Source organism: Emys orbicularis, chromosome 2, assembly GCF_028017835.1.
Source record: "Emys orbicularis isolate rEmyOrb1 chromosome 2, rEmyOrb1.hap1, whole genome shotgun sequence".
Lineage (NCBI taxonomy): Eukaryota > Metazoa > Chordata > Testudines > Emydidae > Emys > Emys orbicularis.
In genome coordinates, this window is record NC_088684.1 from 143,886,974 (window position 1) to 143,995,011 (window position 108,038).

At 48.1% G+C, this 108,038-nt stretch overlaps 1 protein-coding gene across 1 annotated transcript; it reads right to left on the reverse strand.

Moving 5' to 3' along the window:
* Positions 1-385: 385 nt before the first annotated feature.
* Positions 386-96,614, reverse strand: TCF7L1 (transcription factor 7 like 1). The gene is made up of 12 exons (XM_065400051.1): positions 96,420-96,614; positions 96,265-96,328; positions 95,475-95,605; positions 18,897-18,980; positions 14,964-15,096; positions 13,105-13,207; positions 7,293-7,376; positions 6,437-6,580; positions 5,033-5,192; positions 3,791-3,898; positions 1,962-2,022; positions 386-822 (listed from the first exon to the last, which is right to left on the reverse strand). Exons 1-12 carry the CDS (start codon positions 96,612-96,614, stop codon positions 386-388), a joined length of 1,704 nt encoding a protein of 567 aa, XP_065256123.1.
* Positions 96,615-108,038: the final 11,424 nt, after the last annotated feature.

Sequence of the window (108,038 nt, forward strand, 5' to 3'; positions counted from 1 at the left end):
TCGCCGGGAATGGCTGTTAATGGGACAGCCCTGCTGGCTAGCTGGCGTACGCTGCCCGGGTGGGCACCGCTCAGAGTTAGCGACAACCACCCTGCAAATGCCGCAGAGAGAGGCTCCATCTTTACAAGTCCACATGGCCGAGGCAGAGGCAGGAACAAACCACTCGGCCTTGGCTCACGCGTGGTTTTTGTTTGTTTTTAATAAAAACGGTCTTTAGATCGACTACTGGAAACAGCTCCGAGCATAAAGCACCTTCCTCCAGAGTCCACTTACAAAAGAGTTCAGAAAGGGTCAAATATTGACCAATAATGGTTTGGCTGCTTTTGAATCTCGATTGTGGCTTCAGCAATGTACAGCAGGGGTGGCTGGGGAGGGCGGCTCCTCCTTAGTCAGCTGGCTTGGTGACCAGGGAGAGCGGCTGGGCCTGCAGCACGGCCAGGGCAGCCTGCGGGGAAGGAAGGGCAGCTGGAAAGGAAGGCGGCGAGGTCAAGAGAGCCGTGTGGGTCATTGTGGCAAACGGGATGGGTCTGGAGAGAAGAGGCGACGGGCTGCTAAGGCTGGAGGAGGAGGCGGCAGCCTTACTCGACAGAAAAGCAGCTGAATGGAGAGACAGCTGGGCCCTGGCTTCCGGTTTGGTGGTGAGTGAGAGGGGCTGAGCTTGTTCAGAGTGGGTGGCAGCTGGGGCAGCGGGCGATGCCAAGGCTGTTGATGGGGTGGCAGGCGAATCCAACATGCTGCCATGGGAGGAAGCAGGACTATCGCAGGGTTTCTCAATGGGCAGGTACTGCACACATGGCTTTTTACTCTTGGAGGCCAGAGAGCCTGTAAGGGACAGAAAAGACACCGGTAAGCCACACTTCAAAGACCCTGTCAGCCGGTCCCCAGGGCCTGTGATTAGGTTTTGTGGGTTTGCCCAGGCTTGGAAAATAGCAGGTGCAAATCCCATCTGCGGTTGGAACCAGATTCATTAACAGACTGTTGTTGCTCATGGGCAATGCTAATTCAAGAGCCTGCACCTGTGAATGCACAACACGGGTACATCTTCACTGCAGGGTTAACTGGGGTGATTGGCACCTGGATGTGAGCACCCGGTTAGCTTGGGCAGGGCTTTGCACCTGGGCTAAGTGAAGTGTCCCCTCACTGGTGCAGCACTCCCCTGCGGGCACTGCAGGGACACAGCCCTGGTTCTTTGCACTGCGGTCAGCTGAACAGCTCTGATTCTTTCCTAGTGAATTGCAGAACGTGTCTGTTCTTCTGGGCACACGGGGAACTGGGGGAGGGCAGTGGAGGGCTGTCAGCACTAGTGATTTAGCCTGTGTCCTCACTACAAAGTAGGTGGGCTACCAGCCCGAGTGAAAGTCTCACTTAGGCTTAACCCCAAGCCCCAGATGAGCCAGCTAGCCCAGGTTGGAAGCACCACCACACTTGCGTAAGAGGGTTGTGTGTGGGGATGGGAACAGGGTTGGGGGCAACCCCCCCTAAGAGCCTGAGTTAACTCGGCCAGGAGGCCAGACCTTAAGGTACTTACAACTTGCAGGTTGTCGGGCGCTGAACGTTCTGCTCCCCAGTCGCACTGATACAGCCACTCTGAGCATGCCGAGGTGGGGCAAAGAGCAACGTACTACTGCTGACATTTAACAACAGCACAGTGCAGGAGACTAACTGTGGCTTTAGTACTTCATACTGTGCACCTCAGTGTGCTTTCACCTAGGGCACTAGGGTGCCATTTTTCCGAAGCATCTAAATGACTTAGGCTCCTGGATCCCATTGAATTTCAGGGCCATTGAGGCTCCTCAGGCAGTCAGGTGCTTTTGAAAATCATGCTCACGTTCCTGGGCTACACTTTTCTAACTGGATGAGGCAGCTAAAACGGACAGAGATGGTCGGTGAATTATCTGCTGGCCCTATGGCCTTTCCTCCCCTCCATATCAGACCAAAGGAGGGGAGCAGGCTGTACTTACTCTCCGTGTCCTGGATCTGCTGCTGGGGCTGTTTCTCTCGCTTTCTCTTCTTCTTTTTCCCCTGGAAAAGACCATCCCATTTGCAGCTTTTGTCGTTGACTCTCAGTAAACCCCCCAACCTCTCTCCACCCTGATCCACAAGAACTCGCAGGGCTCAGGATAAGGACAGGGCACCAAGTGGAACAGCCCCCAGGGTCTGAGCACTGACCAAGCAGTGCGAGAAGCAGCAGGAAGAGGTGACACTAAATCAGCCATCCAGAGAACTGACAATTCACACCGTTATACCCCCCACTCATGTCTCATTATACCCCCCACACCTGGTGTGTTCTTTAGACTAAGCTCCCTGGGGCAGGACCTGTCATGTGTTACATGTCTAGTGCAGTGGGGCTCACCCGGGCTGGCACTACTGCAACAGCAGTGTTAATAGACATTGGGGAACAAGACTCTTCTCTGGAGAAGGGGGCATGAGGCACTTCTGCATTAACCTGGGGCTTATCACAGCCTTTTCACTGGGGCCCCTTGAACTCTGAGCCAGGGTCAACCCCAGAAGAGCAGCTTGATGAGGCTGCTAAATCAGACAGGGACAGTTCAGGAGACCTTGCCTTCGATATGTGCTATTTATTCTGTGTGTACTACTCTGCCCACAGTACAACACCTGCCCGGCCCAGATCCGCAGCGTGCACTGCCACGAGTCCCCTTCTGGGTCCTGCTGACCTCAGTCACATGGCTGGGGCAGGCAGAGGGAGGGCCACCAAAGCAGGTTCATGGGCAGGACGCAATGGACGGCCCCTGGGGGCCAGTTTTGCCCACTCCAAGGGAACAAGAATGGGGGCTGCTCTTCTATTGCTAAGTCTGGCATCAGCATTCACAGGCCCCTGGTTAGAGGCAGGTCACAGGCTCCCAACCGTGGACATTAGCAGACCCATTAGGTGCCATCTAGCACATCCGCCCGGGGCCAGTGCAAGTGCGTCACTTGCAGCACGTTTCTTGGCCTATTGCTGCACAGTCCTTAACGTCGCACCTCCCCACCCCAGAAGGGTCTCCCCGATCCGGCGCCTGGGGCCAGCTCTCAGACAATCGAACCTGCCACTTCCTGGCTCTGGAGAAGCAGAGACAGGAGAGCTGATGCCTCACACGCAGTTGCACGTGCAAGGTCGTCTGATTTCATTTCAACCACTGTGCAAGAGACAGCAGCACCTCCCCAAAAACCCCACCAGGAGCGTGTCATCGCTGTGCAGCCCTTCTAATGGCAGGGCCCTGCTCTGGGCAGTTTATTCCACCCCTTCATTAAGGCATTTCCCATTTTCTCCTTAGTAGTCCCCTCTTCAGTCCTAGATGGTTATTGCCCATTTTCTCCCCGACCCCACCTGGAAAGAAACGCCTTGGTTTCCAGAAGCCTACTTCTCCCACGACCCAGCCCTACGTTGGGTGTGCTGCCTTTGTATGAACTTCGACATCTGTTAGCAGGGCGTTGCGAACCAAGGGCAGCTGCCTCCAGATGGGGTTAAGCAACATCCAGGCGTGGCTCCCCCAAGACATCCAACGACCACCCTGAGTCTGGCTAGGGGAGCGGCAGTGGCTACTTCCCTAGGTCTCTCACCGCACTGGCCCCAAGTTTCCCATCTCTTTATTTGTAGACCCTTGAGGCCACATCCTGATTAGATTCATACATAGACTGACAAGGCCAGGAGGGACCATTATGACCATCTAGTCTGACCTCCTGCACAGTGCAGTCCTCAGACTGTCACCCAGCGACACCTGCAGTGGAGGGGATAAGTCAGTGTGCTGATCTCCCTTCCCTCCAGCAGCTACATGAGGTGGCAACTTACATAGTTATCCCGCGCAGACCAAGTGGGATAGAGCTGTGAATGAAGCTGTCGCTCCTTCCGGGCTAGCTCGTAGTACTTGGCTTGTTCCTCACGTGACAGCGAATGCCACTAGATAGGAGAAAAGGAGAGCCAGAGCTGAGACTCGCGGGAGGTTACCCGCCACCCTCCGACAAAGGGCTGAAACTCACCAGTCTGGGTCCCTTGCCCAAAGCCCAGGTCCCAAAGGTGAGGAAGTGGTCGTTCTCCTTACCAGCTCCTCTGAATTTTGGCAGCAAGACAGTGAAGCTGCTGGGTCATTGTGCTGCACCTCTCAGGAGCAGCAGCCCAGGACTGGGGCTCAGTGTGTACCTCAGAGGTGCTCTAATTGATGGCAGCCGCCCACCGCCCAGAATAGCTGGAGCACAAGGTGCACTGGCCACGTCCTAGCAGGGCTGCCACCAGGCTGACAGTGCAGTCTACAGTCAGCTTTGTGGGATTCACAGGCAATAGGTGCCCAGGCTCCCTGTTTCTATGCTGCTCCCAACCAGGAGCCCCAATCCCTCCAGCTGGTGAGCTGAGAAAACATGCTACACTCTGGATCACTCTAGGCAGGACATGGTGCCAGATTTTCCACAGTGTTTAGGTGACAGGGGACATCTGCTCCCCGTTTCCCAGGCTGGCCTGGCTGCAGTTAGCAGCTGAGTGGCTACAGCAGGGCTCTGCATGGGAGACACTTAGACACTACAGGGGGGAATGCCAGTAAGAGAACCTGGCTAGGTAGAAAATTGCAGAGAGCTAACAGTGACCCCCTATGGTGGGCCCCACTTACCCCCTTCACATGTTGCTTTTCCTTCTACACTCCCAGCCCCTCAGACTCAGAGGGGATGTGCAAGCGCATATATTAACACCTTGGGGGAAGCGGACGGGAGTCTGAGTCGAAGGGGGTTGTCTAATGAGCCCAAGGCCCTGTCTACATTCAAGAGATCTGCAGCAGTGTAGTCCTGATGCAACCCCTAGTGCAGACACGCTGCACAGGTCCAAAGCAGGTCCTCCTCCCACACCACCCATCCAGGCAGAGGGAGCCAGCCTACTTGACCCAGCGCCACGCACCTACACTAGGGGTTTGCACTGGCAAAACGACTTGGATGTGTTTGCCCCCAGCACCAATTTCTGCAGTGTAGACAGGGTCTGGACTCACCTCTGAATTGGGCCCATGGAGTCTAGGGAATGGGGAAGAAAGGACAGAGGAGAAGGCGTCTTTACCCTTCGTCCCAGGATCTGGTTGATGGCCGCGCTCTCCTTCAGCGTACACTCCGCCACCACCTTGGCCCGCATCTCCTTCATGTACAACATGAACGCGTTGAGCGGCTTCTTTATGTGGGGCTTTTTCTCCTCCTCTTTCTTCACACTGCCGGGGGATTTCCTGGAACCATCACATGGGCCAGTAAACACCTGCAGCGCCCACTGTTGCCACACTGCAGAAGAGCTTCCCCTTGCTGCACCGCGTGCAGTTGTGTCTCTTTGTAATGACCGCCAGACACCTAGAGCTCTGGGGGACACATCTTATTACTGGAGAAGGTGAATGCAGACCCCTCCCCCACACCAACGCCTGTCCAGACGATGTCACCCTCTGGTTTTATTCTTGCAGGTGGATTTGACAGCACGTCTTTCACACCACAGGTAAGATGGAGAGGAGAGAGCGGGGCTGCTTATCGGGAGTGGACACACAAGGCGGGATGGCTAGGATCGCAAGGCTGGCAGAGCGCAGTAAGGGGAGAAGATGTAAAACATCCCACTGGGCTGTAAAATGGGGAGTGGGAAGGAAAGGCGGATCTGAGAAGGAAGGAAAATGGTGGCAAGGGCAGCGATGGAAAGTCAAAGAGGCAGAAATCCAACAGACAAGGAGTAAGAGGCAAGCAGCTACAGCGTGATCAATGTACCTGTCAGTAATCCACTGGGGAGGGTGGGGTCTAAGGTGGTAACCAGCCACTTAAATAGTAGTAACCAGGGGAACAACAAAGCTGCAAATCAGTTGCTTAGTCGGTCATGGGTTAACTAATGGGACATCGCAAAGGAGAGGGCCAGAGAGTTGGCATAAACTCAGCCCATAACCAGGGGTGAGCACAGCCAGGCAGTTCCTGAAGAACTCTTCCTTGGCACTTGCAATGAATTCACGTGGAACATCTGCTTCCAGGAAAGTCTAGTGAACAAGCCTTTCTTGTTCCCGTCACCACAGAGCTTGCCTTGCCCAGCTATTGTGTTAAAACAGACGTATAGATTGCAAGGGAAGAAGGACCCTCTGTGACCATCTAGTCTGACCTCCCGCATTACACGGGCCATAGGACTGCCCTGAACTAATTCCTCTTTGAATTAGAGCAGATCTTGTAGAAAAACCTCTACGTTCGTTAACTGGTGAGTCCCAGCATAACCCCTAAGTCCTTCTCGCAGTCGTCATTTTCCAGGATGCAATCCCCCAGCCCATACGTGTAACCTGCATTCTTTGTTCCTAGAAGTGTGACCGTGCTATTTTGAAACACATGTTGCTTGTCTGCACCCAGTTCACCAAGAGATCTAGGCCACTCAGGACAGCCAGGCTGGGCTGTACAGATCCCTGTCCCATTTGTCACCTGTCCCATCCAGCTGGTGCTGTGCTGCTCAGTTACTTACAAATTCCCTCCGGGGCTCATGCTGGCCTGCGTGGGCTCCTGTTTGACAATGGGTGAGACGATGGTGGGGTGTGGGATTCCCGAAGGGTGGAGGCCATGCGCAGCAGGCGGGACCATGTGGGGGGAAAACCGACTGGACATCAGACTGCAGCATGGGAAATAGAAAAGCAGGATGCAGACGTTACAAATAAAGGCAACAGCCCCAGCCACACAGTGCAAATCTCTCCCTGTACCCAGCTCCTCACACCCCACCCACAGGTACATGCCCTCCCCCTTGGCCACACCTTCCCCATGGCAGGGGGCAGATAACCCAGTGTCGACAGATGCTGGACTCCTGGCTGAGAAATGAGTCCACATAAGACACAGTTAATGCTGGTAGTGTGAGAAGGGCTGGTGAGGATTAAATCAGCCTCCCACAATTTAGGGGCCTGGGTCCCTGCCGGATTCTGAGAGCTTCTAGCTACCCCTGGTAGGATGAAGGTGGTTTTTGGATGTAGAACCTTGCCACGCTTACCCAGCCCAAGCCTGGATTATTGAAATGCACTCTCCATGGGAATCTGCCATCGCTTCAGTGCAGAGCACAGGCTCTCCCGCTGACAACACACACACTCCCTGAGAGCTACCAGGTGGGATTTTCATTTTTAAACCCCTAAATGGTTTAGGATCTGCTTACTGAAGATTTGCTCAGCACAAATGTTCTTCCAGGAAGACCCCAATAACCACAACCCCTGCTTCTACAGGGAAGGGGGTTTGTCTGCTTGGCACTGGGGGTCTTGTTAATCTTTTGCACTCTCTAGTTCTAATCCCGACTGAACCCTACCCCTGCCAACATCCCTTCCACTCCAATGTGGACTCACCTGGACATTGAGGCATTCATAGCTAGGGCAGGGTATGGGTGCCTGAATCCCCCGGGGGGAATGGAGTACACTGGCTGTCCTTGCCTAAAATGGAAGAGCAAGGGGGGCGGGGAGGGGGGGGAGAGAAGTCCTTACTAGAAGCACAAAAGGAAGAAAAAACATCACACACAGGGAAGCCACAAGAACCAGTTCCCCTCTGATTATGTTCTGAAGATGCCCGTCACAGCTCTGTACTTCAGGCTGACTTTTGTACTTAAAGCAGGAGTCCCCTTCTTTGTTAGGTATGCCAAATACAGCATGTCCTGCACAAAATTAAAGCACTTACTCTTTGAACACAGAATATGTTTTCTGAGAATTTACAAGTAAATCCATAACTTTTTTGAGTTCAAATCAACTTTAAAATGGGTCAAGAACTGAAGCTCCCTCAGTCCTTTTTGAGTGTCTCTTGAATTATCTTAACAATAAAACAACACAAGACTCTTCAAACCTCCCGCACAGTTAAAACTTACTGAAATCTTGTTCATAGGCTACATCTAAAGAATCTGTTTAGGGTTTCTGATAATTTTTTCCCCATTATTCTCCACAACTGAAAGTTTCTTCTTCAGCAGAGGCTGAAGAATAACATTCTACTTCATCCACGAAGAACTGGCCTTTTGCAAAATGCTACCCATCTCTTACTGTTCTCAAGGGGACTGAGAAAAAAGGCTACCCCTGCTCTGAAAATGCCCTTCTCCAAATGGCAACCATCTCCGATTGTTCCTAGGGGACTGAAGCCACAGATTGCCCTTAGCAAAGATGACTCCTGCCTCTATCCACCTGCTCATTTCCTCCTCCTGACACCCACAACATAGGGGTTTTACTTTCTCCCCAAAGACACGTTGGCTTCACTTCTACCAGGAACAATGGGAAGTGGTGGCCATTTTTAAAAGAGGGCATCTTAACTGAGGGCAGCATGGGGCCTTGATGCCGCTGAGAACAGCTGAACGTGGCCATTTCGAAAGGTGTGTGTGTGTGTGTGTGTGCGTGCGCACGCACGCCGGACTATACGAGCGAGAGAGAAACAGTTCTGTTCCTTCCCAGCTGCTCTGCATTGCTCTGGTGATGCAAAGCCCCCACAAAGCCAGCTCACCTGGCCTATATGCTCACGCTGCTTTGTGCTGCTCCAGAACAGCCGAAGGTAGCAACAGCATACCAGTGACTCTTCCCCTGAAAGTTTACTTATATATGGAAGGCTGATACTGTACATCTTCAAATCGTTAGAAATATCACATGGAAATGTTATTTTGGGTTCCTGGCTAGGGTTCAGGTATGCAATTTTTAATAAGTTTTTTAAAGACCAAGGAATACCCACAAAATTACATTAAGAGGGAGTCATGGTTACGCATATCTGTTATTAGCAATTCAGGGTAAAATACATTACAGAGCTGTTGTAATGATGACAAAAACAAGCACTCTAACCCCCCCAAAAGTCAAATGTAAGATTAAATTTAAAAGAAATCCGAACATTTTACGGAATAAGAATGCACAGGGATCCCAAACAACCGTAGTCTGCCCTGTATGACACAATAAGGAAGAGAAAAAAAATCTTGTGTCTTTAAATATCAATTTAATCCAATATGGAATCACAAATACTAAAATGCATCATCATAGATGTTACGGGAGGCAATATATAAGAAGGAGGGTTAGGAGGGTTAAAATGGATTTCAAAAAGCAGAGCACTAAAGGTATAAAGATCAAATACTAGAAATTCTATAAGTAAATCAGAAGCAGAAAGCCTACGAGTGGACTGGTGGATCTGTTGGATCATCAGGGTTTAAAAAGCACAATTAAGGAAGATAAGGGCATTGTTGAGACGCTAAATGACTTTTTTGGTATCAGTGTCGGAGAGAGACCCATCCTGGTCCCATGCTTGCCTGGTAATACGGATGAGGTGCTATTAGTGACTGAGGTGTCAGAAGCAGAGGTGCTGGAATAAATTGATAGTTTAAGAAGCAAGTCACCAGACCCAGATGGTCCATGCGAGAGTTCTGAAGGAGTTCAAGTATGAAGTGGCTGAGCTGCCAGCAAAGTTACGCAATCTCTCATTAAAAGCAGCTACTGTACCAGAGGATTGGAAGGCTGTAAATGTTATACCTGTATTTTAAAAAGGTTCTAAGGGTGATCTGGGGAATAACAGACCTGTCAGCCGTACATCTGTACCTGGTAAATTTGTTGAAACAATAATTGAAAACAGAATAATAGAACGTGGACGAGCATGACATGCTAGGGTCTAACCAACATGGTTTCTCTGAAATAAAATTGTGTCTCACTAAAACTGCGTCTCACTCTTCTGTTGGAATTCTCTAAATGTGTCCATAAGGTAGGGGATAAAGGAGAAGATGACATTCATTTAGACTTTGAAAAGGGCTTTTGACAAAGTCTCTCAAGAGGCTACTACAGAAGCTAAATTGACATGGGGTGAGAGGCAAAACATCGTCACAGATCAAAAAGTTGCATGAGAAAAAGCAGGAATAAGTGGACAAAAAAAGGTTAAAAGCAGGGGCCACAAGGCCCTGTATCAGGGCCAGTTTTGTTTAATATATTTATTAATGGTCAGGAAAAGGGGGTGAACAGTGAGGGGGTAAAATCTGTAGATGACAAAGGTATTCAGTTAAATCCAGACAGGACTGTGAGGAACTTCAGATTCAGGTGACTGGGCAACAAGATGGCAGATTAAGTTCAATATTGATAAATGCAAAGTAATAGCTATTGAAGGGAAACACTTTCATACTCCTTATCAACTCAGAAAAGGACCCTGGGTCTCTCAGTGTGTGAAACGCAATGGAGAGCTCTGCTCCAGGTGCAGCTGCAGTCACACAAGTAACCAGGATGCTAGGCTGCATAAGGAACGGGATGGAGAAGAATAGAGAATGCTATAAAGCCATTACAGAAACTAATGGGGCAGCCTCATCTGAATCCTGTGTGCCGCACTGAGCACCCCATCTGATAAAGGAAGTTGCAGAACTAGAGGGGTTCAGAGAAGGGTGATGAGAATGATTAAGGGCCTGGTAAAAGCTCTCCTACGAAGAGAGACGGAAATGATTGGCATTGGTTCCCCACCTCATAACGTAAAAACAAGGGGACAGTTCAATAAAACTGAAAGGTGGACAATTCAAAACTGATGAAAGGGAATACTTTTTCCACATGTGATTAGCCTGTGGAACTCATTGCCACAGGAAGTCTTCAAGGCCAGGAATTTAGCAAGATAGAAAATGGGATTGGGCATATAAATGAACAAGAGAAACCAGAGTTAGAATAATTAATTATACAAACATCTTGGGAGGGATAGTAATCTTAAGCTTCAGTTTTAACCCATTCTTTAACGATTAGGGACTACACTGGGGGATCAGGTTATCCCAAAACTGCCTGCTGTGGCGTCTCATGCACCTTCCTGTAATGCATCTGGTGCTGGTCACAGTTAAGGACAAGATGCTGGACTAGATGGACCACAAGGCTGATCCAGTTTGGCAACAGCTTTGTATAAAAATATTGCTTGAGCATGCAGGGGTGTAATCAGGAAGGCCAAGGCACAATTGGAGTTGCAGCTAGCAAGGGATGTGAAGGATAACAAGAAGGATTTCTACAGGTATGTTAGCAACAAGAAGGTGGTCAGGGAAAGTGTGGGACCCTTACTGAATGGGGGAGGCAACCTAGTGACAGATGATGTGGAAAAAGCTGAAGTACTCAATGCTTTTTTTGCCTCGGTCTTCACAGACAAGGTCAGCTCCCAGACTGCTGCACTGGGCAGCACAGTATTGGGAGGAGGGGAGCAGACCTCAGTGGTAAAAGAGCAGGTTAAGGACTATTTAGAAACCTGGACATGCATAAATCCATGGGGCCGGATCTAATGCATCCAAGGGTGCTGAGGGAATTGGCTGATGTGATTGCAGAGCCATTGGCCATTATCTTTGAAAACTCATGGCGATCGAGGGAGGTCCTGGACGATTGGAAAAAGGCAAATATAGTGCCCATCTTTAAAAAGGGGAAGAAGAAGAATCCGGGGAACTACAGCCTCACCTCAGTCCCTGGAAAAATCATGGAGCAGGTCCTCAAGGAATCCATTTTGAAGCACTTGGAGGAGAGGAAGATGATCAGGAACAGTCAATATGGATTCACCAAGGGCAAGTCATGCCTGACCAACCTGATTGCCTTCTATGATAAGTGGCTCTGTGGATATGGGGACGTGATATATCTTGACTTTAGCAAAGCTTTTGATACGGTCTCCCACAGTATTCTGGCCAGCAAGTTAAAAAAGTATGGGCTGGATGAATGGACTATAAGGTGGATAGAAAGCTGGCTAGATTGTCGGGATCAACGGCTCGATGTCTAGTTGGCAGCCGGTATCAAGCGGAGTGCCCCAAGGGTCGGTCCTGGGGCCCATTTTGTTCAACATCTTCATTAACGATCTGGATGATGGGATGGATTGCACCCTCAGCAATTTCACAGATGACACTAAGCTGGGGGGAGAGGTAGATACGCTGGAAGGTAGGGATAGTGTCCAGAGTGACCTAGACAAATTGGAGGACTGGGCCAAAAGAAATCTTATGAGGTTCAACAAGGACAAGTGCAGGCTCCCACACTTCGGATGAAAGAATCCCATGCACCGCTACAGGCTGGGGACTGACTGGCTAAGCAGCAGTTTTGTAGAAAAGGACCTGGGGATTACAGTGGACGAGAAGCTGGATGAGAGTCAATAGTGTGCCCTTGTTGCCAAGAAGGCTAACGGCACATTGGTCTGCACTGGTAGGAGCATTGCCAGCAGAACGAGGGAAGTGATTATTCCCCTCTATTCGGCACTGGTGAAGCCACATCTGGAGTATTGCGTCGAGTTTTGGGCCCCCCATTACAGAAAGGATGTGGACAAATTGGAGAGAGTCTAGCGAAGGGCAACAAAAATGATCAGAGGGCTGGGGCACATGACTTACGAGGAGAGGCTGAGGGAACTGGGATTATTTAGTCTGCAGAAGAGAAGAGTGAGGGGGGATTTGACAGATGCTTTCAACTACCTGAAAGGGGGTTCCAAAGAGGATGGAGCTCGGCTGTTCTCAGTGGTAGCAGATGACAGAACAAGGAGCAATGGTCTCAAGTTGCAGTGGGGGAGGTCTAGATTGGATATTAGGAACAACTATTTCACTAGGAGGGTGGTGAAATCTCCATCCTTAGAGATTTTTAAGGCCCAGCTTGACAAAGCCCTGGCTGGGATGATTTAGTTGGGGTTGGTCCTGCTTTGAGCAAGGGGTTGGACTAGATGACCTCCTGGGGTCTCTTCCAACCCTAAGCTTCTATGATTCTATCACATGGTGTCACTTCAGGGCAGAGTTAAGGTTGTTTGCATATCCTATCTGCATTTCCAGACCTTAACATGCTTGGATTTCTTTTAAGTTAAACTTGGAATTTCCTGGGTTTCTCATGCTGTTTTGGGGGCTACCCACAAGAGCCCTGTAAGGTATTTGATCCTAAATGACTCACGTGCTCTCCACTCTCCAACTATAGGTTAACATAGTTTTTGTCGGTAATATCTCAAAAAAATAGTGATTGTGGAGGCGAGAGGGAACTCAGTGGACACTCGAAGCATGTGGAACCTGGTCCAATCCACGGCAGGCACAGGTAACAACAGCACGGAGCTGGGAAGGGTCCAGCTGCAGCAGCAATTCCGATTCAGTCGGCTGGAAAGGTGCAGAATTCTATGTTTGCAGAGGGAAATCTGCCACTGTAGGTGAGAAGCAGGAGGAGCGAGGAAGGGAAAGGTTAAAGGGTGAATCTTGATCCTTACTGTGGTACCAGCCAGCCCAATGCATGAGGGATTTGGCCAACAGCGCCAGGAGACAGCGGGTAATAAGGAGACAGTTCTGAAGGGTGAGGTGGTCGTGGAATTCCTATGATGGGGGGAAAAACAAAACAAAACAGGCATTAAATCACTGTAATGGCATCCCGGGGTCACGGCTGTCAGGCTAGACTGCTGGCACTCCTGCACTACCTCGCCAGTTCAGTACACTGAACGCAGGGACGGTGCTCTGTAAATGGGTGTGCAGGCTCCCACACCATGGTGCGGTATTTCTTCCTGGCTAGTCCTGGGACTCTGAGCTGTTCTCTCCTGGCAGTCTGCTCAACACGGGGAGATGTTCTTCCCAAAGAGGCCTTCCAGGCAGGATGGCTGAGCACAGAGCTCACTGCAGAAGGAGGAAAGACAGCCCCCTACACACACACGTAACAACCTTTAATGCTGCCCAGCCAGGACATGAGACTCAAAGCTACTACCCAGTTTGCCCCCACTCCCTGCACTGCCTGCCTTGTGCTGGTTACCAGGGGCCAGGGAAAGCTGGGGGCATGGGAAGTACATTGGTTCAGAGGGTGTGAGCTCTCCAGATCGGTTTACCGGAGGACTTGCTGATTTCTACACAAACAAGAAGCCCCATGGCCACAGCCAGGTCTTTACAAGCCCTGCCCTGGACAAGATGCAGGGTCAGGCTCCTCCTAGGTGTGAGTGAAGCAGGGAGGGTGCAGTACCCCATAATGGGCAAGCCAGCCCGATGTGTGGGTGAGATGGCAACAGGGAAAATCCTACTGTCCTGGTTTTGCAGTTGTCAGAGGAGAGAGCACTTGTAGGTACTCCCACATCTGAAGTGTACTGCTGCTCTTCTGGTAAAGAGACACGGGACCATCGCTTGTGCACCAGAGAGTGCTTTGAGCTGAATGGCATATCCCCTTTGTACTGTCACCAGTGTTCTCTGTCACGTGGAAACAGGCCAGATGTTCGCCAAAGAGAATGGATAAGGGTCTGATGGTAAAAACCGTCCCAGGCTGTCTGTTCCCTGTCCGATGCTAGCTGTGTGTTTCAGCCAACATCCTGCAGGCGGTTGGCCTGCGTACTGCTGCTTCACTCAACTCCTTCGCTAGGAGTGTTTTCCGACAGGGCGGGGAGAAGTGGAGGAAAGCTGGGAGTGGAACCATGTGTACCACTTCCCATAGAAAGGCTGTGTCAGGCCAAGTAATCTAGCCAAGGAATCGCCAAATTAACAGCTGGTCCCTCAAACAGCAGGTCAAACACCCTCATGTGCACATTGGCTGATGAAGGCTGCCCATGCTGTGTCCAGTGAGGACAGGAATGACATGACTAGTCTGGATCCTCTCTGAATGGGAAGTGCTTGACCCAGAAATAAACACTGTATTGTGCCAGGATCGCTTGGTAACTTGCAATCTTCATAGCTAACCCAGCCAACAGGTACATAGGTACATCCCCTACCAAGTATATCTAGCTTCTCTGCATCCTCAGACAAGCTGGGTCTTGCATCTCCCAAAGCCAACTGCTCCTTTAATGTCAGCACAGCCAGGACCACAGATCCCTTTTGTGTAGCTTGTGGGATTTGGTGGGTTTTCCTTTAAAATCTGATGCAGCAGCAGTTCACTGTGGAGGATGGTCCTCGAGTCAGACAGTTAGTACCAGATGGCATTGCAAGAGTTAGGAAAGTCAAAAACCCTCTGCAGCAAAGTCACAAATCTGGAAGGGAAGCCGCCCAAAGATTTCTATGGCCCTTGCTAGTATCCTAGGACTCTGCCCCATCTGTCCCTGTGTCTGACCGACTCACTCTGGGAACCCCCTTACATCCCAGCTTCTGTGCCCCAATAGCTCACCCGTCTTTGGATCAATCTCTGGTGAGAGGTGGGAAGGAGGCGAGCCCGGGGAGAAGTGGTCGCTGCTGTACGTGATGAGTGGGGTCAGCGGGTGCATGTGATGTGCGTGCTGCACCACGGGCACTTTGTTCGACTGCAAGAGAAAAGGAAGAAAACATTTGTACTTGAAAAATAAATGCAGAATCCTCTGCAGAAGGAAACAAAAGAGCAGGGTAGACAGGGATCCAGATACGAATTTCAAAAGGACCCACGTGACGTAGGAGTCTAAGTCCCCTGTCCAACAGCGATTTAGGGTAAAATTATCAAAGATGGCTAAGTCCCATTTTCAAAGGTCAATTAGACATTTAGGGGTCTGAATCCCATGGACTTTCAATGAGATTTAGGCTCCTAAGCAGTAAAGCCACTTTTGAAAGTGGGTCTTAGGTGCTTTTGAAAGTTTTACCCTTGCTGACCTGCAGTTTAGCTGCAGGGATGACGCATCCCAGAATTGCTGCCTCTGCATCCACCAGAATCCCTCGCTGCACCCAGACGGAGGGTTTCATCTCTATAGCGCATTTCCTTTCCTCATATACTACTGGAAAGTTCACTATGTTTTTGTAAAAAGAGATACTGTGGGATGCTCTGGAGGTCACCCCCCTTCACAGACTCAGCTCTCTGGCATATCAGGTCCTCCATTTCTAAAGTTACACCAACCCCAGATCTCACACAGCCCGAGATCTCCTCCACAGTCTGGATATCCTGTGTCACTCTCACCACCTTCACACCAGCAGGCGAGTCACCGAACAGTTCTCACCAACGCCACGCTCCCAGCTGTCTGCATTCCTGATCCACGCCCCGATCACGCTGGCCTGTCTGCATCTCCCAACATAACAACATAAGAATGGCCATACTGGGTCAGACCAAAGGTCCATCTAGCCCATTATCCTGTCTACCGACAGTGGCCAATGCCAGGTGCCCCAGAGGGAATGAACAGAACTGGTAACCATCAAGTGATCCATCCCCTGTCACCCATTCCCAGCTTCTGGTAGACAGAGGCTAGGGACACCATCCCTGCCCAGCCTGGCTAATAGCCATTGATGGACCTATCCTCCATGAACTTATCTAGTTCCAACTGTGTCCCCCTGCCCTGGAGCGACCCCTGGGTGCGTGAGGAATCATCAGCCTCCACTAGCGTGGTCACAAAGAGATCCATCCCACCTAGATGCCCCTCCATCACGTGACTGGCTCCCTCAAGTGGAAGATCAGGGATGTTAATTTGGTGGCCTACTCCACAATGTCTTTCTATGCCTCCTCTGTAGACAGTTCCCTCTCTCTGCTCCTCCAGCTCACCAAGTTTGCTTGTGAGTCCTGTTGCACTTGGGCCCTGCAGGCCAGGAGCTGCTCGCTCCGGGTGCATAGCCACTTGGCCACAAGGCAAACAGCTGTTCATTCTGTACTCTGTGCAATTCACTGCGGGCTGGTGGCGCTTACAAATTCAGATGCTTCATCCACAAAGCTTGCAAACACTCCACGAGCTGGCACATGCGTACCAGCCCGTCCTCTACTGCACATGCGCCGTATGTAGTTTTCAAGGGGGCATCTCTGTTCAATCTAAAGCAATTCTTTTCAGCCTCATCCTGCTCTATCTCACAGGAGATCTACGTCCAGGCCAAGTTCTCAGGTTTCAGGCGTAACCCTTCCCCTGTAGCCTGCAGAGAAGTGTGACGTTAGTCAATCTCCTAGAACTCAACACGCCTCGAGGGATTTTACTCAAACGTACAAGAATGAAAAATTCACTTTGGGCAGCAGCCAACCCTGGAAAACGTCAGGCCCAGAGGCAAACACTTTGCAAAGCTCACAGCGAGTGGGAACCGGGGGTTATAACGACAGCAGTTTTGCAACCTTAGCGATAGAGGATGGAATAAATAAGGGCTGGCAGGGGATGGGGATGAGAAAAGGACCAGAGCAAACACTGCTTGGGATGGGGGGAAGCTGACTGAAATACCAGAGTATCTAATCCCTCGTGTGCACTGAGGTTTCCAGTGACAGGTTTTGAATCATGAACTCTCACAGCACAGAGAGAACCAAACAGCCTCAGGCACCAGGTGAGTCTGTCCAGCTGCAGGATTGAAACAATGGAGATGGGTATTTCTATATTCCCTCTCAGCTCCCTCCCTAAGAAAATTATTTTGAACACTCCTTAAAAGGTCACCCGCAAAGGAAAAAATTAACCAGGGCTTGGGTCCTTTTTAACTCTTTTACGATGAACATTCCTTTTTTTCCTGCTTGCTTTTTACATTAGAAATACAAGTCTTGTCTGCCCTGGAAGACTCAATGGCCACTGGAGAATTAGTGAAATTGCGACCTCGCAGAAGAAAGGAAACTGGAAGCCGACCAATTGAGAGGCATTAGGAAATACCCATCTCATTTGCCTTTGGAGAATCCAACCCTTAGTCCAAGGGATCATGGCCTCAACCCTGCAGTTGCATTTTAGGTAGGCCCATTAAAACTCCTTTAAAACTTTGTTTTTGTTAACCTCTTTGTTCCAATGCTTAATGAACAATTTAGGAGGAAAAAACATCTTTGTTAATTTCAGAACCCCTGGCTTTCAACGAACAGGTGAGAGTTCACAAGAAAGATCTGATGCCTCACAACAAAATTCTCCAGCAAAACTGGGAGAGACGAAATCCGGTACAATGCCGAGTGTACCAAACCCTCCCAGGCCTCTTCCTGCAGCATAATCAAGAATAATTACAAAAAATTCCTTTGCAGCCACTAACAGTGATTAGTATTTGGCCTGGGCTTGGCAGCTACCAACATGGAGGGACAGACACACAGAACGGGAGCCTTGCTAAGTGCTGGGAGACGCCGCAGAAAAGACTGTCTGGGAATGCAGTTTATGCCACTCCACCCCAAACATGAGCACATGGGAATCCATCCGCACACTATCCCCCTGGGTCTAGGGACCACTGAGGGACCCGAGACCTTAGGCCAAAATGCTCATAACTCGGATGCCTGAAGTTAAGACGCCTTGAACTCACGCACTACTTCAGCACCAGCATAAAACTGGCCTGATTCTCAAGGGCTTGGAGCACATACAGCCTCCATTAAAGACAGTGGGAATTGTGCTCTCGCGGGCTCTGAAAACCAGGCCTCTTATTTAGGAGCCTAATTTTAGGTCCACAGATTGAATAATGTCATCCTTAATGTGTCATTGCAACCCTTCATCTGCCTTTATTTGTGACCCAGGCTTATCACCTGATACTGCACCAGGTATAGGCACCCACAGAAATCTCTTCTTTCTCCTCTTCTGTTGTCTGCAGTCTCATAGCCAGTTTGGTCCCAGGATATAAGAGAGATAAGGTGGGTGAGGCCATATCTTTTATTGTACCAACTTCTGCTGGTGAAAGAGACAAGCTTTCGAGCTTCACAGAGCAGAAGAGATAAGAGAGATTACCTCACTTGCCTTGTCTCTCCTTTTCTCTTGTCACTCACAATTGATGCGAACATTTTCACTTCCTGTTTGACATATTCACAGATTCTAAGACCAGAAGGGACCTTTACAGTCATCTGATCTGACCTCCCGTACATCACAGGTCAAAGAATGTCACCCAGTGATCCTGGCATCCAGCCCAAGAACTCCTGGCTGAACGAGAGCACATCTTATAGAAAGAGATTCCACATCCCTAGGTTATTGTTACACTGGTTAATTACCCTCACGTAAAACTTTGCTCTTTATGATGTGGTTTCCAGAAGGTGTATATGGTCTGGGGGATATAACGAGAGAGACCAAACTGGGGGAGAGCGTTGGGTGGAGATTCTGCCTGTGATTTGTGCCTGGTCAGGTGGACCAGGTGCAGCTACAGGAAGAAAAAGCAAGCTGTGCATGCAGGGAATCCTCTAGCCAAAGCTGTTCAGGAAGGTTAGTGTACAATCAAGCAGAGAAGCACTTACTAAGTGTGCGGGCGATGGAGATCTGCTGTCTTTCAGCGTAGCACCAGCCGGAACGTCAAGAAGCGGCCACTTCATCTGCAGGTACTGGAAGAAACCCAGATTAAAAGGATGAAACAACAACAACTCTGTGAGGAAAGGGGACTCCCCTAAGCCCAGCTGCTTTCACAAGAGGGATTTGTTGGGCATGTCAGAAGTTTGGTATTTAAAACAATTCTGATACCGCAGGGCCTGTGCCCCGGCTCTGGTCAATCACTTCCAAGGTCAGTGGAGGGTTACAATAATATAGTAATGCCAAACTATAGTCCCACAACAGCCAGCTTTAACCACAGCAGGCCTTGAGGAATTGTGAGTTTGTGAGCATCTCTTAGCCAGCTCAGCTAGGAACAGCTGGGAGGCATCAGCATTTTGCACTAGGGTGATACACTTCTCTCACCCAAACCCTCCTCGCCCCCACCAAACAGGCCAAGTCCTCCCAATCAATGACTCAGCCACCCTGTGGAAGGTCTGGAAAGGGATCATCTCTCTGCTCGTGAGCCATCTGCATGGTCCCAGCGCGGAGCGGCATGCACTTGGTCATGGGAACCCTAAGCTGCACCCACACCACCTCCCCTTCGTTAATTACACAGCTTGCTCCCTTAGCACAATCTACCAGCAACAAGTTCCCCTCTAGTTCCCCCTAGAGGATCATTCCACAACCTCCTGCTCTTAAGTAATAGGCTGTGATTAGCTAAGCGCTTGTCACTCTGGGGCCGACAGGATCTACAGGTCAAGTGTGAATCACCCTACCAGTTATGTTCTCATGTACCATACTGGAGTCACAGGTCTCCACGCACAGTGGAGCTGTATACAACACAGACACCAATTCCCACGTCTGGGAAATTGTTTCACAATCCTCCCAACTACTCCATCTCCATTAAAGACTGATGCATTTAAGGGCAGCCTGTAAAATCTGCACACAACCCCGCTCCCTGAAAATCTGGCTGGCGACCACGGAAGTGCAGTGGAGGGGACCCTCTGCTCAGCAGGCGCACAGCACCCTGCAGGAGGCAGTACTACGTGAAGGCTCAGGCATCCTCCGGCAGGGCTGAGCTGAGACAGGGCTGAGCGAATGGTCAGGGAGATTGTGTTCCCGTGGGATCTTGCTGCGCTGACTCCTCAAAGACACCGGCATTGTGTCTCGAGGAGTCAAGTAGAATCCTCTGCAGGACTATTTTTTTTAATCCCATTCCCACCCGCTCCCGCATTGTTTCTTGCATTTTTATCCCGCTCTGACCCACAAAGACCTTAAATCTCACAAACGAGAGAGATTCCCCCATGCTACTAAAAAAAAACCCCAAAACCCCCCAAAACGCTCAGTTAATACACACACACAATTTTTACCACTAAAAGAATAAAACAAATCTTGCTTAAACCATGTAAAAAACTACTTTAACTCCTGTTATAATAGACACCAAATCTCTTCCAATCCCTCGCCTAAATTTAAGTATTAAAACCCTAATTTAAAAAAACAGGGAATAGAACCCCAGTCTACTGAGTCCTAGCCCAGTGCTCTGTCCACTAGACCACACCACCTCCAGCACAGCCAATCCCAAATGTTATAAAATCATGAGTCAGCAGCAGCCCCCCCCCCCGCATGAGATTGCCTTAAAAACCATGACATTTTAAGATAATGCATTTTAGGCTCTATTTATTTGCCTTTTTTGTTTTGTTTTTTTGAATATTAAGGTGCACTGGGGTCACATTTTCAAGCTTTTCTCACCAACCAGGAGAGCCAGAAACTTATTTCTCTTAGGAAAAAAAAACAAAAACAAAAAAACCTCCCAACAACCTCAAAATGGAAATTCTTATGTATTCACGTGACTCCAGAAGTTGAGGCTTTAAGAAAAACACCAGTCATCATAAGAACTGCAACATGCTTATTATGGCTGTGTCCAAGGGCCAACCCAGAGTGCGGCCCTATTGTGCTAGGTGCTGTACAAACACAAAGTAGTAGACGAGAGTTAGCAACACAGAGTTTTTATGAATGGACATGGGCTGTTCACCAGTGTTCCCTGGAGTAGTCACTATTCTGGCTGTGAGTTGTCACCTAGCTCTCATAGCAGCCCCCAGCGAGAGGACTTGAGAGCCAAAACTATTTCCGGGATCACTTCCAAGTCCTAATAATAATTGCTGTTTGTGATGCTGCTGCTTGACCCTCTCCCCCCCAGGGCTCTGGGGACTGATGGCAGCTGCCACTCTGCTGTGGCAGGCATCCAGCTGTTCTGGGCGGGTGTTCTGCCAAGCAGCGAAGACTGCAGCATGACAGGCGCTTGTGGCCTGAGCGTACAGGAGCAAACCACTGACTGTGTGTCTGGCGGAGCATCTGCTGGGCCAGCATTACCAACAGCAGGGTCAGTGCCGCCATGCCCCGCGCGGATTGGAGAAACACTGCCCTGCATGTTCTCCCGGCTGATGCCCTCCCTCGCTCTCTCTGGGTTTGTGGCCTCCAAGAGAAGGCAGCGTGCCATGGCCTGCCTCGACCATGGGCCGGTCCTCCAAGCACAGCCTGAAAGGTCCTCACTCACTTCAGCTGGTCTTAGGTGCCCGTGGTTTTCTCACCTGTCACATGGCTCCGGCTCTCCCTGCAAAGCAGGCTCTCACCTGACATGCCTGACCAAGTAAACCTCCATGAGCCTAGGAAGCAGGCTCCCTGCACAAACAACCCTGTGATCAATCTGCCTCTAGCAAGAAGGGCTAGGCTGATCTCTCACAAGGCCATCTGAACCAGCGGGCTCACACTCTGGAATGGGCTCTGGCATTCCCCACTTGTTTGGTTTAGCTGATAGAATACAGCTTGTCCCAGGGACGGCAGGGGAAGAGATTAGGGAAGAATAGATCATAAATCCAAGTGCTCAGCCAAGGTCTCCTCCTTTCGGTGCAGATGCCACTTCATTTCCAAGGAGGAGGATGGCCCAATGGTTAATGACTATCCTAGGAGTTGGGAGACTCGGGTACAAGTCTTTACTCCGCCACAGACTCCCTGGGTGACCCTGGGCAAGTCACTTAATCTCTCTGTGCTTCAGTTCCCCACCAGCCCAATGGGAACAGCATTTCCCTACCTCTTGGGGGAGTTGTGAGGCTAGATCCATTAAAGGCTGTGAGGTGCTCCGATACTATGGAGACCCGACCAGATAAATATTTTAGACAGGTAGATTCCGAGCGCTGTAGCCCCAGTTTGATCTTTAACATGACCACTACACAACCCTCCACCAACAGTTTGGTGGGACGTGCACTTGAGCTGCCAACACATGGAGTACGTTCCAAGGCATTCACTCCTACACACAACACCCTGCTTTCATAGAATCATAGAATATCAGGGTTGGAAGGGACCTCAGGAGGTCATCTAGTCCAACCCCCTGCTCAAAGCAGGACCGATCCCCAAACAGATTTTTGCCCCAGATCCCTAAATGGCCCCCTCAAGAATTGAACTCACAACCCTGGGTTTATCAGGCCAATGCTCAAACCACTGAGCTATCCCTTGCCCCCCTTCATCTTCCTTGACACCCATACATCTCCTCCCTCCTACTCACAACCCTAGCTCCACCCACGTTGTAACAAGACAGATGTGCGCTGTCTATTGCTTTGCTCTGGTCTATACACGGGGGCTGGCGTCGGGCTGTGGCCTGTTGGTGGGGCAGGGTGAGTGAGGAGAGGTTATTGCTGGGAATTTGTAAGCACGTGTCGTAGTGGCTGGAGAGCGAGCAGGAAGAAGGGCTTGGTTTGCTCATGCCTGGGAAATTCCTTCAGTCACGAATTGATCAGTAGTGATTTTAGGGATGTCTGCTGTGGGGGTAAGACAGCACGCCTGGGGTGAGTATCGGGGAGAAGGCCTGTGTGGTTCCTGGGGGATGCGACATGGCCAGACCGGTACGCTGGGGTGGCAGTGTACCGTGTATGGTGAATTGTGTCGATAGTTGGTGACTTTTCGTTGGTTTTCACCAAGCCTGGGACTAGGATGTGCCTCTAAACAGCCTTAACTGCGAACTAACAACATTTTCTGGGCTGAATTTCCCAGTTTTTACAATAAGCACAACAGTATATCAACAGGGATGGCTACGCATGGGGACAGAGCCAGGGGTGTGGCTGTGGCCCACCCACTTGCATCCAGGCCCACCCAAATCTGAGCGGGGTGCAATGCTGCCACAGCAGCCTGCAGCGTCCCTCGGGCCCCTGAAATCCAGGACGGAGCTCTGCGCCCGCCCTTCAGAAAGCTACACTCCGGCAGCTCTGCCTGGCCATGTTCTGAGCTGCCCCATGCGCGTGCCCAGTTCGGCAGGTGAAGCCCTGTGTCTGGGGGCACCAGGGCTAGGAAAAGGGCATCGGCAGAGAAGCTGAGATAGTGCAGTCTGTCATTGCCCGTCCATCCGAAAGTCGGGGCCCACCCAAATTTCCACTCCTAGCTACGCCACGTTCCACATGCCACCTTCTTGCCCCGCCCCCCACAGAGCTGCACCGCTCCTGAATGTCCCCTCCATTGCTCCATTCCTTAGCACACTCATCCCTGCCAACCTGCCAGACCCCCCTTCCTCCTCTACAAAACACTCATCCATACATTGCTCCAGAACAGCGTTTCACAGGTGAAGACGGAGGGGGAGTAGCCAGCGTGGTGAGTGGTAAGGATGTGTGGGGAGCAGCATTGCGTTGACAAAACATCCGGCTAAACTGGAGGGGAGAGCAGAATACAGCACTCTATGTTGGGTGTGGTCTGGGGAACACAAGTGGGGGATTTCGACTTGAACGTGGTGCAATAGGGAAGAAGTGCTGGGGGGCCTGGGAGAAGAAAAACACAGAGGAGTTGTGCTCTGATGAGCCACCATAGTTCTCTGTGCTGATGTTCTTACACCCCACTCCTCCACCATGATGCACCCACAAAACTGATCTCCCCCAAGCCCCAATAATCCCCTGCCACCATCCTTTCTCTCTGCTTCTGCTGCTACCTGCTGTGAGGGTGATGGCAGAAACATGGGGTCCTTAGCATGGGATTGTGTGTGCTGAGGTGGGGCTGGGGCTGGCTGGCAGGGGCCCAGTGCCTCTGCACTCAAACAGCATTCCTGCACACACAACAGCACTGTCTTGGGGAGCTTGTGATGCCCTCGGGACGGCTCAGCTGCCTGGGTGCTGGGACTCTGGTCTCTCACTCTTCCCCCCAGGCTCCTGCGATGGAGCGAGTCAGCATGCACGCACCCGGTGCTTTGGAAGGGCCAATTTCACAAGCTGAAAACAATTATGAGCCAAATCAGATGGGAGAAAAAAAATGTAAAGAGAAAAATGTCGGTGATAATTGGGAACTGCTCAAGAACATTTTTCTAAATGTCCCCAAAGCCATAATCCCACAATCAAGAACGTGACGATGTTTTTGTTGTTGTTTTTTTAATTGCCTGACTTAGAAGGGAAGTGAAAGCAGTAATATAAAATAAAATAAAAAAAACAACGTGTAACAAATAAAAAAGACAACAGTGTGTGACAAAAGGGGAAGTTCATAGCAAGGAAAGTAAATTGGAAACTAGGAACTGTAGAAAATTGATAATGGAAGAAAAAAGACACAAAGAGAACTGTATGGTTAGCAGAGTTAAGGACAATAAGGAGTTTTAAAAAATATATCATAAGCAAAAAGAACCCTAAAGATGGAAATGGTAGAATTGTGAATAATAATGTAAAAAAAGCAAAGAAGTGTTCAATAAAATTTCTGTTTTGTATTTGGGGAAAAAACAAACCATGTATTTATATCATATGATGATATATTTTCCATTCCAACAGTAGCTAAGGAGGATGTTAACAGTAGCTACTAAAGTTACACATTTTAAAATTGGTAGATTCAGGTAACTTGCATCCAAGAGTTTAAAAGAGCTTCCCAAGGAGTGTTCTGGACTTTTAATAAGTCTTGGAACACTGGGGAAGGTCCAGAAGACAGAAAGAGAGCTACTATTGGGCCAATATTTTCAAAGGGTAAATGCGATGATGACCTGGGTAATTATAAGCCTGTCAGCCTAACATTGATCCTAGATAAAATAATGGAGCAGCTGATATGGGACTTGATTAATAAAGAATGAAAGAAGGGTAATATAACTAATGCCAATCAACATCGGTTTATCGAAAACAGATTTTATCAACTAACTTGATTTTTTTAATGAGATTACATGTTTTGTTGATAAAAGGAATAGTATTGATGTAATAGACTTTTGTAAGGCATTTGACATGGTATTGCACAATATTTTGATTAAGAAACTATAAAGATACAAAATCATCATGGCACACATTAAATGGGTTAAAATTAGCTAATTGATAGGTCTCAAACGGTAACTGTAAAAGGGGACTCAAGCAAGCAGTTTTTCTAGTGGGGTCCCCTGAGGATCGGTTCTTAGCTCTATGCTATTTAACTTTTTTATCAATGATCTGGAAGAAAACAAAATCATGACTGACAAAGTTTGCAGATAAAGATTGGGGGAGTGGTAAATAATGAACAGGACAGCTCACTGGTGCAGAGTCATCTGGATCACTTGCTAACCTGGGCACAAACAAACAATATGCTCTTAAATACAGCCAAATGTAAACGTATACATCTAGGAACAAAGTGTGCAGGCCATATTTACAGGATGGGGGACTCTAAGCTAGGAAGCAGTGACTCAGAGACTCATGGGTCATGGTGGATAATTAGCTGCACATGAGCTTCCAGTGCAAGGCTGTGGCTAAACAGGCTATCGCGATCCTTGGAGGTATAAACAGTAGGTTATTTTACCTCTCTATTTGGCACTTGGGCGATGGCTACCACAATATTGTATCCAATTCTGGAGTCCACAAGTCAAGAAGGATTTTGATAAATTGCAGAGGGTTCAAAGAAGAGCCACGAGAATGACTAAAAGACCAAAAAACCTGCCTTACCGTGAGAGACTCAAGGAGCTCAATCTATTTAGCTTACCAAAGACAAGGTTAGGAGGGACTTGATCACAGTCTGCATGTATCTATCTACCTGGGGAACAGAAATGTGATAATCAAGGTCTCTTCAATCTAGTGGACAAAGGCTGATAGTAATTAACCACTGGAACATCTTAACCAGGGTTGTGCTGGATTCTCCACCACTCTCAATTTTCAAAATTGGATTTTTCTAAAATATATGCTCTAGTTCAGTGATACTCAGACCTCAGTGGTTTCAGAGCCAAATTAGCGGTCAGCATTACCCAAAAGAGCCACAGTAGTGTGAATTCATTGTTTCGTTTACTATAGTATTATTGATTCATATTTAAGCAGTCTGACAAGGGAAATATTTGGTTTGTTTTTATATATAATTCTCACAGCAAAATGACTGACCAAGTATTATCATTTTATCAACTACAATTGGTTAATAAAATAAGAAAAGCATCCCGACTGGTTAATAATGAAATCCTGTTTTAATATCATGTGCTGCAAAGAACCGCAGGAGACACATTAAAGAGCCAATTGTGGATCGGAAGCCTCAGTCTGAGTGTCCCTGGTCTAGTTCAACCACAGCTATTGGCCTTGAAGCAGGAATGAAAGGAAATCCTATGGCCTGTGTTATGCAGGACACCAGACTAGACAATCACAAGGGTCCCTTCAGGCCTTGGAATCAAGGAAACGTCACTGCTCCCCCATCCACACACACACACAACCCACGTCCCCGCTCTGGTCATCCTGCACATCCCCATGCAACCTCCTCACACCACCCCAAACCCCACTGACCCCTGCTCCCCACATACCCATGTCTCCCCCCCACAGTATGGCCCTCACCCCATTGGCTCCCCATCACTGCCTGTGGCACCCGAGAACTAGCAACAAGTCCCACTTCTCCAGCTTTCCCCCTCAACACCCCCCTCCCTTACTGCTCCACTCGACGAGAGCCCCATCTCACTCTCATTCCTTGCCAGAGACCACCTCCCCTCCTGGCTCCCCAGGGTCTCTGTGCTGAGCAGGGCAGGGGTTTGGGGTTGCGGCGGTGAACAGATGTGTGACAACTACCATTTTGGCCAACACACTAGGGACTGAACTGGGAACCTCCTGAGCTTAGGGCAGAAGCTGCTACAGCTTGAACAAAGAAGCCAATTTTCCCTAACCGGGGCTGGAAGAGAATTATATCCTCTGTAGTTCAGGCACAGAGGCGGGCCTGTAACATACACTCACCAGTAAGATACAGAGGCAGCTACATAAATACATTTACTCTTCCTTGCAGAGAATCAATGGCTTACAATGAGTAAAGGGAAATCACCTCTTTTTTTCTTGTTAAACCTGAACATTTAAAAAAAAAAAACCCAAACAAACAAACAAAAAACAAAAAAAACCCAACACCCTTGTCTTGTCCCTGAGCTGTTCTGAACAACATGTGTGTGAGAAGCTTAGAGTTTACAGGGACTGTGCTTCTTGGGCTAGAGAACACACAAAACACCAAAATACCCAGGGGAAATGGCTAAAAGGGGCCTGGACATTTTTGGATTGGCCCTTGAAAAGGGAGGGTCTTAACTTTGGAACCTATGCTCAACAACTGAAAAGTGAAACAGCAAAAGCATAAATTAAAATCCTTAAGTGCAAATCTCATGGCAACCTTTATTACAGAGCTGCCTATTTCCGCAATGTCTCAGCACCACTGGTTTCTGTTCTCTATGCCACATACTGTTATGCTGGTCTTGCATACTTGGATATAGCTTGGAGACAAAACAAAGGTACATTGTATTGTATTTTTCAGTGGAAGGAGAAGTTCGTTTCACCCCAAGCAGTTGGATGGAGCATGTCCTGTGAAATACCGGGATTTGGGAATGTGGAGTGGATGAGTTGCAGCTGTGCACTGGAATTTCCCAAACATACAAATCTTCATGATGTAAAACAGCTGGGAGGAAATCCCAGCATGCCATGCTCAGAGACAGGACAACCAATAAGCTAAATGGAAGATTAACCCTCCAGCTTCTTCCTTTGACAGGCAGCGCTGCACGAAGTGCAGATGTATTGTACCATGAGCAGGTTCCACACACAAATTGCCATGACATAATGAATCTCCTAAAAAGCTCAAGCTAGCAACTGCAAACCCACAGCAGGAGCCGGATCAGAAAGATCAGCTTTGCCTCCTCAAATGAGCTGCATGCATCTCTCCAACAGGTCCAATCAGACTAGAACCGAGAATAAAGTGCTGTCCTTTGTCATCCCATCGAACCCACTGTATGTGCAGCACTGCACACAGGAAAGGTGAGCCCCCGTCACCGACATACCCCCAGGTAACTCACCCCCGTTTCCCTACCCCTCTTAAAAAATAGAGAGGTGTCAAAGAGGTAAAAGGGGCCAACTTGGTACAAACAGGCTACTTGTGAAAAATCCTCCCCATTTATTTTTGGAATGATAAAAATTGCACCTTTTGCCCCAGGGTGTAGAGACAAATATTAAAAGGCAACAATATCAACACCGTGTAAGCCCTCTTCAGCTAAACCACACCAAATACTTGTGTCCTGCCTCCAAGAGGGAACAGACATGCCCTGAAATGGCTCAGGTCCCTTCCAATCTCCTATAAGGACCCTTTGGGTTCAGTCTAACTCTTCCTCTTCTTCCTCCTCCTCCATCGCTCTCATCTGTGGAATCCCACAAGTCTCTACGCTCTCCCCCAAGTTACACACAACCTAGAGGAAGCCATCAGGGCCTGCTGAGACAACACGGGCCGATGACGGCTTTGGTGAAAGCGTCATCCCCCAGCAGGACGAGGACAATTCCCAGTTCTGCACGCTCTCCTCGTCAAATGGGGTCTCCCCTTACTCCCAGTTCTGTTGCTCCAGGCAGAAGGGGAGCCCTGAGCCCCTTCCCTTCACACTGGATCCGGATGGTGGCTTAGGCAGTCTGGAGCTCCCCTTCGGAGGGCAGCCTAGGAAGCTTCCCCACAGTCCACCTTCCTCCCACAGCTGCATCAGCCATGCCCCCTCACTGCCCCCACTTCCTCAAAAAAACAAGGGAAACACACATCAGAAACACAGTTACCAGAGGGAATAGCGTGAATGCTCAGCACTGCCCTGTGTCCTTCCACGCTGGAAGAGTTTAATTCCCAGAACTCAAGCACTGCCAGCCCAGAGAAAGCAGAGTTAAGGGGACACTTCATACCCAACACAGCCATACCCCCTTAACTCTGCCCCCAGCAAGATGGCAATTGGAATGGGGAGTATAACAACACCTCCCCTCTTCAGCTAAACCTGCCATTGTCCCTGTGTTCAGCACAGCTCCAGCTCAGCTCCCCCAGTCACTCAATCCAATGGGCTGTGCTCTGGTACTGCACCATGCAGGGCACGGGAGGGAGAACAAGCCACACATGACAATGCACCACTGGAAGGTGCTCGGGTACTACTAGGGTGAAAAGGGCAGTACCGGAGCCTGAACAGAACAGAGCTAATAATGTTCCCTGCCCTTCTCTAAAGCCCCCTCTAATTCTGCTCTCTCTTTTTCCTGAGCTAAGGTGACCACACCTGAACACGGTATTCCAGCTGGGGGCATACCATTGATTAATAATATAAATGGCATTTTGATATTTTCAGTAAAAAAAATTTTACGGTACTCCTTATACCCTAACACATGCTTTTTGGGATTCGGAGGCACATTATTCCCTGCAAAAAGCTATGTTGGAAGAACTCTGCTAAGGTTGCAAAGTCAAGTACTCAGAAGTTAGGAAACACCAGAGTTGAGGATAGCTGTGCGACCTTACTTCTGCCCCCTTGTGAGAATAACTTATGATACGGTCTTGAATTATATCACAAAAATTACAACCTACTTTTTCCACAGGAACCCTGGCCTCCTTGAGCACGTAGGAAACATTGGGGTACTAGAAGTGTGAGGAGGCAATTGTTCAATGTTTCTCCACATGAACTCTGGCCTCCTTGAGCATGTAGGATGGATGGTGCTCAGAGAAAGAGACAATTATTCAATGTTTCTTTTTCTCACATACTAGAAGCATGAGGAGGTGGGAAAAGGAGCAGTGGCTCAAAGGGCGGGCCTGTAAGCCTAGAGAGAACCAAGTTAAGATCCCACTGCAGGACAGGAGTCCGTACCTGTGGGAAGAGTCTCTTGAGCCCCCTCAAGAATCTGACTGTCATGTCATGGGAAAACACCGTCTGTCCTTGGATCGGTGGGTGAAAAGCGGAGATGGCCGCGAGATGCACTCTAATGAGTGTGCCAGGCCCTGGTTCCTCAAATGGAGCAGGTAGTCCAGGACAGCCTGTATGGAAGAACGTGAGAAAGAGATGCCACGCTCGGATGCCCAGCAGGAAAACCTCGTCCACTTAGCCAGGTAAGTCAGTCTGGTTGAGGGCTTCCTACTCCCCAGGAGGACCTGTTGGACTCCTTCCAAACAGGTCCGTTCCTCCGGGTTCAGCCACATAGCAGCCACGCCGAGAGGTGGAGGGACTCTAGGTTGGGGGGTAGGAGCCGACCATGGTCCTGTGACAGCAGGTCCGGGCGGTTGGGCAGGGGCCAGGGAGGGGCCACTGACAAGCTCATGAGCGTGCTGAACCAATGTTGGCAAGGTCACGCTGGGGCAATCACGATAATCTGCGCCTGGTTGCTCTTGATCTTTGCCAGGACCCTGCTGATGAGTGTAATCGGAGGGAACACGGACATCAGGCATCCTGATCACGACAGGAGGAAGGCATCGGAGAGGGAGTGCTTGCTCAGACCTTGCCGAGAGCAAAACCGGTGGCATTTCCTGCTCTGTTTGGTAGCGAACAGGTCCACTTGGGGAGTTCCCCACCTTTGGAAGAGCATGCAGCCTACCTCTGGATGGAGCGACCACTCGTGGCAAGAAGAGAAGTCCCTGCTGAGCTGGTCCGCAGGGACCTCTACTTCCATTGGTGGTCCAGCATCCTGAACCTGTGGGGTCTTACCCTCCGAAGTCTCGAGCACTGGAGGGGGATGGGATACTGAGGCCACTGGCCTCTCTGAGGCTCCCAACGCCGACCAGGCAGCCTGGGAGCGTTGAGTGAACCCCCAAGGGTTCCATGGGTACCATGGCGCTGGCTACTGCGCCTGGGGCCATGGGACAGGTTTCAGTGCTGATGATATAGGTGGCACCGCAGGTACTGGGGCTTGTTCCGCAGTCAGGGAGCCTCACTCCGTGCCGGAGGCATAAACAGAGCGGTCGGTACTGGGCGACCAGGATTGGTGGAGTGGTGGCTCTTGTCCGACCGGTGCCGGTTACTGCATCCCAAAGCCGACCTATCCAAGCGAGACGGGCGTCTTGGTTGGGATCTCAGGGAATGACATCATTCGGTGGATCTGCGTCAGAGACCCGGCGATCCACGCCTCACACTACTTGACTGGTACCGGGAGCTAATACGGGCCAGTTGCCGGGAGGATCTTCCTGAGTAGGGCGACCTACTGCTAGTAGACGGGCGATGGTGGCACAGCGATCTGCGATCTCTGATCCTCGATTGGTCCTGTGATCGGTCCCAGGATCACAGGAAACAGTCGGGGCTGGCCCAGAAGTTCTTGCCGGGTGGCGCATGTCTCAGAGGTTCTGTGCCAATCTACCGGCGAGGTACGCCTCGAGTCCCTCAATTGGGGACCCCTGTGCGGTGACCAAAGAGGGCTCCACTGAGCCTGCCTCTCTAGTCCTGAGGTGTGATGGCTTCGGGCGGGCGAGCGATAGCAGGATGGTCCCTCTCGATGGGGAACGGTGCCGCTGAGGCGGGGAACACACATAGGCCCCAGCGTAGGTTTTCCCCAAGACCGGGGTACTGCTGGAGCCAGTGTGGGTGGCACCGGGAGCATTAGAATCTCCTGAGCTGCTTGTAGGGCTTCAGGTATCGATGGCACCTGAAGCTGGCTGGGGCCTGCGCCGCTATCCGGAATCGCAGGCAAAGTGTGGGATGGGCTGCACTGCTCGACTTGAGCTGGGGCCTGACTTCCCAAGGGGGGCGTTGAGCTGCCCGGCACGGGTTGTGGCTCGCCCCCAGCCCTCTCCTGTCCCTTACGGTAGGAGATCTTCCCTTCACAGTCTTTTTTGGCTTCTTGACTGGAGCTGTGGCGGGGGACCGGTGCCAGCTCACGGACGGCGCCGCTGGAGCATTGCGCATGGAGGCCGCAGTGCTCGGTGCGGAGTCAGACCCCTGCTCCGGTGCCGGAGTGAGGGACAATTCCATTAGGAGCGCTCTTAGACGGATATCGTGCTCCTTCTTCGTCCTAGGTTTAAAGGACTTGCAGATACGGCACTGTCCCTCGCCTCAGCACCGTAGGCAGCTGGTATGTGGATCGCTGACGGGCATAGGCCGTTTGCAGCAATCGCAGGGCTTAAAGCCTGGGGACCGGGGCATGCTCCATCCCCCAGCTGAGTCCCGCTCGGGACTAACCAAGCATTTGAGAACTACTACCAAGGGTAACTAAGAAACTACTAACTATATACAACTATATTACAGGTTTTCAAAGTTTGCAAGAACAGAGAACGAAACAAGGCTAGCCGAAGCGGCAGAAGTTCCAGCACCGTCACTGGTGGCAAGAAGGAACTGTAGGTGGGGGGGAGCCAGCGGCACCCCTTATACCATGCCCTGCGGGTGCCACTCCAGGGGGCACCACAGCCGGTCCCCTGCAGATACTGCTGAGGGACAATCTTCCGGCACCGGTGCATGTGGCAAGCACACAAATAATATGGAATGGACATGAGCAAACACTCCAAGAAGAACTGGTTTGCTCTACCCTTGCACCTTAAAAGAAGAGGAGCCACTCAGACACGGAAGAGAAGAGAGGCCCAATCCCAGACTGTATTTTCCAGGCAGCTAAAAATAATTGCATGGGAGGAAGCTAGAGGTCTGCAGGCAGGCTGGACTCTCCTGTTGTCTGACAACAACCTATTTGGAGAGGTGCATGTGGGCTCTTTGCAAGCTGCAGCAGGACAAAGGGGAGCTCTGTATCGGCCCTGATGAAGCAGAGAAGCAGTGGCACTACCTCAGCGCTTCGTGTTCCCCCTGGAAGAAGCTGTTTGCAAACCCACAGGCTGCATTCACATTCCTCCCTGGGTGCAGAGAGCAAACATTTTAAAATGTGCAGAGAGCGCTCTGCCAAGAGGAAAGCTCTGGAATCTGGGAGGTTCCGGATTTTTTTCTTCTCTGGGAGGAGGAGAAAGAGTTGGAAAGCGTCCCATGTATTCAGCAGCTTAGGAGAAAGGAAACAGGGTTTGTGTATGTTCAGCATGGAACAGGAAGAGCGCTTATCTCATTCCTATAAAACACACAAACAGTCCAGAAGGAACCATGAGCAGAAAGTGCGGTGCTCTCCACGGCACACACTGCACGGAGGGGCTGTATGTGCTGCAGAGCTCCGAGCAGAACCCAGCCAAAACTAACAACTCCAGGGCAAACGGGAGTGGGAAAGGCACCAAGCCCCTTGCAAGGTGACAGCCAAGGGGAACAGTCCATCGGGCAGAAAGGTGTCTGGACAACAGCGAGGATATGCCATTTGGTCCCCAAGTCAGGGGACCTCCCCAGGGATGGGAATGCCACTCCAGCTGCCAGAACCAATGCGTCCGCATCAACACCCTGCCCCTCACCAACCTCATCCCCAGAAACTGTGCGACTTCAGTGCTCCCAGCTCACTACATGCAGGGAGGTCAATGCTCCTCCTCCCCTGCCCCCGGACCTGTTTGGCACTCTCAGCACTCTGGCTCTGCTGGCCCAAGAGCCTGTGTGGCACAATCAGCCCCCCACGACCAAAGCGTGCAACATAAAACGTTCTCACAACACCCTGCACCCCAGAGTATGCAACGTGCAAGGCAGCAACAAGACAGCACCTCCCCCGTTACACATGCACTCCTACGCCACATCCCCACGGTGACACAAACACGCAACCTGTCACCCACGTGTTCCCCGCTCCAAAATCCCCAGTGACAAACACACAACCCCAGTCACCCACACTCCCACCTAGCATCCCTGCAGTGACACAAACACACAGCCCCAGTCGCAAATGCTCTCCTGCCCTGAATTCCAGCAGTGACACGAATGTACAACCGTAGTCTGTGTGTGTGTGTGTGTCTCTCTCTCTCTCTCTCTCTCTCTCTCACACACACACCCACACACCCCTTCTCAAATCGACATGAATTCAGGTCCCTGGTCCACAGGCACTCCTGCTCTGAATATCCTGTATTCTCCGGGAACACCCCTCATACAGGAAAACTCTACCCCCAGGTAGAGAATCTGTTCTTCCAGCTCTGTGCCCAGAAGCAGGAGATGTGCCAGCGACGAGGCAGATCTGCACCCTGCTGATTATGCACTCCTGCAAAGCCTGACTAGGACAGGAGCACGACTTAGGGCAGGCCTAAAGACTGACAAGGCCTGCACTAGGGGCAGCACCTGCCCACACAGCCTCTGAACTGGGGAAGTCCAAATTGCCTCCTCCTGTCCAATGCAGGGATGAACCTGACCCGAAGACTTTGCCAAGCATATGCCAGCTGTGCGTTCATCTGTCCTGCCAGTCACACCAGCAAGCGGCCCTCACATCTCCCGCTGCGAAATGGTCATTTTGCCATGAAAGCAGCTGGACATGCTGCTTCGCTTACTTGTCTAAGTTCCATCCAGTTTTTATAGTGAGAAATCCATTCACTGGGTGTTCAACTGAAGAGGTCCGGTAGGTTTGGCTGAGGCCACTAGGTCACATTTCAGAGGGTTTGTTGCAGCACAGGTAACTTACCACATGAAACTAAATCAGTTTAAGCATGATTTAAACCAGTTTAAGTGCAACCATGCAACTAGTGTAACTGGATCGATTTCAGTTACGCTGGGGCAGATTGCCCAATACAGATATGGCCCTAAGTGAGAAAGTACAGCAGCAGTGCATTCCGTGTGCTGGCCACACACAGCTGTAATGAGCCAGATTTTCTATGGCAAACACCCCCCATCCCAGACCCTTGAGAACAACAGTGAATGCCACCCCATGCCCCATTGAGAACTCAGCACTTTTGAAAATCCAGCCCTGTATCTCTCTCTCACTTGACCCACTCTAGGGCAACCAGGCAGCAAGTGTGAAAAATCGGGACGGGGGTGGGAGGTAATAGGAGCCTATATAAGAAAAAGACCCCAAAATTGGGACATCTGGTCACCCTAACCCACTCATTGCTGATGAACCCAGTGTCTGGCAGGGACTGGGGCAGGGATCCGAGGGTGAGCCAAACTCGCTGACGCTCCCTCTGGGTAAGACAGAAGCAAGGCTGGTAGGTTGGAAGAGACAGCCTTTCGTTAAGGGTACGTGCCCAGCCTTTGCTCCTAGCACTTGCAGTCTAGGATCTGTGGATCTGCAGCGGCTGTCAGACCATCATGCAGGCGGAGGGAGCAAGGAAACCTTTTTCTAGCTTGAGCAAAAGTGGAGAATGCGACCACCTCTTTTGGACGAGGGAACCTTTGCACGGTTATCCGGGGGCAGCACCTCAAACTGGCACAGACACCGGTGCTCGCCCAGAATTGTGAAGACATGAGGGAGGCGTGAAGACATGAGGGAGGCATAAAGCCTCCGTTACCCCATGCCCTTGGCAGTGCTGCACACAGTCCCACCCAGGCACAATTTTACAATGTATAGAGAGGGAGGCTTTGCCACCAGTGGATTACGGGGGAGAGAGCGGGGCCCCCGAGAGCTGCTGTCTATAAGGGGCTCGTCGGTGAGGGATTCCTTTTCCCCATTGTGAAGCCCTATGGGGAAGGACAATACAGCTGCACATTTGGGCCCTCCAGGGAGAGGCAGCCTGGGTTAAGTGGTGAATCCTTGTCCTTTATGTAGAATCAGGGCTGGGAATCTGTAACCAGATCTCACCCTGCAAAGCTCCTAAAAAGGCCAATTGTGGAGGAGGCAGGGAGCCAGAGTCGTCATCTGTACGAGGAGTATGTTTGGTATGCAGCTGGCCCCGTGACCCTGCACCAGCTCTCAGAGCAGTGACCTGCAGTACACTCTATACTCACACTAGAGTAGAAGTAGTTTCCTAAACTGCTGCTTTGATGTTCTCTCCAAACCCGGAGATCAAAGAAGCCGGGCTAGAGTGGGGAAGTCCCTGGATCTGGCTGCTGTACACATCCAATCTGTTTCAAAACATTGAGTGGTGATCTGAGTTCACTCTCCTTTATTGCAGAGTCATTTTAAAGGGAGACGCACAACACCCATCTCCCTGTGGCAGCAGTCACACATCCCACTGGTGAGTCAGCTTTCCGCTGGCAGTGGCTACAGCCGAAACGGCCGCGAACCCACGTGCCCAGAGAAGACGTGCAGAAAGCTCTCCTCGGTTCGTCATTTTCCAGCTGGTTTATTTACTGAGCTTCCCCCTCCCTTCCTTTCCCCCAGAACACTCCGATCACAAAGGGGGCTTTCTAATCTATTTGGTAAGTGGAGAAGCTGCTGGGGAATGGGGGACGGTGCCTCTAGGAAGGACGTATAAAGGCTGCTTCTCATTTCAAACAATTTAGGGCCGGTGGGGGGGAGGTCGTGGGGGGAGGGGGACCTTCTCAAAATATACAAAGAGGGGGATCTAGCTAATGGTTCAGTGGCAATGTGGAAAACTGAACTCCCCCCCGAGCAAGAGACAGTGCCTCTCAGACAGACACTCACTGTACAGCCATGTGCAAAAATGAGTTAATGGCATATTGAAGCTATAAAAGTTTCAAACTAGTTACATTCCAGAGAGATTAGAACAGGCCCTGGTTGCTCGTTACCACCCCCAACGCTCCCCTCCCCAAGGGGAGGGCGCTGAATAGGATTTTAACCATTTCTCTGCCCACATGCTGTTGCACCGCACACACAGCACAATGCACCCTGCTGTCTGCGCATTAACCTGCCATTCGCCAGACAGCTTCCCTCTGGCTGAGGATTAACACTCACCAATTCAAACAACCATCCTGTGGCCCTGCAATCCTGCTCTTGAACAATAGGATGCAGAGAACAGGCCTCAACCCGCCCTGCGCTGTAATAATCACTCTGCCACTGGCAAGCCAGGCTCTTGGAGGGAGGAAGAGCTCACTGCAAACTTGGGGTGGATGGACACGCTACAGGATTTGTTAATGCCCAATTAGGAACTTTATCGGCCGGATTTCCTGCCCCTTCCGCACACAGGAACAGTGTGAAGTCTTTATCCCAACACAAGATGCTAGACAGACTTTAGCCAGTGCCCTAAAACTAGGAACCTCTCTGGCTCTTCCACAGCGGGAACAACTTTTCAACAGAGAGATCGCCTTGTGGATGTCTTACTCTCATTTGCCATTGGATAACCTCCCCAGGGCAATTGCCTAGTGATACTTAACACTGAGAAGCATTTCATGTATTTTTAACACCTTTTAATCTATTAGCAGTTGGAAACAAGTCAGTGTCATGTGACCAGCCAACTCTCCACAGACCACCAGCAAGCACTGCTTTATACCATGCAAGCCACTTCTTCTGCCCACTTTCCTTCAGGGGCAGGGGTTGTCACCTGTCAAATTCTAGCAAAACAAGCAAGCCCTTCATCAATAGCATCCATCCTGCACTACTAGCCCTGAGCCCATGGACCTTCCCTCCAAGAGTCGCTTCAAATCACGGGCCAATTCCATTGCACACCCTGCTTTTGTTCAATAAAGGCAGCCTTCCAACCATACGCCCTCCCACTCACTTGCCTGCTCCTTCCTTGTCTTTCCATTGCAGAACAGTATGGGCAGATTGAGTTACCAAGAGATCTTTGCCCTAGATGGCACAGAGGTGCTGGAGAGGCTGAGCTAATTCTCGCTGGAGGCAGGAAAACTTTTAAGGGGCCATAACAGAAGTACAGGCAGGAGGTAGTGAGGATTCAAAATCCAAGGAACTTTAGACTAAAGATTAAATTACCGTGTCAGATTTTCATACTGGGGACCAGGCATATAAGTAGGGGAGGGGGAGGCAGAGAATTACAGCTGGGGACGGATATGTCAACACAAAAGGAGGTTTCTTAGGAAACTCTGGTAAAATTCCATTGGGCTGTTACAAAGTGACTGGGGCTGGAAGGTGGGGGAAGGGCTTTTCCATCTAAGTCCCTCTTTTGACACCCATTGCACACCAAGATCCCTGTAAACACCCAGAACTGCTGTTTATTTTCAACGTGTATAAGGAGGAAAATTATTACTGCTAATGATATGAATTGCGAGGATCTCCGCCTGGCATAGAGGCACTTTTTATTCCAACTCCTATCCATCTCTCCCGACAAAGCATCATCAAGACTGATGTGAGATAAACTTCCCCAGCCCTCTTTTCCACTCTGGGAGACAGAATTTTGTTTTCTTTTAGCTCGGCATAAAACCTGGATGCAAAATAGCTTTCTTGTCTGTATTGTCATTGAGGTACTGGAGAAAGGACAGTATCAAGGTTTGTATCATACACACAAAGCCGTAATGAGGGGAAAGATATAGTGATGCCTCTAGTGTGACAAAGTGGGATTTTTGTAGTATTTTTTATGAAGCCGATGTGTGCCTCGATTTTCCCTCTACAGTTCATTTCGTATGGGGGGGGGGGGTTAAGTTTGCTCTCAGGGCAGAGTGGGTGTCACCTCTCTGTTTGGGTGGAATGAAGAGTCATTAAGGAAGGGGCTGAATCCGACACATATCAACAAAGGGGGCCAGAGAGACAACATAAGGTCCAATGACCCATGGATTTCCTCCATAGTCAGGGATTTTAACCAGCTGAGTAGTGTTGGGTCAAAAAGCCATCTATGCGTGTTCTGACTAAAAACATCCCCACTGGATGACAATTTCCCACTAACAATTACATATTCTAGGTAACCATGTAACCAGCCTGTATCTGTAGTTTTAAGAGGGTTTCATGGATGTGTTCTTTGTTGAATGTTAATTTCCTCTGATGTACTGTCTGGGCCACTTGATTTCTTCAGTTTAAGCTGCTGGATGGTCCTTAATGGTGCCCTCCAACTGTATTTGTCTTGTTCAAACTGTGCTGTAAGATTTAGGGGTTGGTTCCTGCATATAAGACTGCAAAATGTTCTGCCGAGATTTCCGCTTTCTGGACTGGTTTGAGGACAAGGTTGTGGACAGTCAGGCCTAGTGGGTAGCATCAAGCGCCGGGGACCAGAGCCGAGGGATCAGAGCTGGAGACGGAGTCAGGAGTCAAGCCAAGGGTTGGAAGCCAGAGCCAGAGGATGAGCCGGAGTCAGAATCAGGAGTCAAGAGTCGAAGCTGGAATCAGAGACAGGAGTAGGGTGGAGGAGCAGGAGCAGAGGAGGATCTGGAACAGGGAGGGTAGGAAGAGGCACGGGATGCAGGAATGCAGGGCTCAGGAGTCAGACAAGTAGGTAAGGTCCTAATGACAGCCAGCCAGGGATTCACCTAGCTGCTCGGACAAATTCCTGTGCCAGTCGGTAGGGCCAGACATCTCCCGCAATCAGGAGCTTCATAGGTGGAGCCCTTAGAGACCTAGGGCTCTGCTAGCCCTCTCCTCCGCTGATTCCAGTGAGCTGCCCACGGCAGCCGCAGTCTGAGCAGTGCTGGGGGCCCACGGTCGAGACCCGCGATCCGTCCACCTGGCAGCTTTCAGCTGTTATTACTGGTTAGCCCAGTAGCATCCCACAGACCCATCAGATCAGGAGCTCAGGGAGCTAAGCACCGCACAAACTCAGACAGAGATCGTCCCTGCCACTTTCCAGGTTTGCCAGAGGAGCTGGTGCCTCCTGAGACTGCCGCTTGTATCAGTTTCTCCTTTGCCTCCTATTCTCTGCCTGTGACACACAACAGTTTAGTCTCCTGAGGGTTGTAATACTTGGGTTTAGTGTGTGGGGGCTGGGTAGTGTTGGTGGCCTGTGCTAGACAGGAGATCAGACAAAGTGATCTGGTAAGTCCCCTTTGGCCTTAAAACCTATGACTTTTTCTTCTGGGGAAGCCCTGGTTTGTAGTTCCTCAGCATCGTATGCCCCTCCAGGTTCCTGTGGAGCGAGGTGCCATAGTTCAGGTTGGGAGAGCTCCCTTACTTTCCCTCTGTTTTTGATAAGTCTACTCTTCCACTTTTTCTGAGCTGCAGTTTTCTCTCATTGGGCACATGGTTAGGGATTGTATTGACCTTTAGATGCGAGGTTAATGTCACGTGTGGTTTGGCTGAACTGTTTGTTTAGGGACATCTCAGTCTGGTTTTCTATGTTGGGGATTTTTGGTGTTCCTTTGGGTTTTTCATTGCATACTTTTGTCCATATAATTCCTTTGGTCGTCGGTGGAGATTTCTGTGGTGTGTGGGTTAGCTGATATGGTTTGTTCAGATGCAGGATGCTTTGGCTATGAGCTGACAGACATGGCTGTGGATTGACTGTTAGTGCATCTCATGTTCCTGGCAACGCTCACCATGCTGGTTACTCATGTGGTCTCCCTGGCTGTGTGGTCTGAACCACCAGAACTAAATCAAAGAAAAACAACTAGTAGCTAAGAACAAACCCTGAGTGCCGGTAAGAAAGTGCATCCCAAGAGCCATCCCACAAATGCACAGGGCTGCTCAGGAGCCTCTGAGCTTTTGCTACTGGCTTTGTCCCTGTTCCTGCTTGACACCAAAATTGCTCAAGTAGCTAAAAATGCCTGCTTGACAAATGCCTGCTTCCCCTGCTCTCTGACACAGATCTGACCAAAATGCTTCAACCTTAGTCACTTCTAGACTAGACTTCTGCAACATGGTCTACCAGGGACCAGCTATGAATATCGCAACTGGTTCAACTCCTAGAGCAATGGTGCTCTGCACTGACTCTTTGGCTGCTTTCAGACAGAGTTTGAGGTGCTGCAGATAATTCTCAAAGCTCTTAATAGAATGAGATCAAGCTCTCTCACTGACTGCTTACTCCTGGCCATGCCACAGCAACTACAATCAACAGGGACACGAGAACTGAAAACTTTCTTGATAGAGGGCTCTGGGCAGTGGAATTCCTTAACGCCAGCCAGCAGGATGTGTCTGAACCTTGACTACTATTAGAACACAGCAGAAGCCCCATCTCTTTTCACAGGCCTCTCCAAGCGAGCTGCTAAATGCCCGGCACCATCCTCCAGAAAGACAGGCACCACTGAACCCACGTAGGGTATCGGATAAATTGAGGGATGGCGGAGAGATTTTATCATTTGGGACAGAGCCAGTGAACCTCATACAGTGTCTGTGATGGCTCCTAGAGACTATGGAGATAGATTAGAAAGACAGACACTCCCTCCAAGACTACTTTTTAATGCAGCTGTACTTAGGTTGTTCGTGTTTAAGGCTGGCTGTGCCTAGAGTGATAGGAAAAGGGGGAAGAAGGAAAGGTGAGTGGCATGGGAAAGTGGGGACAGAAGAAACAGAGAAGTCAGCGAAAACAAAGAACATTTATCTGATAGCAATGACAGCACTTCCTGGTCTTGCATTTGTCAGCACTAAATTTCACCTGCCATTATACTGCCCATTCAGAGGGACCTAACCAAGCCAGGTGAAATTCCTCACAGTCCTCTCTGGATTTGACTAATCTGAACACTTAACTTTGTGACATCTGTAAATGTTTCCACCTCACTGCTCACCCCTCCTTTCCAGATGATGAGTAAAAATACTAACCAAATCCAGACCTGATACAGAACCTTGAGGCATTTAGCCCTATCTTATTTCCCATTTATAGGAGTTAGTCCCACTTTGAGAATTTCTAAAATGAACCCTGTTGTTGCCAGTTGGGAAGGGTAAAGTCCCAAGTCTCTAACCAAAGGCCCTGGCTGTTCTATTCCTTATATTTGCAGTATATGAATTCTGGAATCTGGGTGCTTTAGAGTCACAAAGAGTATGTCTACACTGGGAAAATGAGGTGTGCTAGAAACCATAGCAACTTGCACATTTTAATTAACATTTTGTTAAATACCACATAGCACCTAGTGTAGATAAAGAGTAAAATTTCACTCAGAAGCCTAATCCTATTGAGTAGAGCAAGGTCTGGTCTACACACAGGCTATGTTACACTACTAGTGCTACAGCTACGCTGCTGTAGCACTGTAGTGTAGACATTCGCTACAGCAACGGAAACCCCCCTACCAATGCGGTAGTAAATCCACCCTCTTGAGAGGCGGTAGCTAGATCGATGGAAGAACTCTTACGTTGACCTAGTGGTGTCTATATGGGGGCTTAGGTCAGCTTAACTATGTCTCAGGTCTCACTAGAACTTACTTTGGTATAACTTACGTCGCTCAGGGGTGTGAATAATCCACATCCTTGAGCGACATCAATTATACCGACCTAAGCGCCGTTGTAGAGAGCGCTATGTCGGCAGGAGAGCTTCTCCCACCAACATAGCTATCGCCTCTTGTGGGAGGTGGAGTAATTAAGCCACGGGGAAAGCTCTCTCCTGTCAGTTTAGAGTGTCTTCACCGATGCAGCTGTGCCCTTCCATCAACCTAGCACTGTCCAGATGAGGACTTCGATCGACCCAGCTACATTGCTCAGGGGTGTAGATTTTTCACACCCCTGAGCAATGTAGCTGGGTCGATCTAATTTTCTAGTGTAGACCTGCCCAACGCACCTTTACACTATTATAACTGCATCCATGGGGGGAGGTGGGGAGGAGGTTATACCAGCGTAACCATATTCCTAGATTTAAAGTGGTACAACATTTGTGTGTAGACTAGGCCATAGGCGCCCAAGTCACTTTAGGTGCTTTTGAAATTTTATCCCAAGAGATTCATGTTTAAAAACGTATTAGCTGGTCTGTGGGGAGGGAAGGGCACTGCCTAGCTGATTAGCCCTTTACTGCTAAAAGCATAAATCGTCGGCTCTACTGGGGAAGGCAGAAGGTCCTTTATGGGGCTGATCCAAAAGAGCTGAGGATAAGATCAGTGTTGTTTGCATGGACAATGCTGAGTGCTGTAGGTTGAGCCGGTGGGGAGGAGAGCTGCTACAGCATCCCCTGACTGACTGGGCTTGTCTCCACTAGACTTTTTTCACCTCGTTAAAGTGATTATCGGTTTGTGGACACGCCCCAAACCTTTGTGCTTTACCTGCGGGCTCCCCCCCCCCACATCTCAAATCTGCCTTGGCTCAATCTGGAGGAAAGCACATTTGTGATGTATCTAGTGCAAGCAAACCCAGAGAGTGGGGCAATGCTAGAGGCTTCACTCATGGGCTACCATAGAGCTTCCCCACATGGAGGGAACTGCACGAGCATCTTTCTTATGGGAGTTACATGACAGAAGCTTGGGAGCCTAGCAGAGGACTGATAAAGGAGGCTTGGATGTGGACAAATTGGAGAGACCAGAGGAGAACAACAAAAATGGTAACAGGTTTAGAAAAGCTGACCTAGAAGGAACCGTTAAAAAACGGCTGGCCATGTTTTAGTCCTGAGAAAAGAAGATTGAGGGGCTGATAACAGTCTTCAAATATGTAAAGGGATGTTATATAGAGGACTCAGATGAATTGCTCTCCATGGCCACTGAAGGTAGGACAAGAAGTAATGGGCTTGATCTACAGCAAGGGAGATTTAGATTAGGTATTAGACAATATTTTCTAACTATGAGGATAATTAAGTATTGGAATTGGTTATCAAGGGAGGTTTTTAAGAACAAGTTAGACAAAACAGCTTTCAGGGATGGTCTAGGTTTAGTTGGTCCTGCCTCAGTGCAGGTGGCCGGCTTGGTGACCTCTCGAGGTCCCTTCAAGCCCTACCTTTCTGTGATTCTGCAATAACCAATGGGCTAGGTGACAGCAAGTCTGGAAGCAAGATTAGAGCTACCTGTCAGAAGAATTGCAGTTGTTTATGGACCTGAGAAGTGTTAAAGGAGAACCCTACTTTCAAAGGACATCCCCATTTGTACTGTGGCAGACACACTGCTGAGCAGTGGGGGAGATCAGGGTTTGTTTGTTCTGTGAGCAGTGTCAGGTTTGCAGGTTTGACTGTCTATAGAATTAGGGACAAGGGAGGCAAAAGGAACAGAAGGGAGGGAGAGGAGGAGAAGAAAAAGAGAAATAAGCACCAACTGTCCCCTCAGGCAGGAGTGGGGGAGTTTGGACACAAACAGAAAACAAGTCGTAGCCCCTAGGCAGCATGTTTTCAAAGGAGAAGATATATAACTAGCAGGCTCACTTCATACACCAGCTGCCTTCCCATGTCTTGCCAGATTCCTAGAGATTACAAACCCCACGCTGACAAGTCTGAACTGGCCAGAAAACCTGTCCCCAGTCCCCGCTCACACCCCCCCACACCCATTATGCATGGGCTCTCCCATCCCCCAGCCACCAGAAGCCTCTTCTCTCCTTTGTCTGTTTACACAGCTGTGAAATTAACTGACAGGTCACCCATTCCCCCTCCCCCACCCCAACTACTTCAAGCCAGAGAGCTACACCAGGTCCAGTCGGATCTCTGGTAAACATTCCCATATTCCTGGAGGACTCAGCACTCAGGCACAGTCTGCAGTTTATTTGGGATGTAACACGGACAGAACACGGGTTTTTTTCTTTTCTTTTGCAAACAGAAGCTAACTGTGATTGTTTTACACCATCTACAGCTCCAGCGAGAGATTCTGCTCCCAGGTCCCTACGCCACAAACCAAGAATCTGACCTTAAAAAAAAAATCCAAGCAAACCGAAAAAGGGAAACCTTCTCCCAACTGGACACAGGAATGAGAGATTCCAAGGCAAAAGCAAAGTCACCAACGTTCCTGAGCAGCCAGATAGTGCTGAAAAGCTGCACCTCAGAGGCAGTTCTTCACCTCTGGCAACTTGTCTAGACTAGGATTTAAGGAGTGTTGTTAGCACGTTTCTGCTAACACAGGCTAACACACACATCTGAAAAGTCTAACGAAGACACTGTCTTTAGCATATACTAGGCTGGATGAGATTAAAGGCTCGTCTACATGGGAAAATTATACTGGCATAAGCCAAGTTGTGAATGTAAACCTCTGGTTATGCCAGTATAACCCCTTGTGGCCACACGTATTCTAGTATAAGGCCCTGTCTACACTTAACCTGCATCTACATTGTGGGTTAGAGCAGCGTAGCTACAGGACCATAGATATGCTGCTATAGCCATGTAGTGTAGACAAGCCCTTGCTGTGTCTTTTTTTTTGGTTTAGTTTATGTAACTTGGGAAGGGGATTAAGCTAAATCCCCCAAAGCCTCTTTTATAGAGGAATTAAGGAGTGTCCACATGGGCAGTTATACCACTATAACTATATTAGCTTAACTTGTCACACTTTCCCATGTGGACAAGGCCTAAGCCTAGAGGGGGAGCCTAGATTTTAGCTAACACATGCTAACATCACACCTAGTCTAGACAATGCCTGAGATTGTAGGGGAGCGGAATGGATTTTTTAAAATAGATATGCCCATATCTCCAAGTTCTCAAGAAACTAGGTGTGCATCCCACCCGCAAGTGTTCTGTCACGGAGGGAACAGGCCCTTGCCCCATATTCATTCCCCCCTTCTAGTTTTACACAGAGCAGTGAAGAACCTGTATTTTTCCTTGGGTTGGGTCAGGTGCAGGGGTTTTCCTCTTCAACCTCAACTTTATTATTATTTTGAACAGTTCTTGTAGCTTGCGGCACATTATTCATATACCCAAGCAGTCTGACACCCTACCCCGACTCCTGCACACATACACCGCCCTCTAGTATTGATAGTACTAACTCACCCCTTGCCAACCCCTCTGATCAGAGCTGCAAGCCATGTGACCCAGCAGACCTGTCTGGGCAGAGACAGCATGGCAGAGAAATGTGGCATCCCAAGGCCAGAACGAACTCCAGCTAGCCACAACAAACAGGCTGTTACGCCTGCATGCAACACAGAGCTTTGGGAAGCTCCTGAAAGGCAGTTGGGCCTTTCGCCCCCATGGGAAAAGGGAATGAGACCGAACACTGGGGCTGCAAATCCAGGCATACCAGGGTTTAACAGGGTGGTGGCAACAAGTGGGTCAAAGGCCAGCCGGACGGCCTGCTCTGGTTTCCATGGATATGTGGCCTATTCATACAGTGCACAGAGGGCTCTTCACAGCCACTTATACACAATTGAGCTATTACTCAAAACTCCGCAGGGCTGTTTCTGGAGCACAAGACACTAGACAGGGGAGAGTTTAATGGAGTTGATTAAAATCACTACCAGGAAATTAGCACTGAACAGAATCAGTCCTGGAAGAGGTCGGGGAGTCAGACTCGCCTCGTCTTGGCATTCAGCAGCAGGGTAAATCCTAGAGCCTGCAGCTGCCACCCTGCCCCAAAGAGAACCCTTGTTCCCACCGTCACCTCCCCTCCCCCCAAGGGTGATCCTAGATCATTCATATACCTTCTCCACTTCCCCAAGTGAAACCCCACCCCTTCCTGGAGAGGTAGGTTCCAGAGTCTGTGTGTCATCCCCAGATCCTTACCTCAGGCCACCATTCCCCGAACTCACCTCCCCAGACAGATTGCAGAGACTATGTCCTGTATGCCCCACCCAATCCCAGACCACTCCCCTCCCACATTCATTTCCTCTCACCTACTTTGCTGGAGAAAGATTCAACTGCCTCATTCAATCGCCTCTGTCAATCATCCATATCCCTGCCCTCCTGAGAGATTCCAAACCCTACAGCCTCTCACCTCCACCCTAGGGGTATGCCCAAAGGACTCCCATCCCCTTTCCTTTGCTGAGGTTTCACAAAGCCACTCAAAGCTGTGCAAATTTGGCTTGAAAGGGGTGTGCTTATTGACAAGCCCCAAGGTTCACAATGGTTTTGCATTTGAACAAGTCCACTTTCCCCCTGGCTGAATTTCATTGTGAATCCACAGGCAAAGATCAGGTTTGGCAGAACCAGCAGGGAATCCCTGGAGCAACAGAAATGCGATTTCAAGGCAACAAGTTTATTTTATATGACACAAACAAAGTGACACCAAGAATTAAGGCTGCCTAAGACTTTCCATTCTAAAGCGTCAACTTAGTTAGTTGCATAACGCTTTCTCCAAGCGATCCCTTTTCTGCTGAATTTGGCACTCTGGCTCTCAGCCAGAGTATGATCTCTTCCTGGAAGTTTCATCAAGAAAGGATTCAAGCATGGAAGGAGTAGGGGAGAAAGGGTTTGTTTGTTAAAAACAGTTCTAACATCTCAGAGGGAGGGAGTGAAACCCTGACATTTGTCAGTGACATAAGCCATGATTCAGCAAAGTGGTTAAGCACACAGCTTGATTTCAGTAGGTAAGTCCCATTGAAGGTGAGCTCTTTGGCACAGGGACCAACTTTTTGTTTGTACAGCACCTGGCACTATGGGGTCCCAGTACTAGGGCTCCTGGGTGCTACTGCAACATAAATAATAAAGATAAAAGGTTTGTAGCTATCCCTTTCAATGCCTGGAGGAAATCAGAATGTGTCTGGTAGAGCTGTATGATTTAAAACGTAACTATGAGCATAGGCACTGAATTATTATAAACAACAAAACTAATCATCTCCCTGTATTCTGTTGGCATCACCCATGCCGGTGCATAGAAACAGGGAGAAAAATCTCCACTCAGTTAGACAATGCTTCAGGATTTCACTAGCTGGGCGCATGTGCATAAGGAAGCGGTGTGAAATTTCATTTTAATAGGTAAGGGATTATGGAATATGATCTGTGAAGGTTCATATGGAAGGAGGTATGGCTGTGACGGAATCTTGTCTTGTTCCATAAGATGTATCTTTGTTCCTTCATTTTTCCTTTCAAAAAAGAGTAGGAAATTCCATTACAAAACTATCACCATGCATTAGAACTACGGAGGAATGGCAATGTCGGACAAACAGACTGGTTTTCAAAGTGCTCGAATATCCACACTCCTACTCAGATAGGCCTGAAAATTGCTAGGAACATAGGAATTTCCAGAGTGGAACAGACCCAAGGTCCATCTAGTTCAGTATCTGGTCTCTGACAGTGGCAGCACCAGATGCTTCAGAGGAAGGTGTAAGAACCCCACAGTTAGCAGAAGAGGAGTCAGCTGAGGACCCAGGGTAGAGTCTGTGGTGCAAAATTTGAGGTCTTTTGGTTCGGGGTACAAGGTACAACATTCAGACCAGCTTGAAATCTGGTATTTCAGCTAAGGACCTAGTGTACAGTTTGGGCGGTTCGTTTGGTCATGAGGTTTCTGATGATCAATTTTTAATTAACAAAATGCTCTAAAATGCACTTGCAAAGCCCGACTGTCGGACAGTTGTCTGTAGATGAACCATGGTAGCAAGTGGTGCAAATCTGGGCGGTTCCCGAGAATAAGAGCCTGTCCTGCAAGGACGTATGCTCTAGAGTCTGGCACTCGAACTGCCCCAAAGCTCATCCAATATCTGGCACCAAGAGCTCGTCTAAAACACACGGGGGAGCTGGGATCCCCTTTTCCTCCAGTGGTGTCACCTGAGTGAAATCCAGGGATCTTCTCCACAGCCTGACTTCCTCCCACAGCTGCCCCTCAGTCATGCCCCCACCTCCTAAAAAAAACCAAGGAAAATCCACCCCCTAAAAAACATAATTACTGGGCAGAGAAGGTTATACAAGCGCTCAGCACTGTCATACACTCCCCATACCCTTCCCGAACGTGAGAGTTTAATTCCCAGAACTCAAAGGATGGCAATCGAAAAAACAGTGTTAACACACTTCGCACCCAGCACAGCCACACACCCTTTACTCTGCCCCCCCCCCGGGTGGGTGGAGCTGGGATATAACAGCGCCTCCCCTCCCTAAACAAACCTGCCATTGTCTCTATGCTCAGCACAGCTCCAGCTCAGCTCTCCTTGTCAAATAGGCTATGCTCTGTGCAGCACGATGGATCTGGAGAGATCTTATTGGAGATTAACAGAGGCACAGAGAGCCCCCTGAGGAACTTCTTAGGACAGGGATCAAAGAGGGCAGAGTTAAGGGTGCATGGTTGTGTTGGGTGCAAAGTGTCACTGTAACGCCACATTTCCTGGTTTGCCAACGTTTGAGTTCTGGGCATTAAATTCTCACACTTTGGAAAGGCATGAGGAGCACAGGCCAGCGCTGTGCACCTACGGTTACAGAAGATGTCTGCATATATGTAAATAGATAAGGTGCCAATAGATGGTGCTCAAGAATATGTAGCACAGTTCCTAGATTTTGCAGGACGAATACAATATCTTCTTCTTGTGCACTGTGCATTCCCCCTTTTGTGCAGCTCTTTATATCAGTTCTTAACACGTTGCTAGATGTGAACGAGTTTTTACTGCTTTAATTTTTTGCCATGGCTGACCTGAGGCTTTGAGTACCTTCAGCCATGGCTGTGAGCACATCTCACTCCCTGTTGTGATGCAAGCGCGCAAGATTCTTCAGGGCCTCGTGGATCAGCTGTGAGTGGCTGCAAAACTGGACGCATGGCAGCGTGGGCAGATTGAATACAGCATTGGGCAAGGATTGCTTCCTAGTTAGTCAGCTAACAGATGAAGACAGAGATGCACTGTAATCTAGGAGAGGAGTATTTTTGATATGTTTGATCAAAATGAAAATGAAATTATCAGTATGCAATTGCAAAGAGGCTGTCCCAGTTAGCCTCTTCATGCAAATCTGGCATACTAACACATGAAATTTATTACCGCTCAAATAGTTTTATGCACCAAAGATAATGAAGCAAGAAGCCATACGCTGTGACAGTCAAAGGTGGAACTTCAACGTGTTATTTTATCTACCACAGCGGTGTGGCAAGCAAAGAAACAGCAACAAAAACTGAAGGCATCAGAAGCAGTGGAAAATTTGCACCACAAAGAAAGATAAAAGTGGACTAACACAAGCAATAGGGCAGTGGTCTGCAGAGAGAGGCAGGCACTGCATGTATTGAGGGAGAAACGGGAAAGGAAACAACCCACATATGGTACCACATGAGCTTACTGAAAATAAATCATTTTGCAGAAGAGTTTGCAAACAGAAGCAACAGCCCACTGCAGCGTCTCATCTCCCACTACACATAGACTCTCCTGCTTTCAGCAAAAGACCTCTGAAGCTAGTAGTAGTGGAAAAGGTAACCGAACAAATTAAACTGTATTTAAAATTTGGGGGGCCCAACTCATGATTTTTCAACATTTGTGGCTGGCAACAAAGGCATGCGTGCAGAGTAACACCAAGGCTAGGGTGACCAGATCACAACAGTAAACTATTGGGACATATTGGGGTGCTGTCAGCCCTGCCCACAGTCCACTCCCACTCCTTTCCCACTCTGCCCAGGTTCCACCCCCTCCCCGCTTGGTTCCCCCCCGCCACCGCGCCCTTCCTCATCCCCTGGCCCGCCACTGGCTTGCTGCGTCCCTCCTCAGTCCCGCACCCACCGCTTGCCTCCTCATCCCGCCCGCCGCTTGCCTTTTCACCCCCCGCCTGCCACTCGCCCTGCGGCGCCAATTTCCCCTCTGCCCGGTGGGTGCTCGCCCACCTCCCACCTCTTCCCGCCCCTGCACCACGCTTGCCCCGCCCCCATTCCACCCTGTTCCCCCAAGTCCCTGCCCCTGCCCTGCCTCTTCTCCTCCTCCTCCCCTGAGCACACCACGTCCCGCTCCTCCTGCTCCCTCCCGGAAAGTCCTAAGCGCCGCCAAACAGCTGTTAGGTGGCAGGAAGCACTGGGAGGGAGAGAGGGAGAGGAGTGGGGACGCAGCGTGCTGGGGGGTGGAGCTTGGCTGCCGGTGGGTGTGGAGCACCCGCTAATGTTTCCCCGGAGCACCCATGGAGTCGGCCCCTCCCTCCTGCTCACCTCCTTACCTAAATATCAGGATAAATGGGGTCCCGATCATACATTGATCAGGATGCAGGACAGAGGGTTAAATATCGGGACATCTGGTCACCCTAACCAAGGCCTACAACCCTACATGGTAGAAGTATAAGGAAAACTCTACTGCTGCAACTACACCTCTACCCCGATATAATGCGACCCGATATAACACAAATTCGGATATAACGCGGTAAAGCAGCACTCCAGGGGGGCGGGGCTGCGCACTCCGGCGGATCAAAGCAAGTTCGATATAACATGGTTTCACCTATAACGCGGTAAGATTTTTTGGCTCCCGAGGACAGCGTCATAGCGGGGTAGAGGTGTATGGTTTCCTAAGAACAACCAAGGAAGAACTAGTCTTGAGGGACAACCCAAGTGAGACCCTCCCACTGCAACACAGAAGGCGAAGCAAGGGAGTTTGGCAGTGACTGTGATAGAAGTTCATCTATCCTCAGGAGTTGGCAAAGGTGATGCCAAAAAAAGCTAGCAGCACGGAAAACTCCGGAGGGCAAACGGCAGGAGAAGGGACTCGAAATACAACCACACAAAGTGGAAGAGCAGTGAAGTTACTTAGTAATTTCAGAGACACTATAATTAGATAATTTTTTCACATCTTAGCTACTATAGTTAAGCTCTCACGGAGCAGCAAGAGCGAGTAACACTTTCTACCATTTCTAATTGTCTAGGAGACTCAGAGTACTTCTACACTGCAACAAAAGACCGGTGGCACAGCTGTGGCTGGCCCAGGTCAGAGACCCCGCAAGGGGGGGGGTGGATCTCAGAGCCTGGGCTTCAGCCTGAGTCAGCTAACCCAGGCTCTGAGACTGAGTGCCACAGGTTTTTTATTGCAGTGTAGACGTACCCCCAGCCCTATCCTGGCTAACATGACTTGACCTTTACAAGCCTTCGTCACCTCCTGCCTGGACTGCAGTGATGCACCATGCCGATGAAGCCATCAGTCCTTAAGAAACTCCAACTAATGGAATGCTGCAATGCATCCCCTCAACAACACCGGCTACCATGTAACCCGCTCTCTACTTTCTACACTGGCTTCTCAGAGGATATCGAGTCAATGATGCACCTCATCGTCAAGGTGGTCAGTGGGCTGAGCTCAGTATAGAGACGAAAGCTCTGGGACGAGGACAGAGGCTGACAGCTCTGCTCTTCAGGCCCAAAAGAGCTTTCTACCACAAGAATAAAACTTGTCTGTGCAGAAGACTGAGTGTCCTCTCAGGCTGGTCCCAGACGGTGGAACGAACTCACACAGGAACTAAGGACCAATGCAAGCTTCCTGCTCCAAATGCCAAGCGCGCTTCTCTGACATCAACACACAACAACATGGACATATACAACAAGTGAAATTAAAACAACAAAAACCCTGTTCAAACAAAATGCTTCCACTGCACACACAATTCTTCCACAAGGAGAGGTTGAAAGAACGAACAAACCAGGCAACAGATGTTAGTCATATTGCTTAATGCATGACTGGAAGGTGCTCAGATGCTCCAGTGATGAGGGTGGTCTAAGAGCCTATATAGAATAGAATTGAAATTAGTCAGTTACCATGCATTAAATGTAAATAGATACAGGGACAGTAGATGACACTCAAGAATACATAGCGTAGTTCCTCGATTTTGTAGAATCGCTAAAACTTTTTTGTTGTGCAATGCAGTAGCTCTTAGCATATGATCCTCCCAAAGTCAGACCAGATGGGACTTACTTAGTTTTACAGAGTAAGGTCAGCACTATATCTAGGTAGAGCATTTTTCATTAAATGTGTTTTCAGCAAAGCCAAAACATTTTGGAGGGATGCTCGTTCGAAAGGTTTTGCTTTTCCAATGAAGAATGAAAATAAATGTCAAAACCTCACCAAAAGTTGTCACAAAACAGAATTGTTGTCTTCCAGTCAGATCTATTCAATACAACAAACAATTCAAGAGATTGTTTGGCTAGTGTAATTCCCTTCCCTAGCCATAGCAATGCGAGTTCAAACCTCCATGCTTTGGAGCCAGTTCACAATGGGACTAATATTACCATCTTTGTTGACCTAATCCACAACTACAACGTGTGGTGCTTTCTGCACCCCTTTGTGGTGGATAAATGCTTATGGCACACTCACAAGCGAATCGCCCCAAGCTCTGGGCAACCCTAATTTTCTGGTCTACCATCTTTATTTCACACATTAGGACCACTCACAGTCATACATTATCAACACTGGCTGCCTGAATTGCTCGCATCAATGCCACGTTCACACTTAAGCAAGTGGTGACCCCATTTGCTCCCATGGTTTGAGCAGCGAACTCTGAAATATGAGTTTTTACATAAAACCCAAATCACTATACAAGACTCATGAAGTAACATCAGGCTTCCAACAACCTTCAAAAAATGGCGATTGACTCAGCATAACAGACTGTCGGGCTCAATTTTGGTGAGCAAAGATTTTATTTTGGGGGGAGGAAACATGGATAAAAACTCATGGAAATCTAAAGCTTGTTAAAGTGATGCCTGACTACACTATTCTTCTGAACACATTGTGGGGTATAATTGTGTTCGCGTTTGTACATTCACTACAAAACTCAATGCTGCTGATGAACATACATCTATTCACATTTTAAAACATTTCTTCAAGCCTGCAAGCAGACGGACCCAGTAACCCTCCCCCAAGGAAGCTATTTAACATGGATCAACGAAGCACCAAGCGACGTAAATGTCACGTAGCCTCTTTGGGATCAACGTCAATATTTTGGGGAGGGGGTGGGGGAAACTCACCCTCCCTTTGTTTTGAGTAACTCTCCATTCATCTCTTGCAAGCTCTCCATTTTAGGGAGATCCATCTCCCAGCATAGGACTGTGTGTGGAACTATTGCCCCAACAGCTGACTCTGGGAATGAGCACAAAATAGAGATCGTCCACTTCAAACATTTCATTCTCTAGCTAGGCCTCAGAACCCTAATTTGACCACAAAAACCTGGCCTCTGGTGTTTCTGTTATGAGTATCAGATTCCTTCAGCTGGACTTGGCCGTTTACTGCCTGAACAAATTACATTAACAATGCATAGAAATGTATACAGGGCCTTAAATACACTATGGAGCTGGGACCAAAACAAAGGCCTTGGTGTCCTAGCAACTAGCCTTCCCCCCCTCTCCCCACAGGCTGGGCTAAGGCCCTAGCCATGAATTAAGAGCCATTGAGTTTCGCTCTTTTCTGCAAACAATTAGGGATGGAGAAGTCCCAATTACAGCTGGGATTTACAGCCAAAGAAACAATCTATAAATCACTGCACCCGTCCCCCCTCTTTCCAACCAAGTAATCTCATCCAGATGTTCAGCAGCAACTGCCGAAATGTGTGGTACATTGTTATCCAACAAGACTAAGATTTTCTCTGCAAAATGTCAAGGGCTGAAGCACTAGGACTTCATACAGGCAGAAGAGGCCTTGCCAGCCTCAAATGATCAACTACAACATGTGGCTATGATCAAGTATTTCCCAGCAGGACAGAAGAAGGGCTTGATTTACTTCCACAGATCGCATCAAATACTCCTGCAGGGATGCACCTTGCTCCTGTTGTGAGGAGAACAGTCATTTATCTTGGTCTCACAAGAACATTCTTCTAATCTAATACCTACAGATAGGAGCTTTCTGTCCTAATTCGTTGGTCTATGTTGTTTCCAAATACTCGTCTACCTTGAGCCATTCACAGCAGTCCTCTGACCAATTTACGGCAGCTGCATTTTAGCTCCAGAGTACAGAGTTGGGTCAACTCATTTGGGGCTTTGAAAACCAGCTAACACATTCCAGCCAGCTTTAATGGATTTTTAGTCAATTATTTGTTTAAACTTACATACACGTTTACATTTCTTTTCCCATCATTTCTGTTCCATAGATTCATAGGTTTAAGGCCAGAAGGGACCATATGATCATCTAGGCTGATAGTTCAGAGACCCTCACCCAGTGATTCCTGTATCAAACCCATAACCCCTGCTTAAGCTACAGCATCTCTTCTATAAAAAGAGACACCCAATCCTGATTTAAAGACTTCAAGTGATGGAAAATCCACCACATTGCTGGCTAAGTTGTTCCAATGGTTCATTACCCTCACTGTTAAAAACATGCACCTCTTTTCCAGTCCGAATTTAACTCGATCATCAAGGTATTTGGGGTAAACAAAACCGTCTCCCTTTTAAAACAGCCTTCTCTTCCCACTTGTATCTTTTCAGTGATGTCAGAAACACTAGATTCTGATGTTACAATGCATTACACTGGAAAAAACTGATGTCATAAGCACACCCTACTCTACTTGCGTAAAGCACCATGGGATCTTAAATGACCACAAGTCATCAGGACCTTGGTTTGTTAAGATGTCCACTCTGGAAGCAGAGCAGCCCCTTCCCCCAGATATCCTGAGGTATTGCAGTGGTTTAGGCAGACTCTGAGGAACTATCAGCCCCATTTCCTGTAGAACTTTGAAGGTCTCACATTGAAACATTACACCAAACCTTCCCCCCTTCCCACCCTGGTTAGCTTGGGCTAATGGATGCCACTGTAAGAACTGGAGAACGGGAGGTGGCTAGTGTGAAAAAAGAAAACTTCTGTTTAGCTATGACTATCCTCAGGAGAAAGGAAAACCCAGAGGTACACCCAGTTTCTCAGGGTTTGGTAAGATATTTGCGCACGGTGCGCTAGTATGAGGCAGCGCCTTTTAAAACCCTTACTCTGCCCGACACAGCAATCTGCATAGTATTACAGGCGCCTCTTACAGAAACAGATCTGGAAGCCGCATGTCCCAGAAATCTTCCCCCCCGCCCCCCCCAAAAAAGAGAGCCTTAGTCCTTCCTTTAGGGACGTTTTCCAGATTGACTGGGCAATAGAGCCTGCTTCGCTGTAACATCCCTTGCCCTGGGACACGGAAAGCACGGGGGTGGGGGTGACAACAGCAAGCCCCTGAGGTACTCCACAAAGAAAAGCAGCAGCATGCCTGGGGTGGAAAACTGGCTCCAGTGTCTTGAGCTGATGATGACGACATTTGCAGACTCTTTTCTCCCCTCCCTAGTCTAGTCCTTTCAGAGATATTGACCCAGTTTTAGACAAGCTTCCTGTCTAAATAACAATGTTATTAATAAACTAGGTTTAGAGCCTTCGATATTGTTTAAACCCAAGCTGAGCCATTAGCTCATCTGGCCATTAATCCCTTGGCAGTGACACAACAGACCAAAACCAACGCCAAAAATATCTGCTCGATGCCTACAATAGCTGGATAACAACAGAACAATCTAGGAGTAAGAACCTCCTCTCCCACCCATATCTCTGAGCCCACATACCCAAGCAGACATACAGAGACAGATCAAGGGCAGAAGCTTGGATCTGGACTGCCTGCTCAGAGGGGGCCCATCTGTTTATGAAAGAAGGCCATGCAAGACTTGGCTGAGAATAGGTCAGCCGTGTGTCATTACATGCAAGAAGGTGCGACACCCCTTAGTGAGGGAGCATTTACGCCAGGGGTCTGAAAATTCCAAGTGCCGTGTAGACAGAAGTATTTAAGAGATCTAGGCCCCAAACCATTTAGGTAATTATATGTCAAAACAAAAACACCTTAGTACTCAGCTGCTAGTGCAGAGCTCAGGTGTCATATGCTCTGCATGAAACAATTCCACATTAGCTGCAACTCCTGAATGTTTACGGTTGAGAGTGCATTGCACTCATCCACCTGAAGGTGCCAAAACCTTGAGTAACCGTGGAAGGGTGTTGCCACATCCACAAGATAATAAAAATTCTCTTGGCAACAACTGCAGCCCTGACAATCCAACACCACTGGCATGTCCAACAAAACTCCCAAGTTGCAAATCTTTGAAACTATTGACAGGCACACCCCCTCCCATCTGTGACACTGATACGCCCAGGCATTTCTTCCAGTTGCTCCCTCCACCAAAAAGCACTCTGGATTGAGTTTTATCCAGGCAGTCCTTACCCAACCAGGCTTACGACACCAATGCCCAGATCCTCAAAGATATTTAGACATTTAACTCCCATTGGGAGTTAGGCACCTACATACCTTTGAGGGTCTGGCCCTAAGTCACTGCACTGTATCACCATGTTTGGGAGAGGTAGAAACATTGAGCTGATCCAGCTAATGTAGTCAGCATGAACCCCCGACCTCCATCCACCACCAGGAAAAGATCAACCAACACCAGCAGAGTATTCTCCATGCTAGCCCCTGACCCAAAATCACACTGACTGGGGCAAGAATGCTAGAGGAGTCCAAGTACACCAAAGCTGCTCTGCCATAGCCTTCTCAATAATTTCCCTAATGAGGCCCATTGGAACCAGGACAATAACTGGAAAGCGTGTCAACCTCAGAGGGTATCGTGTCTTGGACGAGGTCCTGATCGTCGTTTCGAATGGGATGGGATTTGGGATCCACTGCCATTCAACTCCAATAAAGGCCCCACATCTCTCTGCTGGTTTTCACTAGTGGCCCAGGTCTAATTCACAGCTGGTAGCATCCACTTCCCCCAGTCAGGGCCGCCCAGAGGAGGGGGCAAGTGGGGCAATTTGCCCCAGGCACCGCAGGGGCCCCCACGAGAATATACTATTCTATAGTATTGCAACTTTTTTTTATGGAAGGGGCCCCTGAAATTGCTTTGCCCCAGGCCCCCTGAATCCTCTGGGTGGCCCTGCCCCCAGCACCTCAGCAAGTATCACCAAAAATCTCAAGCAGAGAAGGTTCAGCATTCATCCCCTAGAATGAAGCATAAAAAATGGTGTCCACTGGAGGTGCAAGAGCGCTTTCGTGCGAGGGTGTCATCATCAGCTCTGTCTATGTAAGGGAGCACACGCTCTGCCTACCTCAGTTCCACTCCCTAGCCCAGAGTTCTGAAATGAAAAAGGACTCTGAGACAGACGGGGAGGTGGGTGACGCAGGTGGGCAGCGTCCAGGAGTGGCTCCAGGCACCAGCGTACCAAGCGCGTGCCTGGGGCGGCCTGCCAGTTGCTGTGGGGGTGGCAGTCAGGGAGCCTTCGGCAGCATGCCTGCGGGAGGTCCGCCGGTCCCGCGGCTTCGGTGGCAATTCGGCGGCGGGAACGCCGAAGCCATGGGACCGGCGGACCTCCCGCAGGCATGCCGCCGAATCCACGTTACCAGCCGGACCTCCCGCAGGCACCCCGCCGAAAGCCGCCTGACTGCCGTGCTTGGGGCGGCAAAATACATAGAGCCGCCCCTGGCAGCGTCAATGAACAGGAGCAACTCTCAAAGAAAGAGTTACTGGGAAGTAATCCCTCTTTCTTCTTCCATGGCCTGTGCACATTCCCATTACTGTAGTGCACAGACAGCTCAGTCCAGTCCAGAAAAAAAAAAAAAAAAACCGTCTGGATTCTTCACAACATCACCATGTAGCAAAATCACTTCCAGTAATGAGGATTTTGGGGATGCTGATTACATTTTAAAAATTCGAAAATCTGGCCCGTTTCCTCCAGATGTAAATGTACAGTAAGTGTGTTTTTCATTCAGTGTGTGGGAGATCATCTTTAGGTATAAGAGGGACAGTAGTTTAAAATGAGACCATGGGATATTTGTTTCTTCAAAAAGGATTCAATGCCAGAAGGGATTGTTTAATCTAAACATCAAATACTGGTTTTAGCAGAGCAGAGAGAAAAAAATAATGAAAACTGAGACCTACTAAAGTCAAAGCTTTCTCATCTCTCTGCAGATGGAGCCAGCCACTAGTAAACTTCTGAATGACAATTATTCCAAGCGTACTTGAGAGACTCTCCATTGCCCGGCACTGTCATTATTTACACCTGTACAAAATAGGTGTAAAATGTTTCCATTCTAATTTAAGCCTTGCCTACAAGGGAAATTTTGTTCACGATAGCCTAAGGTGTGACAACAACCCAAGGTCCACGTCCCAGCCAAGCTCCAAACCTCAGACACTTACAGAGAGGAAAGGTTTTGGTTTTGGTTTTCCCATTGCAACTTAAAACCAGCTGAATGGGTTTTCTCAAACTCTAAAACACAAAAATGTCACCCTGGGAAAGAGACCCATCTTGAAAACCAAGTATCAGAGGGGTAGCCATGTTAGTCTGGATCTGTAAAAAGCAACAGAGAGTCAGTCCTGTGGCACCTTTAATGCATGCATCCGACGAAGTGGGCATTCACCCATGAAAGCTTATGCTCCAATACATCTGTTAGTCTTAAAGGTGCCACAGGACTCTCTGTTGCTTTCCATCTTGAAAACATTAATGTAAATGTTTTGGAGAATTCAGAGTCGTGAAAACGGAGTTAGAATGGAAACCGCTTTGGAGACTCATCTATAGGGGGCACTTCTTGGCATAAATGACTGCATGATCCAAAGAAACAATAAGCCACTTGGTCTTCCAAAAAAAGATACAAGAAACACCAGGTGGTGAGTTACCCTACACAACCCTCAGCAAATACACCGAACACGAGTTACACCCAACCACCCCTCAAGCACATACACCAAACGCCAGACACCGAACACCCCAACATATGGAGACACGGAATGCTTTGGAACAACTGACTCAGCGAGTGATGAGAGCCTAGGCTGGTCCCAGAACACTCGTCGACACTCCACACCAATCCCTTTCCTGTCGGTTTTCTTGGCAACGTGTCAAGCCATCTTTGATTAGCACAGTCATTAAAGGGGACGGCTGGTGTCAGGCCTTAAAAGCTAAGAAATGCAGAGTGCTGAGTTGGCCAGAGCACCCCAGTCTGCCCCGTTCCCACCCCACATCTACCCGTCATTCCCCACAACTACCCGTCATTCCCACTGCTTTTCTTGGGCACGGGGGAACGGCATCCACTCAAAGCTCCACTGCTCTTTGTCATTTGTCAGCCTCTCCTCGGCTACGGGCAAGTCCCCGCGCTGAAAGTTTTACTGACTGCCCAGTGGCTTTTGTCTGCAGCTTTCAGCTCCTGTCCGTCAACCTGAATGGCTCCATTCATACCCATTCATCCACAGTCAATATCCAAGCCAACTGGATACAATCAGTCGAGAGGGCTCTCCCCCTGCAAACGAAAATCCCACCAGCTCAGCCTGCCTTCAGAAGCCCTTGATTGTTCCCCTTCTCCCTCCCCCTTTCTCCTCGAACCCTCCCCAGCCTCTGGTTAGCTAGACCAGAAAGGACGTGACATGGAATGACCATTTGGAGGCACAGTCACTTTACAAACCATGTAATGAGGATTTAAGAATGAAGTGCAAAAGGAGCGAGTGCATATTTAAATACAAATCCAATCTAAGGACTGCTGGGGGGCCTTGTCTAATGCAGGCCTAACTGGGGCAGGACTCGACCTGGCTAGAGAAATAAAGCAGGCACATTGTCTCTCTCCTGCCAGTGCCAAACACCACAAATTTGGTTAAAGGTAGTTCCCAGACCCAAAAATATGTGAATACAAATGTGAGAATTATTAGGATTAATTATTTGCGCTACCCTCGGACCCAGGGGCCCCAGTCATGGACCAAGGTCCCATTGTGCTAGGAGCTGTACAAACACAGAACAGGAAGATGGTCCCTGTCCCAAGAAGCTTACAATCTAAGTATAAGCCAAGAGACAAAAGATGGATGCAGACAGATGGGGGAGTACAAGGAAACAATGAGACAATACTGGTCAGCCTGATAGGCAGTGGGCTCTGGACACCAGCAGCCTAGCCAAACAGTGTGGCTATTAAAAAGACATGAAATTCCACGTGGGAGGAGAGGTCGTGGTTCTCGTTTCTCTTGACCATCCGTGTAGAAATCCATCCATGTCGACAGCCTGTAGGAATGCTAAGTGGATGATCGGTACAGAGGCTACGTGGGTCACCTTCACTCACCTGTACTCTGTGACGATGTGCAGATTACATGTTTTTTTAATGCACCTCCCACTGTGCTATCTTGGTACCCTTTATATGATTTAAATTGTTTCCCTGTTATTCCAAATAAGAGCAACAAAAACACTTTGCCTCTGCCCCTTTAAGAGAGCAAAGAGATCTGTCTAGCCAAGAGGCTAAATGTATGTCTACACAGCCAAAAAAAAAAAAAAAAAAACCCCGAAAACCTGTGGCAGAGAATCTCAGAGCCCAGTCAACTGACTCAGGCTCACGGGGCTCATGCTATGGGGCTAAAAATAGTGGTGTAGACATTTGGGCTCAGGCTGGAACCCGGGCTTTGAGACCCAGAGAGAGGGGAGGATCTCAGAGCACAGACTCCAGCTCAAGCAGGAATGTCTACACAACTATTTTTAGCCCCATAGCACAAGCCAGGTGACCCAGACTTTGAGACTCACTGCAGCAGGTTGGGGTTTTTTTTGTTTTGTTTTGTTTTGTTTGCTGTGTAGACATACCCAAAGAGTCCAGAACTTGGATGAGCTGAAAGCCTGGGCAAGGAGATGCATCTTGGGATAGCTCAGTGGTTTGAGCATTGGCCTGCTAAACCCAGGGTTGTGAGTCCAATCCTTGAGGGAGCCACTTAGGGATCTGGGGCAAAATCAGTACTTGGTCCTGCTAGTGAAGGCAGGGGGCTGGACTCGATGACCTTTCAAGGTCCCTTCCAGTTCTAGGAGATAGGATATCTCCATTAAAAAAAAAAAAAAAAAAAAAAAAAACTCCTTCTAATCCATAGTCAGATATAAACTCAAGTATATGTTTGGTAGGAGCAAACTCAAGAGGTGAAGGCCCGCTATGCAGAATGCTCCACTCCCACGCTTGGAACAGTCAGTTCCAGAGAAGCGTGGATCATATAGCGAGTCGGAGATGAAACGGCAGCTCTTTTAGGGAACTTGTGCCAATTATCTAGGGGTTTGCATAGTGGCTGGCACCTTGAATTGCAAACAGCAATCAGCGGAGGAAGCAAAGCCCGGATGTTCAAACCAAAGAGCGTTTGTAGAGTCCTGCTATGTCAATATCCTTAGAACATTTCCCAGAAAAGCCAGAGTAGCACTTGAACCCGCACTCATGATGCCCCCACTGCTAACAGGAGCAAGAGAGTCATTAAGTCTGCAAGGTGTCTAACTTGGGGTTCACCAGGGGCTGTGAGTGAGGCACCCATCTGCATAGCTCACAGACCACACTCAGACCCAATGGAAAGACGGGGAGCAGAACTGAGCATGCTTGAATAAGTAACGTGCAATGGGGAGGTTGTAAGTCCCAGGGCTAAGCAGCTTGCTGGGAACAGAAGCTCTGTAGCTCCCTCTAAAGGTGAAAAGGGAAAATTGAGGGTGTGTTCCGACCTGCTGCCATGTATAATTTGCATATGCTTCAGTGTAGTTTCACAAATCCTCAAAGCAGTCTTGTTAGGAGTTCCTTCATGTTCATCTTCAGAACAGTGTTAAAAGTGAGGTGTTACTGCATATATTTGAAAGTACATATTAATATATAAAGGTTTTTGCAGACGGAAAGTGGGTCACCCTGAGCTGATGAACCGTAAGCACAAATTGGGTAGCACAGCCGAAAACACAGCAAGGTATAGAAGGGTCTCCGAATTTAGCATTATGTCACAGCTGAATGTGGTGAACTGGGGCTAGTCTGGCCAAGTGGCATCAGTGGACTGGACTGGACTGGACCGGACCTGGTTCTGACATGGTTAAGCAGCAGCAGTGCCTGGACTGGAACTTGTAGCCATGGCCCAGAGGAGACTTGGGTAAGCAGGGACAAACTGGTCAAAGCATACGTCATATGTTGTTGAGTGCAAGCTAAGCAGAACATTTACAGCCCCTGCACTGAAGCAGGGCCACACAGGAGTTGTGATGAAGCACTGGAATGGGTTACGTAGGGAGATGGTGGAATCTCCTTCCTTAGAGGTTTTTAAGGTCAGGCTTGACAAAGCCCTGGCTGGGATGATTTAGTTGGGGATTGGTCCTGCTTTGAGCAGGGGGTTGGACTAGATGACCTCCTGAGGTCTCTTCCAACCCTAATCTTCTATGATGTAGCTGAGACTTTGGTTTGGGGCTTCAACAAACAGACCATCTGGGGGTTCTGAGTGAGATTGTTAAGATGTGCTTTCTAGTGCCTGGAGACCACACTGATGGGTGAAGGAAGGCGCTCACTGGCAGGGAGTTTCATGCCTGTAGCACTCAAAGCAGTAACTGGAGCAGGACACAGACCACACTGGCTCAGCCAGACACAGCAGCAGTTCTCAGGAGTGGGCACTTTAACCTTTCCTTACTCACCAGCTGGCATGCCCTCTCTGAGCTGAGACTGAGTCCAACACTCAGCTGCTGAAAACCCTGTGAGGGAGACTCCCGCCTGAATATCGCCCTGCCTGCCACACCCTGATGTATGGCAGTCTGAGCCCCACACACCACATCCAACGGGCAACAGCCACATGGATGCAGATGGCTCATGAGGTGGCAGGCTGGAAACAGGCACCATGAAAGAGAAAATTCAATGAGGGGCCACCCTCCATGAAAGCACCCAAGACCAATGCTGCCCTTAGCCCCCCTGACACACCAACATCCTGGCCCTATTCTATCACACACACCCCATCCCAGTTTCCCTCCTATCCTCCCAGCCTGATCTAAAGTTAATGCACAGTGCCAACAACTTTCTCCCCCCCCCCCCCCCAACTCCAACTCCCCATCAACCCTTTCCATAGGATATTAGGGTTGGAAGGGACCTCAGGAGGTCATCTAGTCCAACCCCCTGCTCAAAGCAGGACCAATCCCCAACTAAATCATCCCAGCCAGGGCTTTGTCAAGCCTGACCTTAAAAACCTCTAAGGAGGGAGAGTCCACCACCTCCCTAGGGAACCCATTCCAGTGCTTCACCACCCTCCTAGTGAAAGTTTTTCCTAATATCCAACCTAAACCTTCCCCACTGCAACTTGAGACCATTACTCCTTGTTCTGTCATCTGGTACCACTGAGAACAGTCTAGATCCATCCTCTTTGGAACCCCCTTTCAGGTAGTTGAAAGCAGCTATCAAATCCCCCCTCATTCTTCTCTTCTACAGACTAAACAATCCCAGTTCCCTCAGCCTCTCCTCATAAGTCATGTGCTCCAGCCCCCTAATCATTTTTATTGCCCTCCGCTGGACTCTTTCCAATTTTTCCACATCCTTCTTGTAGTGTGGGGCCCAAAACTGGATACAGTACTCCAGATGAGGCCTCACCAATGCCGAAGAGGGGAATGATCACGTCCCTTGATCCGCTGGCAATGCTCCTACTTACACAACCCAAAATGCTGTTAGCCTTCTTGGCAACAGGGGCACACTGTTGACTCATATCCAGCTTCTCGTCCACTGTAACCCCTAGGTCCTTTTCTGCAAACTGCTGCCTACACTTACACTTTCAAGGTTATGGGGCTGAATGGCTTATCCAAGTGCTAAGTCCAGGGATGGGGGCTGAACACAACTGACCTAAATATGTTAGGGGAAAGGGCAACTTTTGGGACAATGCAGTACAGTATTTGCATGTTGCATGACCATCCGGGTGGTGTTTATGTAAATATATTAATACATATTCATATAAAATATGCAAATCGCAGCATAGTATCATCTGCCTATGCGCTCCAGATTACCAAGTAAGATCTCTTGCAAGAGCAAAAGCACGGCTCCCCTTATTTCCAGTGACAGGATACCACCCTAGGAGTTTGCATTGCTGTATGGAAAAAACCTGCGATAGAACAGATTGTGACAAAGTTCCTGCACTGATCCGTCTCTCCTGTAGCACTGTAAGCGTTCTCTGTGCTGATAGGCATCTGGGGTAACAGAACACAGATAGTCACGTCTGCAGCTAGCCGGATTCAGCTTGTGGTCGCTCATGGAGAGTTAGAGTTTGTGGTGATTACTGCAATATGAGCAAGTACCTTGTTTGGGAAGTGCAACTTTAAGTCTTGTGGCCTAGAGTCTTCCTCAAGAGAGGAAGCTCGATACAGCAGACCTTAGGAGGTCAGCGATGGGGGCGGGGGTGGAGGGGAACGGAGAATTCCCCTTCAATTTGCTAGCCACAAAGCCACCTGCTAACCTCAGTCCCCACCCACTGTCCTGTGGTAAGGAGGCCCAATGCTATAAACCGGCTAACGTCTACAAATGGGAGTCTGACTCATGCAAGCTTCTGTAGGTCTTTGGAGCTGAGCTCATGTCCTGGGAGGTGCTTAAGACTGAGGCTCCCCAGCTAAGCTGGGCAGGAAGGGTCACTGGGAGGAGGCCTAGGGGTCAGCAAGGCAGGAGAATAAAACATCCCAGTCATTCCTGCTGCTCCCCACCTCCAAGGGGGGGGGGGGCTGTGGAGAGTAATGAATCCCCTCCCTGCGCCCTCCACCTGTAAGCACTTAATCCTGTAACAGCTTCACAAACGCCTCTGCTCCCCCCTCCCCCCCCATGAGACATGTTAGGCCTCTCCAGTGAGCCTTAGGTACATATTCCCCACCCACCCCCTTTCATAGGCATTAGTGCACAAGCCTGAATCTACAGCTGCCTATGTTCCCCAGGAGAGGCTAGTCAGCAGCTTCCCCGGCCCTGAACCAGATGATCCAAAATACCCTAGGCTGTCCCAACCATCCCACAGGGAATACAAAGCCCCCATACCGCCTCTGCACAGTGTTCAGAGCACCACCAGAGATCCCGAGGGGATTAAGCACCACCCCACACCTCTCAGGCACAGCGTGCTCAGACCAACCCAACCAATCTCTGCCTATAATGCGGTCGACGTCAGACTGATTGCACCAAACTGCCCCTCCACTCCCACCCGTGACAGAACTGCCTCAGAGCAGCCTCACAACACTGAGGGTACAACCTGCGTGCGCTGACTGGCTCAGAGCAAAGCGGACTGGCCGGTTCCCCCCTCCCAAGGCTGGTGATGTGGCTCCCACCCCACAGCAGAACAGCCAGGGGGCATTCCCCGGGGTCCATGATGCACCCCATTCTACTTTGCAGCTCCTCCTTCCCGGCTACCACCAGTGACTCCAAGGAGGAAACAATAGTTTAGTGACCTAATCAAAAGCAGCTGCTCAGAATACCAGAAGGATGATGAATGCATGTTAAGTCCCCTTAACAAAACCAGGTCTTACCAGGGTTGCCTGGAGCACTTATTTCATTGCATTAATTTGTGAATCGTGTTGGAAAAATGAGGTGGAGGGAACCTCCTGTAGGTCTCATTTAGCCAAAAACCCGGGGTAATTAGCCAAATAGCATAATTAAGGAGCAGCCATAAAGGGCCCATTGTGTTCAATGCCCCAACAGCAAGGAGCACCTCCAAGCACTACACATTTCACTATTCTTTGCAGGGTTCAGAGGTTCTGCCCTGGCCTGCCTAGCCAACACCCCCCTCTTCCCCATTCTCCTCTGCAGAGAAACAATGCCCAGGGAGAGAACTCAGAAAACTCCTTGACACAGATGTAAGGACGATTACACAGATCCAGTCCAGGGCTCACACACTTTTCAAGACACACAAATATATGAAAGACGGGGAGAAGGATCCCACTGCCCAGGAGCAACCTGCTTGTGAGGAAGCAAACACTACTTTCCTCGCACCTGGGTACTGTCCTGGATCCTTCCTGAAGATTTTATCATAGCAACGGTCAGCTGGTAGGTGTCAGATAAAATGTGAAGCCCCACTCTGCCCCAAATCCCCTCTGGCTGCTAGAGGTTAGAAAGAATAGTCTCTTCCTCTGCTCCCCACCCCCTGCCGCAACCTTCAGCTATACCATCCCCAATTTTGGATTCTTCTCCAAGGATTGTGAACTTCCATCCTCCGAAAATATTTACATGGACCCAGCAGATATTTGAAAGTTTTGGGATACCAGAAACATTCATTAGGCTCCCACTTCAATCAGTGACTGGACACTTAAGTCTTCTGAAAAGTTATAAGGGAAGCAGGGTCCTTCTAATGAAGATTAGGCAACAATATGAAAATTACCAAACCGTCCAGGAGCCAAGAGGGGAATTGGAAGGGTTGGGGTCATCGGAGAGAAGAGGATAGATAGTGGGAAGCATCAACAGGCATTGGAGGTTGAAGAGGAAGGAGTTGTGAACTGGTAAGGGAAGCTGGCTCAACAGAGTTTTGAAACTTCTGGATGATGGGCAGGGTAGCTGAGCATGTGGCTCCATTCAAAGCTGGTGAGCTCAGCACATTTTTCAGTCTTTGCGGTGTTAAAAAAATAAACAAACAAACACCTAGCTCTTATCTAATGCTTTTCATCTATAGATCACAAAGCACTTTACAAAGATCAGTATCACTGTCCCCATATTACAGATGGGGAAACTAAGGCAAAGAGGCAGTGACTTGCCCAAGGTCACCTATTCCCCAGTTCCATTATAGGGCTCATGTCTCATTCTAATTACTAGACGTGAAAGCTACACATGCATGATTAGTGGTCAGTGATTGCCAAATATCAGTGGTGAGTTTATCAGAATCAACAGGCCTTCATGAAGTAGTAGGAAACAGCAACTGAATGGATTGAAATAAAGAAAATGGATAATTCTTCCAAAGCAGAATGCACACAACGCTGACAGCTGTCAAGAAGCAAGACAGAAAGACTCATGCTCATGTCAAAAAGTGCAGAGAAATCCATTTAAGAATTTGCATAGAATGAAAAATGTATCTGGCCAACTGAAGTGGAAGAGCAGAACACAGAGTTTGAGGATCTTGCGAGAGAGACATTTTTGATGCTGTCATCAAAAAAGTAGCTACAATGACCATTTAAATTCCTGTTCCCGCCCGTTCAGCAACACTTCAATGTCAACTTCATTCTGAAGCATCTTTAACCCAAAAATAGCAAAGATCACTCTGCTTATGGCATAAAAAACAACTGAAAGGTAAAGACTTGAACTTGATAAGCCAGTTGCAACCTTTTCATGCTAACATTGCCTTCAATGTAGCACAAAATGAGCAATTTAGAGCGATAATAGAAGCAATTCACCCTTGATAAACTCCTCCCAGACAGATTTAGACCTGTAGGTCCACTACTAGATACTGTAAGTGTAGTAAGAGAGGAAGAATGAAAAGAATGAACACTGACAACAATGCAAGAACTTGCCAGCCATGAGAAATGACCCGACAATGGCTATGATCATCCATACAGGAAAAAACTGCATTCCTATGTAATGCTGTGGATTCTATGTCTGCAGGAAGATTGTGTCACAATTTGCTGAAGATGTCAACAAGGAATGCAGAGAAAAGTATAATGAGGAGGTGTCTCCTATTTTATTTTGCTGTCTGAGGTAATAGCAAAGACAAGAGGAATTCTCTGGTCCAATCACCCTAAACTCCAGATGTATGACGGTCAACACATTATTTAAACCTTCCTGACAAAGTAGTAACAACTAACAGTCTAAACCAGGGGTAGTCTATAAGTCAGGGGTTCTCAAACTGGGGGTCGCGAGCTGTCAAACTCCACCCCAAACCCTGCTTTGCCTCCAGCATTTATAATGGTGTTAAATATATTAAACACGTGTTTTTAATTTATAAGGGGGGGGGTCGCACTTAGAGGCTTACTATGTGAAAGGGGTCACCATAAAAAAGTTTGAGAGCCACTGCTATAAGTGGACCGTCGGCCAAATCCAGACTGCCAGATGCTTTTGAACGGACCCCAAAATCTTTTTATTTACTTATTATAATTGTATTATTATTTTCTCTGGAGTCTGGGCCTTGACTATACCTTGATCAAGAAATTTGGACCTTGATAAAAAACAAAAAAAGACTACCAGGTTGTAGTACTATGGACATAATCATTGTCATAATTGACTATTCCTGGTCTAAATGCACATTGCAGAAACTCAAAAATACTTCCAACAACCACTATTAGCCTCACTGATGAAAAGCAAGGGAACAATCCTCTTTCAAATGACACTCTTCGAGCATGTCTACATGGGGACACTCAGGAACAGTTAAGTCGAATTAACTAACAACATGAATAAAGTTCCTTAAATCCCATCTGGATGCTCTCATTCAGAAGTGGAATGGCCTTAGTTCACCTGCTGAATAAGAGCATCCAAACAGGGGTTTAAGGCATTTTAACTAAGGGCTTGTCTATGCAGGGAGTTATTCCAGCATGGCTATTTCTGATTCACTCCCTATGTGGACGTTCTTATCCTGGAATAAGTGCCTTGATTAAGCTAATTCAGAATAAGCCACTCATTTCCAGGATAAAAACATCCATATAGGGAGTGAATCAGGAATAGCTGTTCTGCTTTAAATTCACCCCCCATTTTAATCCAAATTAATTTCCCTGTATACACAAGCCCTAGTGCACTTTAAATTCATATCGCTGGTTAATTTGGTTTAACTTCCCTACAGAGGCAGATTAGAAATTAACAAAAGCAATTGAAGAAAGTTTTGCAGGAATTTGACAGATTACAGGTTGCAGAGATGGCTGTCAAAGTTTTGCTGGAAATCTGGCTTGATCTAATTAATGACGCCTGGAGCCACCCAAGGACGAGAAGCTATGGAAACTTTCCATTACCTAGGCAACATGACTGAGCCCAAACAGAAAGTTCATAGGTTTAACTGAGAACAGGAAAAGGCTGAACTGTGCTTGATGGACTGTAATCCTGACTTCTCTCCTTCTCTTATAGCATGGGTGGAAGATCCAGATTTCTAATCCAAATTATGTTTTGTCAAAAAGCTGCATCAACATCTGTAGCATTAAAGTGGAAGAAAATTGTGGAAATAGCATCACTGAACTGAATTCAGATTTCAGTCAGTGGTTGGAAGAGTTGCACCTGTCCAATCAGTTGAGCAGACAAGTGTGATTTTAACCTACTTGGTTTGGTAGAAGCTTGGAAAGAGGCAAGGGCCTGGATCATCTAAGTGTTGTATCCATCTGTTGCCTCTTATCTTATAACAAAGTCCCTGTCCTGAAGTGTTTACAGTGTAAGTATATGTTTGTACAGTCCTAGCACAACAGGGCCCGAGCCTTCAGGTACTACTGCAGTACAAATAAATTGATAAGAACAGATTTAAAAATTTTATTAAAGTGAATGTTTAAAATGAAATATACATGAGTTAAGAGGGAAGGTACTGTACATCTGGGGTCAGGCTTCGGTTATGGGGGGTTACAGATATCGTTTGCAAGTCAGTATCGGTGTAGCGGATAAGTACATGGGTGGGGTGTGTCCCTTGGTCCATCAGGGAAGGAAGTGGGTTATTTCCCTGGTCGGCGGTCTCAGTTACTCAGTGTGGTGTCCTGTGATGTGTTCCGTATAAATGTCTCTGGACCACCTGATGGTGCCGGACACCATGAGCTGTCTCATGAGCCGGGCATAGCGTCGACCGACTCCGCACGCTCTCAGAACCGGCTCGTTGTGGGGGTCCCATGAGCCCAGGGCTCCCACGATCAGGGCGTGTATCTGGACCTCGTAGCCCTGGGCTCTCAGGGTCTCGGCCAGCGGGGTGTACTTTAACACCTTCCGTGCTCGGGCCTCGTGGAGGGCCGTAATGTCCACTCGGTTCCAATCCATCAAAGCATTTTCACATCTGCTTACCTTAATCATGCAAATAGTCCCACTGAAGACAAAGGTAGAGACAAACTTGTGGTTCAGAGGCTGAACTAACTCAGACTGGGACTCAACTATTTTCTTGTGTTTTACTAACAGAACTGCAAGCTTTCCATTTTGGATTGTGTGTACCTCTTTATGAAGTTCCCCTCAGCAACAAGGAATGGCAAAACAGGCAGCGAGGAGGAATCATAAAGGGTGTTGAAAGAAGCATACAGCTGAGCATCAGCAGCATTCAGAGAGCAAGGAGAGCTAAATGCAGAGAGGGGAGGAGGGAAAAGTAGCTAGCAAATGGCAAGGGACTGGGAATGCAGCCTTGTAGTATTTGATGGAGGTGTTAGGAGCCAGCAGAGAGAGAGAGCAGCTACCCAGGCAGGAGTAGAACCTTGCAACAAATGTACCAGAGGGGCCAACATGGCAACCCGGGCAAAACAACTACTCATGTGCTGAACTGCTTTGCTGGATTGGGGCCTAAGAGAGGACAGGCTTGAGGTAAGGGCCTGCCTACTGAGCATCCTCTGTGGCTGACTCCTTCAAATCCTATCCCAGGGAAAAACAGACAAGGCATTCTTCTGAATACAAGTGTCATAAGGATGTGTAGGGGAAGACGCATCTCTGAGATCAATGATCTCAGTCCAGTTAGGCCTTTACAGATAGCAACCAACATCATGAATTGCCAGCCAGGTGTAATATGTTCCTATTGGTCTTTCCTGCCTAAGAGATAAACAGACACATTCTGACCCAGATGACGCATCCAATGGCCTTCTTGGATAGCCTTAGGTAGAGTACATTACATACTCTAGACATGAGTTGAGTCAAGTCAAGGGTAATTGTGGAGAGAGACGGATATAGTCTTTTTGGCAGAAGAGATGAAAAATGTGTGCGTCTTCAATGAAGTTGCACAAATGAAGAATTCATCCCTATAACCTGGAATTTAGTTAACAATCCCATATGAAAAACTAAGTTAAACGAACATTACGATTGTTTGGTTATGCAGGAAATGCCAAAATTAAGGATGAACAGTCATCCGTAACCCTGTTCCCTAGTGTGAATGTTGCATTATGATATGGGATAAATTTTTCAAAAGCAACTTAGGCACTTAGAAGCCTAAATCTCATTCAAAGTCAATGGAACCTAAACATAAATTTCTTTCAAAAATAGGACTTGAGGAAATGTTACTGCTTGTCTAATTACATAATCCCATACTATTTCTCAAATACATTATATCATGGAACGGTTTCTACAGTCTTAGACGTTCATGTTTCTTCTTGTAATATTCTGTTACGCTTACCCTAATTTTATTATCTAATAGTTCTAGTATATAGGCATCCATTTGGAGCCAGATCAATAGGGATTTGAGGTACTCTGCCCTTCTTTTGGCAATTAAAACTTTTATAGAAGTTCTCTTCTCGCCAAGGTCTATATTTTAAAAAAATGTCTTGGCAACCAGGAATGTATGTGTAAGAGGATATATTTTCTTTTGCAGACAGATACACTTTTGTACAGTAGCAGTATGTCAAGCTCATTCTCAGACAAATGTATCACTAGGGCAAAAATATGAAAATCTAATGTCATTTAATCTGGGACCACAAACACTAATATACATTAATTGTAACTGTATGGTTGCATGAAGAGGTAAAGCTGTTTGAGTGCCTTAACTGCATTCCCATCTCTTAATATGTTTAGATTTCTTTTTTAAGATTCACATTAACTCTGAAATTCCTGGGATGGTACTGCTTATTGTGGGGATAATTAAAACATCTTGTTTTTTTTACTCTAAATTTCTAATATGCACTCTCAAATTTACAGTAGAACCTCAGAGTTACAAACACTCAAGAATGGAGGTCGTTCATAACTCTGAACAAAACGTCATGGTTATTCTTTCAAAAGTTTACAACTGAACATTGACTGAATACAGCTTTGAAACTTTACTGTGCAGAAGAAAAATGCTGCGCTTTTTTCCCCCTGTAGTTTACATTTAACACAGTACTGTATATGCTTTTGTGTGTCTCTCTGCTGCTGCTGCCTGATTGTGTACTTCCAGTTCCAAACGAGGTGTATGGTTAACTGGTCCGTTCGTAACTCTGGTGTTCATAACCCTGGGGTTCTACTGTAACTCTATTTAAACACAGCTTTTGTCTGGGAATAGTAAGAGAGACTATCTGCCTACAAAGCTTACATTTACCATGAAGTTTAGATACTCTCTCCCCACACCCCCTCATCTGAAGAGTTAATTACTCAGAGAAAGAGAGAATTTAAGGATCATTCAGTTGAGTACAGCCTTAAAAGTTTTACCAGCATAGTTATGTTGGTTAGGGGGTGTGATTATTATTTAAAACAAAACAAAACAAAAAACATAGTTACCCTAGTAAAATCCTTAGTGTAGATGCAGTTACCCCAGTACAACTATGCTTAGCTGTGAACCACCACAAGCTACACCAGTATAAGCACTTTTATACTGATCTAACTGCACCTAAACAAGAGGGGTTTGTAGGTATAGCTATTACAGCAAACCGTCAGAGTGTAGATGAGACCTACTTCAAGTTCAGAACTTTAGGAACATTTCTATTTTTGTTAAAGAGACCTGTCCGCTGCACTTGGCCTCCCAAAATGTTTAGCATGTGAAATTGCAGAGGTTAAAGAAATCCAGACAGTTAGGTGATGGGATGAAACAGATACATTTTAGTCTCCTGAACCCTGCATTCTAGTACACTGCTCTAGCCTTGTTTTCCCAAACTACTCAGAGACTCTTCCTTTGTAAAGAACCTATATGGCTGTGTGAGAATGTGGGGAGGAAAGGAGGGGTTAAGTATTAGAGGCAGCATTACTGTATTCATCTCTGCCCTTAGCAGGAGTGCATTAAGAATTTCCAACCTAGTGCCCAGCATCCAAAGCAAACATCCCTGCAGCTTGTCTGCACTACCCTCATCAGAAGGTGGCAAAGCAATGTCTGAGCGCAAAGGCACACGTAACAGAGAAGCAAGGAAATGAAGGCGTATATCACCAGGAAAATGAACACTGGGATTAGCTCCCCCAACTGCCATTCACTCTAGTCTCAACTTGTCCCCTGCAAAACAAGCATCTACTTTGTTCTCCACTTGGAATAAAACAGCAGGTGACGTCCATACTATTCATTACTTGGAGGAGTCCTGTCCTTATTCAGGGATATTGTTCCATTGACGTTGCCATGGCAAAACAAGCAGGCTAATCTATTTTAGCTGTTCAAAAACAAGGAGAGAAAATACCTGAACAATAGAAAAGGCTTTGGAGAGGATGTAATCTGAAGGTGTGTGAGTAACACAAGACGTTAAGCTTGCCAAAGCACCTGGGCTCCTGTGCAGCAGACACCATCTTTCCTCACCAGCAAATGCTAGAGGACTGTACTGCTAAGATCTTCTGCATTCAAGTTACCATAGCCCTCCCTTCTCAAAAAACACCACGCAGCTATGGTGGGAAGATTTACAGCACTCCCAAAGAAAAACTTGCTACATTATTCCCCACCTAAGAAAGCAGCAGAGAAAGAATGTTAGACTTACAGAACACAAGCATGCAAAAGCAAGTGCAGGCTTACGAGCTAAGTTAACCAGAATTTGTATTCGCTGAGAACCTTAATTAGGAATTTCTAAACTCCACAGTGTTTCACTTTTATAACTGATGCGCACGCATGGCTTTTTGTGAGCGAGCCATAATTTAACATGATGTTCACAATTTCCAGTCGGAAACTTCCTTGAATTACCTTGTCTTTACACCCGTGCATGGCGAAGGGCAGTGTCGGGGAGGGAGGTTTCAGTGTGTGTGCTGTGGCCCTGAAAGGGGTCTGAATGGGAAGAGAGGAAGGGGGTTCCTGTGCTCTGCCATTGTTGTCTAAAGAGGGACTCTCCCTCTCCCATCTCTCTACCCTCTCTTCCCAAGGCCTGCGGCGTTCTGTCCCCTCTAAGCTACCTGTGTGTGTTCTCATGACACAGTGCTGCATCCAATGCCCCTATTCACGGTTGCTGGTCTCTCCATTATTACTCTGTCTTTAGTATCCTTTGTTTACTGTAAGTGAAGACGACTGAGAAGCTTGTGGTAATACTGAAGTCCTCCACACCATCCCCAATCAAGACTTCAGGCCAGAGACTGCTGCCTCCCCAGCCCATGGTCTGCTTTTGGCCACGGACAAAGATCACACATCAGTGCCAATTCCTTTAACTCCATCAACTGGGTTTGATGCTGCTAACTTGCCTGTGAACCACGACAGGGACAGGCTGAGACATGACCGTCCCTCTCTTCTTTCCTCTAGGAGAGGACCCATAAGGTAGGCTTTAGTAACTGCTTCTGTGCCCACGGATTCTGTTGCATAGGACACCAGTTTAGTTACCCCTTTGTATGAGAGGCTGAGATGGATTAGGTCAAAATTCTGGCAACACGCAGTTCTGTGTTTCATCTGACCCAGTTGGTGCAGCTGATTGGCTTTCCTAGGATCTAGCCAAGACTGGAACTTGGAGGAAAGCAAGCTACTAAAACAGAGTTAAGCAGGTTGGGGAAACAACCGGCTGAAGTTATAACTGCCACTGGCTGATGTACTCTGCCCAGTCCTCTCAACCCACCACTGCAGGACACAGTGGATGACAGAGACTCAGCGGTACTACTGCAGAGACACTGTGGGATTTGTCCCTTTTTGTAAACAATCTTCTCTAGCCTCAGGATTTTTATTTTTTTATGTAAGTTTTAAAAAAACAAGTGAGAGGATGGCAAATTAGCATGGACAGCAGGGAAGTAGGGGGCACTGCAGGCCTCCGGCTCCACCCACCTTGCTTAGTCAAGCTCGCTGCTTGTGTATCTTGGATCTACTGTCCTAATAGCAAGCAACCAAGAGGGCTTCTCTGCCATATCCAACAAGGAGTTTGTGACCTTTCCCCTCAGAGGTGGAGCCCAACCCAGCTATCCTTGCCTTTATCACCATGACTCCGTTACAGAGGCATGCTGAGATTACACCTGAAAATCACTCAGAAACTTCAGCTGGTGCAGGAAGTGGCCATCCTGTCACACAGTGGTGCTTCTCGCAGGCAGCATGTTGTATAGCTGGGTTCCATGCACTAAGTCATGTCCAGGGGCAGTACAATTGTGAATTATAAAACAGGAAAAGTTATATCTACACAGTTTTTTGACATGTGGGAAGGAGACTTCTCGGGATCCATGACTACTTTCATTAAAAATGCACCTCAAGGGTCACTTCTCTTGATGGTGACCCATGATGATGGAAGCAGCAGGTAAGCAAGCATTTGTGTACCAGCCAGTGCTAGAATAATTAATGGCTTACAACTCTTAGAGGAAAGGAAAGTGATCAGGAACAGTCAGCATGGATTCACCAAGGGCAAGTCATGCCTGACTAACCTAATTGCCTTCTATGATGAGATAACTGGCTCTGTGGATGAGGGGAAAGCAGTGGACGTGTTATTCCTTGACTTTAGCAAAGCTTTTGATACTGTCTCCCACAGTATTCTTGCCAGCAAGTTAAAGAAGTATAGGCTGAATGAATGGACTACAAGGTGGATAGAAAGCTGGCTAGATCATCGGGCTCAACGGGTAGTGATCAACGGCTCCATGTCTAGTTGGCAGCCCGTATCAAGCGAAGTGCCCCAAGGGTTGGTCCTGGGGCCGGTTTTGTTCAATATCTTCATTAATGATCTGGAGGATGGCGTGGATTGCACCCTCAGCAAATTTGCAGAGGACACTAAACTGGGAGGAGTGGTAGATACGCTGGAGGGTAGGAATAGGATACAGAGGGACCTAGACAAATTAGAGGATTGGGCCAAAAGAGATCTGATGAGGTTCAACAAGGACAAGTGCAGAGTCCTGCACTTAGGACGGAAGAATCCTGTGCACTGCTACAGAATAGGGACCGAGTGGCTAGGCAGCAGTCCTGCAGAAAAGGACCTAGGGATTACAGTGGACGAGAAGCTGGATACGAGTCGACGGTGTGCCCTTGTTGCCAAGAAGGCTAATGGCATTTTGGGCTGTATAAGTAGGAGCATTGCCAGCAGATCGAGGGACGTGATCGTTCCCCTCTATTCAGCATTGGTGAGGCCTCATCTGGAGTACTGTGTCCAGTTTTGGGCCCCACACTACAAGAAGGATGTGGAATAATTGGACAGAGTCCAGCAGAGGACAACAAAAATTATTAGGGGGCTGGAGCACATGATTTATGAGGAGAGGCTGAGGGAACTGGGATTATTTAGTCGGCAGAAGAGAAGAATGAGGGGGGGATTTGATAGCTGCTTTCAACTACCTGAAAGGGGGTTCCAAAGAGGATGAATCTAGACTGTTCTCAGTGGTACCAGATGACAGAACAAGGAATAATGGTCTCAAGTTGCAGTGGGGGAGGTGTTTAGGTTGGATATTAGGAAAAACTTTTTCACTAGGAGGGTGGTGAAGCACTGGAATGGGTTCCCTAGGGAGGTGGTGGAATCTCCTTCCTTAGAGGTTTTTAAGGTCAGGCTTGACAAAGCCCTGGATGGGATGATTTAGTTGGTGTTGGTCCGCTTTGAGCAGGGGGTTGGACTAGATGACCTCCTGAGGTCCCTTCCAACCCTGATATTCTATGATTCTAAATGCTGGCTTCGATCTGCAAAACCCTTGTGGTTTGGGCCTCACGTAACTTAAAAGACTCACTACCTGGTAGCTGAATGCTACAGATGCCCAATCTAGATCGGTTCACCCTGGCAGTGCATCCTCAGAGGAAGGCCTCTGACTCGAATTCACGCCCTCATTTGGCCTGAATTTATCCCGCAAATGTAATGTAACGCCCATCATCCCTCATGTAATGTGTCACTATGATTTTTCCTAAAAAGCTTAACCTCTCCAATAAACCAAATAGATTGAACTTCTTTAGTCTCTCACTGTAAAGCAGTTTTCCCAAACCACAAATCATTCTTGTAGCTCTTCTCTGAACCCTCTCCAGTGTATTATTCCCGTCCTCACCAAGCGTGTATACAAAGGTAAGACCACCACCCTGATCCTACTCAACATACCAGTCATCTATCTAAACATTGCACTGGTTCTCTTATGCACTACATCACCCAGGAATCTCATTTTCAGTTATTTCTCCACCAGGACCCCTAAGTCCATGTCAGAGCCACTCTGTTACAAAATACAGCTCCCCATCCTACAAGCATGAATTACATTCCTTGTTCCTAGATGTACAATCTTGCATTTAGTTCAATTGTTCAAATGAGCCCATCCTATGCCAAAGAGATCCAGATCATTCTGCAGAACTGACCTTTTTTTTTTTTTTTTTTTAGACCACTCCACCAATGTATGTCATCTGCAAACATTGCCCAGAAGTTTTATATTTTTTTCCAGACACTGATCACGGCCAAGAACAGACCCCCTGCTCAACCCTCTAGAAACACCTCCTTAAGATGACTATTCTTTTTACATTTACTTTTTGAGATGTATCAATTAGCCAGTTTTTAACCTATTTAAAATTGCCTACACTGATTTTGTATAATGCTGGGTTTTTTTAATTAGAATGTCAAATGCCTTACAGAATATTATGTTAACAGGCATTTTTATCAACCAAACTTGTAAACCCATACAATAATTATATCGAGTTTGACAAGACCTGTTTTCCAAAAAAACGTATGGACTGACATGAATTGTGCTTCCAACTTTTAACACTTTAGTGACTGATTTTGCCTGGGATCAGTATCAGCCTATAGTTAACTGGGTCAATCCCATCTGACGTTTTCAACACACAATTTGACACAAAATTAGCTTTTTTCCCCATTCCTCTAGAATTTCCCCAGTATTCCAAGAAAATGGCATTGTGGGATTCTACATTTGCCAACTGGTGATTCTGCAGATGACACACAAGGAGGAATGCAGAAGACAAACAAACATCGGGGGGATAAACTATAACAGGAACTACCAGTAACAAGCCAGGTCTGCACACAATGGAAGTTCCCTGGGGCAGGGATCCAGCTTTCTCTAGGCCTGCCCAGTGCCAGCAAATTTGTGGTACTCACATTTATTGCAAAAAGCCACCTGGGGTTTTACACCAACAGTGTTTCCTACTGGGGGCTGAGTGACATGAGACATTCCACACTCACTGTCTGCAAAGAATTCACACCACCTCAAGTGCAGCAAAGTGATTGGGGGAATCCACCCCCAACACCTTGGTCCTTCTCCAGAAGAGAGGAAATCACGACACCATCTCAGCACACTGGTGTGCAGCAGGGGCTGTGCAACACCAGTACTAGGGGCCTTCAACAGTCATGCCATACCCGGACACATTCCACACAAAAGTAACAGGAAAAACACACAGGAATGCCTCTGCCATCTCCAGGGAAAACACAAGCCTCTCACCCTCTATCCAGGTTTAGGCCTCAGGCACAATAGAGTAGAACCTCAAGTTACGAACAACTTCCATTCCCAAGGTGTTCGTAACTGTGAACAAAATGTTATGGTGGTTCTTTTAAAAGTTTACAACTGAACATTGGCTTAATTCTGCTTTGAAACTTTACTATGCAGAAGAAAAATGCTGCTTTTAATACTCCGTGGGGGAATTCTGCGCCACTGCACATGCACAGAATTTATGTCTCCCACAGAAAAATGACTTTCTGACAGGGAAGCAAAGGGAAGCCACAAGAGTGGTCATGTGACCCTCCCCAGCAGTATGTTTCAGGTGCCAGGGCAGCCAGCAGAGAGGTAAATCACTACGGGGCAGGACTGGGGAAGACCCGGCTCCCTGCCCTGCACCAGGCTCAGCTGCTAGTCCTGGCTGGGCTGGGGAGGACGGGACTTCCTCTTCCTCTGCACGGCATCCGGGGCTGGGTCAGACCCACCCCCAGATTTCTCCCCCAGCTGCAGGAAGCTCTGCAAACTCTCTCCCCCCACACCCTGCTTCCTGCACCCATCGCTCCTCAGCTGCAGGAGGAGGGATACCTGTATAGAGAGCTGCTCCCCCATCCACCCAACCCCCCGTGCATCCAGATCTCCTCATACCCAGACCCTCCCACCGAGCTTCACCCCCCGCATCCTGCACTCAGCACCCCCTCCCGATGAGCTCCAGCCCCCCACACCCATACCCCCCTGCCAAGCTCTATCCCTCCCACATCCAGATCCCCCCTGCTGAGCCCCAACCACCTTCACCTGAACCCCCCTGCAGAGTCCCATTACCGTTGCACCCAGAGCCCCCCAACAAGCCCCTGTACATCCAGATCCCTTCCACACTCGGATCCCCCACTGAGCCGCCCACACCTAGATTGCCCCACACAGAACCCTCTCAACCCACACCTGGACCCCCCGCACTAAGCCCCTCCACACTTGGATCCTGCCTTCCCACACCTAGTGCACCTGGCATGGGGGGGGGGGGGGGGGAAGAGTTCTGGGGCAGGCCCAGTCCTTGCGCTGTGTCAGGGTTGGGTGCAACCTCACTGTCTCCAGGGTGGGGGGAGCCGCACAGTGATCTTCCACCTCTGTGCAGCCAGTGGCCTGTGCTCCCCAATGCCATGCTGGAACCTCCACACTTATTTGACAAATAAAATTTGCAGAATTTTTAATATTTTGGCACAGAACTTTTAATTTTTTGGCGCAGAATGCCCTTAGGAGTATTTTAACCATGTTAATTTAAATGAAATAAGAACAGAAACAGTTTCCTTACCTTGTCAAATCTTTCTTTTTAAACTTTCCCTTTTTTTAGTAGTTTACATTTAACACAGTACTATACTGTATTTGCCTTTTTTTTGTTTGTTTCTGCTGCTGCCTGATTGTGTACTTCTGGTTCCAAATGAGGTGTGTGGTTGACGGGTCAATTCGTAACTCTGGTGTTCATAACACTGAGGTTCTACTGTACTCTTCCCTATGCAAGCTGAGCAACACGCTATACGCCCCATGCAGGTGCATGGTTCAGGAACCATAGTTGTGGATCCAACATCCATTCACTTTTCCTGCATCTGAGGATTTCAGGAGAGCAGGACCTTAATCTAGTCTAACCGTGGGCTATCCAAGTCTAGACACTCAAAACCACTCCCGCACTTCCAGGGACTGGAGAGCTTCTTTTGAAGGCTACCATTTCCCTGGGCGTAGGGGTCTGGAATTCAGAAATACTTCTTTTCGACCTCATGGTTTACAACCCCTTTACACCGACTGACCTCAGTAATTGCTTCACACCCAGTTCTTGGAGAGAGATGAGCCTCTGCTGCATTGCACTGGAGAAACAAGAAAATGCTCCATCGTCTTGGAACGCTTCTAGCGCTTTGACAGTTGTTCCTTCAAGTGGGCTGCTCTGTGAATCTCTTGCCAAAATAGAGGGAGAGTCTTGCTTAAAACATCTTGATTGGCAGAAGCAAGCATTCCAATCTAATAACTACTAAATAGACACCTTGTAATTGGTCATTGCTAAATTCCACAGCCCGCTTAGAGGAGCCTGGCAACATAATGAAAAAGCAGCTTACACTGAAAGCTAAACAAACAGTATATTCAGCCACAATCTGTATCTCTTTGCAGGACATTTTCAGGGTAGGGAGAAGTGTCCACTGTTTAAGAAAGTAAACGGGCCTTAAAACAATTACAAGTGGCCCATTAGCACAGCTTCCTCTTGTCACTGCAGCCTCTCAAGATGTCAAAAAAGTGCCCAGGGATAAAGGGCTGCTAAATCCACTAGCAGAAACCCCAGGCTGCAGACAGCAGAGTTCTAGTTAACCCGTTTAGAGTCTGGTTACTGCCTTCTTTGAATGCGCTCTACAGAGCAGACTTCACGTTTGCTTACAGATGCATGGAAGTTTGACGGGAAATGAAGATGGTGCAGTAGGGAAGGGGTGTTAAGCTCCTGCTCTGTGATCTCCAACCCCTCCCACCCCATTCCAGCTATGACTGCATGGGCAGGGGCAGCGAGTTATATAGGCCCGTGGTGCCCATGCTCCAGCAATATTCAGGGCCCGGCTCCACCAATGTTTGGGGCCAGGTCTCTCCCCTAGCCCCACCTGCCACCCCGTTCACCTCCCCTGGAGCGTCCCCCAGCCCTGCCTGCTGGACCTGAGAAGGGCCCTAGGAGCATGTACAATGACAGTGGTGTGGGGTGAGTGTGCTGCCAGAGAGGAGAGGGGAGTCCTCCTCTCTGGCCCCAGCCCCGAGGCAGCCTGCCTGCACTCCAAACTCCTCATCCCCGGCCCCGCCCCACCCGAGCGCCCGCACCCCCAGCCAGAGCCCTCACCCCACCCTCTGCCCCAGCCCTGAGCCCTCTCCTACACCGTGAACCCCTCATCCCCAGCCCCACCCTGCAGCCCTCATCCCGCCCACACCCCAACCCTCTGCCCTAGCCCTGAACCCCTCCCACACCCCAAACCCCTCATCCCCAGCCTCACCCCTTAGCCCTCCCCCCCAGCCAGAGCCCTCACCCCCCCACACACCCAAATTGTGCAATATAGGGAAACTGTTAAACGCTTACTGTTTCCAGTCCATTTTTACACTATTTTAAAATATATATATTGGCTTACAAGGCGGAGGGGGGCACGACTTGGATCCGTTCTGGGCACCACCAAAAGTTATACAAACCTGCCGCCCCTGTGCATGGGGGAAAAGCCCCTCTTGCCCATTTCCTCCCACAGCCAGCCAGCATGAGGTCTTTGGCAGGGAAAATGGACTGGCCTTCTCAGCAGAATCCAGCCTCACAGGGTGTGGGAGGAAACTGCAATGCAGCTCCTCTTCTTCCAAAAAGGCACCGAAAGAATCAGGCCAGATTTTTCCTCTCCCAGCAAGGAAACATCATGGTTCAATCATGCTGGAAAAATCCACTTCCCCGCTCACCCGCGGCGAGCAGGAATCCTTCCCAGGCAGGGCCAGCAGTTTCTGCAGAATCTCAGCTTACATTTAGAAAAAAAAAAAAAAAAAAGTTCCATATCCAGCCCTCCTGGTTGTGAAGAAAAGCTCCCAGCCGTGGCTGGAGCGGGCAGGCAATGCAGAGATGGCCGGCTAGAGACACCCCTGCTATTAAGGAATGGGCGGGTGGAGGGAGAAGGGCTGAACTGCCCAGGCCCTGAGGGCAGCTCTGAGCAGGAGGGGGGCCCAGCTGGACTGGTGAGTAATAGGTTGCCCTCGAAGGCAGGCTGACACCCTTTTGCTCTGGAGCAGATTGTGAGGAGACCCCAATTATCCCAGCAGTGGGGCAGTGAGTGGGAACCAGCAGAGGGCTCAGTGAGGAAGAGAGGCTGATTCACTGGTGGGGAGTCTGCCCAGCATTGATTTATTGTGGGGGCGATAGCATTAGTTGGTTTATTTAAGTGCTGCAGGGGGAGGAGGCAGCCCAGACAGTAACTGATTTACTGGGAGGGTGTCATTGATTTATCAAGAGGTCTGGGGGAAGGCACCCACTCTCTCACCCCACGCTTCCACATGGTGGGCAGCTTCCACCACTCGACACAAGCTCGGGAAAGAAGCTGAGCAGACAGCCACAAAGTGACTAAGACGACACTGTCAGAGGTGGATTGATTTGCGGGGGATGGGGGGACATTGTTCATTTCATCAGGCTATTGGGGTTTAACTGGACTAGTGCATTTCTATCAGGGGTGGCTCTATGTTTTTTGCTGCCCCAAGCACGGCAGTCAGGCGGCCTTCGGCGGCACGCCTGCAGGGGGTCCGCTGGTCACGCGGATTCGGCAGCATTTCTGCGGGTGATCTGCTGGTCCGCGTCTTCGGCGTACCCGCCACCAAATTGCTGCCGAACCCGCGGACCTCCCTCAGGCCTCAGGTCACCCTCACAGTGACCGGCACACCACCCCCGGCAGCTTGCCGCCCCACGCACGCACTTGCTGTGCTGGTGCCTGGAGCCACCCCTGATTTCTATGGGAATTTTTCAATTCTAAGAAGTTACACAAGTAGCAACATAATTTCTCGTGAAAGCTCACCCTAATCCTAACAAGGACCAGCTGAATTCTGGGGAAGGTTGTCTAGCTACAGAACCCATCTGTGAAATCTCGCCAGCAATTACTGACCAATAAGTGTCTGTTCCATAGACCCATCTGTCCATGTTCCTGGCCTCCAGGTCTACTAAATTCATCACCAGGGACTAGGAAGACACCAACCTCTAGCATTTACTTTAGAGCCCATGAGTGGGGGCTGGAAGCGGGATGAGCTAGCAGTCGGGACACTGGACTAGGGTGCAAGACACTTGGCTTCAGTTCCTGGCTCAGTCACAGACTCTCGAGGCAAGTTACCTGATCTACCCTGTGCCTCGGTTCCAATTTGCACCATAGAGGTGGTACATCCCTACCTCAAAGGGGTATTTGAGAGGATAAAATCCATCATGCTTGCCAGGCGCACAGATACTAGTGATGACAGCCACAAAAGTATTTAGACAGAATAGTCCATCAGCCCACTGCTATCTTCCAGTCATGCTTTCCTTACACTGCAGGAATGCACTCATCCAGAAAGCAGCATACCCACACAATAGCATTGGCTGCTTTAGAGAGTCACTGGTTTAAGACCAGCTTCTTTCTTCACCTCCAGCCCGACGATGTCAATCATTCCTTGTCCATGCACAGGCATCCGTGCACCCAAATCACATTCTTACAGTCTTTAGTAACATGGAAAAAAAGCCATCCCAGAGTTCACTCACTCCTCATAAACCATTACATGAGTTCTGTGCGTTTATTAGGTAGAGAAGCAGCTGCAACTCATCCCATCGAGCCCCGTTCCACTGCTGTTCTGAAGTCAGAATGTATCTCAGGATTCAGGGGTTGAAACAGCTACAGCAAATATGAGAACATAACAAAAGAGCAATCCAAAATATAAAACAGACTTTCAACCTAAGTTAGAAAAAAGAAGATACTCTGGAGACAAAAGAGGCAGGTTCCAGCCTTGTCAACATCCACACAACTTTCAAAGAGCTGAATACATTACAAAAAAAAGTTGAAGCAAGCAAATCCAGTTCCCCCAAACATACCAGGGAACCTAAACAGGGACTAGTCAGGCCCTCAGCTAGGCAGAATTGCTTGTGGCAATCTTTATGACTTTTGCAAAGGAACTTACCCTTGGAATGAACTTTTTCCTATCTTTTCTTTACTATTCATCCCAAGTCTGCCCCAGAGCAAAGCTCAAATCTTCTCTATGCAGAGTCTTCTGGGAATTCCATAACATATTTTAACAGTAACAATTACACCTCCCCAATAGAAGGAGAAAGAAATAGCACCAGGATGGAAAAGGCACCACAACTCAGGACTACAGCTGAGCAAATACCTGATTTTGCAGTTTGGCCACTGAACCAAAAAGTCCAAAAAGATTCAGTTTGGTTCAAACCAAAACTGCATTTTTTTTCAATTTTACTTGTCAAAACACAAAACCAATAAGTGTTTGTTCAGGTCGATGCAAAACCACATTTCCAAAATGAAAAGTTTTGTTTAAAAACAAATTGTCCAAAAAACAACAACCCATTTTGACCTTTTGGAAAAAAACAACACTTTCCTCATTTTTCATTTGGCTGAAGCTATTCGTCAGATCCAACCTGAATTCAAGAATAGTTTCAGTTGCCCTGACACTGCATTTTTCAGCAAATTTACTAGTTGCCAAAAAAATTCCACACAGCTCTACTCGCCCTTTTGAGCCCCTCTCCACCTTCTTGTTCCAGGGAGCCTGATTCTTGCACTGCCTACAAAAAAGCCAAACAAAAACAAACAACAAGAACCTATTTTGAGAAAATGTTAGGGTTGTAAAGTCAAGCACTCCCAAGTCAGCAAATACTAGAATTACGATTGCCTGTCCAACATTAATTCAGCTCCCTTGTGCATATGCATTATGATACAGTCTTTCATTGCATGATCATATGCTATATTTTCCACAGAACTTCTGCCTCACTGAGTGCTGAATGGGTAGTTATTTAATAGTCTTTATATCCTCATTGTTAAATGTGTGGCCTTATGCCGTATTTACTGGACGCCATCCGAAACCTGCACTGCATACAGAATTCATTTCCTCATCGGCTTTGCCATGGCACTCATGGCTTCACACACATTAATCAATCTCCCTTCACAACACTCCTGTGAGAACACTTGGTATTATCCCCCATTTCATAGATGGCGATCGGCGGGCCAGAGACACTAAAGGCAAAATTAATAAAAGTTCCTGCTCATTTGGGGACGCCTGTTTGTTTTTTCATTTACTCAGAATTTTTATAGCATGTTCCAAGCACAGCTCCCCTGGACTTCAGATGCAGTTGAGTATTCAAAATTTGTGCAAATCAGATACAGGGGACTCTAGCTGAGAACCCAGAAAACAAGGTGGCCACTAACTGTGCAAAGTTTGGTTTCGGCGACTTGCCCAGAATCACATAGAAACTCGATGGCAAAGGCAGGGATACAATCCAGCTCTCCAAGGCAGTGTTCAATTGCCTTAGCCATGAAACCATCCTCTCTCGTCCTGTAATCTCCTGCCTCATCCATCAAACATCTTCCAACTTATGCAACAAATGAGGCAGTGGTCCTACAGAAACACTCTCCTTCGCTGCACCTGTTTCATGCCCAGAACAGGTCCATCCTATGCACTGCACGGAGGTCCTTTTGGTCCCCTTTGGGGATCCATCCAGAACATGGGGACCCATCCAGAACATGGGGACCAAATAGATCTGTGCACTGAATGAGACAAAGATTCTATGGAAAAATAGTATGGGATGAGGTATTTGAAGACTGGCCAAAATGTTAAAAACTAGGTGCAACCAGTGCCTAAACTAAGGCTTCTAAGTCTGGATTTAGGCACCCACGGATGAGATTTAGAAGCCTAAATGATTTAGGAGCATAAGTCTCATTGAAGTCAATGGGACTCGTGCCCCTAAGTCACTTACCTTAAATGTGAGATATTTCAAAAGCACCCAACTTAAAATTTCAGACTGCTCACAAAACACACACACGAAACTTTAAACCTGAAATTTCCTGCATTTGCAGTACCTAATTTTGCTACCTTAATTTTCTTGTAACCGTTTTTTTGTATGTAATTTCCTAGGTTTTTAACAAATGAAACTAAAAAGAAAGAAAGAAATCCTGTCTTGAGGAACCATACTGATGAATCAGCAGCATCATTGGAAACTTCAGATCCACAACACAGACCACTTTGCTTGAGTTAAAAGGATAACTGGTAACAGTAGTAGGCTGTTATCCTCTATGCTGGATGAGCCACCAGACAGGATGAGCCCCGTTTTGCCAATGTGCTTCATAACTATTGGCTGACAGCAGAGGAATGCTGGCACTCAGGAGTCCCAAATTCTATTCCAAGTTCTGGAGAAGAGTGTTCTCTAGTAGTTTCAAACCCTTCTGCCCCGGCAACTCCTCCCCTCTGCTCCTATCCCCCCATAAACCTTTCCCTGTCCTTATCCTTCTTTGCTCCTCAGCCCTCTGCATCCCCCCTTCTCTTCCACACTGCTTGGGCACCAGCAGGAGGGAGCACAGGAGAGTCTCCCTATTCTCAGCACCAGTGCTTGGTGACACAGTGGGCCCCAGCAGGCAGGAGAAGCAACTGAAGGGAATGTCCTGCTCAGCCCCTTCTGCCCTAAGATAGAGCATGATCAGTACACAAGGAATGCTCTGAAAACATAGCTGCCAAACGCAGAGAACTCAGAATTTCACAGGGACAGTATGAGGCGCTTCTGTGGCCCCAGGACAAGCCCTCTGTCAAAATTCAAGCCTCTTCCCCAAAGCACAGACACATCAGGGCTTCACAATGAAACGGCTGAAAGACATTTTTTAGCATGCCCAACACAACATATTTTCCCAAATGTCATTATCAGAAGCACCTGAAACTTTTTTGCTGAAATTAAGAAAAAAAATCAGCCTGAGGCATGGAAAATTTCAGCCTGAATAATTAATATTTGGCTTATTAATTATAAAGCCCGTTTATAATTAAAAACAGGCTTTTACAATGGAAACCATGAGGAAACCTTAGCTCTAAAAGTTGCTGCCAGCTCTACCTATAACGCAAGGTCAGGCCACCTCACAGCACATGAGCAATTGAGTTTGAGCAAAAACTGGTGTAAAGCATTGCAATCAAATGAATGACTGTCTTTAACCATCAGCAGGTCTCCTAAGGATGACAATAACCTGGCTCAGCAATTACAATGCACTCTGCAATTACTTTTTTATTTAATTCGAATTTTTTTATTTTATTTAAATTACAATAAATCTATCTTTTAAAAAATAAATCTGTTCAAAATTAAATCTGAATTTAAAACAAAATATGTTAAGGACTAAAATCTTATAATCTCTTAAGACATCTAAACACAAAATGCTGAATCCATGAGCTCTGTCAAGAGTTTTGAGTTAAAGGCTGCTTTTCTATATAAAGAAAGAATCAGGGGGAAAACATCTAACTTTTGAAGTCCAGCTTTACAAATATGGCACAATAGGTCATGTACTGTATTAAGGGATTGTTCTGGTTAATAAAAATAAATTGTATATGCTGTTTTGTGTGTTTAGTTAAATTCCAGTTACCATCCTAATGCAGCCTGACACAAATCATGAGCAAAAAGTTAATTATCTAGTAAATAAGCAATATATCATTTGTCATTTTCTAACACACTAAAAATGTTTAATTAATAATCTGAAAACAATTATATAACTGCTTAAATAAATGCATATAGTTATAGCGTATCTTAAGTAGCAAAAAGATGTACCAAATCTAGTGTGAAGGCTCTATTTAGTTGCAAATCAACGTTGCTTCAATGGTGATATCAACCAATGAGAATACACCTTTCTTTGAAAGTAACTGAAGTACAAACGGAAAAGCTGATTACAACTGAGGATTTAAATCGAGGCTCTGCACTTGCTGATTTAATCATGATTTAAATTGCTGATTTAAATCAATCCAGCCTGCCACACTGAAGGAGATATTTCGCTTTGGAAGTAACCAGCTACTTGTTTAGCTGGGCATCTTCCGGCAGAAAACCTCAAACTTGCCCTCTTCAGTGACTGGACATTTACGCCTGTTCTACGTAGGACTTTTCTGGGAACTCTCCCATTGATTCACTAACACCTGTGCAGCTCCACTGGTGGCATTATCAGAGAAACCAAGGCTTAGGCATTCACCAGTGTTTTTATACTAGTGCTGCCATTGTTCCGACCAATCGAGAAGTTGCACAAGTGATGGGTCTTTTCGCAATAGCATATTGAGTGATTATATAAAAATCGCTGCCTAGAGAGAACATCCATACTCAGAGTCACACTGCATTGGCTCTCCCTATAACTGGATATTAGAAGACAACTCGTCATTATATTTACCCAAGAAACTAGGCCTGTATTGGTAGCATGATGCATAGTAACAATATGACAGTTTCATATGCCATCATGTCTTTCATACAAACTGTATCCCAAAATATCTGAGGGAGTTAAATGCAGTTAGAAAGCAATACTAGAAGCAGCACCATCATAATTATGGCCCACATTGCACATGAAATATTTTCCAGTAGTGTTTGCACGACAATCCTGACAGAGACGCTGAACTCTCTCTGCTCCTGATCTAAGAATCATGTACTATATAAGTATGCAAGGCAAAGGTATGGATGCCACTGGAAATATAGAGGAGATATGTGATTAGCAGTAAGGGGGGTTTTCTGATGAATAAGTACATAACAGACATCGACCCAGGGTCAGAGTGAAAATGGTAGATGGAACTTTAACTCCAAGTTTCCTGGAGTTAAATGGAATAGAGTACAGACACAGCTTTTCATTTTCTTATTTGTTACATCATTTTATGTGCTATATTTATCAGCAAGAGGCTGATTTTTCCTTCAGAAATAAAAATATCAGAAAGGTCAAATCTGTAAGGTTTAAAAATAAAAAATAAAAAAAGGCAGGAGAAACCACACACACCCTTTTTTCCCCCTTTGCAACTCCATGCTTAGAATGGAACTGAGAGGTTCTCTTAAATGTGAGTTCATTGAGGGGAGGGAAGAACCCAATGGAACTAAAACGTTAACAGGAGTGGAAGTCTGCATTCCAAATGCAGCTGCAATCATCAGCTGTCCTGTTTGATACAAAATGAACTACGAGGCCTGAAAAAGTCATCCAACCTCCCAAGTACCACAGAGAGCAGAGATGTAAGAAAGCTAAGTCAAGTAGCATACTCCCCAAGAACCTACTGAACTTTTACCTAAAGTATTACTAATCATGTTTATTACAGAAGGGCCTACAGGCCAACCAGAAATGGGGCCCCGCTGTTGTAGAATTTAGCTAGTCTAGTTTTAAAAGTGAAAAGTGATAGGTCTTCTACCCTCCCCCTGAGATGACTCCACAAGGCAGAACATCTTGTCAGGATGGCTTTCCTGATATTTGTTATGTTCATGGCATGTACATAGAGAAGTTAGATACAAATATCTAATGCTATTTCTGGAAGGTTGCAGTGTAAAACAACTTCATTGGAATCCAGAACCTTAACATGAGAACAAAAACGGAGAGAGAGAAAGCAGGCTGCTCCCTAAGGCAGACAGGCGCAACTCCTCCCACCTTGCTCTAGGCTGTCTCTTTGCAGACTGACTGCATAAAACCCAGATTGCATGCTTCTGCAGAGCCCCGAAGCCTGCAAACAGGACCAGGAAATTCCTTACACTTAACGTGACAGCTTGTCATTTTAAGTTTTCAAGGCATCACAGTATTCCTTTACTTAATTTCATACCATTGTTCCCAGTTCTGTTCTCCATGTACTGTCCCAAAAAATTGCTCCCTATCCTCAGCAGGTTGGAGAGGAAATATTCATTGGCTCTTACACTCCTTAATTATCTCACAGCCAACCTATACATATTTGGCTCTTTTAATCTCTACACAGTCAATCCCTCCAGCACCTAGATACCATCATTATAGGCATCATATAGAAACACAAGACAGACAGACCAATCCTGATCATTTTTGTTGCTCTTCTCTGATCCCCAACCAGTTCGTCAATATCTTTCTCATAACATGATGCCTCAACAATGAATGTCATTCATATATGGGAGCTGCTAGTTCCCTATCTAGAGATAATGTCTCTGCAGCCGCAGCCCAAAACTGCATTGCCGATACTTAGGGCTCTGAAAACTCATTTTTAATTTGCTGCGCATCATCACTCCAAGAATCTTTTTCTAGCATCTTCTTCCCATTGAGTATCTGTTTCCAAACTCCCACACCCACGCCACAGCCCAGAAAGATTAATTACATATTTCCAAGATGAATCTCAATTTGTCCCCACATGGGTCCATACAAAACAGCTGCTAAAACCTTAAGTGGCCTGATCACATCACCCCTTCCATTCCATCCACTGTCCCCCACCCCTTCTCCACTGCATCCAATATAAGCTTCTTGTACTTATCTTTAAGTCCATTCCCAGTAGCCCTGCCCTACCTTTCTACTCTGTTACCTTACTGCTTTGTCAACCTTTCACTCCATCAATAACAGTTAACCTCTATCATGCATGAGCCTGTTTCTCCCACAATCACCTTTGAGTCCCCTCCCCATTCTTCCCTTATGCCTGGAACATCCTCTCTCTCTCTCTCTCTCAAAAAAAAAAAAAAAAAAAAAAAAAATCCATAAAGCCCCACCCTCCTTCAAGTCTCATTTTAAGACTCATTTCTACTGTGATACCCACAAAACACCGACAGCTGATAACGGTCAGTCAAGACTAGGGCTATCCCTTTATTTGTCTCAATTACTAAAACCCTCTCTGTGCCAAAAGATGCTACTGTTCCTATTACCCTCTCCTCCATCTCCCTCCTCCGCATTTGCTCAGTTCACCTGTTGAATCTTGTCTTAAACTAAGCTTTTCAGGATGAGGACAGTGATTATCTGTCTGTACAGTGCCTAGCACATTGGCTGGGGAGTCTAGGCAGTGCTATAACAGTTTTGGATTTTAAGGCCAGAAGGAACCATTAAGATCATCTAGTCTAACCTCCTACATAACAACGGCCATCAAATTTCACCAAGTGGTTCCTGCACCAACTTCACAAGTTTTGATTGACCTGTAGCATATCTTTTAGAAAGACACCCAAACCTGATTTTAAGATGTCAAATGATACACAATCCACTACAACCCTAGGAAAATTGTTGCAAAGCTAAGTTAGCATCACCGCTAAAAATGCACACTTTACCTCCTGTTTGAATTTGTCTAGCTTCTATTTCCTGCTGTTGGCGTTTTTTTATGTTTTTGTCTGCTGGAATAACGAGTCCTCCACATATCCTCTCCTTGGGTGGGTAATTTAGACTGCGATCAAATTGCTTCTTAACCCTCTGCTTGATAGGATAAATAGATTGAACTTCTTAAGTCTCTCCATGTAAGGCAGGTTGTCCAGTCCTTAGATCTTCTTGTAGGTCTTCCCTGAACACTCCAAATTTTCAGCACCTTCTTTGAAGTGTGGTTACCAGAACTGGACACAATATTCTAGTAATGGTCTCACCTCTGGTGTATACATAAATACACCACCTCATTGTTCCCCTACTTATGCATCCCAGGATAGCAAAAGCCCACTCAGGCCTGGTCTACACTGGGGGTGGGGGTGGGGGGGGAGAATGAATCTAAGTTATGCAACTTCAGCTACATCAATAACATAGCTGAAGTCGATGTACTTAGATCTACTTACCGTGGTGTCTTCACTGTGGTAAGTCGACAGCTGACGCTCTCCCATCAACTCTGCCTGCGCCTCTCGCCCTAGTGGAGTATTGGAGTCGACGGGAGAGCGCTCAGCGGTCGATTTATCGCGTCTAGACCCCCCGCTGGATCGATCGCTGCCCGTCGATCCAGCGGGTAACGTAGACAAGCCCTTAGCTACAGCATCACACTGGGAGCTCAAGTTCATTTGGTGGTTCACCACCACCCCAAGTCTGTTGCAGAATCACTGCTCTCTAAGATGCAGTTCCCATCCTGTAAGCATGATCTACTTTCTTTGTCCCTAGATGTATGATCATGCATTTGGCTGAATTGTATTTGATTGTGTCAAGCTTATCAAAAAATCCAGATCACTCTGTATCAGTGGCCTGCCCTCATCATCATTTATCGCCCGCCAATATTAGTGACATTTGCAAACTTTACATGAAATTTTATATTTTCTTCGATATTTGAAAAAAATATCCTCAACCCAATCCTATATAAGAAGTCCCTGCTGAACCCCATCAGAATACCCCCATTCAATTATTATTCCCCATTAACAAATATGTCTTGAGATCTATCAACCTGTTTTTAAACACATGTGCTGCACTGGTTTTGAACAATGCTAGTTTTTTAGTCAAAATGTTGTGCAGTACTAAGTCAAATGCCTAAAAGAAGGCCAAGCATATTACATCAACACAGTTACCGGTATCAACCACTTGTAGTCCCACTAAAAAAATTGTATCAACTTAGCTGAAGACCTCTTTTCCAAGTAGCCCTGTTTACCAGCCTTAGTTGTATGACCATCCCTTAGTTCTTTTTTGATTGAGTCACATACCGCTGTTCCATTATTTTGTCTGAGATCGATGTCAGGCTAACAGGCCCATAATTACCCAGGTTATCCTGTTTACCCTTTTAAAAAATATGGACACATTAGCTCGCTTCTGGTCCTCTTGAATTTCCCCAGTATTCCAAGATTTATTAAATAAAAATATTAATTTTATGCTTATGTTTCTAATCTTACTCAGTCCCTTTTTATTATTTCTTAATCCTCGCTGGTATTTGCAATTCCTCCCAATCAGATATCATCTGTGAAATTTATTAATACAAATAATGGTGACAAACTGCAACTATAACCTTTACCCATCACACAACTGTCTGCCACACAGACATATTTGTATAATCATGTCCTCGAGGCAAGTACAGTCTAGCTGTTAAGATCTAAACGAAAGGCCAAAAGTTCTAATGCCCAATTATCAGTAACTGTATAATTAAAATACAGTTATGTCATACGGCTGAATGCAGTATTGACCCGTGTTAATGAACAAACAACCAAATGGCTAATAATTCAAACATCATTTAACACTAAATGACTGTTCAAGCTCGCTGGTTTTAGATAACATATTTTAGAGATAGGTGTAAACAAGCTAGCATTAATTTAAGTCACAGCTTAAAGGAACTGTATCTTGTTCTATGTTCTCTTTGAAGGAATGCATGTAAAATCCTCCTATCAACAATTTAGCAAAGGCAAGTGTGAATAATGGATTCATTAAAACCTGGCCGAACAGTGGACGTCACTAAAAGGATTTTGTTTCACAGCAGTAAAACATACAAGAATCGAGAAGCCTTCCATGCTAACTAACCCTATTAGTTTAGAGCATTATTTGTACAAGTGCTCGTGCCAGCTGCTTTCAGGCATACAAGGAAACAAGCCATCCATGCCCCAGGTATGTTTTAATGCCACAAGTGAATAGAGCAGCTTCCAATTGCTGAAAAGCACGATGACAGCAGAATTAACTGGTTCTGCTGGGAAAGTTTCTCAGGCCTCCCTTAATCATTATTAAGCACCAATCAGGCATCACATTTATCTTGTTCAGGCCCCTCACCTTAAAAGACAAAAGTTCCAGAATTAAATCAGAAGCCCAGAGGAGGGCACTGATCTGTGATAAGGTGTGCACCTCACCAAGGAAAGGATAATAATAGGTTCCTGTTTGGGGATAAGCATGCAGGCAGGGAACCTCTAATGGTCACCGGAACACAATGAGCTCCTGAGGGCAGTGGAGGATTTGGGGATGGGGCATTGGTTTGTGTTCTGGGGAATTCCAATTTGCTCTCATTTGCACTCTGTCTAACGCTTGGTCAATTTGCTTAATCACTTCTTTAAACGCTGATGGAGAGACAGACAATGTCAGCCCATTAACAGCTTTAAAAAGTCTAAAAGATCCCTTTAAATGAGAAAAGCAGGGCAAACAAGAAAACCCTCGTCAGGTTTCTCAGGTTTACACATGTAACAGGGCTCCCCACTGGATTCTTTATTAGTTTTCCATCCAGAATTTACATTCAAGTTTTAAACTGCAGGAGTCAGAAATCAAACAGCATGCACGTTTCTTTTGCATAGAACTTTAAAGTTATTGCAGAATCGACTGCTCCACCCCAGCAGATAAGAGCTGTGGGTCTTGCTCTGAAACTAGTTAAGTAAAACAAATACACCACCAAGTAAGAATCTTGGATTTTCCCCTCAAATATCCATTAAAGATATACTGTCAAGTCAAGTCTATCCCTTATTTTTTGTGCCTGTGTGGTTAAAAAAAAAAAAAGTTTTTACAAAACTCAGATCCAAGAGAAACGACTCCATGAAATTACAAAACACACACCATGGCCCTGACCCTGCAATTTGTCACACACAGGCAGACTGCTGTGTCCACATGGGCTGCCCCCATTAAATACAATGGGGGTTTGCGCAGGCACACAACTCCATGTATGAGCAACAAATTGCAGCACTGGAGTCTTAATTTTAAAGCAAACGTTCCTGAGCAATGTTTGTAAACCAAGCATCAGAGCATAGTACTAATGCATTAATGTTTGTATTACAATAGCCCCCAAGGGGCCCAAGCCGGACTGGGGTTTCTTAACATTGAGCAGGATATAGAAGCCCCAATCCTACAATCAGCTCAGCCCAGGATTCCCTGTGCCATCTCAGTGAAGTCACTAGGTCTCTGCACAGGCACATGGGTCTGCCCGTGCCCATTCAATTGCAGGATTGGGGCCACAGAGTGAAAAAATGGGCCTCACCCCCAATGAAACCGTGAGCAAAACTGACTAGAAACTGCGTGTCAGCAAGTGAAAGGGGGCTTGTTTTCACCTTCCAAGTTGAGAGAAATGTGAAAAGTGACCAAACAGCATCAAAGAATGAAAATTAGATTTGATATTCTGGAGTTCTATTTTCATAATCTAAGGTGATATTAGTCAAATAAACTAGGGCATGTGTGTGTTTGTTTGAAATATATGTTCATTATATATACATTATATATCATTATATATATCACAACGTATAACTTCCTAAAGAGCAATGGGGACAAGTTTGGGCCCCAACCCTACAAACAGATCCTCATGGGGTTGGACCCTGACTTTAGTGGGGTTCTACAAGGATATTACGGTCTGCCTGCATCAGCTTGAATGATCAACCCAGGAAGGAGGAAGAATGAATCAGGGAGCAAAACTGTCACTTTCCTCATCCCTGCCAATTCTTTGAGAAGTCTCGCTTTACGAAGGGGAACATATGCACCCCATGGAAAGGAATGAGGATCAGAAAAACCGCCCAACTCATCTCTTCAGCTTCCAAATAAAAAAATCTAACTTCACCACGGGGGCAGTTTCCCCATCACGCATATTATTAGATCCTTAGGATGAAAATGCTGCTCCAAGCTACTTTACAAAAGATCGCTTTTATGCAATCAACGCCACAAACAAGAGTCAGAGCAGACATTTCTACTCCGCAAGACAGCAAAAGCCCCCCACTCCCTGACCACATACACTGTCCCTGGACATCAGGGGTCTCTCCTCAGCTAGGGTGAAAGGACAGCTGAACAGTGTCTGTGGGGAGAAAGGGGTTCTTCTGGTGACAGCAGAGGGGCTAAACCAAAGTGAGCAGCACTTACTGTGCGAGCACCGCCAGGGGACAGGGCTCCGTTGGGCAGGTAGGGGCTGCCCAGCTCTGGGATCATCAGGAAGGGGTAACCTGGATATGGGGGCCCCTTAAAGAAACCTCCATCTTGCTGTCTTCTCACTACTGGGGAGAAAAGAAAAGGCTCAGCCAGGGGCATTCAGGGGGGTGGGGTTGGGAGCAGGCCAAGAGCGGCCCGGGAGTGGGAAGATGGTAGAAGTGGCTGAAGTTGGTTGGGGGGCGGGGGGAGAGATAGGTCTTCACTGCAAAGTTAACTCGAGTTACTCTACACTCGGGTTACTTCCCTGGAGTAAGCCTAACTCAGGGAGGACGGGGTGGGAAAGCAGGGAGGAGGAGGAGGAGAGGGTCTGAGGGCGGGCGACGGACACGGACGAAGAAAACAAAGAGGTTAAAAGTCTTGCTAAGCGTCTGCAAGTATCCGAAGGATGTAAACACCAAGGAGGGCTGCACGGCGGGGGGGGGGGGGGGGGGAGAATCCTCCAGGCCGGGACCGATCTGGGCAGGGACCTGAGAGACCCTTCCCGTCCAAGGCGAACTCCCAGGGGCGCCCCCCGAGAGGGGGACACAGGGGGAAAGGGAGAGGGGACGGAGGATGGCGCGGTGAGGTGGGGAGCAGAAGGGGACAAGTGGGCAGGGAGTGGGGGGCTGTGGGGCAGAAGGGAGCAGGAGGAGTGGGAAGCGGGCTGGGGAAAGGGGCACAGGGCGGGACAGGGGCCCCGGGGGGAGCAGAGAGAGGGTTGGGGGGCTGGGGAAGGGGTCGGTACCTTCGGCGAGATAGTCCCGCGGCTTCTGGAAACTTTCGCGGGGCTGCGGCGGCGGCCGCTCCGCCTGCGGGGGAGACACAAAGGGGAGAGGGGTGAGCGCTGCCCCTCACCCCAGCCCCGGCCCCTCACCTCCAGCCCCCGGCCCGGCCCCTCACCTCCGAGTCGGAGCCCGAGGCGCTGGCGCGGCGGTTCTCGGACTCGTGGACCAGCGAGGACTTGAGCTCGTCCAGGTCCCCGTGGGCCGAGCCGCGCCCCGCGCCCTTGTCCTGCTCGTCGCCCTCGTCCTGGAAGGGGATCAGCTCGTCCGGGGCGCCCAGGTCGTCGCCGCCCGCGGGCGGCAGCTGGGGCATGGTGCGCCCGGCCCGCCCAACTTCGACGCGCGGCGCCGGCCGAGTGCGGAGCGGGCTGCGGGCGGGGAGCGGGCGCGGCGCTGCTGCCTCCCTCCCCGCTCCCTCAGCCGGCGGGGCCGGCCCCTCGCTCCCCGCCGCCCGGGGAGGGTCGGGAGTGCGGCCGGGAGGGTGGAGCTCCCGCTGCAAGCTGACACCGGCTGGAGCGGGGCGGGAGCCCCAGCGCGTCACAGAGCCCCCGGGCCGGGACCCCCAGCACCTCACAGCCCCTGGGCCGGGACCCCCAGCTCCCCTCACAGCCCCTCCCCCCCAGCTCCTCACACAGCCCCCCCGGCCGGGACCCCCAGCTCCCCTCACAGCCCCCCCCCGGGCCGGGACCCCCAGCTCCCCACAGAGCCCTGCCCCCCCCGGGCCAGGACCCCCAACTCCTCACAGCCCCCCAGGCCGTGACCCCCCAGCTCCCCTCACAGAGCCCCTGGGCCGGGACCCCCAGCTCCCCTCACAGAGCCCCCAGGCCAGGACCCCCCAGCTTCTCACACAGCCCGCCCCCGGGCTGGGACCCCCAGCTCCCCTCACAGCCCCCCAGTCCCGCCCCCAGGCTAGGACCCCAGCTCTTCACACAGCCCCCCACAGCCCCTCCCACCAGGACTGGGACCCCCAGGTCCACACATAGCCCCCCACAACCCTGGACCCCAGGGCTGGGACAGGACCCTCAACTCCGCTCACAGCCCCCCACAGTTCACCCCCCTGGGCTTGGTTCCCCCAGCTCCTCACACAGCCCTGTCCCAAAGGGCTAGGACCCCCCAGCTCCTAACATGGTCCCCCACAGCCCCGCACCCCTAGGGCTGGGACTCCCAGCTCCTCACAAAGCCCCCCACATCTCTGCCCCCTGCACTGCTCCCCCCGGTGGCCCCTGATACTATCACACCCAGCCCTGCAAATTATGCCCCCCACTGCCCTGTCCAGGCACCAGCTTGTGCTAGGGGCGGCAGATTCTAAGGGGCGGCATTCCGTCCAATCCTAGGGTGGCACAGCCGCCCTTTTTTCCCCTATTTTTTTGGTTCGCCGCTCCGGCCGCCCTGTAGGGGGCAGCGACGCGGAGGAGGGGAGCGCCCTGCTGGGAGCGGGCTGTGCGCTCCGTCTGCCCCAGCTGGTGCCAGGTCTGCAGCAAGCCCAGCAGCCCGTCCTTCCCTTCCCTCCGACCTTCAATTCACCTGCAGGCGGGAGCGGCGTGGAGCCCTCCCAGCAGGCGGTGCGGCAGGAGGGGCTGAGTGGCAAGCACCCTGGCTGAAGGAAGCCCTGGCCGCCCCCCTTCTCTCTTTCCCCCCCGCTCCCTCCCCCACCCCACCCCCGCTGCCCGGGGCACGTCTGCAGCACAGGGAGTCCCACTAGCCAGCACGGCCGGGGGAGTGGCACCGAAAGTTTGTACCCTGGCTCCAGCCACCCTGCACAGTTTTGTTGTTGGTTTTTTTTTGCCTTGCCGCTCCGGCCGCCCCGCAGGTTTGTTTGTTTTTTTTGGCTTGGGGCGGCAAAAAAGCCAGAGCTGGCCCTGGCCCCCCACACTGCTACCCCCAACTCCTGCAACTGCCCCTGTGCTGCTACTGATCCCCCAGCGTTGCTTCCCCCAAGTCCTACAAGTGCCTCCCCGACATTGCTACCACCACCCCCGTTCCTATAAGTGCCATCCACCCAGCAGATGATCTTCTGCAAATGCCCCTTCTTGCCTGCACCAATTTAACCTTCCCTGCACTGCTACCCCTCCCCCTGTCCTGCAGAGCTCCTGCAGCCAAGCATACTCATCCCAATCCCTGCACTGCTAGCTGCCTACAAATGTCTCCTCCCCCACGCCAGTTCCTCTAATTACCCCCAACACACCCCCTACCACTGTTCTCTCCCTGCCCAGCTATCCCCCTTACATAGCCCCTGCAAGTGTCACCTTCCGGCTAGCACTTCTACCTCTATCCCCCCCTTTGCCACACACACACACAAAGCTCCTGCAAGTGTCCTTCCCCTCACCTCACTACTACCCCCTGCTTGTGTCCCCTTTCCAGCACTACTCTAGCTCTGTTCCTCCCCTGCACAACTCACACCTCTCAGGTGTACTGGATTTTGCTGAATCAGGCTGTCTCTGCCACATTTAGTCTGAATCAGGCTGTCTCTGCCACAAAGGCAGGCTACCGCTCAACCTGTAGCCTACCGCAATGTACGCTGAGCTGGAACCCAGATATCCATGAGTCCCAAACTATTGGGTGAAGCAGTCAATGTGCTATAGCTTTTGACACAGTCCCACAAGCCATTCTCATAAGCAAACTAGGGAAATACAGTCTAGAATAAATTACTATAAGATGGGTGCACAACTGATTGAAAGACCATACTCAAAGAGCAGGTTTCAGAGGAGCAGTTATCAATGGTTCGCTGTCAAACTGGGAGGGCATGGGGTTCCACAGGGATCAATTCTGGGCCTAGTACTATTTAATATTTTAATTAATTGCTTGGCTAATGGTGTGGAGCGTATGCTTATAAAATATGCAGATGATACCAAGCTGGGAGGGGTTGCAAGCACTTTGGAGGACAGGGATAGAACTGAAAAGAACCTTGATAAATAGGAGAATTGGTCTGAATTCAACAAGATGAAATTCCATAAAGACAAGTGCAATTAGGAAGGAAAAATCAAATGCAGAACTACAAAATGGGGAAGAACTGGCTAGGTGGTAGTATGGCTGGAAAGGATCGGGGGGTTACAGTGGATCACAAATAGAATATGAGTCAGCAATCTGATGCAGCTGCAAAAGGGTCACATCATTCTGGGGTGTATTAACCGGAGTGTAGCATGTAAGACACGGGAGGTAACTGTCCCACTCTCCTTGGCACTGGTGAGGGCTCAGCTGAAGTACAGTGTCCAATTCTGGGCACCACACTTTGGGAAAATGTGGACAAATTGGAGAGAGTCCAGAGGAAGGCAACAAAAACGATCTCATGTTTAGAAAATCTGACCTATGAGGAAAGGTTAAAAACACTGGGCATGTTTAGTTTTGAGGGAATCAGACTGATAACAGTCTTCAAATATGTTAAGGGCTGTTATAAAGAGGATGGTGGCCAACGGTTCTATATGGCCACTGAAGGTAGGACAAAAGTCAGCAGCAAGAAAGGTTTAGGTTAGATAGTAGGGAAAAAAATGTCTAACTGTAAGAGTAGTTAAGCTCTGGAATAGGAAAGATGTTGCAGAAAGTAACTTCAGGCAGAGGTAGGACAAGAACCCAGATCTGTAATAGGATAACTCCAAGATTTAGCCACTCAGTTACTTTAAATGTGCTTTGGTTATAGAGCCATAGGAATTGCCAGACTGTATCAGACTCGTGATCCATCTAGTCTAGTATCCTGGCTCTGACAGGGACCAGGACCAGATTCTGCAGAGGAAAGTGCAAGGCACAGTTGAAAGATGTGGTGTAATCTGTCCTCCAGGAAAGCCTGGTTCCTGATCTCCCAAAGCAATAGAGATGAGTTTGAACCTTGAAACATGAGGTTGTATATCTCTTCCAAAACTCTTAGTTTGTATTAACTGTTATAACTCTTGATGTTGTTATCCATATAAACGTCCAATCCACCTTTGAATCTTATTAAATTCTTGGCACCCATGATATCCTGTGTCAGTGAGTTACACAGTCTAGTGATGGTTTGAGTGAAAAGTATTTGCTCAGTTTTGAATCTGTTGCCTTTCAGTGTCAAATGTTTCCCTCCAATGTGCATTTCATCTATCAACATGGAACTTCATCTGCCATCACGTTACCCAGTCACCTAATTTGGTTTGGTCTTTCTGAATTTCCTGATTCTGACTAACCTAAATAACTTTGTCAGCTGCAGATTTTGCTATACGGTACCTTGTGGTCCCTGCTATTAACCTTTTGCCATGATGAAAATTGGCCATTTGTTCCTACTCTTCGTTTCCTCTCTCCAAGCCAGTTTTTGATCCATGACAAAAGTTTTCTTCTCACCCCATGATGACATAGCCTCTTCTGAAGTACTTTGTCAAAGGCCTTTTGAAAGTCTAAATACATTACGTCAGTGGTTTTCCTTTACCTGACTTCTAACAGATTATTATTTATATCCCCATAGCACCTAGATGCCCAGTCATGGACCACGGTGCCAGATGCTGGACAAGCACCGAACAAAAAAGCAGTCCCTGCTCCGAAGAGCTAACAATCTAAGAAAAAATTTCCCTTTACAGAAACCACACTGGTTAGACCCTATCATATCATAATCTTCCAGGTGTTTTATTATTCTCATTTTAATTATAATTTCAACAAGATTATCAGATACAGATGTATGGTTTACTGGTCTGTCATTCCCCAGCTCCCCTCAGAGCCTTTCTTAAATACAGGTACAGTAGAACCTCAGAGTTACAAATACCAGAGTTACGAATTGACCAGTCAACCACACACCTCATTTGGAACCGGAAGTACGCAATCAGGCAGCAGCAGAGACAAAAAAAAAAAAAGCATATACAGTACAGTACTGTGTTAAACGCAAATTACTAAAAAAAAAAAAGGGAAAGCAGCATTTTTCTTCTGCATAGTAAAGTTTCAAAGCTGTATTAAGTCAACGTTCAGTTGTAAACTTTTGAAAGAACAACCAGAACGTTTTCTTCAGAGTAATGAACATTTCAGAGCTATGAACAACCTCCATAATTCTGAGGTTCTACTGTACAACATTTACCATCCTCCAGTCCTCTGGTACAGTAGCTGTTTTTATGAGCTATCACATATCTTTGCTACCAGCTCAGCCACTTCATACTTGAACTCCTTCAGACTGTACAGCTGGATCATCTGGGCCTGGTGATTTGTTACTTAAAAATAACAATTTGTTCCAGCACCACCTCTTCTTCTGACACTTCAATACAGCACCTCATCGAACCACTTCACTACTGTGCCAGAATCAGGGCTAGACTCTTGGAATCCTGATCTCCAAGATTACACTGCCGTCTAGCAAACAGTTCAATAATCCACTGGTAAAGTGTGTGTCAAGTCCACCTCTAGTGGCTGGTCCCCATAAATGACAATTACTCATGTATGAAGCAGTAGTGCATTGTGCTGGGGATTGGAAGCCCAGAGCTCAAGGCCTGAAATAACCCATGGAGGAGAGCTGTCATAGTTGGCTAGAATATAAGTTGTTTTCCCAGTTTTCTTTTTTAAAAGAAACAGGTTTATAATTGTCACAGTGAGAAGATACCTTTAAAAACAGGGTTTATAATTACAAGAACATTACAATCAGTTAATTAGGGCATGAGGCACAACCAAACCCACATGTTCCACCTATATTGGTTCCTTTTCATACATTACAATTGCTGGTGTCACATACTGGCAGGGTGGAAGGTTGAGAGGTATGCTCGGCCTCCCCCTACCACTGAAGTTAACGATGCTCTCTTCATGGGTATTCCATAGTCCCATTGGCCTATGCAAATTGCCACCCCGCTCTGTGCTTCAGCTCCCCCATCTGTAAATGAGGGATAATAACAGCTCCCTACCTCACATGGGTGTTGTGAGGATAAATGCATTAAAAATTGGAAAGCATTTTGAGATCTACCAATGAAATGTATTATATCAGAGCTATATGCAGTGTTGTAGCCATGTCAGTCCTAGCACATTAGGAGACAAGGGGGGGGGGGGTGAGGTAATATCTTCACCAGCAGAAGTTGGTCTGTAGCGGGGTGGTCACCCCACTCCTGCCCTGAAGGGCATAAAACAGCCCTGGGAGAGGGCTGCAGCGGAGAAAAGCCAGGCTGATTGGGGGAAGCAGCCACAGGTGGGGCCACACCCCAATCAGACCACAGCTGGCCCTATAAGAGGGCTGAGGGCCAGCGACTGAGAGGAGAGACACTCTCTCTAGCTCCCTAGAGAGAAAAGGACCTGGCTGCCTGGGAAGCTGAGGAGGGTACCTAGGGTGGAGCAGTGTTGGGGAAGGGTAGAGGGAGCTGGGGAACTCCAGCCTAGAAAAGCCCCAGGCTGCAGGCCGAGTTAAGGGCCCACAAAGGGTACTGGGGCTGCAGAGGGGCAGCCCAGAGACAGGCAGAGGCAGCTGGTCCAACTCCCCTTGCTGATGATGAGTGGTTTATAGACTGCAGCCTGCCCCAGGGAGCAGGGGCTAGATGGTGACTGGCAGTAGCCACTGAGTCAAGGTGGGGAAAGAGGGTTGGGGGTTCCCTTAGGTGGGGAGACCCAGAATGTGGGTTACTGTGGGGGGGGCAGAACCCAGACATAGAAGGGCACCGGGGTCTGGGAGGGACATGGGGCCAGCGGCAGGTGAGACACTGGCCTGCAGAGGGCGCTCCGGGCTGGAAGAGCTAATTCCCAGGACGACCCAGCAGGAGGTGCCATGCCGGTGAGTTGTCGCCCCGCCACATGGTCTAATAAAAGAAATTACCTCACCCACTGTGTCTCTCTATATAAGAGCTAGGTATTTTTATTATTATTTATTTATAATTCTTACACACTGCTGAGTTCCCTAAACAAATGTCAGAACTAGTATTGGTCAATTTAAGGTAAATATATTTAATGAAAATTTTAAAAAATGGTTTGTTCTACATTGTTCATTTCTTGACAAAAAAATTGAAATTAAATTTTTCAATAACATTAATTTTTGTTTTGGTGGGAAATGTCCCACTTTCTCTATTTTTTTTCCCTCCCTTTTTTTTACCCAGGTGAATAAAAGCAGTGTTGTTTTTTAAAGTGAAAGGAAATGGGATTTTCTCCCACAATCATGAAACAAAGTTTCAGATTTTTTTGTTTTGTTTCAAAATCTGAAAAAATTAAAATGATTTTTTCCACAAAATGTTACTGAAACCTCAATGAAAAAATAATTGAAATAACTTCAACCAGTTCTTGTCATAATCAAAATAGACCAGTGGCCTAATTCTTCCTACTTCCCCAAATCAATGGGGACTTTGGCTTTTTTCCCCTCCTTCTCTCTTGTCTTCTCCTCTTTCTACTTTACTATCATCATTCGTTATTTTAACTGGGGTAGCGCCTGTGAGCCAAGCTCGCCAGAATCTTTGTAGAAGTAGGGGGGAGGAGGCCAAGGCCAAAATGCCCCCTCCATCTCTGCACCTGGCTGCTCCAACGGTGAGCCAGCTGCCCTCTCTTCTGATGACAGAAGCCCCTGGTGGGTGAAAGGTATAACTGCAGTGCCTCCCTGACAATGTATTATTCTGAGGGGGGCAGAGGGGAGTTTGCGGGGGACATGAATTCTGCACTAATGTTTTTTGTTAAAAAGGTGGGGTATAGCTGCGAGCCCCACTTGTGGGTCAGGAGCCCATTGTGATAGGCGTTGTACAAACAGAACAAATAGATGGTCCTTGCCCCGAAGAGCTGACAATGTAAATAGAAGAGAAAAGACACAACAGAGGGACAGAGACAGATGGGGGAGTACAAGGAAACAATGAGACAATATTGGTCACCACGCTAGACAGTGGTCTCAATACTTGTCAGATTTCTACTCCTTGGTTGCTGGTTCGATTGTGGTTGTGGAAGCTGAAGAAATAATTTAACACTTTGTTCTGAACGCAGTGAGCTTGATGGTCATCCCTCCCTCCTGTGGGAGCGATTTCCAGCCTGTCGTGCAGTCATGCACCATTCTCCTTCAGAACGTACGGTTTCATAGTTTTGAGGAACTTGGCTCTCAAGAGGAGCAGCCATGGAAAAATGGAGGCTCTGTGAGGTATCTTGGGCTAATTCCACTGAGGATCTTGAAGAGTAATAAGAGAACTTGACCTATTATTCTATATCGAGCTGTCAGAGACAGCCAGTGCCAGGAGGATGCATTCTTGGTGGCTACAAATGACACTTGTATAACAGGGCTGGTTGAAACAATTTTCCATTAGAAAATGCTGATTTGATGGAATCTAAACATTCTGCAGGGACATGTCAATTCTGCTCAAACTTTTGATGGAAACAGGTAGGCAGACTGCCCAGTGCCACAGCTGGCTGACTCACAAGCTGTCTGGCTGCTCACCTGGTGCATGGACGGGTGGGCTGCTCAACTCCACGAGCAGGTGGGCTGTCTCATTCCCTGGCTGCCCAACCAGCTTGCCAGCTGCCAGTTAGGCTTCCCACTGTTCCCAGCGTACCCAGAGTCCTAGCTGTAATTCTGCAAGAAACTTAGAAATGTCTCATTTTTGTGCCTATTCTGGATAAAACAAAATTTACAATTTCAGATTTTTCTGTGGAACAGGAATTCTGGGTCCTGACCAGCTCTGCTGTAGAAAGTCTGGGCTCATGCCTAGGTGTAACCACTGAAAGAGTAATGCAGGCAGGCGGTCACAAAGGCTACATCTCTGAGGCTGGGTTTCTGTGTGAAAAGATGGGGCACAGTTTCCTGGCCAGTTCCAAATGGAAAATGAAGTTTTAGCAGCCATGGCTATTTGAGCATCCAGCATCACTTAGCAATCCAGAACAATTCTTTGGACCAATCTGACCATCTGTGGACAGGCGCCCTGAGTAGAGGGTGAGGTGGTAGAAACCACCACCACCAAGTTCTCAAAACGTTAGCGGCAACTTCACCTCCAACTTTGCCCTGGTTCTGCATCAGTCCCTGCCTTTTAGTCTGGAGCTCAGCCAGGCAGTCAGACAGCTGGGAGATGGTGCTGGTTGCTTTGGAGATGCTGGAGATGTAAAGTTGGATGTCATCTGCATTTGGGACCAAGACTTCACCCAAGCGCTTCATGTAGGTGGTTAGGACAGGCGGGAGAGAATTAAGCATGGTGGGGTTTTGGAGGTGAGCAGTAGAGGCAGAGAAGTAGTTACCTATCATCATTTCCTGAGAACACCCTTTGTCTCTGAAGCAGAAAAATAGGATGGCATAAGGAGACCCATACTATACATATGGGCATCCTACCCCGACATACCTCACTGCCTTGTCCATTCACGTAAACAGAATAACCAGGCATATCGCATCAGCACAGTTACTTTGGTCATCCCGACTTCGCTCTTGAAATAATTGTTTCACAAGATCTATTTCCCAAGAAACTATCTAGATTGGAATTAATTTGGTGAAAATCAGGAAAAAAAATTGTGGCCTTTGATCGCTTGATTTTTTTTTTTCAGGAAAGTTTCATGATTTTTTGGGGAGTCTGACCATGATTTTTGAACTTTTGGGGCTGACAGTTTTGTCAGTGATGGGGGCAGCTGGCTAGGTGTCCATCCCGCTCTACCATGGGAAAGTCAAAGGGACTTAGAATCCAAGTCCTAGGTGCTTTCAAAATTTTGACCCATTGTGCCTATGGGCTATCTGCACCTGACTAAGGGAGAGCCAGTAGAGATGGCATGATCATATTATGAGTTCCTGCAATCAGTAAAGTGGGCGGGGCTCACCTTGTGGGCGGAGTTCAGAAGAATACCACACTCACACCCACACACACAAAGTCTATTGGGAATTTTCTCATTCTTTATAACTATAAGATGCTCTGAAAGTTTCAACTGGCTTGGCACAGGAAACTCAGCGCAGGCCCATAAGGTTTACTGTGGTGCAAAAGCTTCTAGCAGTTTGGGTAGAAAATATTATGCACCGGCCAGATAAGGTTTGAGTTTTCACCAGCATGGTAGGAGTTGGTGTAGGAAGCGTCATGCAGTGTACAGGGAACTTTTTCCTTAGCAACTTTGCTGACAGGGCCTTCTAATTTGGACATTCCTCTCTGTCTCAGACAAGTCTATGGGTGGGGAAGTAAAGAAAACTAGCTAACAGCAGAAAGAAGGTGACAAGGAGAACTAAGGCCTTTTCTACCTGCAAAAGTCACGTTGGAATAGTTTATGTGAATTTAAGTACAGCCATAAAACTGCACCGGCTGTTTGTTCACACTGCTGCATTTAAAACACTTGTCTATGTAACCTTGTGTTCGCACAGTGTGCGTGGCATCAAATGGAGCCCATCGCACTGTTTCTAGGTATCCTCTCCCTAGCACCTGCTGTTGTCTCTGTACCCAGCACAACTCCAAATCAGAACCTGCCTACCCGACCCTCCCTGTGCTCCGCAAAGCACTGTCAATACAGGGAGCGATCGCTACTGGTGGCACCAGAGATCTCTGACATGTAACATAAAGCTGGGGCTCCCGACCAAGCCAAAATGGGAGACTAGGGGTCTACACTAGGAGTTTATATCGAATTTAGCGCCGTTACATCGAATTAACCCCGCACCCGTCCACACCACGAAGCTATTTAATTCGACATAGAGCTGTCTTAAATTCGACTTCTGTACTCCTCGAAAACGAGAGGAGTAGCGCTAAATTCGAAATGGCAATATCGAATTAGGCTAGGTGTGGATGGAAATCGACGGTAATAGCTCCGGGAGCTATCCCACAGTGCACCACTCTGTTGACGCTCTGGACAGCACTTCGAGCTCGGATGCTCTGACCAGCCACACAGGAAAAGCCCCGGGAAAATTTGAATTCCTTTTCCTGTCTGGGCAGTTTGAATCTCATTTTCTGTTTGGACAGCGTGGAGAGCTCAGCAGCACTGGCAACGATGCAGAGCTCTCCAGCAGAGATGGCCGTGCAATCTAATAGAAAGAGGGCCCCAGCATGGACTGATCGGGAAGTCTTGGATCTCATCGCTGTGTGGGGCGATGAGTCCGTGCTTTCAGAGCTGCGCTCCAAAAGAAGGAATGCAAAGATCTACGAGAAGATCTCTAAAGCCATGGCAGAGAGAGGATACAGCCGGGATGCAACGCAGTGCCGCGTGAAAATCAAGGAGCTGAGACAAGGCTACCAAAAAACCAAAGAGGCAAACCGACGCTCCGGATCCCAGCCCCACACATCACGTTTCTACGAGGCACTGCATTCCATCCTAGGTGCGGCCGCCACCACTACCCCACCAGTGACCGTGGACTCAGAGGATGGGATACTGTCCACGGCCGGTTCCTCGTCGGAAATGTTAGCGGACGGGGAAGATGAGGAAGGAGATGAGGAGGACGAGGCAGTCGACAGCGCTTGCACCACTGATTTCCCCGACAGCCAGGAGCTCTTCATCACCCTTACCGAGATCCCCTACCAACCATCCACAGCCGTTACCCCGGACACCGAATCAGGGGAAGGATCAAGCAGTGAGTGCTTTAAACATCTAAACATGTAATTTTAACATAACTGGTCCACCGTGGTAACACACGTTCCCACGCCATGAGTCCAGTAAGTAGTCTGGGATCATGGCACGGCACAGCATGGCGGCATACGGCCCTGGCCTCTGCATGGTCTCCCGAAGCATTCTTCCCCTCTCGCTCTCCGAGATCCTCATTAGAGTTATATCGCACATGACGCCCTGCTTTAAATTAGGGAGGGGAATGTTAGTATTGGGACTGCTTTACAGCCACGCGGTGGAGGCGGCAGAGGGGCAGCATACAGTGATCTTTCCCGGGGACAGCCGCGAGGTGGTGGGACAGGGGCAGAGC

Bases quoted from the DNA above. Each gene is read 5' to 3' on its own strand.
- TCF7L1 (XM_065400051.1), bottom strand. From the start codon at position 96,614: ATGCCCCAGCTGCCGCCCGCGGGCGGCGACGACCTGGGCGCCCCGGAC. The intron at 95,606-96,264 runs GTACCGACCCCT...TTTTCTCCCCAG, and splicing joins GCGGGACTATCTCGCCGAAG to TAGTGAGAAGACAGCAAGAT. The intron at 5,193-6,436 runs GTAAGTAACTGA...TGATGGTTCCAG, and splicing joins ATGAGCCCCGGAGGGAATTT to GAAATCCCCCGGCAGTGTGA.